The sequence below is a fragment of the Pan paniscus genome, chromosome 3 (genome assembly GCF_029289425.2).
Source record: "Pan paniscus chromosome 3, NHGRI_mPanPan1-v2.0_pri, whole genome shotgun sequence".
NCBI classification, from domain to species: domain Eukaryota; kingdom Metazoa; phylum Chordata; class Mammalia; order Primates; family Hominidae; genus Pan; species Pan paniscus.
In genome coordinates this window covers 154,965,273-155,109,451 of record NC_073252.2, presented here as the reverse complement: position 1 = coordinate 155,109,451, position 144,179 = coordinate 154,965,273, and the positions used below count along the sequence as shown (strand labels likewise).

Here is a 144,179-nt window from a genome sequence, read left to right as displayed (position 1 = left end):
TCAAGTAAGGGTTAGCTAGGTGGAGGGTTGGAATTAACAGTGGAGAACACTTCATGGAAATACAATGACTTCAGCAAAAGCATGTGTGAGGTCCACGAATTACAAGGAATTCGATGTTTCTAGAAAGGGAAGTGTCAAAAAAAGGAGCAGCAGAAACACACAAGACAATAACAAAAACTATGTATTTATCCCATAGGATAAGAGAACCATTTTGAGGATTAGATCTCAAGATCTGCATTTTTAATGGAACATTTTTGAGGTTATTTGAAAATGTATTTAAAGGGAAACATATTGAATGTAGGGAGACCAGTTAGAAGGTCGTATTCCTGGTGAGGGTAATGACAGTAAGGATTTAGGAAGTAATAGTATGGACAGGAAGAAAAGTTTGGTTTTAGGAAATATTTAGGATAAAAACTTAGTAAAACTTGTTAGTGGGCTTGTATGTAATGAAGGTAAAGGAGATGGAAAAACAAAGCCAACTTCCAGGGTACTAGGCTGAGTGCCCAAAAGGTTGGTTTTACCAAGGGTTGGAGAAAACACTGGAGAGCAGACATGCAGGCAAAGTGATGAGTTCAGCTTTAGACATGTTGAGTTTACAGGGTCAGTGGGCTGTATCCACTTACCTGTTGTGCTAGCACTTAACACTGATTCTAAAATTCAGGGAAGAGGCCTCATGTGGAAGTTAATTTTGAGACTCATCAGACTACAGTGTTTCTCATGACAGTTACCATTTCTTGAAAAAGTTAGTTAAAGAAAAAAAATCCAAGCAAAACAATTAAAAAAAGAAGACACATGCCACCTTTAAAATCCAGCTTTGATTTAATATGGATAAATGTATAATAATTTTCCACTTTCTTAAAGTAGGACCAAGGCCATTACCTTGAGCATGGATCTACCGAATCATTTCCCTTTTTGATTTCTTTAAAGTAAAGTGAGAACTTAAGAATAGTGTGAAGCGATCAGAATGCTAAATCCTGTTCAGTTTTGAGGATTTTTCTTAACTATTTTACAAAGGTCTTCCTCACACATAATGGAGTATTTTTGCCTCTTTGTATTACTGATCCTTTCCAGAACATTTGACATACTTTTCAACCATTCTATGTTCACAGGTTATCAATTTACACAGCATTTTAATTAAATTATGTAATTTAACTGCCATAAATTTTTTTGTTTTGTTTTTTAATAAATACATTTGACTTTCACTTAAGGAGTAAAAACAGAAATTACACAGGCTGCTCGTCAAAGTATTCAGCAGGCTTCCATTTGTGTTTTTCATAACATGCAAAAGCAAAGAATAGGAGGGGAAATAAACAAATAAATAGCATAAAACATGGCTGTCATATTTTCTATCTCTGTAGATGATTACAAGACTTAAATTGTTAATCACCAGGGAGCTACATCAGCAAGATGGTGGACTTAGACACACTGATTCAACAATAATATGCAGACCAATTTCTTTTTTGAAACATTCAAAAACTAGTAGACAGGCTCCTGCACTCGATGAGAGCATGAAATGAACGACACTGAAACCAACAGGAAAATTCCAGACACCCTCTCATTGTACTCCCCACACCTAGCACAGCAACATATGACCAAGACGAAATCCTCAGCTTTCAGTTTTTCCCAGGATGGGAAAGAGTTAGATTTCACATACAATGCTCCAACTTTTCTGAATGCAACCCAAGAGACTGGCTTCTGTCTTAAAGTCCTCACAGGACCTGGCATATGCTAGATTCCTGGAATAAGCATGGCAGTCTGAACTAGCAACACAGGCATTCACCACAACTCATCCTCCCAGCTCAGCATAGAGTAAGTGGGTGGAAAACCCCAGTTCCCAGATTCTACCTGAGGGGAAAAAGAGTTCCCTCCCTCCCATACCGAAAATGAGAATTCAACATTCCAGCTTCTCCAGGTGCTATCCAAAGGAATGGTTTCTGTCTCACCTATCTCAGAGCACAGATGGGACCCAGGAGATTCTAGATGCCTTTGGGCTGCCAAGAACAGTGACAGCAGTTTGGACTAACAAGAAGGATTAAAATGTCCACAGAATCTCTGGCCAGGCTGATTGGTGGAGATTTTCTCCCATTCAAGGCCAATCAGTGAAGATTGCAAGACATGACAATTTTTTCTAATGCATAAATACCAACATAAAGTGTCAAGGAAAATGAAGACACAGGCAAAAGTGATACAAACGAAAGAACCAAGTAAAACTCTAGAAAATTAGCCCTAATGAAATGGAGATATATGAATTACCTTACAGAGCATTAAATACAGCCATTTTTAAAATGCCTAATAAGCTCCGGAGAACAATACATGATCAACAAGAGAATTTCAACAAAGAGATAGAAAATTTAAAAGGAACCGAGTGTTATTTATGCCTGAGATGCAAGAAATGTTCAATTATTTAAAATCAATTAATATGATACACCATATTAACAAAATGAAGGATAAAAATTACATGATCATTTCAATAGATGCAGAAAAGAATTTGACAAAATTTTATAAAAATGTTTTTGTGATCATAACTCTCAACAGACTAGGAATAGAGAGAAATTACTTTAACATAATAAAATCCATATATAAAAAGTCCATGTCTAACATCGTACCCAACGGTTACAAAACTGGAAGCTTCTACACTAAAGTAAGATACAAGGCAAGGATGTCTACTCTCAAAACCTCTACTTAACATAGTACTGGAAGTCTTAATCATTGTAATTAAGCAAAAATAAAAGGCATCCACACAGAAAAGAAAAAAGTAAAATTATCTCTCTTTGCAGATGACACTGTCTTCTTTGTACAGAACACAAAGGAGTCAACAACAACAACAACAAAAAAACACCTGTAAGAACTAATAAAAGAATTCATTAATGCTGCAAATTATCAAATCAACATACAACAATCAGTTGTGGTTTTATATACTAACAGTGAGCAATCTGGAAAACAAATTAGAAAAACAATCCAATTTACAGTAACTTCAAAAAATAAAATACTTAGGAATAAACTAATGAGGTAAAAACTTATAGACTGAAAACCATAAACATTGATGAAAGAAATTAAAGAAGACACAAGCAAATGGAAAGATGTCTTTGTTGATGGATTAGAAAACTTAATATTGTTAAAGTGTCCATACCACCCAAAGGAATATACAAATCCAATGAAAACCCTATCAATATCCCAATGATATCTATAATACAAACAAAAAAATCCTAAAGCTTTTATAGAAACACAAAGACACTAAGTAGCCAAAGCAATCATAAGAAAAAAGAACAAAGCTGGAAGGCTCACACTACCTGACTTCGGAACATATTACAAGCTACAATAATTCAAACAGCATAGTCCTAGCATAAAGGCAGACACATAAATCAATGGAACATAATTGAGATCCCAGAAATAAATACACCAATATACAGTCAACTGATCAACAAATATACTAAAAATACACAGTGGGAAAAGAGCAGTCTCTTTGACAGCATTGGGAAAACTGGATATCCACATGCAAAAGAATTAAATTGGACCCTTATCTTACACTATACAGAAAAATCAACTCAAAATGCAATAAAAATTTAAATGTAAGACCCAAAATTGTAAAACTCCTAGAAGAAAACCTAGGGGGAAAACTCCATGACATTGGTCTTAGCAATTATTTCATGAATATGACAACAAAAGCACAGGCAACAAGAGCAAAAATAGACTAGTGGGAGTACATCAAACTAAATAGCTTCTTTATAGCAAAGGAAACACTCAGTAGAGTAAAAAAAGCAACTTACAGAATGACAGAAAATACTGCAAACTATATATTTGATAAAGGGTTAATTTCCAAAATATGAAAACAAAATCTACAACTCAATATTCAAAAAAGGAATAACTCAACTAAAAAATAGGCTATGGACTTGAATAAACATTTCTCCAAAGAAGACATACAAATGGCCAACAGGTATACAAAAAGATGTTTGATGTCACTAATAATCAAGGAAATGCATATCAGTATGGGAATATCACCACACAACTGTTAAGATGGCTATTATAGGCTATTATATATTTTTTAAAAGGATGAATATTAATGAGAATGTAGACAAACAGGAACTTTTGTACACTGTTGGTGGGAATGCTAAATGGTGCAGCCACAACACAAAACAACATATTGCTTTCTCAAAAATTAAAAATAACAACTGCCATATAATCCAGAAATTCTACTTCTGGGTATATAACCAAAAAATAAAAATCAGAAATTCAAAGAGGTAATTAGCACTCCCATGTTCATTGCAGCACTATTCACAATAGCCAAGATGTGGAAACCACCATTGATATATGAATAGGTAAAATGCGGTACATAAACATAATGGAATAGTATTCAGCCTTTAAAAAGAATGAAATCCTGCCATTTACAACAAAGTACATCAGTATTGAGGATATTAAGTCAGGAATCTCACAGAAAGACAAACACTGAATGATTCACTTGTATGAGGTGTCTAAAATAGTCAGACTTGTAGAAGCAGAGAGTAGAGTGATGGTTCGCAGAGGCCGGATGGTAGGGAGAATGAAGAGTTGTTATTGAATAGGTATAAAGTTTCAGTTAGGCATGATGAATTATAGATCATCTGTACAGCATTACACCTATAGTTAACAATAATAAGTTGTGTACTTGAAATATTAAGAGGGTATCTCTCATGTTAAGTGTTCTTATCACAATGAAATTTAAATACTAAAAAATGGTATCACAGCCACTTTCACTAAATACTCCTTCCATATCTTCATTAATTTTGTCAACACATCTTAGTCAGACAGAATTCTTTAGTTGGTGTGTATAGTCCAAACCCTCATTCCTGCAGGATCCAAGTTCTTGATGTTTGTATTTTTATGTGTTTCTAGAGATGTTTTGTTTTGTTTTGTTTTGTTTTTTTTAACTGATTACTGGGCAAGGGAATACTAAGAGGCACTCTACTGAATAGTGAACTTCTCAGGTTCCAAATATAGTCCTCATCTCTTCTATTATATAGACCATCTTTCTCCTCATAGTCAGTATCATTTACCTAGGCAATAGAGAGACACTTATTTCAGTTGTTCATTGAGCATCAAAAGGAGCCCGATATGGATACGGGACAGATAGCTTTCAATTAATCTAGAACATAGCCATTTTTCTCGTGGAAACATTCCTTCCTTGATCACCAAATCAACCATAACCAAGATTCTAGGGTAATGAGGCAAAAATTATTTAAGTACACTCTTGAATGTAACAGTGAGTAGGGTCACTTTCCCTTCGTTCCAAAACTGTTTACATTCTCATTAGGGAAGGCTGCATCATTTATTGACACAATTATTGAAAGCATATCTTTAATTCTTTATGATAGTGTCCCATCCCTTTAGAGTGTTCTCTCTAAGCTAGTATCAACACTGAGCCACCAGCAGGCTCTTCCACCATTCTATCAAGTGCATTACTTTAGAGTGATGGAGTACATAGCTCGATGAGTGATTTTCAGGGGCATGAATCAATTACTATAGTCTCTTTTCCCTAAAATGTGTTTCTTGGTAGGAAGCAACATTGCAAGGGATTCCATGGTAATGAATTCTGAAAGTCCATTAATCCATTAGTAGTAGTACCAGATGAACTACTGAGTACAGGAAAGGCAAATCCACATCTAGAATACGTGTCTACTCTGTGAGAACAAAGCAATCCCCCTATCTGATGATCCTCTCCAATGTGACCATGTCATTAATTGTTTTCCATCAGAAAATTGTCGGTCACTACTGCTGGCAAATTGGCAAACCAGCAACGGCCCTAGGTAGTTTAGTCTTAACAAGAGAAGAATCTGCTGTTGACCTCAGACATAACTTCCATCCCTGCTGCCACCAAAGTCGTTTTGCATGTGGACTTACAAAGAGAACAACTGTGGCTGGGCAAAGAGTTTGCCTGTCATCCACAGGATAGGCCATCTAGTTCATGATTAAGATTCTCTTCCAAAATGATTGTCCCTCTGATGGACATCTGTGAAGGACATAAGTGTCTTCACTCTCTATGTGCATCCATATACTTCTGTCTCACATCTCCTTACCACAAATGTTCAATTCTGTTCTTTCCAGCTCTTGACAGCTGACCAACCCATTAGCCATTGTCCATATATTTCTGGATTTAGGCAATTTCTCACTTCATATAAAGTTGAAAAACATGATATGCCATCTAATATAGTTTACCAATGTCTTTCATGGCCACTCCAGGGTGAGGTTTTCTGTAGCAGCCATCCACTTCCAGCTGGTGCTCATACAACATACATAACCATTCCTAAACCAAGCCTGCCCTTCACCTAACTTTGCAAACTAACAGATAATAATAGCGAACAACCCAAGGGGCCATAATGTACCTTAAAGGAGAGGTAGAAAGGCTGTAGGAAAAGATACGATGGAAGTCTGAGCTACTCTCTTATACAATTTGTGTCTTCTAGATGTGCTAAAGCCAACATCTATATATTCTATTTCTATTTTACAACGATATATTGATGATCATGCCAAATGTAAGGGTAAAATGGACCAGATATGCCCATTTCTTCAGGATGGGAAGATCAGGTTGCAGTTATGTGGTGTCCTCTGGACAGAAGCTCAAGTATATACCACGGCCCAGTGGCAAGCCAGATGCCACTTTTGAAATGAAAAAGAATTGCCAGCAGAGGGGAGGTCTGACTTCAAGCACTGGGCATCTGTATTGTGACTTTCTTCATGCAGTGTGACACAGGCTCTCCATTAACATCTCTGTCTGCCCCAGCTGCCTCCAATACAATTGTGTCTACTGAACCTCAAGACTCAAGTGTCAGCTTGCACTGTAGCCTGAACCTGCTGCTACATTTTATTTCTCTCAGTTCATCTATCTGCCGTACAGATTATTCCTAATAAATGTGTCAGAATGAGAGGTGAAGCTGGCTAGGCTTCTGGGTCTGGAGGGGACTTGGAGAACTTTTCTGTCTAGCTAAAGGATTGTAAATGCACCCATCAGCACTCTCAAAACGGACAAATCAGCACTCTGTAAAACGGACCAATCAGCACTCTGTAAAATGGACCAATCAGCTCTCTGTAAAATGGACCAATCCGCAGGATGTAGGTAGGGCCACATAAGGGAATAAAAGCAGGCCACCAGTGCCAACAGCGGCAACCCACTCCGGTCCCCTTCTGCAGTTTTGTTCTTTTGCTCTTCACAATAAATCTTGCTGCTGCTCACTCTTTGGGTCCGTGCCACCTTTATGAGCTGTAACACTCACTGTGAAGGTCTGCAGCTTCATTCTTGAAGCCAGCGAAGACCACGAACCCACCGGGAGGAATGAAAAACTCGGGATGGGAGGAATAAACAACCCCAGACCTGCCACCTTTAAGAATTGTAACACTCACCGGGAAGGTCAGCAGCTTCAATCCTGAAGCCAGCGAGACCACAAACCCACCAGGAGGAATGAACAACTCCAGACACGCCGCCTTTAAGAGCTGTAACACTCACCGCAAGGGTCCGAGGCTCATTCTTGAAGTCAGCAAGACCAAGAACCCACCAATTCTGGACACAAGCGCAGCATGCCCAAATGTGGTACACATTGCCTGCATAATCCAAAGAAGCCTACCAAGCATTGTGATGGGTGGTAGAAGGTACCAGCCTCAGATTACTGGGCACTTAAAAAACTTCATCTGTGAAGCAGACCTCTAACTTCTGAGGGATTTATCTTCCACTTCAATCACACATATTTTTACTAATATATCTGAGAAACTTATTTTTTGCTCACCAGGTACAATTAACAGGGTTTCTTCAATATAATGTATTAATTGAATTGCTGTAGAGACCATCACATCCAGAACAATCTTTGTACCTCTCTTGACAGAGTGGGATCGAGCTCTTATTATCAACCTAGACACAATAAGAGATGTTGGGATGGGAAAGAATTCACTTTGTCTTGGGAAGCAACTGTCCCATATGTAGTCAGGTTTTTTCTTTTTTCTCCCTCAGATAAGAGATTATTCTCTAAGAGAATGAAAAGATTTGTTTCTGCTTACACAGAAATATGGGGGAATTTGGAGTTTTAAGACTCCCAGCTTCATCTATGTCTAAATAAATGTCTTTAGTTTATGTGTCAGGATTTCAGTCCTTGCCACCAATACCACTATCTTAGAGATGTGTGGTAGAGCATTTAATTGGCACTGGAAACTCTGTTTACTTAAAAAGAAAATTTAGATTTCCCACAAGTTATAAATTTCCCTCTACTACAGGAGAGGAGGGACTCATTCAAAACTTCAGGGAATCTTTCTACTTCTCCCATGCATATCCCTAATTGCATGCTTACAGATTTTAATTTCTCATATTCCCTGTGTTTGTTCTCTAGGACCAGAAAAAGCAGCTGAATAGCTGCGATATCTGAAATCACTACTATATTCATAACAACTAAGTGAAACCTGATTTCCCTGAAATCCCTCTTCATCCTATGCTATCATCAGTAAAAATGAATGCTGGTAATCATGACACCTTCATCTGTCATAAATTTTCCATGTCTCACCACCTGTTTTTGTAAGGAGCATGTCTCTTGCTTCTCAAATACATGAGCAACCTAATTCTTCTGAATCCTACTGTGAGGTTCTGTTTTGTAGGGTCAGTTGCAGTACCAGTTGCTCTGTGTCTGGGTCCCCACAGAAAACAAAAACAGATGGCATATACAAACAGGCTGATCCAATTATATTTTACTTACAATGTACGTGTGAGTGAGGGAAATCATAAAAGTTGGTTGAATAATTCAAGGTTACTAGCAACGGAGCTGTTGAAATCCTTAGGCTGAGGAAGGAGTTCAGTCACTGAATACAGGAGAGAGTCATGTAGCGGTCACCTGGAAAGATGCAGTGACCTTTAGTGAAAGCATTCAGATCACCTGAGCTCACCTATGAGGAAGGAAGCCAGAGGGGGAGATATTCTGACCTCATTCTGCTTTCTCCTTTCTTCAGGCTCCTTGTTGGTATAAGACAACTGAAAGGCAGAGTGAAGGAAGCCTAATGATATAGTTTATACAGGTCAGCCACCTGGGGCAAAAAGCAGGGTGGAGAAGGGGAGAGAATGAATTTGAAGAGGAGGTACAAATATGCCAGTACATATAGGCCATTCTTTCTTAAGCTTAATCAAGATTCAGATAAATGTTACAATAAGAGAGGTACTGCTAGGCAGAGACAATGAAAGTTGAGATGCATAACAGATACAGGAGGGGGAAGATGTTGCTTTCATTGTCAATGGTTAGCAGGTAGATTGCTTGGTAGATGGTTTGTTTTTAAGGGAAAAGAAGGACGGTATGCTATCTGGGCTCCACTGGGGTTCCAATCCACTGATTAATATTTTAGAAAGATAGGAAGATAATGGAGGAGATGATTTGCCAGAATTTCTGTGAGAGAGAATGGCGCAATTTGTGCCATTTTAGATACTCGCCACCCCCTACTGCTCTGCCCCAAATTTGCTTGGATCATGATATGACTATATCATGATCCAAGCAAATATATATCATATCCAAGCATATATCATGGGCACATTATAAAGTACATAGATGTTCTCACATACGGCGTTTGCATCAGGAGGTGGGGAAGGTTCTGTCATAGAATGGCTTCAGAAGTGTCAGACATTGATGAGGGGATGAGAACTGAAGAATCGTGGAGGAAACCTTTGGGAACATATGTGAGATAATTTCAGAGACACACAGAAGTGTGAAAATGAATTTTGGAAGGGCTAATGTATTTTGCAGAAGGTGTCAAGAGCCAGTAAAATTTTAAATATTATTTTTTAAATGACACATTTTGAAACCACAGACTATGAAGACCTGGGGGAATACAGTTTGTACTGGTGAGATCAATTTTTAGAGACTTGGTTACCTTTCCTACTTGACGCAGACTAGACGTTTTTCTGATTTTCTGAATTCATTTTCTATGATGTAACTTTGTTGATAGAAATGAAGTAGCCAGAAAGCCCAAGAATCTGCCATTGTTTCCAACATAGACCAATAAGAAGCATAAAAAATTTACTCTCTAGTAATATTTTGTATGGAATATTGCAAAGAAAATTTATTTAAAAATTTTAGGCCAGGTGCAGTTGCTCACGACTGTAATCCCAGCTCTTTGGGAGGCCAAGGTGGGTGGATCATGAGGCCAAGAGGTTGAGACTATCCTGACCAACATGGTGAAACCCCATCTCTACTAAAAATACAAAAATTAGCCGGGCATGGTGGCGCACGCCTATAGTCCCAGCTGCTCGGGAGGCTGAGGCAGGAGAATCACTTGAACCTGGGAGGCGGAGGTTGCAGTGAGCGGAGATCGTGCCACTGCACTCCAGCCTGGCAACAGAGAAAGACTCTGTCTCAAAATAAATAAATAAATAAAATAAATAAATAAAATAAATAAATAAAATAAATTTTAAAAAGTAACAGGGCAATTATCTTTAATAAGAGTTTATAAAATACCCAACCCAAACCAAACAATATTAAAGACAGAATAGCCTAAATTTAGAAAGAAATATTACATTAAAAACAATAATTGTTAACATAATTAAACAAGTAAATGTACAGTTATGCACCAGATGATGATGTTTCTGTTGACAATAGACCACATATAAAATTGTGATTCCATAAAATTATAATGGAACTGAAAAATTCCTATTACCTAGTAAGATTGTAGCCATAATATTGTAACATAATGCATTACCCATATGTCTGTGGTAATGCTGATGTAAACAAACCTACTATGCTGCTGGTTTTAAAAAAGTATAGCACATACAATTATGTATAGTACATCATACTGAATAATAATACACAACTATGTTACTGATTTATGTACTTACTATACTGTACTTTTCATTATTTTAGAATGTACTCCTTCTACTTATTTTTTTTTAAGTTAACTGTAAAATGCTTCAGCAAGTCTTTCAAGAAATATTCCAGAAGAAGACGTTGTTACAGGAGATGACAGTTCCGTGTGTGTTATTGTCCCTGAAGACCTTCCCTCGGGACAAGATGTAGAGACTGAAGACAGTGATACTGATGATTCTGTTTCTGTTGTAGGCCTAGGCTAATGTGTGTATTTGTGTCTTTGTTTTCTTAAACTTTTAACAACAACAACAACAAAGTTTAAAAAGCAAAAAAGTAAAAACGATTTTAAAAATAGAAGAAAGGCTTATAGAAGAATATTCAAAAAGAAAATATTTTTTAAAAGATGTACAATGTGTTTGTGTTTTAAGCCAAGTGTTATTACAAGAGTCAAAGTTTTTCAAAGTTAAAAGTTTAAAAATAAAAAAGAAGCAATACACTAAGAATAATGTATTATTGAAGAAAATAATATTTTAGAAATTTAGTAAGCCTAAATCTACAGTGTTTATAAAGTCTATAGTCATATGCAGTCATATCCTAGGCTTTTATATTCACTCACCCAGTAAATGTAAACTGGCTCACCCAGAGCAACCTCCAGTCCTGAAGCTCCATTCATGGGAAGTGCCCCTATACACCACTTTAATCTTTTATGTCACATTTCTATGATATACCTTTTCTATGTTTAGGTATGTTTAGATACACAAATACCATTGTGTTACAATTGCCTGCAGTATTCAGTGCAGTAATATGCTGTACAGGCCCCGCACACACACGGGCTGGCCAAGCAGCCACTTCCTGGTGCGACCGTCAGTGGCGGGAAGATGGCGGAGGTGGTCGTGGGCAAAGAAAAGCGCCGGCAGCAGCCGCTCCTCTGGCTGCCCCTGTCCCGCATCCGGGTCATCATGAAGAGCTTCCCGAGGTGTCCAGCGTCAACCAGGAGACGCTGGTGCTCACGGCCAAGGCAATGGAACTCTGTTCAATATCTAGCCCCCTTTTCATAAAGACATGGCAGTGCGAAGGAAAAGAAAACACTGACAGCGATTTAGCAAATACTGCAGAGGAATCAGAAACTTTTCAATTTCTTGAAGATATATTGCCAAAGAAGATTTTAGCTAGTAAATACCCGAAAATACTTAAAGAGGAAAGAGGGAAAAAGATGAGGAGAATGACAATGATAATGAAAGTGACCATGACCAAGTTGAATCCTAAACCAAAGAAGTGCTTTAAAAACCAACCTGGCGAAGGAGGACTGCCCTGGACCCGCTCCACTGCCGCCAAGTAAACACAACGCTGCGCCCCTTTAGTGTCTTCACTTCTTCGCAGACTTTCAGTGCGTGGTATTCTTTCCAGGACAAGATTGAGGTCCTCATGTACCTGTGCCACAAACAGCCAGAGGGAAAGTGACCCAAACAGCAGCCCCTCTTTGACAGGTCCGCTCTACAGCTCAGACACCAAGAAAGCAGCGGATACCGGCAGCCATTGCGGGCTGATCTGCTGTAGCGCCAAACTGCAAGGACAATTTCCCTTTTCTTTTTTTTTTTTTTTTTTGAGACGGAGTCTCGCCCTGTCGCCCAGGTTGGAGTGCAGTGGCACGATCTCGGCTCACTGCAAGCTCCGCCTCCTGGGTTCAAGCAATTCTCCTGCCTCAGCCTCCCCAGTAGCTGGGATTATGGGCGCGTGCCACCATGCCCGTCTAATTTTTGTATTTTTAGTAGAGAAGGGGTGTCATGATGTTGGCCAGGCTAGTCTCGAACTCCTGACCTCGTGATCTGCCTACTTCGGCCTCCCAAAGTGCTGGGATTACAGACGTGAGTCACTGCGTCCAGCTGCAAGGACAATTTTAACTTTTAAATTCACAATAGATTTTGAAGAGCTTCTACAGATCAGTTACGTACATTCATATATGTAAATTTTGGAATCAGTTCCTATAAACAGCCTGATTCAATTTTAGCTAGTTTATAAGTAGTATGTTACATTTGAATTCTTGTCTTTCAAGAAAAGTTGACTATTTGTTCAAATATTATTTTTCTACTGTAAAGAAATATACTTTTCTATTAAAAATCTGTACATATTTTTATGGTAAGATGCTTTATAGAACTAGTTTTAGAGCCCTCTATGCCTCTAAGTCCTTGCTTACTGCCTGCAAATTTTGTGAAATTTAAAAATAAGCATTCTAACACTTTTATTCCCATAGAAAAATTGCAAGTCAAATTATCAAACCAAATACAAAAATAAGCCTTACCTCTGGTATAAGCACGTTGTTCTAAAAAAACAAACAAACAAAAAAAACACACATTTTGAAACATTTCTTTGTTGAAGATCTCTCTCATACTGTTCTTTGCTTTAAATCCCTAGTACTTGTTTTTACTGTCTGTAAGAGAAAAACGGCCAGGCGGGGTGGCTTATGTCCATAATCCCAGCACCCTGGGAGTCCGAGGTGGGTGGATAACCTGAGTCCAGGAGTTCGAGACCAGCCTGATGAACAAGGTGAAACCCCATCTCTACTAAAAATACAAAAAATTAACCAGTCATGGTGGCGGGTGCCTGCAATCCCAGCTACTCAGGAGGCTGAGGCAGGAGAATCGCTTGAACCCGGGAGGCGGAGGTAGCAGTGAGCCACGATCACACCAACGCACTCCATCCTGGGCAACAACAGCAAAAACTTCGTCTCAAAAAAAAAAAAAAAAGATGAAACCTATTATAAGACTTTTTTTTTCCACAAAGGGTATATGTTTGGTTCCTCTCTCTCACTCTTTTTCTTTTTGAAGAAAAGGTTTATAATTTACATTCAGTAAAATCATCCTTTTTAGTGTCTAGTCTGTGAATTTTGACAAATGCATAGTTTTGTAACCAGTCGGTAGGCAGGACAGATCCATCACCCAAAACATTCCCCTCTGCCCCCTTGTTTTCAGTGTTTTCTGCCCCCTGGCAATCACTGATGTTTTCTGTTCCTCTTGTTTATTAACATTTATTTTAATATAAAATATTTTAAAATCAAAAATTATATATGCTGTACAGATTTCGTAGACTAACAGCCAGAAACTATACCACATGGCCTAGGTGTGTAGTAGGCTATAACATCTAGGTTTGTGTAGGTATACTCCAGGATGTTTGCACAATGAGGACATCACCATTAATGACACATTTCTCAGAATATAGCTTCATTGTTAAGCGACACGTGACTATAATACTTGGATAAAATTATGCTAATGTCTGTGATATTTGGTCAAATGAAATTCCCTCATATACTGAATTTTTATTTGTATTGCTCTGTTACATTTTCATTCATTCCACAAATATTTATTGAATACCTATGTGCTGCGAAGAGAGAAACTAATGTTAATATGATAGTTTGCCTTCACAGAGTTCATGTTCTAGTGAGAGAGACAGACAATTGCATTGAAGGGCTAAAGTTGTGTATAAAGTTACTTCTGTTCTCAAGATAAGAGGCATGATTCAAATAACACAGAAAACGAATTCCCCTTTCCACTGAGTCTTATGGAAGAGCAAAATAAGGAAGATGTCAATCGCAGAGACTTCACCAGGTTTGAGCTACTGAAGGACAGCACAGACCTTGGCTAATCTGTTATTTAATAGAGCACTTTAAGGAGTCCTTAGAAGTACAAAGGTGGATCTTAGCTAAAAAGAGGCAGAAAGAGCTAAATTATACTTATTGTTTTTTGAATAAAAAGAGGAGACCGGAATTTGGAGAAGACATCCAGTACAAATGGCCCAGAAAACAGAGAAGCAAAGAAACACTGCATAGTAGGAGGCTAGATCTCACAGAGAAGGCGGTCAGAAATTCCCAGGAAGGAGGACCTAAACTACTTATTTTAAAAATGGAGGTCTGATATTCAAAGTTGTATTGCTAGGACATAGCCCCTTTCCTTGTCTAAACCTTCAGTGTAACTTTGCTTTGTAGGTTGAGTTCCACTTCAGCCTACAACCTTGCTTCTGCAAGAGCAGAAAGCAGTTACTACCATGCTCGCTTCGACAGCACATGTACTAAAATTGGAACGATACAGAGAAGATTAGCATGGCCCCTGCGCAAGGACGACATGCAGACTCCTGAAGCGTTCTATATTTTTGTGGGAATTGAACAATGAGATCACTTGGTCACAGGGCGGGGAACATCACACACCAGGGCCTGTTGCGGGGTTGGGGGCTGGGGTAGGGATAGCGTTAGGAGAAATACCTAATGTAAATGATGAGTTGATGGGTGCAGCAAACCAACATGGCATTGTATACCCATGTATCAAACCTGTATGTTGTGCACATGTACCCTAGAACTTAAAGCATAATTTAAAAAAAAAAAAAAGAAAGAAAGCAGTTACTACCTAGATTTTGGATATCTGGGGTAATGCCTACAACCTGTCACACATTTTAGTAAATCTGTTTTCAAAGGGAAAATAAATAACGGTATAACTATTGAAGAGTGAAGCCTGAGGAAAAATTTAGTCATTTTTATTATGACAATACAGAAGTTTTTATACTTGGTTACGGCAGGAAGGAATAAATGTTTCCTTTTCTAAAAAGAATAATTTGGTTGCTAAGTCTGTGAAGTTTTATGCAAATAACAAGAGAAACTGCAGCTCCAGTTGCCTTAACAGTAACTTAAATATATTGACTGATATAACTAGAATTCCAGAGTTATAGCAGAATTTGGCTGATCCAATTGACCCCAATCACTCTGATTTTCTAAAATAAGTTTTAGTCTAAGGTTAAGATTAATTCCTCTTACAGTTGTAGCAACTGGTGTTTACACCAGTTGGAGAGAAAGCACTCTGGCTACAGTATTCCAACTACATGTCCTAAGGTATATCCAGCTGGCTTGTGTAGTTTACATGGCCAGTACTAACCCAATACTTACAACAGGGGAAAAGAAATGCAGTGATTATATCTGGGACCTACCACTACAGCTAGGAGTTAGTGAAATGTGTCAATATTGTTTCAGAATGAGGAGGAAGAAGAAAGGGATGCTAAACAGAAAAACAAGTATGTCCATTAGAGTAGATAAACATGGGGCGTGGAGATAAGGCTAAATCTAAGGAAGAAGAAATTCTATGACTTCATACAGAAGCACATTTTCTCTAGACTGAGAAGACTTTAAATGGATTTGATCACTTATATATCATTTGCTATGAATATAACATTCACAAACTATTTATTTTTAAAATGTAGGTCTGATATTCAAGGTTGTATTACTAGGACATAACCCTCTCCCTTGTCCAAACCTTCAGTGTAAGTTTGCTATGTAGACTGAATATAGCATTCACAGCAAATTATATCGAGTGATCAAAATTCATTGAAAGGCTTCTCAGTCTCATTTCAAAGGTGTTCCTTGCACATTGTATAAACTCTGTGAACTCACAACCTGGGATAATTTCAAGGTCATAAAAGTAGTTTGAGGCCCAAATAAACCCCGAACTATACAGAATGTCTTCTTTTTTCCAGCAGTTTTATAACATCATAAATATTTTTGTGTCTGATACTGCTAATGAATTCCACAAAAGAATTTTATCCCACAAACATCATTGTTCAGCATTCTCCTTTTGGCAACAGTAATTAGGTTTTTTTATGTGACTATGCTAAAATATATCATGATTATATAGCTATTTTTAAAAAATCAGAATGAGCAAAATTTTATCATATTATCACAAAATGACCACAAAGTTTGTTTTTGTTGTCCTGTTGGTTTTTGTTTGCCTACTTTTTTCAGAACTTAAATAGCAGTGTACTGACTGGTATGCTACCAATAAAACATTGTTGCACTTTATATCATGTATGAGGAATGTGTTAAAGTTGCAACCAGAAGATATTTTTCAGATGGTAACATTAAAGCTAAAATTCTAGTTAGAGTACATTGTACTGCATGCAAGGATCAAAGCTACTTACAGAAATAAAGAAAAGAAACCTGAAATAAGTCTCACCAACTACCCAAGGTTTTGAAAAATTAATTATAAATGTATACAATCTTACAACTCATTATTAATTTTAGAACAATATCCTGTCTGACACAGGTCTAATTCAGGTGCACTATAAACACCGCTTTCCACTGGAATGCATTACAGAGCATATTTTTAGTGACAAGAAGTCCTGGTACCATTAGTGATTAGACAATTTATAGACACAAATAATATGTTTTGATCCTACTCTTATGAAGAATTTTAAAGAATGAGAACTATTTTCCTTCTCACATTCAACTCTTTTGAAATGTTTTGCTGGGCTTTGAGTCCTAGAGGCAGAAGGATTCCCTTTTTCTAGGGTCAGATATAAGAGGCTTTGAATTAAATTGTCATAAATGGAAGGGTGTGGTTCTGAAGTTAATAGAATATTAAGGCTAAAAGAGCTTCAACTTCTGGAAAATTTCTTTGAGATGAAGAATAGAGATGGGTGTTTTGTTTACTTTGGTTTTGATTTTTTCTTTTTCCTTGAGAGTAGTGGGGGATGTGGTTCTTCGTAACACATGGAGAAATATGGACTTGAGAGCCACTGAAACCTAAGATGGGGTGGCATGTGGATGCTTGGAGAGATGGAGAATGCCAACAACCATGGTATGGTTAGGCTTCTGCTCATGTTTCTCATGGAAGGATTGAGCTGTTCACATCTGAATAATCACATGGCTCAGAAAATGAGCATCTTGTCAACAACTAGATGTATTGCAGAATGTAGTTCTTCTTCCCGTATTCCAGGCATTACAAATTCTCTAGTTTGTCATGTGACCCTAAGAAGGAGAATGATCTCTCAAAATATAACCAAATTGAATTTCTTCCCACCCTGGGAAAGTGAGGACATTGAGTCAGATTTAACTTCAATTAGCAAAATAAGGGTACCGTGACCTCCCTTACAATTGAGGGTGGAAATCACATTCTCTATTTATTATTATACTTTTGATCAGTATTACAATCCAGCTGACACCAATAATTAAAATTCCCCTTCAGTTGGTGTATTTCAAAACTCTAAAATAATTTCCTTCTTTAAATTCCAAATAGTAAAGACAGAAAACAAAACATTACTTAGCCAAAATACTTCTGTAAAAACACTAAAGCCTTCTTTAATGTAGAAATAAATGAGAGGAAAAAAATGTTATTATATTAGGATGAAAACAATCCTGCACTCAAGCAAAGGCAACCTTTAGAACACCTGGCTTTTGTCCAGGTGCAGTGGTTCACACCTATAATCCAATCACTTTGAGAGGCCAGGTGGGTGGATCACCTGAGGCCAGGAGTTCGAGAACAGCCTGGCCAACATGGTGAAAACCCGTTTCTACTAAAACTACAAAAATTAGCCAGGCTGGAACCTGGGAGGCAGAGGTTGCAGCGAGCGGAGATCATGTCACCGCACTCCAGCTTGAGCGATGGAACCAGACTCTGTCTCAAAAACAAAAAACAAACAAACAAAAAACAAAACAAACAACCAAAAACAAAACACCTGGCTTTTAAGCAATCTATAGAGTTAATGAAGAAGGAAATAGATAGGGAGTTGATGAAAGGCCAAACAGATAGGGATAGTACTAAAATGTCCAAACTTCTCAAACAGCATTTTCTGCAAATGCAGACATAGTTTAAAAAACAGTTATATTACCTATTTTCCAGTCATGATCCAGGCAAGGCACAAGAAGAAGGCCAAGATTAGCTGGAATAACATTTATGCAGCTCAGTTTCTCCATAGATTAGCAAAAGAATTTGGGTCTGAAGGAGCTACTCACATCACAGGGCATCCCACCTCTGGCATTCTTTAAATGGTATTTTCCATTTACTGTCTATTTACGTTTGACCATTAAAATTTTAAAGCAGCTTTTCAAATTCAGTATGTTTTTAAATTATTGTACAGGGAAGGAGTTTAAGGAATATGAACAGCAAATCTTGATCATCAGTCTTGAAATTGTCTAGGAGAATGTTGGACAAGAAGATCTCCAATTTTTATGTCTCATATTAGAGCCAAAATTGCATTATTCAGATAAGTTATGTGTTCACATAAGTGAATATAATTGTGTTATATATGGGAGTAATAATAATTTCTTCTATCCTTATAATATATAAAGGAAAACATATTGCATGCTGAAAGTTCTGGAATATTGTCTCTGCTGAGTACCTACTGTATGCCAGACACTAGATGTTTTAAAAATTCACCTCATTTTATCTTCATGACAACCCTCTTAGACGTAACATTGTTTTATAGAGTAACAAACTGAGTCCTGATATTTTAAGCAACTCTGAACTAGTAGGTGATAGACGAGGAAATAAAAGTAAATTGCATTTAACTCCTAAAACCATATGTGATCCGCTGTTCTAGAATAAAAAAAGAATAAAAATGCATAATAAAATCATAGTAATGAGAAAGAAAATGTGATCCTTGATTTCTGACTCACATGTGCCATCTACCTCGCAGATCATCCCCATACAGGCCTCTTTCTATTCTTCGATTCATTGTTCAATTGTTCATCACACAGTTATTGAATTCCTCCTATTAGCAAGGCAAGGGACTGTTGAAGATACAGTATTAAACAAGTCAAACTGTGGCCCTTGTTCTTATGAAAATATTACTTAATATTTTTTACTTCATAACTACAGACACCAACAATAAGTTAATTTATAATCTAACAAAATAGTTACAGACTGTGATAAGAAACAAGAACAATTAAACAGAGACATGATGACAAAAAGGGAAGGAGAACTGTCCTTTAAAGAATCGTTGTCAGAGAAACCAATTTGAAGCTGTTATCTTTTCTGGGAACAGAAGGGAAAAAAAACCCACATCTTTTAATACACTTACTTTCAGACTCGAGCAAGAGACACACTTCAAGTAAACCCATGACTATTCCAAGAGAACTCCAATAAAATCCATACAACAAAATATTATGCTCTTAGTCTCTGACTACATAGCTGGAGCAATACTTTAAAACTCGTTACTGGGGAATAAAATGTCGGTATATACTCACTGATAAGTAAGAATATAGCATAGATTTAATCTGATTTATACATTAAATTCTCTAGATCACTAAGAGTGGGAGATTGAGTGATTAAAAGTGCTATTACTATTTGTTGTTATTGTTTTCACATTGAGGTTTAGAAGTTAAAACATTTAAGGATGATCTGTAACTTTTGGACAACATTGTAGAGAACTCTGAAGCCATGTGTGAGCTCAGCAGGAACAGTGCCAGCATATGTGCAATGCACCTAATAAGGGGCAGCAGTGGGAGTGAGGGAAGCCTGATAGCAAAATGCCACCTATTTGCCATTTCTCTTGTAACACATAAAAGTTACTCAGAAAGATGACAGGAATTGGAGATTACTAACCAGGTATCTTAAGCCAGACTCTCCTAGAAGCAGAACCTGAGCCAAAGATTCAAATGCAAATGATTTATAAAGTACCCCCGGGAGAAACCAGTTAAGGAGTGAAGGAAGCCAGCTAGGGAAGGGGAGTGAGCCCAGGAAGGGTGTTACTTCAGGGGAAGTCCCTGATTCAACCTGATCCCTGTGGAGCACAAAGTGAAGCTTCCTTGCTCAAAACAGTTAGACTTACTGGGGACCAGGATGGTCCTCTGAAAGTCCCAAGGTGGAAAATGGGAGGATACGGAGACTCTTAGTGAAGGAAACCAAGGTATGGATGAAAGTACAAACTGGAAATTGAGGCTGGACAGATTCTTCTGTGGCCTCCTTGTCTTTAACTACATGCATAACTGGAATAGATATTATGCGTGAATGAGAAACAGGTATGTTTTTCGCAAGGGGTATAAACTAAGCCTACTTTGGCCCAATTTAAATTGGCCATAGTAAATGGGAACTTTGGAATTGCCTGAGCTCTCCCCAGTAAAAAACATTAAGCAATATAAAAATCCAGAAGGGCGATGAGATATCACTGTTCTGATTAAGGAAATGGGAGAAGTGATTCCCACTAACTCCTCTTTTATTGATCCTGTCTAGATAGTATATTAGGCAGACAGTTGCTGAAGGTTAACAGTAGACAATTTAGAATTACATATAGTGAACCTTTGATTCATTCAGTATACCTGATATGCCAAGGCTATGCAGGAAGTACAACAGGAAAAGGGAGGCTCATATGCTCCCATGTACCTGGCCAAAACCTAATTTTCCAATCTCAATTTTGAAGTCCAGCCAGAATATTTTGCATTCTCCTGGAACAGAGTATACACTTTCAGTTTTGCTGTAGGAATATTTTAATTTACCAGCGCAATACAATAGTGTAATGAAGGATCTGAAAACCTTCACAATAAGTTAAACTCCTAAACTAAACTCCTAAACTATAATTGTTTCCTTAGATGGGAAATCTCAGGAGAAACTAAGGGCTAAACCAGTAGAGGCTGGCTGATGAATTCAGATTTAGCCTGGTCTGTGGAATTTCTGGGGATTTCTAAAACCACAAGAAATCAGTTATTATTTCTCACAGATCCTGCCAATAAACAAGAAGCTCAATGATTAGCAGGACTATCTGGGTTTTAGCAAAATCAACCTCATCTAATAATCGTGTTGGCTCCTAATCACAAAATCACCAGAAAGAAATCTAAATTGGAATTGCCCTCTGAGCAGAAACGATTAAAAGATTCACAGAGAGTGGTGTGACAAGCGGCCCTACTGAGCCCTGAAGACCTAACTGCTCAAATTACATTAGAAATGTCTGTAACCAGAACATTCATAGACTGGACACTTTAGAAAATTTGAATACATCTATCCAACAAAGCTTTCTCAGGTTCTGGATCTGAGAGCAGCCAAAGACAGCTGTTAATTCTAGTCTACTTGAAAGATAATTGTTGTCTTGTTATTGAATGTTAATCAAAATGTCACCCACCACAAAAGGGGTCAGATAAATCTAAGGTCAGAAATATCAGTTAGGACTTAGGTGATGTCAGTGAAGTATTCTAACAGAGAAAGAGCTGTACAGCAAAGATTACTCCTAAAATGGAAGTGGTATATTTAAGAACAGCAAGAAGACAAGGAGTGGGTGAGAGAGTTCAATGGGGTGTATCACATGTACATGAATACATTGCTTCACTGCACATAGACCTTGTGACCTCAGAGGAACTCCTTGCTTCCAATGCTATGTAGGCCAAACCTTATACTCTCCCAACTGAGGAAAAGTGGGCTTTCTGGTCACTTAGTGGGAGTTCCCAATCTTAGAGCCATATTGCTATTTGGAAAGCATGCACAATGTGCCCAGTGGGTGGTAAAACTTTGACGAAAGAAAGGAAGGGCAAGTTCACGTAGGGAAAATTGCTGAGAGCGGTTAATTAAAAGTAGAAGAGGAATTAGGCTCAGACCCTCTAAAGAGTGTTTGCATATTTATAGACTTGAGCTGTAGCCAAAGGGCTTGCTATATGATCAGGCAAATGGGCTGTAGATGACTGCATGATAAAAAAAATACTACATATAGAGCATTCGGATATGGAGTTCTCTATAGGAATTTAGAGGAAGAGTTAAACTGGTTCATATAGATGCCCACCAAAAAAATACTGTCGTCAGATAAGAAAGGGGTTGGAAAATAAAGGTAGATGCCTAGTTAGCTCATGAGTTCATAAATAAGTGGGCATGTGTGTGTTCAGGACATGTACTCACGGCCTGAGAGATGTCATGTACCTCTCTTCTAGGACCTGATGAAATGGCTAATCAGATAAAAACTGCCTACTGTCGATAGGAATGGAATCAATACCTGCAAAGCTGATTACACTGGACTTCAACCAATAGCCCCAAGAGCATAAACAGGTTTAACTGGGATTGGCACAGATTTCATTCTAGGCTTTTCTTACTCTACATTAAAAACAACCTTAGATAAAACAATTAAAATTTTGGAACAGCAAATTTTCTACCATTTCAGACCACCTGGATATATTTCTTTTAAAAAATGTATGTACTTTACTGCTACCGATAAACAAAAATGGGAAAGAAATATAAAAGTATATGGACCTATAACATTTTAAAATTTTCATTGGAATAAGCAATTTGAATATTTATTATTCAATATAGGCAATGGGGACATCTTGAACAAATGGCTTAGATGTTTAAATGATTTGGTCCTCACATTGTCTGTGAAAAGAAGTAAGGCAAGGACTCTGCTGGAGAGACTTCTCAGATCAAGAGGTAGGAGTGTGTGAGGTGGTGAAGAATTAGGGCTGGCTATGAATGTACTATCATTACCAAATGGCAGCAACAATGCTCTCATCCTTTATCTGTCATATTCTGCAAGATCTGCTTACAGATAGGATAAATGGGGAAATTAGCAAGGCTGCTACTATGTCCAGCCCTATATGCGAATAGCACATTTGGGTCAGCAAGTCCACCAGGAGGCACAATAAATGAAAACAAGGGAAAATAATAGTAAGTGGAATAGGAACTCATAAGCGATTCACAATCCCAGAAAGGGATGCAATCATAATACTTCCACAAGAGTAACTAAAAACAAGAGAATAATATCTTACCAATGCTCTCACATCTGGCACTGACGAATGGCTGATTTTTGTGGGCAGTGGGGGAGACCCTTAACTTACCTTCTCTAGAGAAGTAGAATTGAATGCTTGTTGATACATGAGCTCTGCCTAGCAACTCCACCAGTACGATATGGGAAAAAGGGCATCCTGAATACTCAAAATACCTGTAGGCTACTCCAACTATTATTCAGTTTATTGTGTTTAGACTATAAGAGCATGAATAATTGAATAAGTACTCTAATGAAACTCCATACCTGTCAACAACGATGACAAAGAACTGATACCATCACCCAGGAAAGACTTTTAATTATAATGAAATTTGATATATTTAAAGTTTAGTTCTAGAAGAAGTGACTGAGGGCTGGGGTAAGTTATGCTGAGATGTTACAGGATTGTTGGCTCTTATTGTTCTCTAATGATCCAGTTCTGTGAATAAAAAAGGACATTGTCATTGCCATGGGGCAGTTAGTTAGGATTGAAGAGATAAATAAACAGTACAGTACACTATGACCCTTGACATCAGGCTCCATGAAAATCTGTACTATAATATATGGGACATGGTTATGTCCACAGACCAGATAGAATCCACAATTTACAGAACAAAGGCCTCTAAATACCACCCCAGTTGCTCTGAGTGTATGCACTATATAAAACATGGTTTCTGTTAGGAATGAATGGAGACTGATACTGTCATTTTACTGATGGCTAGTGTGCCATATATCCCTTTTATTTATCTGCCACAGCGCTACAGGTAATACAATATGTGTAGGTCTATAGGTAGAATTAAGTACTTAATGATGACCTCCAGGATGAGAGAAATATTTGAGAGGCAAATTCAAAAGGCCAAGTGATATAAAAACTTTTATAACAGGTTTGCTAGAAAAATAATCATAAGTTTACCCTTAAAACATTTGAAATGCCTTCACCAACATGTGCTTTTTAAAAAGTTTAAATAACTCCTGATGCTGGAGTTAAAAGAATGAGTAAAAAAAAAAAACAACTCAAAGAAACTTGAAAGGATATGGTTACAGTTAGCACGCTTTATAGAGAAAATTCCTCCTACACACTAAATCGTTCAACTTCTGGTTGTTAAGGGGCTTAGGAGCTTCATTATTTAATATAACATGGTCCAAAAAATTAAAAAAGAAAAATTATAAAAAGTTCCTGATAAGTATTCATCAAAGAGATGTCAAATGAGGTCAGAAGGTGGACTGGTAAGGAAAAGGTTAGTGGCAGGCCTACAGTAGATTACACCCCTTTATTGTGAATGTGCAGAAAAAAAAGGAGATGAAATCTTCTGGTAAACATGCTAGTGGAAAACTTCCTGGCAAACACATTAGCAGCAAGTGTCCTCATCTTTAGAATGTTGTTAGGAGGATATACCTAGTCTGTCTAGAATCAATCATCATAAACAAACACAAAGTATATGAATTTCATGGCTCCCTGGAAAATATAATGTAAGCCATGCAACTGTTATAATATAAAAGGAAAATGTTTCATGACCAAATAAGCTTCCTTCTGATAAGTTATAAGATCATATACTTCATTTAGAGGTCTGATATGTAAAAGTGAGTCTGCTGTACATCCTAATGCATCAAGAAGGGAATACTGTTGGCAGTCCCGAACCTCTGCTTCTGTGTGTTTTGTAATGATTAGCATCATGGAAATTATTACCAAAGATTGATACTGGGTAATTTTTAAAGTGAAGACATTAAGAGGATTGTAGGAGTTTCAGAAAGAGAGGATAGGTAAAATGATGGTGAGGTTATAATTTAAAAGGCAATAACTAAAAATTTTCCCCGATCTAAGAAAGACAAAATCTTTCAGATTTAAAAATCTACAGAGTGTTGACATGGACTGACTAAAATAAATATATCTAATCAAAGTTTAGCCTATCATGTAAAAAGATTTTCCTGAAAGCTACTGAGAGAACAGGCAGATTGCCTACACGAAAATAAGACCTAGATTGATATCATACATTTCATCTGAAACAAGAAGGAAAATAACTTTAAATTTAAGATACTATGCTCAGTTAAACAGTCATTTAAGAGAGAAACAGAGATATTTCCAGATATGTATGAACTCATAAAGTTTACCACAGTACTGAGTGCCCTGCTGAACAAATCAATTTCTAAGCTGGAGAAATAAGTCAAGAGAAAGAAGTAAAAGGCATCCAAATTGGAAAGGAAGAAGTTAAATTGTCCTTGTTTGTAGATGACATCTCTAATATAGAAAACCCTAAAGACTCCACCAAAAACTGTTAAAACTAACAAACAAATTTACTGAATTTGCAGGATACAAAATTGACACGCAACTGTCAATAGTATTTCTATACACTAACAAGAGTGATCTAAAAAAGAAATCAAGAAAACATCCCATTAATTCTAGCTATCAAAAAATAAAAATAAAATAAAATATTTAGAAATATATTCAGCCAAGGAGGTGAAAGACTTGTATATTGAAAACTATAAAACATTGATGAAAGAAATTGAAGAAGACAGAAATAAATGGAAAAAAATCCTGCGTTCACAAATTAGATGAATTAATATTGTTAAAATGTCCATATAAGCCAAAACTATTTACAGGTTCAATACAATGCTTATCAAAATTCCAATGACATTTTTCGCAGAAATAGAAAAGATAATTCTAAATGGAACTACAAAAGATCCTGAATAACCAAAGCAATCTTGAGCAAAAAAAACAAAGCTGGAGGCATCACGCTACCTGATTTCAAAATACACCACAAAGCTATCAATCAAAACATCATGCTACTACATAGACACAGAGACCAATGGGAAACAACAGAGATCCCAGAAATAAACCCACACATTATGGTAAGTTGACTTTTTACAACAATGCCAAGGTCACACATGACAGAGAAAGGACAGTCTCTTCAATAAGTGGTGTTGGGAAACTGGGCATCCAAAATTAAACCCTTATTTCACATCATATTTAAAAAACTGAAAATTCATTCAAAACTTAAATGTAAGAACTGAAACTATAAAACTACTGGAAGAAAACATAGGAGAAAAACTCTAGAACAGTGAATTGGGAAATAGATTTTTAGATATTACCTCCCAAACACAAGAAACAAAAGCGAAAATAGACAAATGGGAGTGTATCAAATGAAAAACCTCTGCACAGCAAAAGAAACCATCAACAAGGCGAGGAAAAGGTTAGTAGCAAGGCTACAGTAGATTATTTCCCTTTATGGTGAATGTGCAGGAAAAAAAGGAGATCAAATAAGATCAAAGGAGACATCTGCAGAAATAGAAAGCATACTTACAATATATCTGATAAGTGATAAAGATCCAAAATATAAGAAACTCAATAGCAAGACAAAAACCTAATTTAAAAATGGGCACGGGGCCCGAATAGACATTTCTCAAAAGAAAATATACAAATGGCCAAAGGTATGCAACAAATGCTCAACATCACTAATCAGAGAAATACAAACTAAAACCTCAATCAGATATCATCTCATGTCTGCTAGAATGGCTATTATCACAAAGATGAAATATAACAAATGCTGGTGAAGATGTGGAAGAAAGAGAACCTTTGTTCACTATTGGTGGGAATATAAATTAGTACAGTCATTGTGTAGAGCAGTCTCGTTATAATGTGTCACGGCAAAGTCCTTTTTGTGTTGTATTTTCTTCAGGGTCTCCTAGTCTCCTTTATCTGAGTATCTATTTCTCTTGCTTGACTTGAAAGGGTTTCAGCCAAGCATGGTGGCTCATGCCTGCAATCCCAGCACTTTGGGAGGCTGAGGAGGGCAGATCACCTGAGGTCAGGAGTTTGAGACCAGCTGGCCAACATGGTGAAACCCCATCTCTACTAAAAATACAAAAATTAGCCAGGTGTGGTGGTAAACACCTGTAGTCCCAGTTACTAGGGAGGCTGAGGCAGGAGAATCACTTGAACCAGGGAGACGGAGGTTGCAGTGAGCCAACACTGCACCACTGCACTCCAGACTGGGTGACAGAGCAAGACACTATCTCAAAAAAAAAATGGGGAGGGGCTTCATCTATTATTTCACTGAATACATTTTCTAAACCTTTTGTTCTCTCTTCACCTTCTGGGACATCAGTAATTTGAACATTTGGTTGCATTTTGGTGTCCTCTATGTCACAGAGGCTTTGCTTATTCTCTTTTTATTATTTTTTCTTTATTTTTATCTGTCTGGGTTACTTTAAAAGATCTGTCTTCAAGATCTGATTTTCTTTCTTCTCCTTGATCTAGTCTATTATTGAAACATTCAAATATATTTTATATTTCATTCCATAAATTCTTTAGTTCCAGAATTTCCTGAATTGTTTTCCTCATTGGTTTTTGTTTTTGTTTTCAAAATTCTCTTATATCTCATTGAGCTTCTATAGTATCAAAATTTTGAATTTTTTGGGGGGGATTTCATGAATTTCTTTTGGATTGGGATCTGTTGCCAAGAAATTGTTGTGTTTCTCTGCGGGTGTCATATGCCTTCCTTTTTCGTGTTTCTTGTATCCTTACATTGATATTGACACATTTAGTATAAACGTTGCTTCTTCCAATTTTTTGAATTTGCTTGTGTAAGGAGAAACTTTTTCCTGAAGATGTTCCTATGGTGTTGGTTGAGCAGGGCACTTTGGATAGTATCATCTCTGTATGATTTCTTTGACTATAAACAGCATCAGTTGTGTCTGTGATTTTTTTTTTTTTTTGGGTGGCTTAGGGTGCAGTTGTTAGTGGAGACTGGTGAAGTTTTGTTGGGGACTGAGAGGCTGGGTGGGCCTGTCTTCAGTCCCCAGTGATGGCAGTAGTGGGCTGAAGGAGCCTGTTCGTGTGTCCCAGGGTGGTGTATGCTAGCACCAGTGTTAGCATGTCCAAGCAGGCTAATTCTTGGACCTTCTGGTGGCTTGTGCAGGTACTGGGAATGGTAGCAGTGGCCACATCAAAGGAAACCACCAACAGAGTGAAGAGACAAACTACAGAATGGGAAAAAATATTTACAAACACTGTATCTGATAAGTTGTTAATATCCAAAATATATAAGAAACTTAATAACAAGAAAACAACCCAATTTAAAATATGGGCACAGGACCTGAATAGATATTTCTCAAAAGACGGCATAGAAATAGCCAAATATATGCAAATACCACTGGCTGTGGTATGCAGGGACCAAACTGCTGGTGGAAGGCTTAGGTGGAGGTGGCAGCAGCTGCAATGTGACAATGTTACTGGGAAGGGTGGCTTTGCTTTCTTTAGGATCAACCTTAGGTAGGCAGTGGGGGAGGGTGGGACATGGGCTTCACTTGCACCTTAGCCCACAGCAGTCTGCAGCCCTGGCAGTTGCAGGCAGTGAAATTGGTCCTCAGGATGCATGAAAATACAAGGTCATCTCTCTTCATGGAGGACTGGGTTTGCTGCCTGTGGCCCCCTCCTCAGCCTTGGTTGCAGAGCTGGATGCAGTCCACTGTGGTCTGGGCTTTTAAAATAGTGCCATGCTACTGCTGTTTAGGATTTGGGGTTTGTGAGATCCAATGTGAGCTCTGGCTCTGGAGCAATGCCTTCAGGCAGTTTCTGGGAAGCTCTCTGTGTTAGACTCAAGGCCCCATGATTGTCCAAGGTCAAGGAGCTCTCCTGTGGCTAGGACTATAGAAGTCCAATGCAAGTCGAGAATGTAGACCTCTTGGAGTCTCTCACTCACCCTTTCCCTGCATTGGGGAGCCTCTCCTGGCTGCCAGTCAGTCCCGGCCTATGAGGCTGCCTGGCTTCCCTCTTCTTCCTTGCTTTGGGATTTCCTGACATCTCTCTGTTGAATTCCAGTGTTCTTTCTTGGATGATCTATTTGAAGTGTGATTATCTACTCACTATTTTGGTTCTTCTTAGTGGAGGAGTCAAGTAGAAAATACCTCTACACAGCAATCTAGAAGTCCCTTTCAGGTACTTTTTTCTTAATTTTTTTTCAAAATTGCTGATGTGTGTGTCCTTTAATAGAGGGATTCTACTTGTAGTTACTACACAAAATCACAGACATAAATACTGGGAGATAGACACAAAGCTGTTTATTGAAGCTTTGTTTAAAATAATGAAAAATGTTTGAACAAGGTAAAGATTCTTAAATAAAATGATACATGTATATGAGCGAATAGAGTATGTATTTATATGACTAGTTGTAAGAACACTTTGTGAGTAATACATTCATGTAAATTTTAAAATGCTAATATTTGTATATATATTTTCTTTCAAATATTTTAATTTTTTAAAAATACAAGCAAACTAATAATCATGGATGACTCTAGGTGTGATTGCAGAGGACCAAGATAAATGATGGCAGGTGATCACAACTTCAGATATACCTAAGACAATGTATATATTTTCAATTACTTATTGAGAAAAATAAACAAAGTTTAAATTAAATATAACAAAAAGTTAAAGTGATTTGATTCTCAGTGTTGAAATATGGGTAATTCTTATCTTTACAATTTTTCTTATTCCACTATCACCTCTTCCTAGCTCTCTTTTTTTCTCTTTCATACACAGAGGCACTTACACAGAATGTTTAAAAGTATAATAAAAAGGTAGATCAATCATCAAAAGAAAGGAGCTTGCATAAGTAGAGAAATAACCTGGGAACATTACTAGGTAGCAAGAAAAATGTGAATTTAAGACCCATATCCCACATATGGTGAGAGAAAATAAACAGGGACTGCTTGAATTAGACACAGTTTAATATCTATTTCACAGTTTGATATCTAACTTGAACAGTTCTCTGGAGAGTTCTGATTAAGCACAGGCCAGGCAAAGGAAGGAATGAAATACATAAAGCTTAGGGATGTGAAGCTTTGTACTGACATAGGCATTCCAGAGGAAAACATGCAGATAGATGGGAACTAGAGGAGAACTGGGCCACAAACGTAGAAAAAGAGTTGAGATTTGGGCTGTAATCAAAGGAGGCAACTCATGAATATTTGCCAAGATAGGACAACCTAACAAGGCAGGATATTCTGCGTGTCCCCAAGCCTCCTGGAGAACAGGAGTAATGTGGCCTATGTGGAAGGAGTTAGACTTTAGCCTGAATTTTGTATAAATCTAAAAGAACTAGACTAGGTGAGTAGGGAGACAACAGGGTATGCTTCCTTCCAGAACCATTTGGCACATAGCAAACAGGAATTTTTCTTGATGTATGAAATGAAGGGGGATGTGGGGGAGGGTGTAGGTCATTTTATGAGGTGGGGAAGAATGAGCCTGGGATACATACAAGAATGAGAGTGTTTTTAAATGCATAAACACACAAATAAATAAATGGAACAATCTGTTGAGACTAAGTTTTTTTTCCTCCATGGGCCATCTGGTTCATATCAATTAGCACACTCTTATTTTATTTGATCTTTAACCAGGCATTCTCTGAAAGAGCTCCTAATGTAACCTTAATGTGAAACTGTTGCATATATACATTCAATAGATACCCTGCAAGACTTCAAAAAGGGCAAAATACAGTATGCCTTAGTTGCAAATAGAATACCAATCAATGATGTTGTACTATGTGTATATACACATATATATAATATACAAATATATACACACATGAACATATATGTTCACCTACACCACTCTAATCTAACTTGTTATTTTGTAGGTACAATACACACCAAAGCAGGCAAATAAATGTATTCTAAATATATGTTAAAAACATACTAACTGACTTATCCCTAAAATTTAAGAGGTTAACATACTTTAGGTCAAATTTCAATGACATTTTCTATAGAACAGGTAAAATGATCTGTCTTGGTTAATTTTTGATACTGTTTACCTAAAGTAATTAAATTACACCTAACGTGTATGTGTGTGTGTGTGTGTGTGTTTCTGTGACAGGGTCTTTCTCCACCTCCCAGCCTCAAACGATCCTCTTGCCTCAGCCTCCTGAGTAACTGGGACCACAGGTGTGCACCACCACACACAGCTAATTTTTGAAATTTTTCGTAGAGATGGGGGTCTCCCTATGTTGCCCAGGATGGTCTCAAACTCCTAGGCTCAAGCCATCCTCCAGCCTCCCAAAGTGTGTAGCAAATATGTTTTTAATGAAATCCTTCATTAACAATTCTTCCATATCTTTTGGGGCTTGTCTCAGTTTTGATTAATTGTTTTATACAGGACATCTCAAACCTTCCCTTTCCCTTTGGTTAAAAAATGAAATTTCCCTTTGATTAAAAAAAAATCGGTGGCTTCAGGAGGCCTTGTAAAGACCCTAAATATTCTAGTAATGGGACAAAGTTTTGCAATATTTTCAAACTACTTATTCTTGTTCTATTCTAGAAGTTATGATACCCTCTTCCCATGTCTCCTCTATTAAAATGTATATGTAGTTGAAACTTCCTAATTTAGTAGTTTAATTTTACTTTAGTGTCTATTCAGCATTATACTTGTAAAGTGTTTAACAACTGTTTCTTCAATAAATAGGTAAATATTGTGGCTATAATATAAAATATATTGCCTTAAGGAGAATTAAACATGATTCTATCAGTTAGACTTTAACCTCATTCATTTTAAGTATGAGTTCAGAATGTAACACATTATCATTTATACTAAATGTTGTTCATTGGATTGTTTGATTAATTGGGAATACCATTAAGTTTAGTAGTTAGATTATGAAACTTCAAAGAATTAGAATACAATAAAGTATATTAACACCTCAATTCTGTTTAATATAACAAAATATTTCCACTATGTTTTAGAAAAAAGGCAGAATCATGGAGTTTTTAGGCTACTTGTTATGGGCATTATTTTTTATTAGTATCATACATGCATGAATTAATGAGATTAAGCTCCATTTTTACTGCATGTTTAACATATCTAGGAAGTTTTTCTTCTTTTTATTCTTTCTTTCAAAAGTTCAGAAGTATTCTCACTTGTTTTTATTTTTCTAACATGTAAAATATGACCCTCGAATATGTGGATTCTGAATTTCTAGAATTATTATATTGCATTGCCCACATTGCATTACTAACATTTAATTATAGACTCTAAGTAAATATTTCAATGACTCCTTTACACAACCAAGAATATCTTAGTATGTATTTTCTAGTTCCTTCTACTGTACCCATCCTTAAGTTATTTTGTATCCTAAATTGATATCAATGATTATGCATGCTAAAATACCTTATGAGTAGAGGTAATATGCATCTGTTGTCAAAATGTCAGTGTGTTTTATAGCCTAACACTCATTATTTTGATAAAGAAATTTAGAAAAAAAAAAGAAATGTCAGTAGCAGATTTGATACTAGAAATTATAGTAGCAGTAAGAGGTAAAACTAGATAATAACTATAATTTTTGTACACTTATGTACTAGGAACTCTGTTGTAAACTTTACATATGAAAATTTACTATATTAAATTCTCACAATCATGTGATGAGGTAGTCATCATTACATATATTTCATAAGTGAGGAAACTGAGGCTCACAGATCTTAAATAATTTGCCAAGGTTTATAAAACTAGTGAGACTCTAGCCTAGGCTGTTTCCAAGTCCTTGCTTGAATCACTATAAAAGACTCACACATTGTAATCAATTATTTTTATATTATGTTAATAATGTATTATTATCAATAATTGTTTGTATTACTCCCCTTTTAAAAATAGGGTAACGGAAGATAAGAAATATTCTTTGACAAAGTTTGCAAGGAGGTTTAAATGGCAAACCTCAAACTGTAGCTCTGGTACTATCACTTCCAATCCAAAGGTCTTTCTACTGCCTTCTCCTGCCTCCTTACATGTTTATGTGTCATATTGGCTTTGGGCTTAGCTTAGATCAGTAGTTTATTTTGCAATGGTGCATGTTTCACAAATATTTCTTAGAAAATTTCACATAAATATTTGGATATTTAAATTAATTCATCTAAAAATTTGAAAGCTTCTAAGATGCCAGTGGACAGAGTGGAGCCTAGTTATTTTTGAAAGAAAGAGCTTTTGAGCCTGCAAATGAATGAACCAGAAAACTGCAGCTGTGTTTAGAAAGAGGTTTTATAATAGTCCAAGGCAGAATTTATTAGGTATTCCCTCTTAATGAGTTCCATATAATATTCTCTCAGTTAATAAATTAAAGAGCATCTTTGTAGCTGACGAGCCTGCAGATTCTAGCTTAGACTTATGAAAAATGCTGGAGATTCTTACTACAGCAAGCAGATATGATGCTGCCATTGTGTGCCTTAGAACGTGTAGAAATTCATGTTCTAAGGAGCTGTACGATGTGAGGTTGTAGTCTTCAAATAGAAGCAGATAAGTATTTACTATTGTTAAATGCCATTTTCCTTCTGCCACATTTTCAACTCTAACACTTAAAACAACATCCCATGGGAACATCCAATAAACTGAGTTGAGCTTTGCAAGGGCTAAAATCTTTTGCTTCTTTATCTTGTTTACCATTTCACAAAAAGGGGTTTCTGTTATGTGTCATCAATGGGATAGGGTGAGGCAATGCTAATTGACTAATAAAATCTCTATTCAGTGAGGTAATTGCTAAAGGACCTGTAGTTTGATCGCAATTCTTGCTAAACCATGGGAGTTCTACCCTCCTTTTGGCCACATCACTGTCAATGATATTAATTGAACTGCAATTGCTTCAGGCTGCAAATTGGGATTTACTGAAAATTGTTTCAAGTTATAGGATTAAGATCAGATGTGGGTTTTAGTTAAGAAACAAACATTAGCTAAAGTGCATTACCTCATCAGCTAAGGAAAACTTGCTTTGCTGCTCATTATTTTCTCAACAATGTTAACTAGGAAATAAAATTCAAATAACACTTTAAGGTTTTTCATTTGCAATGTTTCTGCATTTTACAATTCGTATTTTTATTTACTTTTAGTAAATTTCTAGCTTCAAAATCCTATGATGGATTGTAAAATTGCCTTTAGCCATATTACAGTATTTTTATTCTTTTTTAAAACAGGTTTTGTTCTTTTAGACAAATGACTTTGTTTCTTATGTTTTTAAAATAATATATATTATATTCTGATTTGCATTATAGCAATTTGTATATTTAGTGTATCTTCCTTCTCACATGATTCACTCTATATCATTTAAAAGCAGAAGCCAGGTTTTATTCATCTTTTCAGTTTTTAGCTAACACACACCTTTAATATATGAAGTAGCCAATAAATATTAACTAGTTTACAGTTTTCTTGTTTAGTATTCACTTAGATGATTTAAAAAGAACTGCTTTGGGTATAATATGTGAGAGTTGAGACATTTGGAATGATATGTTTGGAATACAGAAAATCCAAGGGGAAGAGAATTCATAAACTTTCTCATTGCTCTCGTTAATTAAGGACACATTAAAATGATGTAAATGCATATATAATATATATCTGTATACATACATAGAAAGAATGCAAAGGTTATCAACGTATAAAATATCAAGTTTGTGCATATATGGTACATTCAGATAGTATAACCCATTTTGATTATGGCATCCGTATTTTCCATTAATATTAATCACAAGAAAGTCTCCAAGTATTACTCCAGTGATGTGGCTGATGCTTTGAAAGAACTCGACCCTAATCTCTTAAATGGCTAAGATTAGCTTTACCAAAAAATGGGAGTGAATACTAAATTATTAATACATTGCACAAACATATGCAATTATTTAAAAAATAATTTGAATAAATCTGCTATTGTAAAGCAAGGTAATAATATTCTACCGAGTAAGCGTTGAGTAAAGGCTATAAAGTATTTCAAGCTATTTCTCATTTTAGGCTTGAGATTTTAAAATTTTATACCTATTTATATAAATGGAAATTTTCAGTAGTATAAATAATAACTGAGTTGGTTTTAAAGAAGCTTAATTTGAGCACTGCAGATGTAATGGAAAATATTTTCACTTCATTTTTCACTAGAGATGAAACCATAAGATTTTTAAAAGTCACATATTTTCACTTGTATGTTGGAGCTAAAATAGTGGATGTTATGAAGATAGAGAGTAGATTTTGGGGAGGAGCCAAGATGGCTGAATAGGAACAGCTCCGGTCTACAGCTCCCAGCGTGAGCAACGCAGAAGACGGGTGATTTCTGCATTTCCATCTGAGGTACTGGGTTCATCTCACTAGGGAGTGCCAGACAGTGGGCACAGGTCAGTGGGCGCGCGCACCGTGCGCGAGCCGAAGCAGGGCGAGGCATTGCCTCACTTGGGAAGTGCAAGGGGTCAGGGAGTTCCCTTTCCTAGTCAAAGAAAGGGGTGACAGACTACACCTGGAAAATCGAGTCACTCCAACCGGAATACTGCGCTTTTCCGACGGGCTTAAAAAACGGCGCACCAGGAGATTACATCCCGCACCTGGCTCGGAGGGTCCTATGCCCACGGAGTCTCGCTGATTGCTAGCACAGCAGTCTGAGATCAAACTGCAAGGCGGCAGCGAGGCTGGGGGAGGGGCGCCCGCCATTGCCCAGGCTTGCTTAGGTAAACAAAGCAGCTGGGAAGCTCCAACTTGGTGGAGCCCACCACAGCTCAAGGAGGCCTGCCTGCCTCTATAGGCTCCACCTCTGTGGGCAGGGCACAGACAAACAAAAAGACAGCAGTAACCTCTGCAGACTTAAATGTCCTTGTCTGACAGCTTTGAAGAGAGCAGTGGTTCTCCCAGCACGCAGCTGGAGATCTGAGAACGGGCAGGGCAGACTGCCTCCTCAAGTGGGTCCCTGAACCCTGACCCCTGACCCCTGAGCAGCCTAACTGGGAGGCACCCCCAAGCAGGGGCAGACTGACACCTCACAGGGTGTCAGTACTCCACGGGTACTCCAACAGACCTGCAGCTGAGGGTCCTGTCTGTTAGAAGGAAAACTAACAAACAGAATGGACATCCACACCAAAAACCCATCTGTACATCACCATCATCAAAGACCAAAAGTAGATAAAACCACAAAGATGGGGAAAAAACAGAGCAGAAAAACTGGAAACTCTAAAAAGCAGAGCGCCTCTCCTCCTCCAAAGGAACGCAGTTCCTCACCAGCAACGGAACAAAGCTGGACGGAGAATGACTTTGACGAGCTGAGAGAAGAAGGCTTCAGACGATCAAATTACTCTGAGCTACGGGAGGACATTCAAACCAAAGGCAAAGAAGTTGAAAACTTTGAAAAAAATTTAGAAGAACGTATAACTAGAATAACCAATATAGAGAAGTGCCTAAAGGAGCTGATCGAGCTGAAAACCAAGGCTGGAGAACTACGTGAAGAATGCAGAAGCCTCAGGAGCCGATGCAATCAACTGGAAGAAAGGGTATCAGTGATTGAAGATGAAATGAATGAAATGAAGTGAGAAGAGAAGTTTAGATAAAAAAGAATAAAAAGAAATGAGCAAAGCCTCCAAGAAATATGGGACTATGTGAAAAGACCAAATCTACATCTGATTGGTACCTGAAAGTGACGGGGAGAATGGAACCAAGTTGGAAAACATTCTGCAGGATATTTTCCAGGAGAACTTCCCCAATCTAGCAAGGCTGGCCAACATTCAGATTCAAGAAATACAGAGAACGCCACAAAGATACTCCTCAAGAAGAGCAACTCCAAGACACATAATTGTCAGATTCACTAAAGTTTAAATGAAGGAAAAAATGTTAAGGGCAGCCAGAGAGAAAGGTTGGGTTACCCTCAAAGGGAAGCCCATCAGACTAACAGCGGATCTCTTGGCAGAAACTCTACAAGCCAGAAGAGAGTGGGGGCCAATATTCAACATTCTTAAAGAGAAGAATTTTCAACCCAGAATTTCATATCCAGCCAAACTAAGCTTCATAAGTGAAGGAGAAATAAAATACTTTACAGACAAGCAAATGCTGAGAGATTTTGTCACCACCAGGCCTGCCCTAAAAGAGATCCTGAAGGAAGCGCTTAACATGGAAAGGAACAACTGGTACCAGCCACTGCAAAATCATGCCAAAATGTAAAGACCACCGAGACTAGGAAGAAACTGCATCAACTAACGAGCAAAATAACCAGCTAACATCATAATGACAGGATCAAATTCACACATAACAATATTAACTTTAAATGTAAATGGACTAAATGCTCCAATTAAAAGACACAGACTGGCAAATTGGATAAAGAGTCAAGATCCATCAGTGTGCTGTATTCAGGAAACCCATCTTACGTGCAGAGACACATATAGGCTCAAAATAAAAGGATGGAGGAACATCTACCAAGCAAATGGAAAACAAAAAAAGGCAGGAGTTGCAATCCTAGTCTCTGATAAAACAGACTTTAAACCAACAAAGATCAAAAGAGACAAAGGAAGCCATTACATAATGGTAAAGGGATCAATTCAACAACAAGAGCTAACTATCCCAAATATATATGTACCCAATACAGAAGCACCGAGATTCATAAAGCAAGTCCTTAGAGACCTACAAAGAGACTTAGACTCCCACATCATAAGAATGGGAGACTTTAACATCCCACTGTCAACATTAGACAGATCAACGAGACAGAAAGTCAACAAGGATACCCAGGAATTGAACTCAGCTCTGCACCAAGCGGACCTAATAGACATCTACAGAACTCTCCACCCCAAATCACCAGAATATACATTTTTTTCAACACCACACCATACCTATTCCAAAATTGACCACATACTTGGAAGTAAAGCTCTCCTCACCAAATGTAAAAGAACAGGAATTATAACAAACTATATCTCAGACCACAGTGCAATCAAACTCAGGATTAACAATCTCACTCAAAACCGCTCAACTACATGGAAACTGAACAATCTGCTCCTGAATGACTACTGGGTACATAACAAAATGAAGGCAGAAATAAAGATGTTCTTTGAAACCAATGAGAAAAAAGACACAACATGCCAGAATCTCTGGGACGCATTCAAAGCAGTGTGTAGAGGGAAATTTATGGCACTAAATGCCCACAAGAGAAAGCAGGAAAGATCCAAAATTGACACCCTAATATCACAATTAAAAGAACTAGAAAAGCAAGAGCAAACACATTCAAAAGCTACCAGAAGGCAAGAAATAACTAAATCAGAGCTGAACTGAAGGAAATAGAGACACAAAAAAACCTTCAAAAAATTAATGAATCCAGGAGCTGGTTTTTTGAAAGGATCAACAAAATTGATAGACCGCTAGCCAGACTAATAAAGAAAAAAAGGGAGAAGAATCAAATAGACACAATAATAAATGATAAAGGGGATATCACCACTGATCCCACAGAAATACAAACTACCATCAGAGAATACTACAAACACCTCTATGCAAATGAACTAGAAAATCTAGAAGAAATTGATAAATTCCTCGACACATACACTCTCCCAAGACTAAACCAGGAAGAAGTTGAATCTCTGAATAGACCAATAACAGGAGCTGAAATTGTGGCAATAATCAATAGCTTACCAACCAAAAGGAGTCCAGGACCTGATGGAATCACAGCCTAATTCTACCAGAGGTACAAGGAGGAACTGGTAAGATTCCTTCTGAAACTATTCCAATCAACAGAAAAAGAGGGAATCCTCCCTAACTCATTTTATGAGGCCAACATCATCCCGATACCAAAGCTGGGCAGAGACACAACCAAAAAAGAGAATTTTAGACCACTATCCTTGATGAACATTGATGCAAAAATCCTCAATAAAATACTGGCAAACCGAATCCAGCAGCACATCAAAAAGCTTACCCACCATGATCAAGTGGGCTTCATCCCTGGGATGCAAGGCTGGTTCAATATACGCAAATCAATAAATGTAATCCAGCATATAAACAGAACCAAAGACAAAAACCAGATGATTATCTCAATAGATGCAGAAAAGGCCTTTGACAAAATTCAACAACCCTTCATGCTAAAAACTCTCAATAAATTAGGTATTGATGGGATGTATCTCAAAATAATAAGAGCTATCTATGACAAACCCACAGCCAATATCATATTGAATGGACGAAAACAGGAAGCATTCCCTTTGAAAACTGGCACAAAACAGGGATGCCCTCTCTCACCACTCCTATTCAACATAGTGTTGGAAGTTCTGGCCAGGGCAATTAGGCAGGAGAGGGAAATAAAGGGTATTCAATTGGAAAAGAGGAAGTCAAATTGTCCCTGTTTGCAGACGACATGATTGTATATCTAGAAAACCCCATTGTCTCAGCCCAAAATCTCCTTAAGCTGATAAGCAATTTCAGCAAAGTCTCAGGATACAAAATCAATGTACAAAAATCACAAGCATTCTTATACACCAACAACAGACAAACAGAGAGCCAAATCATGAGTGAACTCCCATTCACAATTGCTTCAAAGAGAATAAAATACCCAGGAATCCAACTTACAAGGGATGTGAAGGACCTCTTCAAGGAGAACTACAAACCACTGCTCAAGGAAATAAAAGAGGATACAAACAAATGGAAGAAGATTGCATGCTCATGGGTAGGAAGAATCAATATCATGAAAATGGCCATACTGCCCAAGGTAATTTACAGATTCAATGCCATCCGCATCAAGCTACCAATGACTTTCTTCACAGAATTGGAAAAAACTACTTTAAAGTTCATATGGAACCAAAAAAGAGCCCGCATCACCAAGTCAATCCTGAGCCAAAAGAACAAGGCTGGAGGCATCACACTACCTGACTTCAAACTATACTACAAGGCTACAGTAACCAAAACAGCACGGTACTGGTACCAAAACAGAGATATAGATCAATGGAACAGAACAGAGCCCTCAGAAATAACACGGCATATCTACAACTATCTGATCTTTGACAAATCTGAGAAAAACAAGCAATGGGGAAAGGATTCCCTATTTAATAAATGGTGCTGGGAAAACTGGCTAGCCATATGTAGAAAGCTGAAACTGGATCCCTTCCTTACACCTTATACAGAAATCAATTCAAGATGGATTAAAGACCTAAACGTTAGACCTAAAACCATAAAAACCCTAGAAGAAAACCTAGGCTTTACCATTCAGGACATAGGCATGGGCAAGGACTTCATGTCTAAAACACCAAAAGCAATGGCAACACAAGCCAAAATTGACAAATGGGATCTAATTACACTAAAGAGCTTCTGCACAGCAAAAGAAACTACCATCAGAGTGAACAGGCAACCTACAAAATGGGAGAAAATTTTCGCAACCTACTCATCTGACAAAGGGCTAATATCCAGAATCTACAATGAACTCAAACAAATTTACAAGAAAAAAACAAACAATCCCATCAAAAAGTGGGTGAAGGACATGAACAGACACTTCTCAAAAGAAGACATTTATGCAGCCAAAAAACACATGAAAAAATGCTCATCATCACTGGCCATCAGAGAAATGCAAATCAAAACCACAATGAGATACCATCTCACACCAGTTAGAATGGCAATCATTAAAAAGTCAGGAAACAACAGGTGCTGGAGAGGATGTGGAGAAATAGGAACACTTTTACACTGTTGGTGGGACTGTAAACTAGTTCAACCATTGTGGAAGTCAGTGTGGCGATTCCTCAGGGATCTAGAAGTAGAAATACCATTTGACCCAGCCATCCCATTACTGGGCATATACCCAAAGGACTATAAATCATGCTGCTATAAAGACACATGCACACGTATGTTTATTGCGGCATTATTCACAATAGCAAAGACTTGGAACCAACCCAAATGTCCAACAATGATAGACTGGATTAAGAAAATGTGGCACATATACACCATGGAATACTATGCAGCCATAAAAAATGATGAGTTCATGTCCTTTGTAGGGACATGGATGAAATTGGAAATCATCATTCTCAGTAAACTATCGCAAGAACAAAAAAGCAAACACCGCATATTCTCACTCATAGGTGGGAATTGAACAATGAGAACACATGGACACAGGAAGGGGAACATCACACTCTGGGGCCTGTTGTGGGGTCGGGGGAGGGGGGAGGGATAGCATTGGGAGATATACCTAATGCTAGATGACAAGTTAGTGGGTGCAGCGCACCAGCATGGCACATGTATACATATGTAACTAACCTGCACATTGTGCACATGTACCCTAAAACTTAAAGTATAATAATTTAAATAAATAAATAAATAAATAAAAAATAAAAATAATAAAATAAAAAGTTTTGATTTTGATTGAAAAAAAAAAAAAAAAGAGTAGATTGCTGGTTACCAGAAGCCAGGAAGGTTAGCAGGGAGGAGTGGATGCAGAGAGGTTAATTAATGGGAACAAACATACATTTAGAAGAAATAAGGCCTGGTATTTAATAGATCAATAAGGTGTCTAGAGTTAACATTAATCTATTTTACATTTCAAAATAGCTGAAAGAGAACAATTCTAATGTTCTTAGCATAAAGAAAAGATAAATATTTAAGGTGATGAATATCCTAATTACCCTGAACTGATTTTATGCAAAGGTATCAAATTATCACATGTGCCCTCAAAATATGTACATCTATTGTGTATCAATAAAAAAAGTAAAAATACCTAATGTTGAATAAATACATATTAGTTAAAATAATTATTTGAAGACACTTAACATCCAAGCCTGGTCCACTTGAAAGAAATTGTGAAATGTAAAATTAACCACTTACTTCAAAGAAAAGGATCTGGCTGAACTTAGTACTCCAATCACTACTAAATGTGATATAAAACAGTCAAAATCAGTTTGAGAAGAGTTTAGGATATGAGAATAGTAGTAGTGTGAGAAATATCTGCAAAGATAAGCTAAACATTTAATAGGGATAATTTCATATGAGAGAGGATTTTTTACTTAGTTCATGTGACAAAAGAAGACACTAAAGATGTTTGAGCAGAATGCCACGATCACAGCTCTATTTTACAGAAATTAACATCAGAAAATTAAACATGATCCTGGAATGAACCCTGAACAACAGCCAAAAATAGTGGAACAATTGGGAAATTTGAATTAATTCTCTAGATTCTAGCATTTTATCAATGTTAACTTCCTGATATTGATATCTTGTTCTACTATGGTTATGAAAGAAAATGCTCTTGTATTTTAGGAAACACTAATGTGTGTAGAGGTAAAGAAACATCATATCCGCAATTTTAATATTTCAAAATAAAATATCTCATGCACACACAGTAGAGGGAGAAAAATAAAGTAAGTATGAGAAAGTATTTACATTTGGGGAATTTAGGTGAAGAGTAAACAAATTCTTCATTAGATTTTTTTTCAATATTTTTGAAAGTCTGAGACAATGTCAAAAAAGATTATTTAAAAAAGAAAAGTAATGTATCCACAACTTTAGACTAAGAGATTACTACTGTGGGAATTTGGGCATATCATGATGAAAAGCTACTTTAGTAGCTTTTTAGAGAGAAAATGAGAGTCTATCAGAATTTAATAGACACTTATCTTTCAATTTAGCAACTCTGCTTTCGGCATCAGCCTCATGGAAATATATGTATTTGTGCACAAAGACATTTATTGCAACTCTATTTTGTATTTGGAGGAAAAACAAACTAAGTTTTTACTTAAAAAGAAATTAAATTAAGACATATTCATCCTATATAATAATAGCAGAAGCTCAATTTATGAACACCTAATATGTCCCAGGTGAGGACCTGGAAAAAACTCTAGGACATGTTAAATTTTAAAAATTGCAAAACCCTACATAAGGTAAAATCCCATTTGGGTAATATCTTATTATGTTACATTATCTTTTATATTTAAAAAATAGATAGATGTTGAAAATGCCTAGAATGAGTTCTGAATAGATACAAAACAATGATGACCTCTGGGGAAGAGACAGAATAGTTTGAAGGAAAAAGGCTATGGACAGCAACTTTAAATACTGACTCTAAATACATGTTTGTTTTGTAATATTCAACATATTCAGGTATTACCTATGCAACTAAAAAATAAAAATTATGAAGTTAGTTCAAAAATAGAGTTATATTAGCGTGAGACTGTAGACTGCTGAAAGAGTCTGATTACATAGAATGAGAAAATGAATTAGGAGGGTGTCAGTGGGAATGGAGAGGAGGTGATAGGTATAAGAGGGAGAATTTATAGGACTTGATACTTAAAGGGACAGACTGTATGAGAAAGGAAGATGAATTTAACATGGGCAACTGGATTAGCAATGGCTTTAACAGAAATCAAAAATGAGAGAACCTGATTTTTGAGATAATAATTTTTACTTTAAAGACACTGAATTTGAGGTATCCGCAGATGCTCCAGGTAGATATACTGTGAATCTCCTAGAAATATATAATACTGAAAGCACACAGATCAGAACTACTCTGGAGTTCTGTGACTAAATCTTTTAGAAGAATTATAAAACAACTGTCAGCAGACACTCGTACTTCTTTGTTATGATCTTTTTCTAGTGTTCCATTTGTAGTTACACATACACATTTAATCCTGGGATAGCGATTCATATATACTTGGGTATTAAAATTGGTCTTAAGAGGCTGCAATATTATATTACAGAAAAGTAATTCATTTATGCTATTTTCCACAAATAAATTTCTATATAATGAGATACGTCTTCAATATGGTACATCTTCCACTTAAAACTCTATATCTAGATCAAATTCCCTAATATGAATGAAACTTGCCAAAATAAAGGAATCAGATTATAAGCAAATATAATTATTACAAGTAAACATTTTAAGTGATTTAAATCCTATTCATTTTTTTTTTTCTTACCACAGTTCCATTAAAATGCTCTTGCCCTGGGTCTTAGAAGATATTAGGTCCATCAACAGGGTTACCTGTAGCACTGTAAAATTATCCGGATATCACCTTTACAACTAGAGGGTGCTGAAGGACTACAAAGGATTCGATTATATCCCATTAAAAATAATATAATCAGTGAGAATCTTTTAAAAATGCAAGGCTTCAATAAATTGAATAGCACTGAATTACATATGGCAATTTGCATAAACAATACTTTATTATTGAATTTGCCATACAAACTCTTAGCTGCAACAAAACTCTCCAGATAATGTAAATATACTTCTTTAGTCTTATGTTTATCTATGTGAATTACTGATAGTTTTATTTCAGATATGGCAGAAAGACAAAGGTGCACTGGATGTGATATTAAGAAATGGTGGTCTCATAAAATGAGACTTAGTGCTTACTTTTCGATTGGAACAAGTTCAAAGTAAGTAAATCTCAGTTGTCTAGACTTTTAACAAGAAAGAAAATACAAGTAGAAGTGAAGTCTAACACAAACAAAGCTATTATTTACTTAATCTCTAAATATTTTGTAACTAATCCCAAAATATTCAAATAAAAAAATAAATTCAGAAAACATTTTTAATTTTACTTAAAATATGCAAGCATTTTAATAAAATAAAAAAGTTAAAATCTTTTAATAGTTATGGATTTCTTTTTCAACTTATTACTTCCCCTTGGTTTCTTAAAAATGATGTAAAATCACGTATCTATTACTGCATTCCAATTTAAAAGATGTATGACTCATTTTAAGGCACAATGTTTTGTGTAATATGTACCAACAAATGAAATCCATGAAAATACATTTAGGTTTTAAGGTGGATTAAATAGAATTTTGTTTATCCTAAATATTTCATCAATAAGGTATCTTTTTTTATTTTGTCAGAATTCAGTATACAGTTACATAAATATAGGTTTCCCTTTGTTTAAAAATGCTTACTGTGTATTACTATCTGATATTTTTGACAACACAAGCACACTTTAAAACGAGCTGATTTTACAAATTAATATTTTTTGAACTTTATTTCTCCACAGAGCCTGCATAATTATAACAGATATATTTCTACTTACAAAGTTTAAACAATATGTAATACAACCTTTTTAAATCTGTGATAATACCATCTAAAATTTTACAAGAATAAGATGGCTTTCTTTGAAAGTTACAAGGAAGGAAATTTGAAATACTACATACATTAGAATGGTGACCATAGCAGGATTCAGCGTGCATATCATTTTATTATCAGAATTATCTGTAGTATTTGCAGTTTACACTAACTGAAGAGAATTGTATGGATTATATTATGTAGTATGCTTGTCCTTCATTTGTTACTAAGCAATATGTTCACTATACATATATACATCGTTATTAGAGCACAGATATTACATGATCATGCTGCCATTCAAAATTAAGGTGCCACAGTTTTATTACAATCAAATGGCATCCAAAATGCAATGTTGCTATGAAAGTTCAAAAGTTCTCACAGATTGGCATTTATGAAAGGAGTAGGTCACAATGAAATGGAATTTTATTTTGTACAAATGGAAAAGATTTATCATAAATATATAGACCAATATATAACATTGAAGAACAAGAAGCAGAAAGGAAACAATGCTCTTGCATAAAGATCAATTCGCTTTGCTGCTGTTGGAATAACAGGTTTCGCAGGGGGAGGCTTCTTGTTGTTCTTAGCCTGAGATTTCCCAAGTCCGTTGTTAACTTCAATGGGTTTTCCATAGCAGTCATAATTGGATAATTCAAAATCTCTTGGTAAGCTTCCAACAATGCTGAAGTCATTAGATCTCAGATCAGACTTAGAAGTACAAACTTTTTTGCATCTGGTCTCACCAACCTAAGAATAAATATTGAAGACAATGTATTTAAAATTTTTCTACTTACGAAACACATCTCTTCAAAAGATATTTTTAAAATTGCTAGTTTCTACAAGAAGCATTTGCTTATGTCACAAAGAACTAACAGAGAGAATGGTTATCTGATTAAACCATCAGATTGCCTGAGCATTTAGGGCTCTAAAATATTGCCTACATAATAAGGCTTATGCCATGGAATGAACTTTTGATTGGTTATTTCATGCTAAGGAATCAAAGCTCAGATTGATTTTAGGTGCTACCAGGCTTGTGAAAGTTCTCAGTTGTAGGACTAATAAATAAACATCCATTTTTGCTCCAATATTTAACCATGACAGAGACAATATTCTACAATGTATGGATTATAAAAATGTTCTGATATTACTAGCCTTTGACTTCCCTATAGATCCTATTTCCAAGTAGAGCGGTTTATAAATGCTAAGTAATTTATCCCTCCAATGAGACAGACTTTCTCCAAGCCACATTCACAAACAAGGACTAAAAAATGGTCACAACTGTCATGAATCAAACGTTTACTAGTGATAGGCATTCCCAACTTGTTGGCTGAACTTAACCAAACACGCTCAGACAATACAAAGGAATTATGTATCCTTCAGATAGACCATATGCTACAGAGATTATTATTCAGTCACTAATTTCTGAATTATTAAATTTGAATAAATTCCCTATAATATATAAAATAATTACAGTTACAACATGGGTTTGAACTGCAAGGGTCCACTTATACATGGGCTTTTTTTCAATAAATACAGTTGCCCCTTGTATCTATAGGTTCTGAATTTACATCCAAATGCAGATCAAAAATACAGTGTTCACAAAATCCATGGATATAGAGGGTCAACTTTTTGTATCCACAGGTTCCACAGGGCAGACTGCAGGGACTTGAGTATGCATAGATTTTGATATCTGCAGGGGATACTGGAACCAATTCCCCACAGATACAAAAGGACATTTATATTTTATGCTGAACTCTCTCTAGTAATCAAAATGCTCTTAGATTAGAGGAGTAGGCTAACACCAATGATTGAGAATAGCACTTACATATTACAAAAGTCCACAAAAAGGTTAGCTCTTGGCTAGATTGCTTCATTTTCTCACTGTTCTTACCACTGAGTTTTGCTATTCACCTTCAGAATCTTCACTATTGACATTTACTCAATTTTTATTGAACATGGAAACCATTTAATTGTATATTATTAGTATATCACAGTTACTCTAGTAACTGCTTTATTAATATAATTAATACATTGACTAATACTATAGATTCTATTTACATTTACTAAATTATAGCTGGGTTAAAAACACTATACCTCACACAATAAATAAAACAAATCTTTCCTCAACAGTACTTTAGGTACCAGGAGACTATCCTTTACCTGAATACACATATATTTATATATATATTTCCTAGACAAGAGCCAGATGGCAGTGTTCAAAGGTGGATAGCAAGAATGCCCAAGATAAACTGACTGACAAAGCAAGTTAAATGTATTTATACATCCTTCTGTGATTATACATTTAAATATTACCATTTCTTCTCTAATTATGAGCATATATTGATGTTATATTTCTTAAGCTAGCATACAAATGTTGGCTTTATTATATACTTTATGCCATATATATATTTGTAAAATGCCAGTGGGTAAGAAACTTTTAAAAAGATATTTATGTAAATATGTTTGCAGAAAAATACCCAAAAAATGTTGATGAGGAATGGGGATTGAGGAACTAGAAGTTCACCTTTCTATACATTTGATATTTGAAAAAAAAGATGTAAATCACCAACATGTTGACTTATTTAGCAATTGTTCATTATAAAATAGCCCAAATGGAAACATAGTCCCATCCTTGTTCAATAGGACTTTAATTGAGGTAGTATTTAATAGCATGATTTTTTATTCTAGACAGTTTCATTATCATACTACCTCATTTTTGTTACCAGTAATTTTCAGAAGTGACAGAAGTTTATATGATGAAAGCAAATGAGACACATATTCATAAGGAACAATTGAGAAATTATTAATTGTAGGTTAGTATAGCCAAATTCGCTTTTAAGAATGTGTGTCAAGAAGTAGGCCAATGTGAAAAAAGTGGCTTCTTGTCCCCACCCCCTCACTCCACTTTTTTAATGTGCAGTTACAATTTACCAATTGTGAGAGCTCAACTGAGTGTGAAAGAGCAGTGCCTACATCTGCATGGCATCAAGAAGTACAGACAGGCTTTAGTCCCTATCAATTTATACTCTGTATCTAGCAAAATGTCTGACAAAAAAAAATAGGAACTGGTTGATATGGTTTGGATATTTGTCTCCTCCAAATTTCATGTTGAAATGTGACTCCTGGTGTTGGAGGTGGGGCCTAGTGGGAGGTGTTTGGGTCACGGGGCCAGATCCCTCATGACTGGCTTGGTGTCCTCCCTGGGGTAATGAATGAGTTGTCCCTCTGTTAGTTCAAGTGAAAATTGACTGTTAAAAAGAGCCTAGCACCTGCCCTCCCTCTCACTCCCACTCTTGCCATCTGACATGCCAGCTTTCCTGCACCTTCCACCATAATTGTAACCTTCCTGAGGCCCTCATTGGAAGCAGATTCTGATGCCATGCTTCTAGTACAGCTTGCAAAACCATAAGCCAAATAAACCCATTTTCTTATAAATTATACAGCCTCACATATTTCCTTTATAGCAGCACAAAACGGACTATACACAAGTCGAAAGAGTGAGAGAGAGAAAAAGCAGCAACTAAAATCTAAACTCTTTAAATATGACTTGAGGAAATGTACACACACACGAAACATATACAAATATACATCTAATTTTTGCCCCATTTATCTACATTGAATTTTTAAAAGACTACTTTCATCAATTTGTCCACCACCTCACCTCCAACAGTACTTGTACAGGCATGCATGCATGTGCACACACACACAGACTTGCACACTCACATCTGCCCTATTATTGTTACAGACAGAACATCAGATAGAAGAACACATTTAATCTTCAGTTTTCCAGTGCAGTTTGAGGAATGTGTGAGTCTCCGCATGTATCAGTGAACTTTTGTAAAGAGTAACTCACTATCTTGATTGGAATAGAAGTGGAGAACAGACTGTACATATCAAATCTTTGCATTGCCCTAAGACTTTCAGAGAAATCTTTAAAATCAAGGACTCTATGTGTATCATAGTTGCTCTTTCTCCCTTTAGGATTCCCCATTCTAAAGGCTTTAGGTGTACTCATTATGCTTTTGAAGCTACTTATCATAACAAAGGAGTACTCTAGATTCTGCCTATAGACTTAATGGCTTAAAACCAAGTATATTTAGAATATACTGTAGAAATGCATTTGCTATAAATCATATTTTTATATCATTTTAGGTGTGGTTTTAGTATCTGTAAATAACTAAATGGCCAAATTTATATAATATTATAACCTAGGCCACAAATAAATATTTCCAATTTTCTAATCTATTTTATTTATATAACCATATAAATTCTGCCAGCAATTTAAATAATATTAGGATTCGATCCAGTATATTCAAACTATAGATATAGAATATTATGTTTATTCACAGAGATTACTTATAGTAAACATGTCAGTAAGAGAATAATTTTTTCAGTGTTGAAGCCATAACATTACAAAGCATTCCAAAAAAGCTGCAAATTGGTTATATTAAGTTTCTAGCCATTTAAGTCTTTAAAATGTCTCTCAGAGATATATTTGAAGATTCTTGTATTCAAGAATAAGTAGAGGTGCACATGTGGGGTGGACGGAACCTCTACTACAGAAGTAATTTTTAATGATAATGACATACTGAATAAAGAACAAGATTAGGTTCCCTAATGAGAAGTACTCAGGGCTTCTTAAATAGGTCATGGTTCATTAAGTAGTTGGCTAGTCTCCTTGCCCCATTCATCACAGATTTTACACAAAGAAAATTTTCTGTTACACCTTATTATCATGTCAAATATATACATGAAAGTACAAATATAAATACTATTTTAAACAGTTATAACATCACATGAAAAGAGATGAAATAAACTCCTCATAAACAAGACATTAACCCTACTTAACACACATTCTTAAAAGCGAATTTGGCTATATTAACCTACAATTAATAATTTCTCAGTTGTTCCTTATTACAAATATGTGTCTCATTTACTTTCATCATATAAACTTCTGTCACTTCTGAAAATTATTGGCAACAAAAATGAGGTAGTGTGATAATGAAACTGTCAAGAATAAAAAACGATGCTATTAATAACTTTCTAATGCCTCCAACTTTAGCCTCTAAGATTTTCTTTGTGGTTCTTTTAAGTTTCATTCCACACAAATTTAAAAGCAAATAACTTTATAAAGTATTTCTTGACCAGAATAATTAGGCATGATTTCATGTCAATAATGGCATCCTCTACAGACAATAAAATATGTTCAGAGGGAATAATTTGTATATATTTTGCTAAATTTAAGTCCATTAAATCATTACCATTAAAAGATCTCCTTTACATATAAACAGCAGCTTTTATTTTCTAATTTATATAAAATTGTAGGCATAGGTACTATTTTCTTTGTCTTTTATTCATAAAACCTTTGTGTATGGCACATACTAGTGTTAGAAATAGGGTGACATTAACAACAGTAGGTTCTTAACTGCTTTGTTGAATAAAAATAGGAATACATGAATGAACAAACCAAAGTAACCAAGATATTGGAATGACTGAAAAAGCACCACTTTTACTGGGAAAAAAAATCCTCCAGACAATTATATAGGCATGGTAACATGTTTTTGTATACAGGCCACAAATTATAAAAACCTCATAGTAAAAGCTATACATTATCATTTAATTTTTTTCTACTTTTTAAATCATTCATTTCCTTAGGAAGCACAATATTATTTTATACATCAGCTTCAAACATTTCCTACAATCCAAATTATATTATGCTTCTATTAATTATTATTGTTATTCTATTGAATAACAACATTGAAATTATTTGGCAAAAGTTTGCATTTAGAAAGGCAAAGTACATTAGAACAAATGCATTTTGAAACCAAAAGTTTAATTACATTTTTCATTGCAAAACCATTGAATTAAAAAGATAACAATTTATAAATTTCTACTTTTATATCTTCTTTCATGTGTCAATATGTAAAATCTTATGACTCATCAAGTTACACATTTGAGGTAAGTTATTTTTAGACTCATGTTATCATTTTGAAGCCTGTCTCAGGAAACAAATATTCTATGGGTACAAAGTTTATTCTGGAAAGTGCATTTTTGTCCTGTAAAGAATAAAAGTAATTTACATTTATTTCTAAAGACTAAAATTTCTGGTCAATTCTTAACTCTATGCATCTCTCGTTGTCTTTTGGAGCAAAATGTCACAGCAGTTTCAGAATTCAAACAAGTGTGTTTCTATGAGCAGCTAAAAACACAGAGAATTAAAATATAAAAGTTCTTATATGTGTTTAACTTTTATTCATTGGGTAATTATTTTAATTATTAGTTTTAATTTTAATGCTTTAAAGATAAAATAACATAATTGGGTTTACTACTTCATGGATCCTCTCATCCTTGATATCCATGTTCATAAATAATCTGAATGTATTCTACAATGCTCTAGAAAGCTGGTTCTAGATAGCCTCCTTCTATCAGTACCCCTACTTGATGGAATAGATTAAGGTATCAGGATCATTGCACATTAGTATTCTGTTACTACATTTAATTTAATGTAGTAACAGAATTTAATTTAATTGCTTATTAGTATTGTTACTACATTTAATTCCTGTGCTTATTGAGGACCTATAATATACCAGCCAATGGAGCTGATCATAGGGATTACCAGGAATCAAGCACCTGTTCTATAGAGCATCCTTGCTTTCTGTATCCAAATCTCTTAACCAGAGGTCAAGTTAGAGGGGATTGGTGGGCTGGAAATGTGAGGAAGTGGTAAAAGATAGGGAGATGTAAATCGAGGAGTAGATAACAAGTGTCAAAAAATCAGGTAGAGAACACTTCCACATAACATAAGGCTCTCAGGTAATCTTCCTTCCATTTCTGGCCTGGAGAAATAACTGTATGTTTTAGAAGGGGAAGCACAGTTTCTCACAAACAGTATGCTTTCAATACCAGTTCTTCGTCATGCCAAAGCATGCCCTTAAGCAATCCCTTAGTTCTTCTGGATATTATGTGGCTTCTTAGACTTGGGTGGTAAAAGAGACAAAAAAAAAAAAAAATACTGGTAAAGGGAATAATAATTACTCCAAATGTTTGTCTTCCTGGTGTAGGACTGTAGTAAGTCTGAAATGACCCAGTAGACAGAACAACAACAACAATGAAAGTGTTAAGAGTAGCCCATTGATAAATCTATTTAATTATTAGAGTGTGGTAGGCAGGGTGCAGGTATGATGAGGATGCTGAGGGCCTCGAAAAGCATAGAGGACTTCTACATCCAGGAAGATAGAGTAGACATACCTTTCCTATTCTTCCTGCTAAGTTCAATACAAAATCCTGGACATTATATTAAAACACACACACACACACACACACACACTCACACACACAGACAGACTATAAAAGGGAGAGAAGAGGAAGCAGATCAGCCTGGGGACTCAGGATCCAAGGAACCATAAAATGGTGAGTTCCTGCATTCCCTTTTTGTCTCATATAATCCCAGATTTGGAGCTAAAGAAGCCAGCAAGTGGAAATGCCAATGGGTGCAGCCAAAAACACCCCAACAGCCTCCTATGTTTAGCCAGAAGACAAAGAAAGGGGCAGCCCAGCAATACAGAACACTTTTAGATATTAACCTCTCTATTCTTGCCAAATACTACAGAAAAAAATGTGCTCCCACCCCATGCCAACAGACATGCCAGCAATGTCCAAGAGGTGAGGGGGCCAAGGCTTGGACTTTAAAAAGGCTGTGATGATCATAGGTTCCAAGATGGCTGAATAGGAACAGCTTCAGTCTACAGCTCCCAGAATGAGTGATGCAGAAGATGGGTGATTTCTGCATTTCCAACTGAGGTACCGGGTTCATCTCACTGGGGCTTGTCTGACTGTCGGTGCAGCCCACGGAGCAGGGTGGGGCACTGACTCAGAGGGAAGTGCAAGGGGTTGGGGAATTCCCTTTCCTAGCAAAGGGAAGCTGTGACAGATGGTACCTGGAAAATCAGGACAATCCCACCATAATACTGTGCTTTTCCAATGGTCTTAGCAAATGGCACACCAGGAAATTATATCCCATGCGTGGCTCGGAGGGTCCCATGCCCACGGAGCCTCGCTCACTGCTAGCACAGCAGTCTGAGATCGAACTGTGAGGTGGAAGCAAGGCTGGGGGAGGGGTGCCCACCATTGCTGAAGCTTGAGTAGGTAAACAAAGTGGCTGAGAAGCTCAAACTGGGTGGAGCCCACCACAGCACAAGGAGGCCTGCCTGCCTCTCTAGACTCCACCTCTGCGGGCAGGCCTAGCTGAACAAAAGGGAGCACAAACTTCTGCAGACTTAAAATGTCCCTGTCTGACAGCTTTGAAGAGAGTAGTGGTTCTCCCAGCACAGAGTTTGAGATCTGAGAATGGACAGACTGCCTCCTCAAGTGGGTCCCTGACTCCTGAGTAGCCTAACTGGGAGACATCTCACAGTAGGGGCCAACTGACACCTCATACAGCCAGGTGCCCCACTGAGATGAACACTCCAGAGGAAGGATCAGGCAGCAACATTTGCGGTTCTGCAATATTTGCTGTTCTGCAGCCTCCGCTGCTGATACCCAGGCAAACAGGGGCTGGAGTGGACCTCCGGCAAACTCCAACAGACCTGCAGCTGAGGGTCCTGACTGTTGGAAAACTAACAAACAGAAAGGATATACACTCCAAAACCGCACCTGTATGTCACCATCATCAAAGAACAAAGGTAGATAAAACCACAAAGATAGGGAGAAACCAGAGTAGAAAAGCTGAAAATTCTAAAAATCAGAGCTCCTCTTCTCCTCCAAAGGAACACAGCTCCTCGCCAGCAACAGAACAAAGCCGGATGGAGAATGACTTTGACGAGTTGAGAGAAGAAGGCTTCAGACGATCGGTGGTAATAAACTTCTCTGAGCTAAAGGAGGATGTTCAAACCCATTGCAAAGAAGCTAAAAACCTTGAAAAAAGACTAGATGAATGGTTAACTAAAATAAACAGTGTAGAGAAATCCTTAAATGACCTGATGGAGCTGAAAACCATGGCACGAGAACTACGTGATGCATTCACAAGCTTCAGTTGCCGATTTGATCAACTGGAAGAAAGGGTATCAGTGATTGAAGATCAAATGAAGGAAATGAAGCGAGAAGAGAAGTTTAGATAAGAAAGAGTAAAAACAAATGAACAAAGCCTCCAAGAAATATGGGACTATGTGAAAAGACCAAATCTACGTCTGATTGGTGTACCTGAAAGTGACGGGGAGGATGGAAACAAGTTGGAAAACACTCTGCAGGATATTATCCAGGAGAACTTCCCCAACCTAGCAGGGCAGGCCAACATTCAAATTCAGGAAATACAGAGAATGCCACAAAGATACTCCACGAGAAGAGCAACTCCAAGACACATAATTGTCAGATTCACTAAAGTTTAAATGAAGGAAAAAATGTTAAGGGCAGCCAGAGAGAAAGGTCAGATTACCCACAAAGGGAAGCCCATCAGACTAACAGCGGATCTCTTGGCAGAAACTCTACAAGCTAGAAGAGAGTGGGGGCCAATAGTCAACATTCTTAAAGAAAAGAATTTTCAACCCAGAATTTCATATCCAGCCAAACTAAGCTTCATAAGTGAAGGAGAAATAAAATACTTTACAGACAAGCAAATGCTGAGAGATTTTGTCACCACCAGGCCTGCCCTAAAAGAGCTCCTGAAGAAAGCACTAAACATGGAAAGGAACAACCTGTACCAGCCACTGCAAAAACATACTGAATTGTAAAGACCATCAATGCTAGGAAGAAACTGCATCAGCTAATGAGCAAAACAACCAGCTAACATCATAATGACAGGATCAAATTCACACATAACAATATTAACCTTAAATGTAAATGGGCTAAATGCTCCAATTAAAAGACACAGACTGGTAAATTGCATAAAGAGTCAAGACCCATCAGTGTGCTGTATTCAGGAGACCCATCTCATGTGCAGAGACACACATAGGTTCAAAATAAAGGGAAGGAGGAAGATCCACCAAGCAAATGGAAAACAAAAAAGCAGGAGTTGCAATCATAGTCTCTGATAAAACAGACTTAAACCAACAAAGATCAAAAGAGACAAAGAAAGCCATTACATAATGGTAAAGGGATCAATTCAACAAGAAGAGCTAACTATCCTGAATATATAGGCACCCAATACAGAAGCACCCAGATTCATAAAGCAAGCCTTTAGAGACCTACAAAGAGACTTAGACTCCCACATAATAAGAATGGGAGACTTTAACACCCCACTGTCAACATGAGACAGATCAACGACACAGAAAGATAACAAAGATATCCAGGAATTGAACTCAGCTCTGCACCAAGCAGGCCTAATAGACAGCTACAGAACTCCCCACCCCAAATCAACAGAGTATACATTCTTCTCAGCACCACATCACACTTATTCCAAAATTGTCTACATAGTTGGAAGTAAAGCACTCCTCAGCAAATGTAAAATAACAGAAATTATAACAAACTGTCTCTCAGACCACAGTGCAATCAAACTAGAACTCAGGATTAAGAAACTCACTCAAAACTGCTCAACTACATGGAAACTGAACAACCTGCTCCTGAATGACTACTGGATACATAACGAAATGAAGGCAGAAATAAAGATGTTCTTTGAAACCAATGAGAACAAAGACACAACATACCAGAATCTCTGGGACACATTTAAAGCAGTGTGTAGAGGGAAATTTATAGCACTAAATGCCCACAAGATAAAGCAGGAAGATCTAAAATTGACACCCTAACATCACAATTAAAAGAACTAGAGAAGCAAGAGCAAACACATTCAAAAGCTAGCAGAAGGCAAGACATAACTAAGATCAGAGCAGAACTGAAGGAGACAGAGGCACAAAAAACTCTTCAAAAATCAATGAATCTAGGAGCTGGTTTTTTGAAAAGATGAACAAAATCGATAGACCACTAGCAAGACTAATAAAGAAGAAAAGAGAGAAGAATCAAACAGATGCAATAAAAAGTGATAAAGGGTATATCACCACCGATCCCACAGAAATACAAACTACCATCAGAGAATACTATAAACACCTCTACACAAATAAACTAGAAAATCTAGAAGAAATGGATAAATTCCTCGACACACACACCCTCCCAAGGCTAAACCAGGAAGAAGTTGAATCCCTGAATAGAACAATAGCAGATTCTGAAATTGAGGCAATAATTAATAGCCTACCAACCAAAAAAAGTCCAGGACCAGATGGATTCACAGCCAAATTCTACCAGAGGTACAAAGAGGAGTTGGTACTATTCCTTCTGAAACTATTCCAATCAACAGAAAAAGAGGGAATCCTCCCTCATTCATTTAATGAGGCCAACATCATCCTGATACCAAATCCTGGCAGAGCCACAACAAAAAAAGAGAATTTTAGATGAATATCCCTGATGAACATCGATGCCAAAATCCTCAATAAAATACTGGCAAACCGAATCCAGCAGCATATCAAAAAGGTTATCCACCACGATCACATTGGCCTCATCCCTGGGATGCAAGGCTGGTTCAACATATGCAAACCAATAAATGTAATCCATCCTATAAACAGAACCAAAGACAAAAACCAGATGATTATCTCAATAGATGCAGAAAAGGCCTTCAACAAAATTCAACAGCCTTCATGCTAAAAACTCTCAATAAATTAGGTATTGATGGGACATATCTCAAAATAATAAGAGCTATTTATGACAAATCCACAGCCCAATATCATACTCAATGGGCAAAAACTGAAAGCATTCCCTTTGAAAACTGGCACAAGACAGGGATGCCCTCTCTTAGCATTCCTATTCAACATAGTGTTGGAAGTTCTGGCCAAGGCAATCAAGCAGGAGAAAGAAATAAAAGGTAGTCAATTAGGAAAAGAGGAAGTCAAGTTGTCCCTGTTTGCAGATGACATGATTGTATATTTAGAAAACCCCATTGTCTCAGCCCAAAATCTCCTTAAGCTGATAAGCAACTTCAGCAAAGTCTCAGGATACAAAATCTATGTGCAAAAATCACAAGCATTCCTATACACCAATAACAGAAAAACAGAGAGCCAAATCATGAGCGAACTCCCATTCACAATTGCTTCAAAGAGAATAAAATACCTAGGAATCCAACTTACAAGGGATGTGGAGGACCTCTTCAAGGAGAACTACGAACTACTGCTCAAGGAAATAAAAGAGGATACAAACAAATGGAAGAACAGTCCATGCTCATGGATAGGAAGAATCAATATCATGAAAATGGCTATACTGCCCAAAGTAATTTATAGATTCAATGCCATCCCCATCAAGCTACCAATGACTTTCTTCATAGAATTGGAAAAAACTACTTTGAAGGTCATATGGAACCTAAAAAGAGCCTGCATTGCCAAGACAATCCTAAGCAAAAAGATCAAAGCTGGAGGCATCACGCTACCTGACTTCAAACTCTACTACAAGGCTACAGTAACCAAAACAGCATGGTACTGGTACCAAAACAGAGATATAGACCAACGGAACAGAATAGAGCCCTTGGAAATAATACCACACATCTACAACCATCTGATCTTTGACAAACCTGACAAAAACAAGAAATAAGGAAATGAATCTCTATTTAATAAATGGTGCTGGGAAAACTGGCTAGCCACATGTGGAAAGCTGAAACTGGATCCCTTCCTTACACCTTATACAAAAATTAATTCATGATGGATTAAGACTTAAATGTTAGACCTAAAATCATAAAAACTCTAGAAGAAAACCTAGGCAATACCATTCAGGACATAGGCACGAGCAATGACTTCATGACTAAAACACCAAAAGCAATGGCAACAAAAGCCAAAATTGACAAATGGGATCTAATTAAACTAAAGAGCTTCTGCACAGCAAAAGAAACCACCGTCAGAGTGAACAGGCAACCTACAGAATGGGAGAAAATTTTTACAATCTACCCATCTGACAAAGGGCTAATATCCGGGATCTACAAAGAACTGAAACAAATTTACAAGAAAAAAAAACCCATCAAAAAGTGGGCAAAGGATATGAACAGACACTTCTTAAAAGAAGACATTTATGCAGCCAACAGACACATGAAAAAATGCTCATCATAACTGGTCATCAGAGAAGTGCAAATCAAAACCACAATGAGATACCATTTCACACCAGTTAGAATGGTGATCATTAAAGTCAAGAAACAACAGGTGCTGGAGAGGATGTGGAGAAATAGGAATGCTTTTACACTGTTGGTGGGACTGTAACTATTTCAACCATTGTAGAAGACAGTGTGGCAATTCCTCAAGGATCTAGAACTAGAAATACCATTTGACCCAGCCATCTCATTACTGGGCATATATGTAAAGGATTATAAATCATGCTGCTATAAAGACACATGCACACATATGTTTATTGCGGCACTATTCACATTAGCAAAGACTTGGAACCAACCCATATGTCCATCAATGATAGACTGGATTAAGAAAATGTGGCACACATACACCATGGAATACTATGCAGCCATAAAAAGGATGAGTTCATGTCCTATGTAGGGACACGGACGAAGCTGGAAACAATCATTCTGAGCAAACTACCGCAAAGACAGAACACCAAACACCGCATGTTCTCACTCATAGGTGGGAATTGAACAATGAGATCACTTGGACACAGGGTAGGGAACGTCACACACCAGGGCCTGTCGTGGGGTGGGGGGAGCGGGGAGGGATAGCATTAGGAGATATACCTAATGTAAATGATGAGTTAACGGGTGCAGCACACCAACATGGCACATGTATACATATGTAACAAACCTGCACATTGTGCACATGTACCCTAGAATTTAAAGTGTAATAATTAAAAGTCTGTGATGAGGCAGCCGGATCCACACTGAAGTATAGTGTCAAGTGGTGATTGAGGACTTCCATCACTGTAGACCAGTAACAAGGCCCTGATCCCTGCCATAGTGTCTGTGGAAACTATGTAGGGAGTATGGACTTAAACCTACACCCAGCAGTAACAAGAGGCTCCTCCTCTTCTACGCTGAGGTGACATCACAGGGGGCCCTGGAGGGTCAGGACTTTCACCAACACCAATTGGTTAGGAAGGCAACCCCTGCTGCTGTGTTGGTAGAGACAACATGGGGAACTGGTGACCCCCAATCCTGCCCAGCAGTATCAAGGAGCTCTACCCTGACGAAGTGGGAAACCTGGACTTGTACATCTGCTTGGAAGTAATGAAGCAGCACTCATCCTTCCCCTGACAGAACAGAGCCAGAGAAAGCAAGTTAAAACAGAAGGCTTAAACATGATTTGGAGTCTCATAATGTAATATCAAAATGTCCAAGTTTCAATACAAAATCACTCATCATACAAAAAACTGGGAAAGATCTCAAACTGTATAACAAAAGATTTCAAACTGTGCAACAACAATCTGAGAATTCTGAGAAATCTGAGAAAGATATTACAACATTCATGATAAAAATTATTCAGTGACCAATTATGAACATGATTGGAACAAATGAAAAAAATACACACATACCAAATGGAAACTGTAAAACTCATAGATTAGACCAACAGGAAAATGTAAAGGGCAGAGGAAAAAAATCAGTGTACTGGGAGATTACAGAAGACATTGTCCAAGAAGTCCCAGCCAGGGCAACCAGGTAAGAGAAAGAAATAAAGGGTGTCCGAATTAGAAAAGAGGAAGTCAGATTATTGCTGTTCAACAATGATGTGACTGTTTACCTAGAAAGCCCTAGAGACTCCTCCAAAAGACTCCTAGATTTGATAAACGAATTCAGTAAAGTCTACAAAATCAATGTACAAAGTTACAAAATCAATGTACACAAATCAGTAGTACTGCTATACACCAACAATGACCAAGTTGAGAATCAAATTAAGAACTCAATTTCTCTTAGAAAGTAGCAAAAAAATTAGAATACCCTTACACAAACAAATGGAAACACATCCCATACTCATGGATTGGAATAATCAATATCATGAAAATGACCATGCTGCCCAAAGCAATCTACAGATTCAATGTAATTTCTATCAAAATGCCAACATCATTTTTCACAGAATTAGAGAAAACAACCCTAAAACTCATACGGAACTAAAAAAGAGCCTGAATAGCCAAAGCAATCATAAGAAAAAATAATAAATGTCCAAGTTTCACATTTTATACAAGGGACTTGAGCATTAGCAGACCTTGGTATCTGATAAGAGTCCTAAAACCAGTCTCCTACAGTACCCAGGGACAATTCTATCACAAATCTAGCATTTGTGTTATTGGAGTCTTGAAAAGAGAAGAGTGAGGGCAAGGCAGGAAAAGTGCACAAAGAAATAATTAATAGCTGAAAACTCCAAATTTGGCAAGAAACATACACCTACATTTTCAACAAGCTGAGAAAAATCCCAAACAAGATCAACTCAAAGAAATCCACACAGAGACATGTCATAATTAAACTTCTGATCGTTACTCGACCAAAAGACCAAACAACTTTTTGAAAGCATCCAGAGATAAGTGACACTTTACCTACAGGGGAAAAGCAATTAGAACAATCAGTTTTCATCAGAAGCCATGGAGGCCAGAAGGAAGTGAACACAATACTTTTTAGGCACTAAAAGAAATGCATATAGAATTGTAACCTTACAATCCTACATCTAGAGAAAATATCCTTCAACAATGAAGGAGAAATCAAGACATTCTCAGATAAAGGGAAAGTGAAAAAAATGTGTCACCTGCAGACCTATCCAAAAATGGGTAAAGGAAATTCCCGAAAAGGCATGGTGGCTCATGCCTGTATTCCCAGCACTTTTGGGAGGCTGAAGCAGGTGGATCACTTGAGGCCAGGAATTTGAGACCAGTCTGGCCAACATGAGGAAACCCTGTCTCTACTAAAAATATAAAACTTAGCCAAGTGTGGTGTGGCACACACCTGTGGTCCCAACTAATTGGGAGGCTTAGGTGGGAGGATTGCTTGAATCCAGGAGGTGGAGGTTGCATGAGCTGAGATCATGCCACTGCACCCCAGTCTGGGTGACAGAGTGAGACTCTGCCTCAAAAACAAAAAACAAGGAAATTCTCTAAACAGAAAATAATAAAAGAGATATAACCTTGGAATATATGAAGATGAAAGAAAAACATAGCAAAAATATACAATAACATTTTCTTCTCCTGGAGTTTTCTAAATTATATTTGATGGTGATGCAAAAACTATAATGTGGCTCTAAATGTATGCAGAAGTATTTAAGACAATTATAAACATCAGCTTAAGGGATGAAAGAGAGGTAACGTTTTTAAACATCACAAAAACTAACAAAATAATGACACTAGTAGATCGTGATGTTATGCATGCATAACTTATCCAGACCAACCACTAAAGAAGTTAAACAAAGAGATACACTTAAAAACAACATAGAAAGCTCAAAATGAAATTCTAAAAAAATGTTCAAGTAACCCACATTAAAAAAGGAAAAAGAGGGCCAAGTGCAGTGGCTCATGCCTGTAATCCCAGCACTTTGGGAGGCCAAGGTGGGCGGATCACCTGAGGTCAGGAGTTCAAGACCAACCTGACCAACATGGAGAAACCCCATCTCTACTGAAAATACAAAATTAGCCAGACATGGTGGTGGGCGCCTGTAATCCCAGCTACTCGGGAGGCTGAGGCAGGAGAATCGTTTGAACCTGAGAGGCAGATGTTGCGGTGAGCTGAGATCACGCCATTGCACTCCAGCCTGGGCAACAAGAGTGAAACTCCATCTCAAAAAAAAAAAAAAAAAAAGGAAAAAGAAGATAGAGAAACAAAAACCAAAATAAACAAAACAAAGAAAAATAAAACATAGAGTAAAGCCTTACTATATCAATAATTACGTTAAATGGAAGTCATCTAAATATACCAATTCAAACATAAGAGAATGGCAGAGCAGTTTAAATACCAAACACCAACTATATGTTGCCTACAAGAAACTCACTTCAAATATAATGATATAGAAATAATGGATGTAGAAGTATGAAAAAGATATATTGAGGACATCTTTAAGGCCAAGATAGTGCTGGATTAATGCAAATTTTATCCTTATTCTTCATGAAAGGCATAAAAGGGTTCTAAGGCCTCAAGAAGCCTCCCTGAAGGTTTCAGCTAAGTATTTGCAGAGGGTCTTGGCTTTAGGCTCAGAAAATGAGTATAAATGACTTAAACAGTTTTTTAAAGGCCACAGGCAGCACCATACAAGCATGGTTCCTTTGCTTCTGCATCTAAGAACCACATGCGCTCTACTAGTCTAGCATTCTAGGTAAGGGGACTAGTGGTGATTAACAAACTGATGGAGTAATTGTGGGACCAGAGGAAAAGCATGGAAGGTAAGATTTTCAAGATTGTATGATGGAATGGACCTATTGGTCTTCTGTGGAATTTACTGCTCTTAGCTCAATGGAAATGGTCTTCTGGTTGACTGGTCCACCCATCCAGAGGGCATCAATTAGGGGCACATTGGGGTAAATGGACAGCTAACCTCAATCCTTTACACAGCCTGGCACGTTGAGATTTACCATTGCCCACTATTCTTAAACCCATAATTAATTGACAAGGCAGTGTTATGGGGTAAAATCTTAAATATTCCTTCTCCTGCCACTCACTGCTGGGAGGGACAGATTCCTAACTGCAGGCATCGTTTCCCTGAGCCAGACATCCAATAAAGAAGTAGCCTGCCTGACATGCTCCATGTGAAGCTCTCTAATGTAATGGGGAATGGTGGGTGATTTAATCATGAGCATGGGCTTCTCCAAGCCTTTTTATGTAAGGCAGATGATCAGAGATGCCCCACAGTCCTTGGGCCTTTCATTAAGATACATCGAATGAGAAACAATAGGAAGGTCTGTGCTCCATCCAGCAAGGTCTCCATATTCAATGGTGACCATCAAAGCAGAGTTGAATCCTTAAACTCAATGCAAAGTCCTCAAAAAATTTAATAAGGCATTACTTTTTTCCTTAAGTGGTAATTTGACCTAAACGTTCTGAATGTTTTCTAAAAAGCACGTTTCCCAAAAATTGTGTTGTGCTCAGTTTGTTTTCATCTGTGAGAGAAAAACAAGCAAATGCCAATTCCATCAAAACTTGTCACATACACAAAGGTGTCTCTCTCTTGACACTATGAAGAGGTTGGGGGAAATGATTTCATGGGATAATTTTATCCTTACCTGCAAAGTGCTAATATGAACAGGAGTCCCTGTTCCATTCACAGTATTCTTTTTAGCCGCATTTCCACCTTTTCCATCTGCTTGCTCAGCCTTAGCAATTCTGGCTTTTTCAGCTTCAACCCTTTTGGGGTTGTTCAGCATCACCTGGACAACTGCATACTCCACCAGGGAAGCAAACCCAAAGAGAAGGCAAGCAATAAGCCAAACATCAAGAGCCTTCACATAGGAAACTTTGGGAAGCTCAGCGGCAAGGGTTGTGCACTCAGAGGCCAAGCTGAGGACTGAGAAGATACCTACAGAAACAGAAAGAGGAATGAAAGTTGCTTTTTATCCCTATGAGATGTTCTGCGGTCATTACTCTTTGACTAAATCCGTCTCCAGTAACTTCCAATGACCCATGAACAATTTGTCAGGTCCCCTTAAAGCTCAAAGACTAGAAGAAATAATAGGTACATGCCTTTTCTGTAAGGACTATTGACTATGATTGAGGATTTTGTAAATACTTAGGGTTTTAAAAAATAAATAGAAATTTAAACCAGGTTATAAAAATATAATTTGGACCTGTTTTCAATATTAAAGATGGCTAAAACTATTGTATAGTATCTCTGAGGAGGCCACAGAGCTCTCTTATGAGACAGATTATGTATGTTATTTTTCAGCTTTGTTTGAGAAAGATTTCAGTTATAGAGCTGAGTTTTGTCCCCATGAGCAACTAAATCAGAGCAAGAACAGAACATATAAAGCAATGTTTTGATAAGGTTCATAATTAAAAAAAACTAATAGAAAAGAAACAGCAGGAAATATTCCTGTTTAGGGAGAACATATGATTCCAGATTTCCAAAGAAAGGTATGAAGGTCTGCTCCATGTAATGGTAACCCTTCAATGAAAGCTAACACACTATATACTAATTTAAGTCAAGTAATTGTCAGACTCCAAAGAAGAATTGCAATAATTTATTGCTCTCTTTCTCTTCCCAATTGCCACTCTCCCTCCCATTCCTCTCTCTTTTTCCTTTCCTTCGTATTTTCAAGAGAGAAGGTGATGAAATATATTTTATAGTTATAACCTGTTGGCATGGGCTACCAGGAACATGCTGAGTCAGAAAAGGAACCTCATTCAGTGTCAAGGGAGACTCACTTTACTTGAAATAGAAAACAGATCTGACTTGGCTCTGTGAGTCCATCTCACATACTGGGTTGAGTATAATTTTTTCTTCTTAGATTTGGCCACTTATGAGAATTAATGTATATATATCACCATAATAATTAAATGTCTACTTGGCTCTCTTTTCCCTTCCCATGAAATTACAAACACTATATTAGTATTAATAATCAGTTAAACATTGAAAAATATATCAATTGCATCATTTCAGAAGCTTCTGAAAAGTGTTTTTTGCATTCAAGAACCTAAGATACTCTCTATTAGAAGGAAACACATTAAGCAAATATAACTTCTGCAGATGAAAACAATATTCAATATATAACAACTTGATAAGCTCCTAGTTTACTTTTACTATAATTATCCTCGGCCCTAAGGAAAACTAAAAACTAATTAAGAGAATTATATTTTAAAAGTTAATGTAGGTCTTACATTAACTGTCTCTCAGACCACAGTGCAATCAAACTGTGGTCAAAAGTGGAAAGTAACATAAAAATCCAAGACCTTATCAATTACTGCCCTAAACTACAGTTGATTATAGCCATGGGAATTAACTTGGCAAACTGTCATTCTAAGTTAATTTTTCTATTCTTTGCCAAATTTTGTGAGTCAAATTACCAATCAAAAACAAGCCTAACTTATTTCCTTGAGATAAACTATTTTGACACTATCCTGTCTGTTTCCATAGCATTTCATGCTGATTAATAACCTAGAAGATATTAAATTTTAGTAAGCTTAGCTGTATACCTGAATATTTATCCTGAGAGATTAGAAACTTTATGATGAAATAGAGAATAATTTCAGATTATAGAAGGCCTTCAGAGTTCTGTAGTGGCTTTTTATACCATATTTGGTAGAGAATATTCAGAAATTTGGAATTAAGGAAAGAGAAATTACATTATCATAAGAATACTTAAGTAGCATTACTTTGGTGTGGATATACAAAATAGACTGAGAAAGAAAATTAGTAGTTGGGGAAACAAAGTATAAGGAAATGAAGGCCTAGATTATGATAGGACAGATGTGAAAAAAAATAGAGAAAACATTTGAAAAGAGTTACTGATTCAAGGAAGAAGGAAAAAATTGAGACAAAGTTATGAACAGGATGACTGGAAGAATTTCCGTAAAAAAGATGGGGAAGGGGCCTATAGAAAAGAAGATGACTTTGTCAGGAAAACATTGAAAGATTAGATAAAGGCCAAGGAACAAAGAACCGATGATCATGACACAGCACAGTGCACCTGGGAATCTGAAAGAACTTTTTGAAAAGATTAGCCAATATCATTCAGATAGATGTCTGAAAAGAGAGAGGACTTTGTGAGGTAAAGATGTTTTGGTGTCAGAAAAGGGGGACTGATTGAAGAAACAGATGAAAGGATTGTCTTTAAAAGGTGTGACAGAATATTTATAGATTTTGGAGGGAAAAGGGGAGTATTCATAATTCCACACATTCGGTTAGAAACAATGGTAGTGAATTCAAGACTTTTATCATATCAGATATAAGAAGGAAAGTTGAAGAAGTTAAGAAGAAGAAAGTGAACACACACTATGTGCCTTATCTTTGGAAAATCATATTATAATAGAAAACACCTATTAGCATTTTCTATCTAAAAATAAGAAATCTGAGCAAATAATGCTACTTTGTAAAAATACTTTAGCATTATCATAATATAGCCTTATATAGCATATATCAAATAAGCTATATAAGGAGGTTGAAGTGAGCAAAATCTTCCATAAACAAGTCAGGGTTGAAGTTATTTAGCTCATCAACATGGAGACAGAATTGTATAATGATAAAATCATCTCAATTTTTCAAGATATATACAGTAACCTCTATGATTGTCTATGGAATGTCCACAGATTTCTTGTCCATCCAATCACAGAGGAAGAATCTGCAAAATAATTCCCTAACAGCATATATACTAGGAATGTATTGGTGAAAAGAGAAAAATTGAAAACTAGAAAAAGAAAAGAGAAGAAAAAATAAGGAAAGAAAAGAGAGGAAGAAAGAAAGGAAAAGAAAAGAAATGGAAGGCAGAGACAGTATGGCATTTGCTATTAATAACCAATGCCATGAATCAACAGAGCAGGTCAAGGAGCAATTGCAAGTGCACACATGCCAACTCCTGTCTCAACTCCAAATAATTTATCTCATACTGTGATAATCACCAAATTTGTACATTTGAAATTGTTGTTAATAAGATGAAAATTCATTTAAAAGTACTACTATTAATAAATTATATTAGCATATTATCATTTCATAATTTTTAGTTAAAGAATACTAAAAGGAAAGGGAACTTTGACCCAAATTATTAATCTTTTTGCATTTATAATTGAAAGTTATTTGTTAAAAAAGGTATTCCCTTTAGCAGAAACTAAAGTATTTTGTGTAACAGAAAAAGATACAGTATAGTTTACTTAGTTAAGAGTATTACAAAACATTACTTCAATAGTTCCATGCATAGATCCTTCCATACTTGGAGAAATAGCTTAAGACAAAAGTCCTTACCTAAAATTCTCCAGGGAATCTTTGATGTTTGTTAACAATGGGGAAAGTTAATCACAAAAAGGCTGGGTGAAAAATAAAAGTAGAATACAAAACTAATTTTTTAAAAAAGCAAAATGAATCTAGGGCAATTTAAAGTAATTACTTTATGCTCTATATTGTCTGCTAACTTTTAGAACATAAAAACTACAGGCCATAACAAAAGAGACTGGTAAACTTATTTATTTAATCCTTTGGGAGAATGTAGGGGAAAAATAGTAGAGTAAGGAAAGATATGCAGAATCAAAACAGCTATATTAACTGGATATCCTGAAATTTAGTCTGAGTCAGTATTATTTCCTTTTCTTTTTAGATAAAATTATAATTTAGGGTCTAATAACAGACCTTCCGAATACCTGCAGCGTAATTCCATAATTATAATTGGAGATCTTAACATCTCTCACCAATAACAATAACTACACAAAAGAGATAAAAGATTTCAACAGAGCTACTAACCAACTTGACGGTAATGATACTTACAGAACACAACAACAAACAATGACTAATACACACTGCATGTGCACATGGTGTTTACCAGGAGGCATATGCTAGAATGGGCTGTTTAAAAAAAATCTCAACACACATAAAATAATTGAAATCCATGAGTATATTCTCTGACAAAGATGGAATTAAGTTAGAAAGCAATCACATTCAGGTACCCAGAAAAACTCTACATTTCTAAAGAATCCATGGGCCAAAGAAGAAATCACAAGATAAGTTATGAAATATTTCACCTGAAAGATGAAAATACAATATATCAAAATTTGTGTACTGAAGTTAAAGCAATGCTTACAGAGAAATTTACGACTGTGAATGTTCATGTTAGAAAAGAAGATCTAAAACCAATTGTCTGAGTCCTACTTTCAGCAATTACAAAGAGATCAAATTAAATGCAAAGTAAGTAGAAAGGAAATAATAAACATAGCTAAAAATCAATAAAAAGGAAAATAAACAAATAGAGAAAATTAATGAGATAAAAGCTGGTGCTTTGAAAATATCGATAAAGTAAAAAATCCTTTAGCTTGAGTGATCAAGAAAATAAACAGAAAATTCACGATTTAATAATATCAGGAATGAAAGATGGAACATTACTACTACAGCCTAACATTAAAAGGAAAAGGGAGTACTATGAACACTTTTTGTTCTAGTAATTCACAACTCATCTAACATCTAGAAATCAATTGGTATAATTCAGCAAATAGGAGGAGGTAGCCCACACAACTGTTTAAATATCTACCCATCTACCTCCCTTTGTGTCAATATACTCTGCCTTCTCTTCTGATACTATGGACCAGGGATCAGCAAACTATGACCTGTAGGCCAATCTGACCCATCTATTTTATAAATAAAGTTTTGTTAGAACACATCCATACTTGTTCAGTTATATATTGTCTATGGCTGCTTTACCATAGAACATGTAAGAGCAGAGTTTAACGGAGTGACAGAAACCATATGGCCCACAAACCTCAAATGAAGGTTCATTGACTTTGTTGAAGTCAACCCTGATTCTACTCTCTGGCCTTCTATAGGAGTTTGCTTACCTTTGGGGCAAATGCATTTTGCTCTTAGCAAAGGGCAATATCTCCATTTCCTGGATCTCATCCCCTCTTCCTTTCTCAAGGTCACTGCTCCTGCACTTTTTCCATCTCTCAGTTTTTCCTTCACTACTGGTTGTCCTTCATCAAAAACAAACTAAACATACTATTAATTCATCTACCTTTAAAAAATGAAAACCACTTTCTTGACTTTTATTCTTACCCTAGCTATTTTCTTATTCTTTTTCTTTTTATAGTTAACAACCTCCAATGAGTTATGTATACTAAATATCTCCAATCCCCCCCTCATCTTCTTTCCTGAAGCCAGTCCAATCAGGCTTTCTTCTTCTCACTTCAAAGAAACTGTCCATGGACACCAATGACCTCCCCACCTCCTTTAATGTAATGGTAACCTTTAGCTCTAAAAGCCATTGATCCATGAACAGTTGGTTGATCACTTTCTTGACCTAGAAATACTTTGTCCACTTGACTTTTAGGAAACTGCATCATACTGGTTGTTCCTCATTATCTCAGTCCCTCTTAGATTTCTCTGCTTACACTCACTCCCCTGTGATTCCAACCAGAGATTGAAAACCAACTATATTTTGACAAAGTTTAAATTCCTACTCCAGTTTTGAAATTTCCAATTAAACCCAGACTTGCATATCCAACTGCCTATCTGATATCTCCACCTAACTGACATTGGAACCTTAACGTGTCTAAAGCAAAGCTCCTGGACTGCCCATCTTCTCAAAGCCACTGTATTTACTTGCACCTTTGCCCATCTCGGCTAAGGTCAATTTCATATTTCTAGTTTTTCATCCAAAATAATCTTGAAGTTAACCCTGATTCTACTTTCTTTAATCTCACATTCAACATACCTACAAATACCTTTTATCTCAACCTTCACTACCACCCATCATCTAATTTTTTTTTTTTTGCGGGGGGAGGTGGGAGATGGAGTCTTACTCTGTTGCCCAGGCTGGAGTGCAGTAGTGCAATCTCAGCTCATTGAAACCTCTGAGACCCAGGTTCAAGCAATTTCTCAGTCCTCAGCCTCCCGAGTAACTGGGGTTACAGGTGTCCACCACCATGCCTGGCTAATTTTTTGCATTTTTGGTAGAGACGGGGTTTTACCACGTTGGCAAGGCTGGTCTCCAACTCCTGACCTCAGGTGATTTGCCCACCTTTGCCTCCCAAAGTGCTGGGATTACAGGGGTGAGCCACTGCTCTCAGCCCCATCATCAAATATTTATCAGCACCTGCATTACTACTCACTAGACCAAATATTTACCTGAATTATTGCAATTGTCTCCTAACTGCTTTCCTTGCTTCTGCTCTTGCCCGAGGTCATTCTGTTCTCAACAAAGTAAGCAAAGAGATCTGGTTAAAATTTAAGTCAGATCATGTGTAAAAGCCTTTAGCGACTTTATATTTCATGCTGAATAAAAACTAAAATCGGCCTGGTGCAGTGGCTCATGCCTGTAATCCCAGCACTTTGGGAGGTCGAAGCGGGCAGATCACGAGGTCAGCAGTTCGATATCAGCCTGGCTGACATGGCAAAACCCTGTCTCTACTAAAAATACAAAAATTAGCTGGGCGTGGTGGTGGGTGCCTGTAATCCCAGCTACTCCGGAGGCTGAGGCAGGAGAATCACTTGAACCTGGGAGGTGGAGGCTGCAGTGAGCCAAGATCATGCCATTGTACTCCAGCCTGGACAACAGAGCAAGACTCCATCAAAAAAAAAAAAGCTCAAAATCATCAGGATTTTTTAGCAGATGCTACATAGTCCACCCCTCATCGCTGTTATCTTTCTGACCTCCTTTCCCACTACTCTCCCTTTGACTTGTTCTGCTCCAGCCACAGTGGCCTCCTTGTTCCCCCAATGTCCAAGCATGCTACTGCCTCAGGAATGCAGCCCAGATGATCACTGTCTGGCCCACTCTGTCCTAGAAATGACTCATTTCTTCACCTCCTTCTTGTCTCTATCCAGTATCACCATCTCACTGAGGCCTTTCTGACAAGCAGTTTGCTACCTCCAAACTTGCTATCTTACATCACTATCTTACATATGATATATTATATTTATTTGGTGCCTGTTTCTTCCCAATAACATATATACTCATTGAAGCTAAGAAGTGTTTTAATGCATTTTATTAACTATTTATTAGCTATTTATTTTGTTAACAACATCCCCATCTTTTTTAATAGTACCTAACACATAACACAAAACAAATATTTGCTGAAGGAATCAAAATATGTAGAACTGCTTTGCAAACTGTAAAGCAATATAAAAATGTAGCTCATTATTAACTGCTGAATGTCTAATATAGGCTTTCACTCATTTTCTTAATACTCCCTGGAGCTTCTTGGGTATTTTTATCATCCCTATTGATATTTCAGCAGAGTTATTTTTAAAGAAGTTAAATCTGTTGTTCAACTTGTCACAGCTAGTAAATCCAGAACTGGCTTTCAAACCCAAGTTAACTCTAGAGACTGACTTTCAGCTATTGAACTTTCAGCCTGGATATTAAGTCACAGCTCAGGAACCTTGTATCAGAAGTCCTGCAATGAATGGAGATGAAAAATTCTTAAAGGATATGTCAGAAATTGAGATGTCTCCAAAGAAGTCTTGGAAGCCTGACATTTATATCACTGCATGAACATAAGAAACTTCTAATAAATAACAACAACAAAAATTATTTGAGAGAAATATATATTTTTGACAAGTCTAAGAATTTAAATTCAGTTTTTTTTGGTTATTTTCCCAGTAAATATAATACATGTAATAATACATAGTTTTTATCCATGATGAAATTTCTCACATTTTTGGTTACAGATTTGGTCTGTGTGATTTCAATTAGATGTAAAAAAACCAAATTTCTTCTTCAGATGACATTGCCATTTTCATGGCTTCTTTCCTAGTTTCCTACTCTTTAAAATCTGTATTTCATTTAATTCCTCCAATAAGTCAGGAGAGAGATTTGCACAAGGCCTTTTTGATGAAAGAAAATTTAAATGTAGCAACTACATACTCACTGAGGAGGTCAGACATTTCACAGTCTTACCTGTATGAGTTCCAGGTGATATTCAGAAAACACACAGACACACAGTAATAAAAAATTTTGAAACACTCCAACCAACCAAAATTTGTTGATGCAACGTACATATTTTGAAGTTTATTCAATCTATCCATAGGAAGGGCGCTTGCTTATTTCCTTAAGCAAAGGCTTTTTAGCCATTATACAGACACGATTTTCAAAAGACTGGCTGGTGGTATTTCTATGTCACAAAGCATTAAAAATAAACCGGAGAGCAATGGCCCTCAAGGGACAGCCAACCAGCCCTGATATAGCACACAATAACCAATGGTTGGGAAAATGATGGCTACATAATTTTTCATAATTTTTAAAAAGTAAATTATATTACTATTTCCTAAGAGTATGTGATAATACATACTATTTTTCAGAAAGACTTCCTTCGAAATAGTTATTCATTTTTAAGTTTGGCACTACCGAAGGTTTTAGACAGTTATCTGTGAAAATCACTTATAAATAATTATTTCATGACAGAAAAATAGATTAACTGCTTATAATACTCCAAGGACATGAAAAGAGAAACTTAGCTTAATTATAGAGTGCATAAACATTGAGAAAATCTAGTTCAATATCAAGTTTTGAAGAAAGTCTTTAAACACCGAAATTGGTGGCTAACAATTCTAAAACTCATTGTTTCAAAGTAGTTGATTATATGGTAAGTTAGATAAAGATATAATCTGTTCCTGATGTGACAAAAAAGCATGGAACACCTTACCCAGGGGCACTCTGGCAGCACTTGCATCCGGGTTGATCCAGAAGGAAAGCCAGGAGAGAACAACAATGAGCAGGGTTGGGGCGTAGACCCCCATCATGTAAAAGCCGACCTGCCTCCTCAGGGTGAAGATGACTTCCACACATGTGTAGTAGCCTTTCAGAAGCAAACACATTCAAGACATGAGGTTTTCACCCACACAGAATGGCAAACATCAATGACAGACCTGGAAACGGTAAGTCACTTCCATTTGAGGCAATTTCACAGAGTAAATGCCTCAAAAAAAAGTTTTTCTTTGCAGATATATAATTTATGTGATCTAAAAGGGTGACATTATGGAACCAGTTTCAGCTGACCTTTTGCAACTTCATTATGACATTGAGAAATAGATCCCACATGCTGCTCTACTGTGTCAGTGTCTAGCCTTTTAGGTCATTGTTCAGAGAATTGGCAATAGAGTTGAACTTTTCCTTACCCGTGGGTCCTCTCAGGGCAATGATCTAAAGGAGTCATACAGGCAGTAGTAAATCAAAGTAGAACAAATCTTAAAAAGAAACACTCTGGGACTACACGTTATCAGTATAATTTTTCAGCCATATGTACCACTTCTTATCTAGGATGGATGGCAGTCTACACTGACTCTCATACATAGATAAACCTTAAAAATTAAGAAAGTATTGGAAGTAAACATTAGCAAGTATAGGAAATCAGTGTTTTCAATCCATATACATAAAAGATGTATATGGTGCAAACATCGGATATTCCTCTCAATTCTTTGCCCACCTCTACTTCAGGCTCTCAAAGGTACTCCAACTGAAGGAAAGAACTTTCATTTTCACATGCCAAGACAAATGCAGAAATTGTTTTACAACCTAATTCTAGAGTGGCCATGACATCAACTGGACCCCCAAATTAATCACCAATTACAGGCAGCCTCACAATAGCCTTTGCCGCCTTGAGAAAGAAAATAGTAACACGAATATGCTCACAGTACTGCATTCAAATAGAAAAGGTATTTCCAGATGTTCGAGATTATTTCTTAAATGTTTGCTCTTTTCAGTTAGCTATTTAAATATAATATATAATGCCGAAAGTGCTTAATTTAGATAAGAATGTTATTTGCCATTTTACAAATGTAAGATTGTGCATAAATAGCAAAATAAAATACCTATAATCGTTTTCTGTTTAAACTCTATATAATTTTTTTAAAATGGTGAAACAAATTAATGAACAATAAATAAATGAAATAATTATGGGGGAAAGAAAAATGTTACTTTTTCCTATTTTATAGTTTAAAATAATATTTACCTGGTCTTCCTAATTGGGAAGAATATACATATATCTAACACAAGAATAATCTACATATTTATTCCTTAATAGCACCTACAGCAGTACTTGCACAGAATAGGACCTTAATAAACATGAAATAAAAGAATGGTTATTTATATCCTCAACAAATAGATTAGAAATCTTTTCTTTTCCCAATGTGATTTAGAATCATTGCCACCTCTGAGAGGTTACACAGACAGTAGAGCTAATATGTAACAAAAATAGTTGCTTTCGACTGAAGCAAATTCTATTTATGCCAAATGCTTCCATATTATATTAAAGACAAGAAATGCAAGTGTTTCTTTTTTACAGTTGAATTTAATTAAAATTTGGCAATATATCAAGTCATTCACAGGTTTTCAAAGGATGTAAAAAACATAACAATGAAAAATCTCCCTTTCTTTTCTTTTCCCACCATTCCCCTTAACTCTCTGCCTGGACAAATAAGAACATATGTTTCTAACTAACAATCATGTGTAATATTTCAAAAATAGAATCTTTCATAAGTACAATTGCTACAATTAAGAAGGCTCAAAATATTTCCTAAAACTGATTCTGAAGTACATGACTTTGTAATAGTATCACTAAGTCAAATTAGTTTTCTGTTCACCTAGTGCATATGAAATGTTTCTCAACAAATTATATATTTTTAGGTAGTCTCAGTTGTCACAAATATTATAACGATTTACTATAAAGTAGCATAGTTTAAAATAAAATTTTCCATTCCATCCCACTATGTTTAAATGATAGTCCATTAACATGAGTCCTGCGATTTGAAGCAAGTTTCCATCGTGTCCCTTTTATGAAGGTACCCACTAGGGGAGCTTCACAAGACTTGGATGCATTTAGCAGTAAAATACATGCTTGGATATTATAGTGATTTGCTCCATAAAATTTTATGAGAAACATTTCTTGATCTTTTTTTGATCTTTTCCTAGTATTGTTACATTTATGAGAGGCAGGTGGGCAGCTAATTGATATAAATGTTCATTGGGCAAATTCAATTTACTTTCTATTTCCTGTGAAGTTTTATTCCATTATTCACTCAGGCTTCCAATTTGAGTATTTTTGTATACTTGCTTTCCCACATATTTCTCCACTTTTGTTATTTCTATAATCATAAAAAAGCATAATTTTAATAAAGTTGAAGCTGCATTATTATTTCTATACAAACTAAATATTGGCTATCATTTTTATATATTGCTCATATATATATTTATACTTTCCCATTTTTCTATGCTGTTAACTATTGCATGTATTTTCAATGTCTTATTTTTCTAACTAGATTTCTAATTATCCAAAAATTAAAATATATTTTACTTCTATTCATATGATAATTCATAAAAGTACTGATCAAGTCCCTGAAACATACTAAGTGCCAAAAAATATTGTTAGGCATAAGTTGTTTTGTTGTTATTTTCTGTAGCTAATGAGATTTCAGTGAATTATTTATGACTCAAAAAATTTCCCAGAAATGCTTATAACTCTTGAGTAATCCCCCAAATTCCATACCCGAATACCATAGCACACCTAATTTTATTCTAAGAACTAAAATGAATTATATTTTACGTTGTTTACTTGTTTACCACATTGAAATATGGCTCTCTAAAGGGCAGGGACCTTTCTTTTATTCACTACTGAGTCCCCAAATGGAGATTTTTTTTAATGTAGAGCTTAAAAGTGAAAAAATGAACACTCCTAGGACTTTCAAAGCTATTATATAATCATATGCTATTACATAAAATTACAAATAAAATTGCTAGTGTCATTTTCATCTCTAAGAAATTTAAAATTCCAATAGAGTCTCCTTCAAATTTCTCAAAACAATTTAGACACTACTCTTTTTGAAATGTTAAGCATATAATCTGGATGTGGGTAACAATTTTCAAACTATAATAGGACTCCACAGGTATTAATCGTATAACAGTATCAGACTCCCTCTCCCACAGCATCACTGTAACTGTATGACCTTGGGCAAGGGTCTATTTCATTAGCCTAATGTGTACAATGAGGATAATAAAAGTACTTAATTCATAGAATTGTTGGGATGATTAAGTTAGATAATTCCTGCAAAGAACTAAAAACAATGCCTAGTATAGCGAGAGATCAAAAACCTATCTACTAAGTACGCGTTCTTATACGACAGTCTCAAAAATCTCTAAGAACTATAATCTTCTTAATTTGAAGTACAAATGGGAGATGGAATACTACTCTTGGTCCCATGGCTGACAGTAATTTGCCTGGTGACATTTAATAAGTAATAAGTCACCAGTAATAAGTAATTTAATAAGTAATGTATTCACTCTGCTCTTCAGTTATTTTATGTGTTAAATAAAGGAGCTGGCTCAGAATTATCAATTAGATCACTTCCATATCTTACTATCTATGACTTCTTCATTGAATACTTTGATGGTCAAATTTTTAATAGCTCTCCATTTTTTACTTTTAAAAACATCCATAATTATTTAGCAATATATTCGACTATTATCTCTGTTTTCCTAATGTACTATAAGCTTTAAGAAGAAGGAATGCTTACATATTAAAGTTATATCATTTGCTAATGTATTTTGAAGTCAACAATAGATGTTTAACTGTATCCCCAAGCTGCCTAGCATTGTCTTTATCACAACATCGTAAATATGTAAATGTTCTCTCCACCTCTTAATATTAACAGGAATGTTTTAAATTATATGTTGCCTTGATGACATCATGAGGACAGCATTCTAGCTCGTTCTGTCAGCATTCTACAAACATCTGATCTCTCTCAGTTTTAGACAATTATACTATATACATTTTATTATTTCAAGTCAACATGCATTTTGCAACAAAGCTTTAATTATATCTATTTCTGAATATTTTTGTTATGATTTACTTCCAAAGGCAGAATTAGGATTCTGCAATAATTTACATGTTGAACTGATTATTATTACTAATATAATAATCAAAATTGAATAATCTTCTTTATATTGCTAAGTGAAATAACACTATATTCAATATCTAAAACCCTCACTAACCTAGAACTACTAGCAGAAAATAAAAGGTTGAACACTAATCATATTATGACAGTATTGAGTAGTGAGTACTGTACTTCCTGCAAAAGCTCCATGCAACTTAGTGAATGAGGTTAATTTGTTTTCCTTTTCATAACTGACTGTTCTGTGACCTAGGTCAAGAAGACTGTACAGGGAATATTTACTGATGTCCAATTATTTCACATTCTTATTGCTTCCTGCATAGCATAAGGATCAATGCTTTTTAAAATTAAGAATACGGGCCAACCACCATCTAAAAACTACCCAAAAGACAATGGATGAACATATATGGATTATATTGTTTATATCTAAAATGTTCAGCCCCAAATGGAATCCTGCCAGAAGTAGAATTTCTTGACAACATCTGAAAACCACTACCTGAGAGAGTTTTCATTACTAACATAAACAATTAAAAACCTCTCACCACGAGAATTACATAAAGAGAAAGCAAGCATGTCTATCTAATAATTAAAAGTTCAAAAAACTCTAGTGAATACAATTCTGTGAAAGACTTAAACATATGAATGTAAAGATAAACTATTTGCTAATTTAATTTTAAGTTTTGGCCAATTCTTTTCTACTCTCCCCTTGGCTATGTATTAATTAAAATGTATCTTTGAAATAGAACTTCGTTTTATTTAAAGAATATTACTTACCAGTGCCTTTATAGTATTTTGTACAGTTACCATATTCAATATCTTCCTTTTTGATATCAAATTGAGGCAAGGCAATTTTTTCTAATTGCACAGGATCTCCTGACTGCCAGATAAATCGTAAATCATCAGTTGTGTAACCAACTATAAACAAAAACAAATAAATGTTAGTTTAAAATATAATTAATAATGCTTTTTAAATATTTTCATAATTCAAATCTTAAACATAGCAAAGGAAAGAAAATAAGAACTTCTTATATGAAATTGTCGTTTAAAATGTAAAGAGGTAAAACCCATGGTCACTAATGGAAGTACTAGTACAAGAGTTAAAGATATTCATCTTAAAGAAAAACAAGTTTAAATAATAAGCATACGGCACAGATTTAAAATCCTAGGGCATCATATACAATAACTTATTTCTCTATGTCAGAATTATTTTTTAATGGTCATCAATAAAAAGCTAATAAATAAGTGATGCAAGCTTTCTGAACGTATACATTTACAATCATGTAATATGCTCCCTGGGATTTTTAAAAGAAATGTAATCATTGAAACATCTAAATTTTTTTTAAGAAATCGGCCTGGTGCAGTGGCTGACACCTGTAATCCCAGCACTTCGGGAGGCCAAGGCGGGTGGATCACGAGGTCAGGAGTTCAAGACCAGCCTGGCCAATATAGTGAAACCCCATGTCTACTAAAAATACAAACATAAATTAGCCAGGCACGGTGGTGGACGCGTGTGATCCCAGCTACTCAGGAGGCTGAGGCAGGAGAATTGCTTGAACCCGCGAGGTGGAGGTTGCAGTGAGCTGAGATCGCACCACTGTAGTCTAGCCTGGGTGACAGAGCAAGACTCTGTTTTAAAAAATAATCATCATCATCATTATGATCACTGCAAAATTCCCTAAAGGAGTTGCATCACCATAGAAGGCCAATAAAATAATCCCTCAAAGGGACATAGTTACAGCATCATTTCAGCACCCTGAAGCACACACATTTTGGGCTTAGGTATGTGGCTACAATTTAAAGAATTTTACAGCATACACTAGTCTAGTATCGAACTCAAAAGTGTATGTATTTTTGAAAGTAATATTTTAGTGCATCCAGTAATGGGATCAAAATGTAAATGCACTGTTGGAAGTTTTCTACAAGTACATCTTGACATGCAGGCACTCATATACAATACATACAAAAACATAAACAGACATGTGCAAACATATAAACACATACATGTGCAAAATCTCATTTTATAGTTAGAAAGAAATAAATATTGCTCAAATTTAGGATCCATTTCGGTACATTATTTAAAAAACAACCACAAAGTAACTTTAGACATATAACCTAGACTACATATGCAAGATGTTTTGCCAGGTAATTATTCTTTACTCTCTGAAGAAATAGACGACCTTATTATAAGATGATCCATGTATTCAGGCTAAACATTCCTTGCATTTGTGTTTTGATTTTTTTTTTGAGGTTTATGTTCTACTTTTATTTTCAAAAGATAAGCATCATGGGAAATTAATTAGTACATTGTATAGATAAATAATAATTTCAATTAATACACCTAGGGTACCTTTTAATAAATGAAAAATATATGATCAAATAAACATAAAAAATACAATTTTGTAAAAAAGTTGTTTACATTTCTTTACTTTCATAGAGAATGAATGCTCAGTTGGATTTACAGAATATTTTTCAATGTTTTCCGAATTTTCTGCTAAGAAAATCTGGTTTTAACATCAGAAATGCTATTGAAATTAGGACGTCATTTTCTCTTTTACCTTGCCTGTATTACCAACTCAAATAACAATGGCAACTGGAATGTTAGAAGTATACACCTACATCAATGAACTGAAACAAGGCTAGTACAAAAATGATTTATCTTAATACAAGTTAAGATAGTATTAATAAAAGAGTAACTATAATTTCCCTAAATAAATTATTTTAATGACTATTTATAATCAAAGCACTAGTTTTACCACTGTTGTCTAAGATGTCAGTAGAATGTATTACCCAGACATTTTAAACACTTTATTTTCATAATCAATTATGTTCTCATTTACGTACAGCTCTCCAGTTGCATCTTGCAACGTTGTGTATCCATGGGAAACAATGTCAAGTCCAAAGGGCATGAAAGAGTAATAGATAACCTGGAAGTAGAAATGGGTCTTAGAAATAATTTAATATACTTCTCTGTCATCCATTGATTTTAGAAGGAAAATATAAATGCACAAATATGAAATATAAAAGAGTACCTCATGCTGACAAGGACATCTCCATCACGAAAAATAAAGAGAAGGATGTTTTCCTGGGTCACATCATGAAAATTGGCACTTTTTTCATTTGCAAAAAATAAATCAGGTTTCCATAAACACTTGTACATTGTTGGATCCACTGTCAGTGCATCTGAACCCCTAAAATCACTGGGGAGCTTCAGCCTGGGGTCATTCCATTTTTGTCTCAGGAAGATGTTAACTCTATAGTCCTGAAGAAAAAGTACATGCGTGCACATGTGTATGTTTATTGCTATTTTTAAGAACTTATTCGGCCCCAAAACAAAAAGGGTTACAATGATTAGTGGCACAAATATTTTTGTTCTTCCAACATCAACCAAGATCACAACAACTGTGTCACTAAAGGAGAGCTCCATTAGCAGTATAAAGACACTTGTCTCTATGTAATTACTCTCTGCAGACATTCTGTAGCACTTGCTAGCTCAAACATCAGAACATAACCTTGTTGATAGTTCCTTTACCTTTACACAAACACCAATTATTACAGTTGATTAGATGGTAGTACCATAAAAGCCTGAGAATCACTAAGTATTACTATCATTCTTCCGCAAAACTTTTTGTCCAAGTATACACATATCTTAAAATTAAAATTCATAATGAAATTTAGATTCTTACTTAATATGTGATGATTATTGCAACACCTACAAAAATTAATTCAAGAATGTCTAAGACTAAAACCTATCTATCTCATGGAGTGAACGCTTTCAACAGATACAATGGGGCAAACATTTTTATCCATTGCAGGAAGACATGCATGGCCTTCTACTTTAGAGGGAACACACATTAGTTTCAAGCATTTTCTAATAAAATATGAATTATACTACCTTAGCCAAAGCATGTGGCTGATAGCCACTTAACGTTATTTTGAACACTCAATATAATTCATTTCAAATTATTTGCTAAAAATCTTCCTTGAAATATACACACTGAAAATTATTCTATTACATTCTGTATTAGTCTGTTCTCATGCTACCAATAAAGACATACCTAAGAATGGGTAATTTATAAAGGAAAGGGGTTTAATTGACTCACAGTTCAAATGGCATGGGAGGCCTCACAGTCATGACAGAAGGTGAAGGAGGAGCAAAGGCATGATTTACATGGTGGCAGGCAAGACAGCACGTACAGGGGAACTCTCCTTTATAAAACCATGAGATCTCATGAGGCTTATTCACTGTCATAAGAACAACAGGGAAATGACCTCCCCTCTTGATTCAATTATCTCCCACCAGGTCCCTCCCACCACATGTGAGAATTACGGGAGCTACAATTCAAGATGCCATTTGGGTGGGGACATGGCCAAACCATATCACCACCTTTAGGTGCTGTGTTTTATCAAGGTAAATCACCAAAACCCTGTAACTTTGAATTGCTATATTTAAAATAAGCATTCATAATATTATGATAAAATATTATGTCCTTAATTTGATATTAAGGTTCAGTATAATAAATAATCAGATGAAGCTGTGTAGGTATATTTTACATACTTGTTGTTAAAGCTGTGACCCTTTATTGTGATCAATGACCCTTATATCAAAATACACAGGGTGAATTCCTTATTTAATTTTTAAGTTGTTAGAAATATATTACTATCATACCATTATATAGGTATTTACCATGTGCTAAGTATACTTAATGTTAAGTGCTTTACAAAATCACATTTAATCCTCAGAGTTTACACTATCAAAATGCTCTCCTGATGCTTTCATATGCTTCATATGACTGGAAAATAAGACTTAATTGTGTTTTTCTTTTAGTCTTGTAGCTGGGAAGCTAAACATTAACTCTACTACCAATTGCATTAACAATTTATCTCTCATATCCTGGTGCAATTACCATTGTATGTCTCCTACACATTCAGTTCTTTCTCAATTACTTCATTGTATTTTTCTTATCATATACCTCAACTCTTTCTGAAATAGGGATGGATAGAAAATAAAATAACAGTTGAGATATTGCTTTATTCTTGACAAGAGCATTTCAGTATTATTTGGGTGTCGCTGCCAAGAAACATTGCCAATGTGGCTTCCAGAGTTAGAATGCTTTATTTCATCCTAATATTAGTTCATCTCCTTTTGATAGAATATTACATATATGTATAGGGATATAAGTATTAAAATCTTATAGGTATTCTTTATTTATTTACTTTAGATTTTTATTTTTATTTTTTGAGACAGGGTTTGCTCTGTTGCCCAGGTTGGAGGGCAGTGAAACTATCACAGCTCACTGCAGCCTCAATCTCCTGGGTAATTAAAAAAAAATTGTATAGAGATGATATCACATTATGTTGGCCTGGCTGGTCTCGAAAGCCTGGGCTCAAGCAAACTTCCCTCCTTGGTCTCACAAAGTACTAGGATTATAGACATGAGCCACCATACTCAGCCACTCATTAGTATTCTTTATCCAGACCAAAACAAATATCTTTTGGAATGTATACTGGTTGGCTGCTCAGTAATTAATTTCTAAAGATTTTATATCAGTATTTTATAATAATATTCACAGTATTATCTGACAGAAATTAAAGAAATGCTAGTATTTAACTTCAACATGTTTTGCATAACTAAAAAAGAAGTCATTCTATATTTTGGGGTGAAAGTTCATAAATTAAGCCTGTATTATACAATATTCCCCTTAAAATTTCCATACATGCACACATGTTTTGGAAGCATAATTCCATGTTCTACCTATTTTCAAAATGGTATGGTTAACTAATCTAAAATTACATACCAAAAAATAGCTTTGTTTTTAAATTTCTTTAAGAATTTTAATAGTGTTTCTCCATGTGAAGTTTACTATCCTAAATCCTTTTTGAAATCTTATGAATGCTTCTACACAACCCAAGAATACATTTGTATTTTTTATCAGTATATTAAGTTTAAGCATTTTAATCAGCAGAAGCAGCTTTCCTTCATTTTCTTCCCATTTTGCATCCTTGGGAATCCAGCTGCAGATTAGATCATAGACTTTCAGAAAACATTTATTTAAATTCCATCTAAATCCCTAGGTAATTTACTAGTTAGTTCATTCATCCAAAAATTATTTATTAATGATATATTAATTTTCACGGTCTGGTTAGCAAGGATAAAGCTGTGAGCTCCCCTTGCTTTTAAAAAAATAACTATAAGTGATATTGAACATCAGTCAAACATAACTTGAAAAAGGCTATGTAAACATAAAACAAAAACCAGTTCACAATGGACATCTAATTTTGACTCTGAAGATCAGTTTAAGCTAACTAATGAATTGATACCTATACTGAGACCTGTAGTTAGAGAAATCTGGGTCTAAATTCTGTGCTAAATAATTTGCTATATGGGTTTAAGTCAAGTTATTTAACTTCTCTGAGCCTCAAATTCCTTGTCAGTAAAATTAGTCCACAGTTACTCTAAGAATTAAAGGAGATACTCTACTGAAAGCATGAAACCTGGCCCCAAGTGAGTACTCACAAAAGTTTATTACTTTTATTATATGTATTATTAACATTATTATCATTATGTCTATTATCACCATTTTGAATATGCATACATTACTATTGACAGCATTCCTTTTCTATTGTTGTAAAGATGTTACCTAGAAGTTTTAGTTGGCTGCTAAACATTATTAAAGCTAACATTTTACTAATTCTTCAAAAGCTTTTAGAAGGCATTTTTTGTATGTACTAAAAATCAAGCACTATATTAGGTGCTAGCCATACAGAGATCAACACAAAATGGTACTAGAAAACAAATCTGAGATTTTCAGACTATTATTCAGATTTCACTGGCTAGAGATACATGAAGTAACATGGCAAACTTGTTGTGTGGACTACTTGTTATTATGGTCCAGATTAAATTCAGTGATTAAAGAGGCTTATTTAAAAATTGATTTTGCCGGACTCTGTTAAACAATCATTCATTCCTTTGTTTGTTCATTAATTCAACAGTTACTCATTAATAAAGACTTCCCATGTTCTAAGGTCTGAGCTATCTGAGAGGGATAAGAACATGGGGTCCATATCCTCAGGAAGTGATGATTAAACAAGTCATGAAACAATTGGTAAAGACCCTAAGGGATGTAAGAACAAAGCAATACTTGTTGAGAGAATAAATGATCACGTCAGATACCAGCGATCAGGAAAGGCTGTAGAACTTAAAGCTGGTGGGGTTCCCAAAGAGTAAAAACTTTGACAGGTGGTGGGTGACATGTGGGAAAAGCAAAAAAAAGACAGAGGCAAAAAGATACCACTTCTTAATCAGTTTCATCAACAATACAATATAATCAATCATAATAAGAATGATTAAATATCAAGATAGAGAAAATGGCCCAAATAATTCAGGGGTCAAGCAAGAGACAGTGGAAAGGTAGGAGTTAAAATCAAGGCCAAGATATATACAAAGAACTCTTGAAACTCAACCATCAGAAAACAAACAACTCAATTAAAAAATGTCCAAAAGATCTGAACAGATACTACCCCAAAGAATATATACAGATGACAAATAAGCATATGAAAAGATGTTCAACATCCTTTGACATCAGGGAAATGCAAATTAAAACAACAATCAGATACCACTACACACCTATTTGAATGGCCAAAATCCAGAACACTGACAATAACGAATGCAAGGATGTGGAAGAAGTGGAAAAAACTCATTCATTGTCGATAAAAATGAAAAACTGTTCAGCCACTTTGGAGACAGTGGTTTCTTACAAAACGAAACATACTTTTACCATATGATCCAGCAACCACACTCCTTGGTATTCGCCCAAAGGAGCTGAAAACATGTCAGCACAAAACCCTTCACTTGGATGTTTATTGTAGTTTTATTCATAATTGATGAAAATGTCATTCGGTAGATAAATGGGTAAGTAAACTATGGTACATTCAGACAATGGAATATTATTCAGTGTTAAAAAGAACTGAACAATCAAGCCATGAGAAGATATGGTGAAACATTAAATGCATATCATTAAGTGAAAGAAGCCAATCTGAAAAGGCTGCATAATGTACGATTCCAATTATCTGACATTCTGGAAAAGGCAAACCTATGGAGACAGTAAAAAGATCAGTGGCTCCAGAATTTAGAGAGGAGAAAGGGATAAAGAGGCAAAGCACAGATGATTTTTAGGGCAGTGAAACTCTTCTGTATGATACTATAATGGTGAATATATATCATTATACATTTGACAAAACCCATAGAATGTTCTAAACTAGGAATGAAACCTAATATAAAAGATAAACTTTGGAGGATAACATCTAATTATGTTTGAAAACAAATGTACCAATTTGGTGTGTTTATCCATTCATTTACTAAGTGACATTTTTGTCAATTATGAATAAAGCTACAATAATGTCTACATTGAGTCTACTCTTAAAAAGTGAATGCAAAAAATACCATAAACAAAATCAAAGTCAAGAAATACAAGGTTAAGAAAAAACATCCAAAATTTTAAGATAAGGCAAACATATTGTTTGTTCTTTCAATATCACACTAAAACAATGTCTAACAAGCCCACCTTAATGCCTGTGATTCTCCAGGACAATGTAACTTTCAATTGCTACTTTCAATTGATTAGGGTTATGACTGTAAAATTAGATAACTTTTAAAAATTGATGTTACTAATGATTTCTGTCTTGTAGAAAAAAAATTCTCCAAGACTATGCCTATACGTCTCTGTACTGTATAACATTAACAAGTTTTGTATTAAATTTAACAATCTAATTTCAGCATTATTTCTTTCACTGCAGTCTCTTGAATTCTTCCTTGGATCAGCTTCACTATGCTGTTGGTTCCCTTATTAGTACATCAAATAAATCACTGATATGTCTTCACTATAAGTATGTCTTAAACTTTTAAAAATTATATATTTTCCTCAAGGATCAGCTTCACTATGCTGTTGGTTCCCTTATTAGTACATCAAATAAATCACAGATATGTCTTCACTATAAGTATGTCTTAAACTTTTAAAAATTATATATTTTCCTCAAAGAGCTAAACACAGAATTTATATATGATTCAGCAATTCCAATCCTAGGTATATACCCCCCAAAATTGAAAGCAGACACTCCAACAGATACACTTGTACACCCATGTTCATAGCAACATTATTTATAGTAGCCAAAAGGTGAAAATAACCCATGTCCCTTAACAGATAAACAAATAACCAAAATTTGGTATGTACAGTCACACACAATGGAATATTATTTGGCCATAAAAAAGGAATGAAATTCTGACACATGTTACAACATGCATGAACCTTCAAAACATTACCAAAAAAAATCAAGACTAAGAATAGGTTTGTTCAAAATTATTACTTAGAGCAGGAATACAGAACAAAAACAAAAACAAGAAACACAAAAATAACTGGGAGGGTAAGCACTTAAAGGGCTGGCTAGAAGACTGAAAAAGAAAAAAATCCTAAGAATGTGATTTCACCAAACCAAAAGAACAAAAGCTTTGTGATGGTCAACAGCAGTAAGTGCCACAGAAGGTCAAGTACAAAAACAAACAAACAAACAAAAACACTGACTACTTTCAGCAAATGAGGAAGCCACTGAAGATTGTAGCAAAAACATTTTCGATACAGTGGTGTATCAAAAACAAAATTGCAGGGGATTAAGGAGTGAATGGAAGACAAAGTTCCCTTCTATATAAGATAGGGATAATAATCATACACTTACAACATAGAGTTTTAGGAAGAATTCAGTGAGATGTTATATGCAAAGTACATGAACTGCACCTGGAGATATTAGGTGCTAAAAAACTTTTTCATTTTATTAGGAAATATCCTTCATGTTGTTGTTATTCCTTTTTAATGCTTGTAGAGTGCTTAATATGCTTTTTGCTTCAAAAAATTCTGCATATAGTGTAACATATTTGGGTTTCTCTGTACTGAGACGATCTACCTACAATTACTTTGAACAGTCATTCAGCTCTAGATCTCAAATCTCAACACAGTGCTAACATACATTTTTTAGCATCTCCTAAACTCTTCTTGCTTTAAGCTGCACCATTGTCACCTCAATACACCACAAAAAAAAGCTCAAATGGGTCTCTACCCCAATTATTTTTTTTAAATAGAATTCCATCAGAGTCGTATTCCAATGAGCATCACCAAAACTGGAAATTGCCTACTTCACTGGTTCATTCAATGTATCATCCTGATTATCATGTCTTATTTCATTATGAAAGTGCTTCAAAGATTCTTTTCTATTAGTTATGAGGCCATATAATATTATGATTCCACACAAGTTCCAGCAAGCTTATGCATCTTTTAAGAATATTTCAAATTTTTACAATTTAAGTTAATAGTTTGTGTTGAACATTCATTAAAAGATAAAAGCTCATTAGTTACATGTTTTGGTTAGTGTTTTATGAGTATTTTCAAATAATTACTAGTTATTGGCATTTCAAATGCTTTATATTAAGACAACCATCTTTGAAACCTATTTATTTTCATTTTCAATTATTCAATCACAGTAATTATAGCTCTATCATTTATTTTGCAAGAAACAAATTCCCATCAGAAACAGACCTCTTTTATGAGTGGGAAATTACTTAATTGCTTTTAAAGCACTGGTGACAAATACTATTCATTGTTCATTCCAAATAACACACTATTAATCATTATCTGAAAAAATGGATGGTCTCCAAAAACTTTTAGAACCAATTAACACCCAAATTAAACTATTTCTTCAAGGCAATAAAACATTTCACAACAAGACACTATAATCGGTTAAGTTTCATAAATGATATTTTAATATTAAGAACTTTATATTTTGTAATGTTGTTAGAATAGCTCACATATGTAATCTTTAATTCATTTGTTTTCTTTGCATTATGGCAAAAATTAGCATTCAAATAAATAAAAGAGATCAGCTCTTATAGCATCTGGCAGCATTATAATTAAAGTTCTGTCAATAGGGCTATTAAAAGCCTGGTTTGAAAAGGATTTAAAATTTAGCCTCAAGTCAGGTTAAAATTCCATATAAGAATTGCAAGTTACCCGAATGCCTGTAAAAGCGCTTAGGTTATATAGTAGTGATTTTTCTCAATATACCATTTTTCAAGGTTTTTAATTAAAGATTGTTCAATAAAACCTTATGGATAATTAATTTTTCTAGATCTACGCTCATAGTCCATTTCTATTAGGAGAGCCTGCTAGGTGGTGCTATGGTGCCACACTAGGCTGGAAACCCCATAAAGAATAGAAACCTGCTGAGGCTGAGTATAAAAAGCATCCAATACACTTCTATTAAATACAGGAATGAGGAAATGCCTTCTGTATCATATTGACAGTTCAGTTCAGGAAGTTGTGTAGCATTATTCACACCATTAATTTTTTTCATATCCATTAATAACAATAATCAAATTACTGGAAAGAGAAAACAAAACTTGGACATTTTTCATCCTTCCACAATGCCTAATACAGTACTCTTACTTGTGAAATTTAATCACCAATGCTTCCAAATAATGTAACTTGAAGAAAAAAGGTAATGAGGAAAGTATCCATAACAAATTGTTCAGTTTCATGTACATACACTAAAAAAAGGTAACTTTGACATAAAGGAATAAAGTATATTTTAACTACTAAAAACATATATATAGATATTTAAGAATTACATCCTTAATAGAATTAACCTTAATGAGTGAGAGGTTTAAGTAATTACTCAATAAAATACAACTGATTAGTCTGGCATTTTCATATATGGAAAAAGTTATGTTATGATCAGATAATCCTTCAGCAGGACTTGGGAGGAAGTTACATGCAATCAGATAAACCTCCAGCAGAATTCAGAAGGAAAAAAAAATACTAACAAATGCTCATCAGCATATGTACTAGTTTCCAATTGCCACTGTAACAAAATTACCAAAAATAGTGGCTTCAAGCACCACAAATTTAGTATCTTACAGTTCTGTAGCTTAGAAGACCAAAATCATGTTCACTGAGCTGAAGTCAATTGTTCTGTCTGAGGGGCTGGTTCCTTTGAAGCCTCTGAGGAATGAACCTGTTTCCTTTGGCTTCTTCAGCTCCTAGAGGTCACCTGCATTCCTTGAGTCATGGTTCCTTCCTTGCATGACTACGGCTTCATGCTTCCTGCATCACAGCTACTACCACTGACCCTGATCTTGCTGTCTCTGTCTTATAAGAACTCTAGCAATTACACTGGTTCACTTGAAGAAACTGGGATACTCTCCCCCGATCTCCAAATATTTAATTTAATCACATCTGAAATGTCCTTTTTAACATATAAAACAGCATATCCACAGGTTTGAAAAGGATATAAAATTTAGCCTCTAGTGAGATTAGAAATTTCATATAAGAATTGTGATTACCGGTGATTATGACATGAACATCTTTAGGGGGCCATTATTCAGCCAACAACAGAGTGCAAACCCTGAAGATGAATAACATGAGAAAAATAAATATGAAATCAGTTTAATGTTTATGATTTTACATCTAAGATGTAAAATCTACTAAGATATGTGAAATAAAAAATGGGACAAATATGTCTAATATTATTCTACAGTAAATTCTATTATTCTATAGTACATGCTTTAAAATTAACAACAAAAACAAAATATAAATAGTAAACTGAGGCAAGTTTTAAGGAAAGCATTTTAAATCTAAATATAAAAATATATAAAATAAAATTGTTTTAAAACAACAAAGATGAGCAATTACCAAGAACTAGAATCAAGCATTTTTAGTGGATCTCAAATATGAATTTTTTTCTTGACAGTCACAGCTGTGTTTCCCAAAAGGAGTTGCAATCTATTATTAAAATAAACAAAAAGTCATGGAACAAAAAGGCATAGAAAGTCTGACAGGATCATGAATTATAGTGCAATAATAATTCAATATAATTACAAAGGATGCCTAAACTAGAGAAAGAAAATGGATTGTATAAACAGGCTTTTATTTCCATGAAAGAGCTCTTATGTATTTCTGATAAGTCAAAGTGTCAGTGTATAGATTATGACAATACACGATAATACCCAGTTTTCCCCACATAAGTTCAATAGGTCACATTCTCAATTATGAAAATCCTGCTGATTAAAGCCAAAGTTAGGAACTGAATGGAAACTCAACAAATATTGTAAGCATAACTGTAGAACAGATGTCACCTAGCCCCTAACAAATCATTCTTCTCACTGTTTTGAATACTCTTATTTCAGTTGTCACAAGCAGTAGCACATAAACTGGTAGAACTAGAACTGACTGTTCCAGCAACTTCAAATTGGGATGATAACATTTATTTGACAATTTTGGTGATGCTACTGTTAATGTTGGTAAATACCACTTATAGTATTGATAATGATACCTTACAAAAATGTAAGGTAGCAAAATACAAATGAGCACACAGACATGAGAAATAGGAACTATAAAGCTTCACAATGAGGCCATAAAACAGGCTGAAGCAGCGTATAACCACAGAGATATGGAAGACCTTAAGGAATATTAATAAGGCTGTAATTTTTCCTCCACTACACAATTATGGTTTATGAATAATGTGAGGTGACTTCTAGTTTAGCCAGCAATATTTAGCATCTAAATTTAGAGAAAAAAAGCAAAAACAAATTTTTTCCAAATATAATTGGTTAAAATTTCCTGACAGTAACATTAATGCCAATAACTTTGCTTGCTTCTTTGTTTGATAATCAACATTATCCACTGATGAAATGGGCTGCCCCTCTTCCTTTAAAAGTTGCCCTCCATCTTTCTGACACCTGACTCATGGCTATTCATGTTATATCTACTCCCAGGCTCTGTGTTCTGCATTGTGCTTTCTTTAATAAGCACTATCTGCTGCAGTAGAATGGTTTGAATTTCAGAGGAAAGCACAGAGCAATACTGAAGCTTTTTAAATGTTAAGACTTCCTTTGGCACGATCTCAGCTCACTGCAACCTCCACCTCCTGGATTCAAGTGATTCTCCAGCCTCAGCCTCCCAAGTAGCTGGGATTACTGGTGTGCACCACCATGCCTGGCTAATTTATTTATTTATTTATTTTGTATTTTTAGTACAGACGGGGTTCACAGTGTCGGCCAGGCTGGTCTTGCACTCCTGACCTCAAGTGATCCACCTGCCTCAGCTTCCTAAGTTGCTAGGATTACAGACATGAGCCACTGTGCCTGGCCAGGACTTCCTTTATTTTTGTACATCCTTGTAGGGGAGATTTCTAGGAGGCTAGTAATAGACAAAGCCACACATATACAGTAGGACTGCTAATACAATTAGAAATAATTCAGTTTTTAGGATAATATACTATTGTGAAATTTTAAATTAATTTGCTAATGTATGACAACCAAAAAGTCATCATCACTGGCATAGTGGTTGCTATGCCAGTCAAAATACCATTGTTTTAATTTTGTAACTTATTCCCTCCCTTTAGTAACACAGCAAGGACACAACAGACTCAAACACAAGCCTGTTGGATGACACAACTCACACACAGCCCACCATTATATTGCCATGAACGTGCATCTTATATATAGACAAATCTAATACTCTCTGCTTTCTCAAACTCTTGGGGAACTTTTTTGTTTATTTTTATTATTTTTGTTTGTTTTGAAGAAGTATCCTCTCATAACATAACTCCTGTCCAGACATGTATACCCTTTTGGGTTACACTTCTGTGTTATCACTATTATTTTCTGACCATTGTTTATAACAAATTATGAAGAAATGAAGTCTAGATGAATTTTTTCTTTTGAAAGATATTTTAATGTCATTTATGTATCTATAATGACTTATGCTTTCCTAACTATTAAACAACAAGGTATTACAGCATTTGCCTTGAGAAGACTGAGCAAATATATGAAATATGACTGTAAAATGATATATGTGTACAATTCTACTTTATAAAGGTATATAAAATAAATATTGCTGGAAGCAAAAAAGAATAATTATGATAAAATGGAATATTTACATTTATTTAATGAATGTAGTTCTGATCTTAAACATTTAGGCATGTCGGTCAATATAAAGTGAAGGGCAGATTGGTTTTCATCCAGGCTATATGATCAAAGAAATAATGAATATAAATAATTTGACTCCTTTAGATAAAGGTTTTCAAAGTTTTCAAAATCACACTCTGTAGTAATGACATTATTCAGTCTGTTATTAAGCCATCTAAATGCTCAACATTAATCTACTGTTTAAATTTGTTCCACCAACCATTTTACTTAACTAAGCAAGTAGCAATTTTATTTGTTCATTTATTCACTCACTATTGGCTAATATAAAAATATTTATTTATGTGTTCACCATTGAGTGCCTAATGTCTTCTGTATTTTATGGAAAAATGAATAAGTAGAATACATTATTGCTAATTTTATGAGTTTATAGTCCATTAGAGAATAAAAGGAATACACACAAAAATAATTTAATTACAGTATAGAAGCTATTAAAGTAACAGACAAATAATAGAGATGAAAAACCCAGATTGAAAAGAGTGCACAAAGTGAGTGAGAATAGCCATGAAAATTTCTGTTTAGAAGAGAAGAAGATCAAGAATAAAAAGCAAGGGTAAAGACTCCATGGTGAGAATTTATTGAATCTGGTGCCAAGGATAAGTTATTCTTGGCTAACTACTGGGATGGGTCTGTGCAGATGAGTGAGAGGATATTAGAAATGATGAAATATTTTATCATAATCATCAAAACTCTGTAAGAATTTATTTAAATATTACATGCTCCCTGGTATTTTCAACTCAATACAATCAAGTAACTACTGATGAGACCTACCAGAATTCCTTCCTGATAGTTGGAAGGAATTCAGTATTTATTACAAAATAGATACATTAATGATACCTACTGAGCTATGACATATGCAAAGAAGAAAAAAAGATCCTTGCATTAGCTGACCTAAAACTCTCTTGGATCTGATCACAGGGGCATGCAAGATAAAGAGTGGGGATGTTTCCTATAAGACGCAATATCTTCATAGCTGTGTTTCCGTATTAGTGTAGTGGTGTCGTGCTAGATAACCAGGGTACAGAACGGGGTGTGGAGAGCAAATAGATTCCTGCAAAGTTTTACCTTGAGAAAATGATATCTCTTACTCTTGGAAAGTGAAGTATATAGATAGATTAACCACATTTTGAGTTAATGAGTGCTATAGTGTCTCTTGAGTCATATATAGTAGTTTATATTTTATTTCAGAAAGGTCTCCTAGTGATTTATAATGCATGTCTATGTTATTTAAATGATGTAAAAAGTCACTGGAAGTGAATTTTGGACATAATCCCCAAATCTTGTAAGTAATTCTCTAAAATATCTACACTTTGTCCATCACCCAACTTAAATATATACTTCTACAAATAAATAACACTCTCATCACAATTAAAACATAAAAATAGGTGTCATTAATTAAATGCAATGTACAATTGCTTTTATAATGTACTATGCTGCTGCTACTAGGAATAATGGAGTAAATATTTTAAGTAATTATTTCAATAGTCTGAGATATTCTCAGGAAAATTAGACTGTACTCTTGCCATTCTTACTAGGCTTGCAATCAAAATCTTATATTTAATAAAATAAAAGTGTCTCCCAAAAATACATGAAAATAAACCTTAGGTCTTCTTTCTTCCACCTGAAGTATTATTTCACCATGCGGTTTGTCAAAAAGAGCACAAATTTAATATTCTAAAACCTTAATAAGCAAATAGACTTTATCGAATGCCTTTCAAGAGGCTTAGGAAACCTACTAATATTACTTTATTGAAAACTTTGTCCCTAAAGTCCAACTTATCATGGACAACAGCCAAACCTCTCTCGAACCTCTTTCCTATTCCTTTCAAGACACGAGTCTGCTTGTCACTCCTTCCCAGTCTTCACCTGCCTTTCCCGGCCCTTTCATCTTGCTGCACCATCTTTTCAAGGAGTTCACATTGCCCTATCTTATGAAAATCAATTTTCTTATTTGCTTCTTACAATTCCCTGCTCTACATATCACAAAATGAACATAACAGATAAAACAAGGATTCTCCTCAGGAAATTGGAAGAAAAAACTTGAATACTTAAAACATTTTGAATGTTCCAACATATTAGCATATTAGAAAACAAAAACTGTTGCCCAAGAGTCTTCATGCCATAAGTGCTTTCTCCAGGTTGTATCCAATCACAGTTTTTCAGGGGGAATACATCAATTCTTTTAAGTCTGTAAGTTTTAATGCAATATTAAAGCTAAATGTGAATTGCAAAATTATGTGGGTAACTGAAATCACTGATTTAACAAAATCTAGAAATTTGGACATTTTATATTAGGAAAGGGCATGGATTATTTGAGTTGCTCCTTATTGTTCAATTTTAATGTTACTTTCACTATCTCCCCTATTGAAATATTTGACAAAATATTAAATTAATTACAATCTTACCATTGTTGTTTCTTGAATGGATCCAAAACTGTTAATAAAAATGTTGACTACTACATCAACAGGAATGCCTATGAATAAAAATTAAGAATATATTTATTAGCTGTAAAAAACTTGGTCAGAATCATCATAGTTTTTTTGGTTTACACATTTAATTATTATATTTTTTCCAATCCATATGGAATGCAAAAAATCTATGGTCTCAGTATAACATGTTCATAATTGCTATTAACTTATTTTTCTAAATAGGAATCATAATAAAAATAAAAAATGAGTTCGATTATATTTTATAATGTTCTTTTTTTCAGGAAGAATTATGTCTTAAATTGCAGAGACTCTGTAAAATACATTTACTTTTAAATCTTTTTTTAAATTGCCCTAATACATTTACTTTAAGGAACTACAAATTATTCTTAAAGAATCATTTTGAAAACAGGGTTTAATTTTTTTGCATTTTTCTAATCAGTTCAAATTCTTACTTTAATAGGTAAAACAGTATTCAATAAATTTTACTTGTAATTATTACATTTTAATTTTTAATTCATGAAAATGCAAAGCTAATTGGACACATAGCAGAGTCATTATAAAGATTTTTGCCTGACCTTTTGAAAAATAATTTGAAAGTTCACGGAGTGAGAACTAAGGTATAATGTTGCAAATTTCTTTCTATTTTTTTTTTCATCTCATTGTGGCTGCTGGTTGTGCTAACAAAGGGAAAATGTGAATTTAGCCTTTTAGCCACATAACCACTAACTGATGAAAAACAGGTGGTGAATCAATATATGGTAGACATGTGACAACCCAGACCATGGCTGTTGTTGAAAGTAACTGAATAGGTCCTGGTAATGAACAAAAACCCATTTTTACAACATAGTTGTATAACTTCAGTTGACTAGAAGCAGCTGCAGACCTTTTTTTTTTTTCTAAAGGCAAAAAAAAAAAAAAAAAAATCAAGCCTTATAATGTTAATCTGATCTACATTAATACCTGTCCTTAACCAGCAACAAGGATTATAGTTTTCCAGAGGAGATGTTTTTCATACAGCTTTTTTCTAATTCATCAAAAGTACAAAAAAGGTCTATACAACTGTACAATCTGCTCATGGCTTATTTTATTGTAAGCATAGTTTTGGTTTTTAAAAGGTGCGATAAATGGTAATATCTAATTGGAATAAAAATAGTCTATGTTGTAGACTACGTAATCACTTTTATTCACAAAGCTAACATGATTTTAAAAATCATACGGCCAATTGTTTTTTCAGCAAAAGAATAGAGAGAATTTTCTATTAATGTGAAATAATAACAAAAAGTAAGAAAGACTCTAAATATACATCAGAACTGTTCTCTTTCCCTAAATGAGAAAATCATCATTCTGCAAATTATAACTCTGGTGTCTGTGAATGAAAGCCAGGTCTATTTCCAGAGCCTAAATTTTAAACCACTAAGGTTAAGAATAGTACTTAGAAAACCCATTGCGGATGTTGGCCTATTAATTCACAGTATATCCTTTTTTGAATTTTTAAAAACAGGTAACCTATAAAACAATTAGAATTCATATTTTACTCATCTGAATATTTTAGGCATTGAATTGCTCTGAACTTAAGGACATTTTTGTTATATATCACTTTGAAATCTTACTGTTTTGAATATCACAAAGCATATACATATAAAATATCACAAAGCTCTAAACATATAAAATTAATTTTTAAACAATAAAAATGAACATTTATATGGGGGAGACAAACCTTTGAAGTTTGGTCTTATCCTGGGATCATAACTGACCAATAACCTGTTCAAGATATTGCTAGTGGAGTTGGCAGGTACTCGGGCAAGGTCCTCTGCTGACTGCTGACTATAAGAGAGAGAAAAATCCTGATAAGTAGTTATGAATAGCAAACAACAGAAATGGGTAATTCTCATTGGGAGGAAAGACTGCCTTTTTGAGACAAATCCACAACTATAGTATGGCTTTTTCTTCTTTTTTAAAATTTATTTTATTTTATTATTATTTTATTTTATTTTATTATTATTATATTTTAAGTTTTAGGGTATGTGTGCACAATGTGCAGGTTAGTTACATATGTATACATGTGCCATGCTGGTGTGCTGCACCCATTAACTTGTCATTGAGCATTAGGTATATCTCCTAAAGCTATCCCACCCCCCTCCCCCAACCCCACAACAGTCCCCAGAGTGTGATGTTCCCCTTCCTGTGTCCATGTGTTCTCATTGTTCAATTCCCACCTATGAGTGAGAATATGCAGCGTTTGGTTTTTTGTTCTTGTGATAGTTTACTGAGAATGATGATTTCCAATTTCATCCATGTCCCTACAAAGGACATGAACTCACCATTTTTTATGGCTGCATAGCATTCCATGGTGTATATGTGCCACATTTTCTTAATCCAGTCTATCATTGTTCGACATTTGGGTTGGTTCCAAGTCTTTGCTATTGTGAATAGTGCTGCAATACACATATGTGTGCATGTGTCTTTATAGCAGCATGATTTATAGTTCTTTGTGTATATACCCAGTAATGGGATGGCTGGGTCAAATGGTATTTCTAGTTCTAGATCCCTGAGGAATCGCCACACTGACTTCCACAAGGGTTGAACTAGTTTACAGTCCCACCAACAGTGTAAAAGTGTTCCTATTTCTCCACATCCTCTCCAGCACCTGTTGTTTCCTGACTTTTTAATGATTGCCATTCTAACTGGTGTGAGATGGTATCTCATTGTGGTTTTCAAATAGAAATAGAGACTAGTAAATATTGTTAAAAACCCAAAAGATATTGTTATTAAAAATATATATATTTTAACAATTAACTTTACTAAATGTATGAAACATTGCTCTAAATACTCCATGTTACTTTCTATAAAGTAAAATTAAGCAGACAGGTTACTTGTTCTGAAGCAACCTGCCATTGAAACCTAGGCAAGTACAAAGGGAGTGCTCACAATGAGAAAAAAACAGCAAAGAACATTTTTTGAACAATGTGTAATATTAGCCTGCCAACACAAAAGCAATCTGACCAGAGAGATGGTCTAAGAATTCATAAGACAATCATGCTGATGTTCATAAAATGATATTCCCCAAGAAATACAGTGAACATTTTCCTCACTCAGTAAAATATGGCAGCTTGGGAGGCAGAAGGGAATTGGTAAAATACTTTTCACTATTATCAGATAAATGAAACAAGTAAAATACTCTATACTATAAGAGATAACTACCTATTGCTTTTCTGTATATATTTGTCATGAACTCTTTATTAAGAAGAGGAAAATCTGCATTGTTTTGCTATTTTAATTAACTTTGAATAATGATAAGTGACAAAATTGGTGGTTGCTTAAGAGCCCTTTTTTAGAAAGGCACTTTCTTGGAAGCCAAGGAAAATGTTTTGTTGTTTTTGTTTGAGTTTGGTTTATTTTACCCCTCATAAAGTCTTATGCATAATAATTTTTCCCATTACCTACACACACACACAAAATCCATGACAATCACAAGGAAGAGCAAAACTCTACTTGAAGCACCTAGCACAGCCTTTTCTGTATTGATATGGTAAAAAGTCTCAGTTTCATAAATTATATTAATTTATATGAAGGAAACTTAGATGCAACAGGCTTGGCTTTGTATTGAAATCAAAACTCTTTATCTATTAGGCATTTCTGAGTTTATTTTCATACAATCTGCCGATAAGAGGCAACCATTGTAGGTGAGATATAACAGAAAAAAATGTATGACATAATTTAATAATACTATGAATTGATATAGACAACCCTTTCAAATAGAAATTCAGTCAGAGTGCAAAGCATTTTAAAAAATGAAAATCAATCAGTTAGACCTCCCAAAAGTGCAGAGATCATACGGATTTTTAAAAATTGCTTCTTGTGGCTTTATTGGCTCCAATATCACAGCTTCATAAACTTGAGGGCTGGTAATTAGATTTTCCAATTAATTGCAGGTAAAACTATAACTTCCTTACAGCCAGTTGTCATCCTTTAACAAAAGATGGAAAACTCTGAAGAGAATGAGCACACGTGGGAAAATTGGATATTAGGATGCAAATTAGCGTTCAAACCTATCTACAAGTTTTCTCATTCAAAGGAAGAAAAAGAATTGATTGATTACAAAATACACTTGTATTGGATCAATTCAGGACTGCTATTATTGTGTCTCTTCATAGAAAATCTTTTACAAGTACATTCCTTCTAAACAATGAAAAGACAACATGAAGACAATTAATACTAAATTTTGTAGTTTAGAACTTTCCAGCTGATTTTTCTGCTTCTAGCTGTAGGCTGTGTCAGTCAAACTCATTTTTAGCCCTTTATCTCACTACCAAATTTTGTCCTTCTTCCACAGAATCAGTCTCTCTTCCTGGAATATTGTAACTTCCATTCTTTATGGTACTAATCTAAACCAAACCTGTCCTTTTAAACCTCATCTTCTTTGTAAAATCTTGCATCAACCATGCAACCTTACTCTAATAAACATGAACTAATAAATATATTGTTTGGCAATGATTTTGTAGCTTTTCTTTTCTTATCTATGGGTATATTACCAACTAGACAAAATGAAAACAGTATGATTATTGAGGGATTCATGGCTTCTATATATCTGTAGTTCCCTACTGTTTTTATAGTATTAAATACACATTGGTTCAAGTACTTCCAATCTGCCATCTCTTCTAGGTATATTTCAGCCTCATGTTGCCTGTGCTGTAAGGGGTAAGCAGTTCCACTTGTTATTTCCAGAGGAAGAAGAACATTTTGTCCTGTGGCACTCTCTTAGGAGTAATGACTTCCCCCACCCTCAGAATCTTCCCAGCATTGACCATTGCTGAACTACTAGCAAGGAGGAAGAAACATTCATGATTGGCTCAGATCAATAGTCTGGTGCGGAATGAATATTGGAGAATCAACCATTATGTCCATCACATTCTTTCATTTGATAGTCATGTTCACGTGATTAAACAGAAGAGATATTAGCCACACAGAAAGCTGTTATTTTGAGGGAGAGAATGGTAGAAAAACATTGGTAGAAGAGTAAGAGGTAAGTAAATGAACCTGTAGAGTACATGGTGTATGAAGAAACTAAGACAGCAGGGTTAAGAGATTTTTCTAAGGTGGTAGAGCCAAGAATGAAACCTGCTCCATGGTAAGCCTGCCATAGTGTAAGTGAAATATTATCTATCTTCTTATTACCATCCATACCCATATTGCTTTAGGGCATATGTATTTTACCTTGAGTTCTATTCATCTTACTAAGCATTGTTAAAAATCATTAGTACTGAAAATATAAATTGGCTCTTTCTATCAGTTCACTCTTCTACCATCTCCAAATGTTTTTCAACTCTCCACTGTTAAAAACAAATTTTTGTTCGTTAGCAACAAAAACTCAACATTGTTTGACAAAAATCTTTTGAAAATCAAACAAGCAAACAAACAACAACAAAAAACAACCCAGGGAATATACCAAATATCATATGGCCCCTTTTCTTCTATTCTTATTTGTGTCAATATATATTTTCATGTCTCAGCTGCAGGTAACTTGGCATAAATGTTTAATCAACAATTCACATTTATTTGTATTAGAAATACAGAGATGTTTTAAAATTTAAATAAAATTCCATGTCGTTTATATTCACATGCATGAACTTAGGGTTTTTCCCACCTAAAAAAAGTTAAAATCATATTTTTTAGCTTATCAATACTAAAATAACATTAAAATTATCTCTACAGACTAAAATATAGAGATTAAATGGATACAGTCACTTTGTTTTAAAGAGTTAAAACAATTTGCATGTAACATATTTTCCTTTGTCTGTATGTTACTATATATCTCCTTATAATTTAGAAAGTAAGTTAGTATTACTTAACACAAAATAAACATGAAAAAGGAGAGTTAAATGATTTAAATTAGATCACACACTTAATGCCTGCTTTGTTATTAAAGTTTTCATATTCTGAATCTCAGTCCAATGTTTTATGCATTTGACTATGCTATTTTGTTTTATTTTAAGAAATCTATCAACAATTCCAATATATTAAAAAGCAGGATTTATTTCTTGGAAATATAACATTAATTTAAGAAAATAACTTATTCTACTTGGGCAAAGTGATCAAATGACTAGAGAAAATAGAGTTTTATATCAAAAGCCTTTTACAACCAGTCGTCATTTGTTCACTTGCTTAAACTTGAACCAATGTCATTACTAATATGTAAAGTTATGCAAGGAATGTGTCAGACTATATAGCTGTATGATGTAATATTTTCCAGCACTAAAGGAAAAATCCAGAAATTTATTTCCAAAGGAGGAAGCTCAGTTTTCTATTAACTGTAGAACATTCTTTTTTTTTACATGACCCTTCAGTGACCACAGTGCACAGTTTCATTTCAAAGCAGGTGTGGATGAGTATATTGTATTAATCTTCTTGCTAAAACTAGAAATCTGAGTCTAAAGGAATTGTTTTATTTCTCCATAGAGCAATAAATGCAATGACAATTGTCAGAGGCCATCTCAGACCTGAATGTAGTAAGTGTGGGGCTGCGCAGCTTTCAGCTGGACATGAACTTAAACAAATACAAAGCCACAGACACAAGGGTAGAATGAGGATGTAATATGTGTTGGTTGTATCATTTCTCATTCTCTAAGGCAGTGATTCTTTGCCTCTTTGTTAGATAACAGATGTCTCTGAAAATCTGATAAAAACTCTACACTTTCCCAAAAAGGGTATACAAAATTTGTGTTTCTGAGGGTTCCTGGACGAGTAGACCACAAGTTAAGAAATTCTTCATGGAAACAGATCAATCATCCTCCCTTCTACAGCAAGCAATTCTGACTCTGTGGGATGTTTTGATTACTGTTAATTCTGCTTTTCAGACACAGCAAGATACAAGAAAACATAAGGTATTATTGTTGGTGGAGGTTTTAGATGGAAGATTCCCTTTCTGAATACTACACTAAAAGGACTCAGAAAGGAATTATATCAAAGAAAACAATATAACTATAAATAGTGGCAACCGTGATGTTATTAGTCATTATTTTAAAGCTGGTAACCTCATATAAAGTGAAATGAGACGACAATTTTTTTTTAAAGAGCAGGTATCTTACAGTAACAGAAATTAAAGAAATGTTCAGGAAAAAAAAAAAAAAACACCATAATGGAAATATGTCAATGGAAGGACACCGGAACAAACTGAGAGGGTTCCCAATGGCCAAAGCTGCAATGATTTGAGCAACAAAATAAAGTAGTATTGTATTATAGTACAAAATAAAAATTCCAGTGTCCATACAGATAAAAATAAGAATTGAATAAATGGGGAAATACAGACAAATCACTCATGAAGAATTCCAAATAATTGGTGTAGATCTTCTGCTTTCTAATTGGTGGAAAATAACTCCCCACTCCTTAGTGTGAGCTGTGCATAGTGACTCCCTTCCAAAGAGTTCAGTCTGCAAAGGGGGGTGCGGAAAGAGTAACTTTATGGCAGAGAAACTCCACGGGCACTCTCCTCAGCAGGTGATCAAGTTAACCTCAACCGTGATAAGTCATGTTGATAATATGGACCCTTGATATGATGTGATGAGAATCACATTTTAACCCGTGGGTCTTCCTCTCAAAAACCACATAACCTAGTCTAGTCATGGGAAACACATCCGATAAATCCCATCTGAAGGACATCCACAAAATATTTGACAGATACTTTACTAAACTCTCACAGTCATCAAAAGTAAGTAATGTGTGAGTGACTGTCACGGCCAAGAGAAGCATAAGAAGGCATGACAACTATGTAACATAGTATCCTGGAAGGGATCCTGTGACAGAAAACGACTTAAGGTAAAGACCAAAGAGGTCTGAATAAAGAATGGACTTGACTTATTAATATTCTATTAATATTAGCTCTTTAATTGTAAAAAATAAATAAATAAAAGCACCATACTAAAGAAAAATAAAAATAGAGAAAATTAGGTGCAGGGTATTTGGGAACTCTCTGTACTACCTTGGAAATTTTTCTATAACTCTATAAAGCTATCCTAAAATAAAATGTTTATTTGAGAAAAAAAAAGAGAGAGAGAGAAACCAGGAAAGACACTGAGTCAGGAGAGCCAATTGCACTCTCTCCTTCCAAAATCCACAGCCTTAACTGGAAGCAAACTATGTATATAATAATGACATGGAAGTGAAACCTTGATCACGTGTTAAGGCTGGGGCTTATGAAAAAAACACTGCTACTGGTCTGTAAATATAAATGTATTAAAAGTTCAGCATTACATTTCCATCTGTATGCAATAATTTTTAGATAATCAGATAAATAGACATACAAAGACAGACAAATACTTCATGTATTCAGCTAATAAGTTAAATTGGTGGTTATTCATGAATCCACATAACTGTGTAATTATTGTGGAGTATTTTTTATTTTTGTATTTTCCTACTTATCCTATAATTTACTATCACCTCTCTTGACAGCTTCTGGATTTATTTTCCATTCTGTTTTCACAGATTAAACTGTGAACAGTTTTATGAATGCAGACAGTGAGTGATACCTTTTACATGATTAGTTTAGTTTAAACTTATTTGAAAAGAATGTGTTTATGAGTGTGTGTATGTGTGTGGCAAAGTCTGTCATGTTATTATGGGCCAAGAGTCATAATTAAGAAGAGTGTTCCACAACATTCATGTTATTTATCCCCTCACCTGGGTTTCAGGAACTGTTGTAGCCTGTGGAAACATTTTCAAATCTTCTCTAGCTCCAATTATACAATTACATCATCCATGGCTCAAAGAAAAAATATTTTGCATAAAGTAGAAGCAACTATTTGGAGAGATGCTAGATTTTTAATACCAGCAATTTGCAAATCTCATTGAAGGCTATCTGTTGGTCACTTTTAACTTCATATCTCATGTGAGATTACTCATTCTATGAAAACCATGTAGAAGTATCTTCTACTTATACCGTATATTGCTCAACTGTAAAACATTATACATTCTCACTAATTCTAATGGGTTTGCTAATGATCTCCAAACCTCTTTGACATAAAGAGTTAAACCTCAATCCAAACACAATATTTACTGTGCCATTACTTTCCATACTGTACAGAATAGAATTACATCCTGGCCCAGCAAGTACAAATCCATAGTTACGACTTCTAACTCTGCAACCAACTGCAATGATACTTAGCTTTTCTCAATTTTCCACATACAGCAAAAACTTAAAATATTTCCCTCCTGGCCCAACGAAAATATCTATATGAAAAATTACACACACAGACATATACACACACACTAAATTTGAGTAAAGTGTGGGTATAATTGAAAAACACTTCTCTGAGAGTCAAGAGACTAGTGTTCTAACCCTCAGATGGACTGTAAGCTTCCCACATGATATTGGGCCAAGCACTTACCCTCTGTGAGCTTCAGTATACTCACCTTTAAACCAAAGGTTAAATTAGGTGAGGTCTCAGAGCTCATTCAGTTGACAATCTGATTCTACCTATGGTGGATGCTGCAGTGCCCCACCATCAAGGTCACCCCTCCAGGAATGAGCTTGCTCCTGGGAACGTTGGCTGCCTACAGTTCAGAGCTGAGTGTCTTCTGGAATAGCATTTGGCTGAAGTAAGGTGTCTTGTCCTAGAGGCAGCCCATACCCAGTGACTTTGATAGGGGTATATGAAGGTGGCTGGGTCCCTTTCTACTAATTAAGACAACCCTGAAGGGCCATCCCATCTTCAGAGTTCCCAATGGCATGGACTGATCACTCAGTTGCAACCCCACTGTTCCTGTGTTTAAGGCTGCTTTACTCCCTCTTAAGACATGTTCCCAAAAGTAATCCCTTTTTTCATGCAAATTTTCATCTCAATGTCTCTGTCTCTAAGAGAATTCAACCTACAACATCGACTAAATACTAAGTTTCCTTAAGGAGCTTTACCAGTTATGCAACCACCAATATGCTAAATTTCTCTCTCACTTTAGTCATTCCTTAATTCATTTAACAGTTTCAGAGAATTTCCTATGTGCCATGCACTTGCTATGTACAGGTTATGCACTTGAGAATCAAACATACATGATCTTTATTCTGATATAAAAAAATGGTATTTAAAGCTGTGAGTTTAGATAAATTTCTTTATGGATTCTTAAGGTTGGAAATAGATTGGATTCAGCTGAGGAATTCTAGAAACTACTGATACCTCATCCCATCACCCATATCTAGATTTAATTAGTTTTGGATGTGGCCCAGGCATCAGGGTTTTTAAAAGCTCTTCAGATGATTTTAATTATCAGAAAAATAACTTGTTTGAAAAGAGAGTTTATGGTTAAAAAAAAAAAGACATGGAATTGAAATGTGAGGAATTGCAACATTTAATAAGCAGATAGGAAAAGATAAGCCAATAATTCAAAGAATAAATAGCCCAGGAAGAAGGGATAAATCCAGCAGTGTGTGGTACCAACAGAACTCAAGGAAAAAAAAGAATATTTCATGAAAGAGTTGGCTAACAGGGCCAAAAGTTGCTGAGAGGTTGAGATGAGGACTGAAAGCTTTCCATGGGATTCAGCAAAAGAAAGAACTTTTTTTCAGTTGAGAAAGAGGCTAGATTGGAGTGGATAGTACAGTAAGTAGTAGGTGAAGAAATGAATGAGGGACTGCATATGACTCTATTGAAAATCTGTTTCCCTAAGAGTGATGTCAGCAAGATAGTGAAAAAGGAAGCCCTGGACTCTTACTCCCCCTCAAGGACATAACAATTCAACAACAAATGGATCAATCTTCTTTGTGAGAAATTCTAAAACTAGTTGAGAGTCTTCTGTACCTCAGTTGAGTATGAAATCAGCCACACTGAACTCGTAGGAAAATAAGACACCCTCCAGCCCTAATTCCCACCCCTAAAACCCCAGCACAGCATAATATAATCATGAGGGAGTCCTCAGCTTACAGCTTCTTCCTCTGGAGTGAAGCAGTTGGACCATACACTTAGCATCTCAGCTTTTGCATATACTACCAGAGAGACTGTCTTCTATCTCTCCTGTCTTGGAAAGCTGATAAAGCACATCATACACTAGCACACTAGGCCCCTGAGGACTACAGAGAAAAAAGTAACAGTTTTCACTAGCATAAAGACATGCCACAGCTCCTCCCCAAAGCTCAGTGCACAGCAAGGAAGGGAAGTAAACCCTAGCTCCCAGCTTCTCCCTGAGAACACTTGAACCACGTCTGCCATCCCAACTTTTTCTGGTGCTACTCAAGGGACTGGATTTCTCTCATCTGTCTCAGAGCACTGATAGGACCCAGTATACACTAGACCACTGAAGGCTATAAAGAACAAAGCAGTGCTTTGAACAAGTGTGCAGAACTCATCACAGATGCTACCCGAGCTCAACACAGAGTGAGCACGTAAAAAACACCAGCGCCCAGATTCTTCTTGGGGAAGGAAAAGAGATGGATCATAGATCTGGCATTCCAACTTCTCCAAGAGCTACCAGAGGAATTTACTTCTACCCACCTTTCTTGGAGGATAGACGGCCTAACAAACTCTGGACACCTGGGAGCCACTTAAAAAAAGGCAGTGATTTAGACTACCAAGAAGGTTTGAGAGACGCACAGAAACTGGCCAGGTTGAATGGTGAAGGTCTTCTCTAGCACACGATCAATCTGTGGAGACTGGGAGATGTAGAGGTTTTTCTGCTGCCTAGATAACAATACAAAGACTCAAGAAAAATAAAGAAACAGGCAAACATGATCCAAACAAAGGAATAAAATAAAACTCCAAAAACCAACCCGAATGGAAATATATGAATTACTTGACAGAAAATTTAAAACAAACAGTCATATCTTTATAGATAATAAAATGTTCAACATGCTCAGGAGAACAATACACAAAGTATGAATTTCAACAAAGAGAAAATTTTAAAGTGAAGCAGGTAGAAACCTTGAAGCTGAAGAATATAATAAACTAAAAAATTCAATAGAGAAATTCAGTGGCACATTAGAATAAGCAGAAGAATGAGCAAACATAAAGACAGGTCATTTAAAATAATTCAGAGCAAAAAAAGAAAAAACAAAAAAGTGAAGAAAACTTAAGGGTCTTATAAGACACTGTGATAATGTAACTGATAATAAGATATATATATATATGATCTTCATTCTTACTTCCTAGAACAGAGCTCCTAAAACCTGTAAACACTCTGGAGTGATGAATGTCTTCTGTATGCTAATAAGATGACTGGCAGTTCATGGCCCCTAGAATAGCCTTAGGATGGGGGCTGGCCACCAGAAAGACCAAAACATGATTAAAGAGTTGGGACTTTCAGCCTTACTCCCACCCCGCAACATTCAGGGAGGGGAGAAAGGTTGAAGGTTGAGTTGATCACCAATGGCCGAAGATTTCATCAATCATGGCTTTATGATGATGCCTCCATAAAAAACCCAAAACACAGGGTTTAGAGAGCTTCCAGAAAGCTGGAGACATAGAGGATTGTAAAGGATGGTGTACCCAGAGAGGGCACGGAAGCTTTATGCCCCTTCTCACATGCCTCGTTCTGTGCATATTCTCCATTTGCCTGATCACCTATATCCTTTGTATAATTCCTTCACCATAAATGGGTAAAAATAAGTGAAGTGAAGTGTTTTCCTGAGCTCTGTGAGCTGCTCTAGCATATTAATCAAACCCAAGGACATGATCAGGGGAATCCAGATTTACAGTCAGTTAGTCAGAAGTACAGGACACAACCGGGGACTTGTTATTGGCATCTGAAGTGTGGGGCAGTCTTCTTGGACTGAGCCTTTGAGCTGTGTGATCCAACACTATCACCAGGAAAACAGAATTTAAAAATAAATTATAGGACAAACAATTGGTATCCCCTAGAGAACTGACTGGTTGGCATCTGAAGCAAAATGCCACACACACATCTGTTGTCAGAAGTATTCTACTGGAGAGTACAGTGTAAAAAACACACTTAGGCTTTTCCTACAGATTCCATCAAGCAGACCAAGATAGGCATTATGGGAATTACAGAAGAAGTAAAAAGGGAGAAATAATTAGGAAACTAATTCTAAGAAATAATGGCTAAAATCATCCCAAATCTGAGGAAGGAAATGAACATTCAGATTCAGAAATCCCAGAAAGCCCCCAAAAAGATAAAACTAAAGTAATACACACAAATTGTATTAGTCCAGTTTCTCCAGAAAGACAGAACCAATAGGAAATACAGCCATACCTCAGACATATTTAGAGATCAGTTCCAAACCACCACAATAAAGTGAATATTGCCATAAAGTTAGTCATACAAATGTTTTGGTTTCCCAGTGCATATAAGAAACTAAACTGTAGTCTGCTAAATGTATAATAGCATTATGTATTAAATAATAAACATACCTTAATTTTAAAATATCACTAAAAAATGCTAACAATCATCTGAGCTTTAAACAAGGTTTCATCTTTTTTGCTGATAAAAGGGTCTTGCCTTGATGTTGGTGACTGCTGACTGATCAAAGTGGTGCTTGCTGAAGGCTGGGGTGGCTGTGGCAATCTCTTAAAATAGACAAAAGTGAAGTTTGCTGGATCAATGGACTCTTCCTTGTATGGCAGATGTGTCTTTAACATGCAGTGCTGTTTGATAGCCTTTTATCTACAGAACGTCTTTCAAAATTGGAGTCAATCCTCTCAAACTCCTGCTGCTTTATAAACTAAGTCCATGTAATAATCAAAATCCTGTGTTGTCATTTTGACATTGTTCTCAGTATCTTCACCAGAAGATCTGAGTAGAGTCCATTTCAGGAAACCACATTCTTTGCTCATCCATAGGAATCAATGCGTCTTCTGTTCAAGTTTTATCATGAAATTGCAACAACTCAGTCACATTTTCAGGTTCCAGTTTTAATTTAAGTTTTCTTGCTATTTCCACCATCTCTGCAGTTAATTCCTCCACTGAAGTTTTGAACTACTCAAAGTCATCCAAAAAAGTTATAATCAACTTCTTCCAAACTCCTGTCAATGTTGATATTTTGACTTCCTTTCATAAATAACAAATGTTCTTAATGGTATCTAGAAGAGTGAATCCTTTCCAGAAGGTTTTCAATGTATTTGGCCCAGATCCATCAGGGGAATTACTATCTATGATAGATATAGCCTTAGTAAATGTATTTCTTAGATAATAAAACATGAATGTCAAAATGGCTCCTTGATTCGTGGTCTGAAGAATGGATGCTGTATTAGCAGGCATGAAAACAACTCCTTGTATAATACATCTCCGTCAGAGCTCTTGGGTGACCAGGTGCATTGTCAATGAGCAGTAATGTTTGAAAATGAGTCTTTTTTCCTGAGTGGTAGGTCTCAATAGTGGGTTTAAAGTCTTCAGTAAATCATGTTGTAAACAAATGTGCTGTTACCCAGTCTTTGTTGTTCCATTTCCAGAGCACAGAGAGAGTAGATTTTGCATAATTCTTAAGGGCCCTAGGATTTTTGAAATGGTAAATGGGCATTGACTTCAACTTCAAGTCACCAGTTGCATTAGCCCTTAACAAGAGTGTTAGCCTGTTCTTTGACTGGGCATTGACTTCTCTGTAGCTATGAATAATGGTGTCTTCTTCCAATATAAGGCTGTTTAATCTACATTGAACATCTGTTGTTTCGTATATTCACCTTCATCAAAGATCTTAGCTAGATCTTCTGGATAACTTGCTGTGGCTTCAACATCAATACTTGCTGTGCCACCTCACACATTTGTGTTATGCAAATGGCTTCTTTCCTTCAACCTCATGAACCAACCTCTGCTAGCTTCCAAATTTTCTTCTGCAGCTTCCTTACTTCTCTTAGCCTTCATAGAATTAAAAAGAGTTAGGGCCTTGCTTAGGATTAGACTTTGGCTTAAGGGAAGGTCATAGGTCATTTGGTCTTCTATCTAGACCACTTAACCTTTCTCCAGCTCAGCAATAAGACTGTTTCACTTCCTTATCATTCATGTGCTATGAGAATGGCACTTTTAATTTCCTTCTAGAACTTTTTCTTAGCATTCACAACCTGGCCGTTTGACAAAGAGGCCTAGCTTTCAGCCTATTTTGGCTTTTGACATACCTTCCTCACTAAGCTTAATCATTTCTAACTTTTGGTTTAAAGTGAGAGACATGCAGCCCTTCTTTTCACCTGAAAACTTAGAGACAATTGTAGAGATATTAATTGGCCTAATTTCAATGTTGTTGTATCTCAGAGCATAAGAAGGCTTGAGGAGAGGGAGGGAGATGAAAAGACAGACTCCCAGTTGTTCACACACCACATTTAGTAAATTTGCACTCTTATGTGGGCATGATTTGTGGCACCCCAAAACAATTACAACAGTAACACCAAAGTTCATTGATCACAAATCACTCTAACAGATACAATAATAATCATAAGATTGAAATATTGTGAGAATTACCAAAACATGACACAGAGACACACTGGGAACACAAGCTGTTGGAAAAATGATGCCAACACACTAGCTCAAAGCAGGTTGCCGCAAACCTTTAATTTGTGTTTTTTAAAAAGGCAGTATATAGAAGATGAGATTTAATAGTGGTATTGGCTCACTCAATTAAAGAGGCTGAGAAGTCTTAGGATAGGCTATCGGCAAGTTGGACACCCTGCAATGCCAGTAGCATGGTTCAGTCCAAGTCCAAAAGTCTCAGAACTAGGGAAGGTGATGGTGTAATTCTTAGTTTGATATTGAAAGCCTGAGAACCTACAGGGCTGAGTGCCAGGTTCCAAATACCAGGGAGCCTCAAGTTCCGATGTCCAAGGGAAAGAGAAAAGGTTGTCCTAGCTCCAGGAAAAAAAGAGAGAGAGAGAGAAAGAATTCACCTATCTTCTGCTGTTTTATTATATTCAGGCCCCCATCCAATTGGGTAGTGTTCACCCACATAGAAGGCAGATCTTCCCTACTCAGTACACCAACTTGCATGACCATCTACTCTGAAAACACCCTTACAGACACACACAAAGGTAATGCTTTACGAGCTCTCAAGATATTCCTTGTTGTAGTCAAGTTGACATCTAATCAACATGCACATTCTAATGACATTGTCAAGAGCAAAAACAGAGAGAATTGAGAAAGCATCAGGCTAAAAGCCACTTGTCAAGTACATGTGAACCTCTATAAGACTATCAGTGGATTTTTCTGCAAAAAATATCATACATCCCAAAAGGCAGTGGGATAATACATTCAAAGAGCTGAAAGAAAGAAAAAAGAAAAGAAACTCAACCAAGAGTACTCTACATGGCAAACTCGTCCATCAAAAATGAAGGAACAACTTTCCCAAAACAAACAATAGCTGAGGGAATTCATCACCACTAGATATGACTTATAAGAAATGCTAAAGGGAGTTCTTCAACTTAAAATGAAAGGATGCTAAAATGTAAAACTTGGTAAAGTTATATATAGTCTAATAAAGAATATCATATTACTATAATGGTGATGGTTAAATTATTTTAATTTTGATATAGTTTTTTTAAAAAAGAGATCTACTTTCGATTTAAGGATACACATAGGCTGAAAGCAAAGAGATGAAAAAAGATACAAATGTTAACCAAATTAGAGCATGGAATGACTATACCTAGATAAAATAGACTTTAAGTCAATTATTATCATAGAAGACAAAGAAAAACATTACATAATGATAAAAGGGTAAATCCACCAGGAAGATGTAACAATAATAAGTGTGCGTGCATCCAACATAGGGCCACAGAAATTTATAAGGAAACATTGATAGAACTGATAAGAGTAATAGGCTGCAATACAATAATAGCAGGAGACTTCAATACCCTACTTTCAGTAATGGACAGAACAATCAGACAGAAAGTCAACAAAGAAACAGTGAACTTTAACAATATTATAAACCAAATATAAAAAAAAAATACAGAACATTTCATCCAACAGCAGAAGAACTACATTTTTCTCAAGAAGACATGGAACATTCTGCCAGATAGATCACATGTTAGGTTCCAAAACAAGTCTTACATAGTTTAAGAAGATTGAAATTACATAAAGTATCTTTTTCAAATACAATGGAATGAAACTGGAAATCAGCATCAAAAGGAAAGCTGAAAAATTCACACATGTTGAAATTAACACATTTTGAACAACCAGTGGGCTAATGAAAAATATTAAAATTAGAAAATACGTTGAGACAAAAAAACACAACATACTAAAACATGGGATGCAAAAAAAAGAAGTACTAAGAGGAAAGCTTACAATATAAATGTCTATGTTAGACAAGAAGATATAACTCAAATATACAGCCTAACTTTATATTAATACCTCAAATAACTAGAAAAAGAAAAAAAAAGCCCAAAGTTAGCAGAAGGTAGAATATAATAAAGACTAGAACAGGAAAAGAAATAATAGTAATTTAAAAAATTTTTAAATAAAATTCATAAATGTTAACAAAATTTACAGCTAGAATAACAAAGAAGAAAGAAGATGCAACTAAATAAAATCAAAAGAAGAAATCAAAATCAAAATGAAAGAAGGGGCATTACAACTGATGCCACAGAAACACAAACGATTGTAAGAGACTACTCTGAACAATTACATACCAACAAACTGGATAATCTAGAAGAAATGAATAAAATCCTTGGCACATACAATCCACTAAGACTGAATCATAAAGAAATAGAAAAGCTGAACAGACTTCTAACTAGTAAAGGGATTGAATCAGTAATCAAAACCTCCCAACAAAGAAAAGCCTAGGACCAGATGGTTTCACTGGCAAATTCAATCAAATATTTAAAGAATAAAAGCCAGTCCTTCTCAAAATCTTCCAGAAAATTAAAGAGAAAGAAACACTTCCAAAGTCTTTGTGAGCCCAATATTGCTCTGATACCAAAACTAGAGGAAAAAAAAAAACACATCAAAAGAAAACTACAGGCCAATATTCCTGATGAACAAAGATGCAAAGATCCTAAACAAAATACTAACAAACTCAATTCAATAGCACATTAAAAGGATCATACACCATGACCAAGTGGGATATATAACCAGGATACAAGGATAGTTCAACATACAGAAATCAATTAATGCCATAAACCACCCAAATCAACAGAATGAAGGATAAAAATCACATAATCATATTAATTGATGTATAAAAGGCATTTAATAACATTTAACATCCTTTCATGATTAAAAAATGCCCAATCAACTAGGAATAGAATGAAATTACTTCACATTATAAAAGTCCTATATGAAAAGCTCACAGAGAACATCATTCCCAACAGTGAAAACTGAAAGCTTTTATACTGAGATCAAGAATAAGACAAGGATGCCCATTCTTGCCACTTCTGTTCAACATGGTACCTAGCACACAGAGTAATTAGATAAGAAAAAGAAAAGGAAGACATCCAAGTCAGAAATAAAGAAGCGAATTGTCTCTGTATGCCAATGGCATAATCTATATAAATGAAACTCTAAAGACTACACACACACACACACACACACACACAAACACACACACACAGTTAAAACTGATAAACAAATTTCAGTAAAGTTGCAGGACACAACATAAAAACATCATTTGCTTTTCTATATACCAATAATGAATATCTGAAAAGGAAGTTAGGAAAATAATTCCGTTTGTAATACCATCAAAAATAATAAAATATTTAGGAATAACCTTAACTAAGGTAATCAAAGACTTGTCCACCGACAACTATAAAACACCAATGAAACAAATTAAAGCCACAAACAAATGGAGAGACAGCCCATGTTCATGGGTTGGAAGGCTTAATATTGTTAAATGCCCATACTACCCAAAAGGATCAGCAGATCAATTCAATCTCTATCAAAATCCCATTGGAAATTCATATAGAAAATTTTTACAAAACAATTCTAGAATTAATGTGAAACCACAGAGTATCCCAAACAGCCAAACAATCTTGAGAAAGAATAATGCAAGAGTTAAGAAATGTAGAACTGTGCTTGAAGTATAAACTATGTTCTAACTGCCGTAAGATTTTCACTTTTCTTTAGCAGCTAAACAAGCACTGGCCTCAAGGTAAGCACAATTAAAGAACTGCAGCTCACCACCAGACACTGACTAACTGACCCCCTGTTCCACAAGCCATAACTACAGCTGTGATTGGACGAGAGACTGATTTCAGCAACTTTCTCCTGATAAGAAGACCACTGGCCATGGACTGGTTTTGGGCAGTTTCACAGAGGCTGAGCATTTGAGTGCCTTTGTGTCCCTATTGTACCTACTTCACTTTCTTTTTTTTTTTTTTTTTTTTTGAGATGGAGTCTCTCTCTTTTGCCCAGACTGGAGTGCAGTGGCGTGATCTCAGCTCACCACAACCTCACCTCTCGGGTTCAAGGGATTCTCCTGTCTCAGCCTCCTGAGTAGCTGGGACTACAGGCGTGCATCCCCATGCACAAGTAATTTTTGTATTTCAAGTGGAGACGGGGTTTCACTATGTTGGCCATGCTGGTCTCAAACTCCTGACCTTGTGATCCGCCCACCTTGGCCTCCCAAAGTGCTGGGATTGCAGGCGTGAGCCACCGCCCCCAGCCCCTACTTCACCTTTTGACATAGAGAACCTAATTGTAACACATTTAAATGCCAAGTCTCCACCCCAAGGTGAACATGGGATACATGTAACATCTTTGCTTGCACACAACCTCCTTTCATGAATATTCAGAGTTCCTCCCACAGCCTGCTGAATATATATACTTGGCCAACCTGTTCAGCATAAATTCCTGTCTCGATTTTCCCTCCATCAAAAGTACTTGCTTTTATTTTTTTTAAGCTGGAGGCTGTGCTTCCTGCCTGCAGGTTGTAATCTCCTTCTTAAAATAAAGGTCTCCTTTCTAAATTTATATATTGTGTAATTTTTAAGTTTATAATAGAAGAAAATATTACTTAGCCTTTAAAAAGAAGGAAATCTTACTGTATGCAACAAGACAGATAAACCCTGAGGACATAATGTTAAGTGAAATAAGCCAATCACAGAACGACAAATACCATATGATTCTAATTATGTAAGGTACCTAAAAGTCAAACCTATAGAAGCGGAGAGCAGAATGGTGGTTTGCAGAGGCTGGGGGTAGGGAAAATGGGGAGTTGCCATTGAAGAGGTATAATGTTTTAATTATACAAGATGAATAAATTCTAGATATGTGCCTATAGTTAACAATACTGTATTGTACACTTAAAAAATCTGTTAAGAAAGCAGAACTAATATTAAGTGTTCTTGCCATAATAAAATTTAAAATAAAACAACCTCTAGTGTTAATCCTCCCAAAACAATCCACACTGTATGTATACATACAACATGATGACTTTTTGAGCTATTGCTCAATTTAGCACAGAAAAAAATCCATTAAAAATTAGTTGGCACCTTTTTACTGAACCAATTGGGTTATTATTATTTGAACTGTTTGCATAGCTATTACTTGAAAACACAATTTAAATTCTTGGCTTTCTGCTAAGGAGAATCTGGCACATGACAAGATAAAAAGTGAATAGTACCAGGATGAAATGTCAATGAATGTAGTTCTAAATATTTCAACTTTAAAAATTAATAAAATACATCTAGTTTTTTAACAACCACCCCCACCCAACCCCAAACCCTCCCCCCCACCAAAAAAAAAAAAAAAGTTTGACTCTATGGACTCTAGAAAAGGAGAAAGACGGAGTGAAAACTAGAGATGGGTGTAGGGTTAAGAAATGTGTTGGCATTTCTCTTTTTAATAGACTGTAATAGAAAACCTAAGTATACTACAGAAGATGCAGTTGAAGGAAAAACTCGAAAAAGTTAACCCCAATTTCAGGTCCCCCCTCACCACAAAACAGTAGGCAATGAGATCTAAATCTCATCCGAATTAGTCTTAGATGAAACAAAGGAGAACTTTCTCATTGTAAGGAGGGGAGAAGTGGAGTGAAATGGCAATATAGGGGAGATTGTGTGTCTGTTAGTGGAAGATTGAGTCATAGATTAAGTTTCCTCCTTAAAAGTTTCAAGTTAAAAATTGAGAACAATGTTCTTATGTATCTGCCAGAAAATAAGAGGTCTTGCATGAACACCTAGAAGATAAAATATGGAATATACTACATTGTATTTTAGAACAATTCAGAACATTATAGGTCACCAAAAATATATTATTTATATTTTATGTTATATATTAATGTGGCTGCTTTTAAAATTTATTTTAAATATATTATGATACAGTATTCAGTACTGTTAGTAAATGATTAATACCATGAATGATTAATATCATCTATCACCTGTAATTTTCTGCATTTTTCTAACACTGCTTTTGGGGGAAAGTGTTCTTTGAATGCAAATTTTCAAGTGTTGAAATTATTTGTCCCTTGTAGAATTCATACTTAGAACTACACAGTCTGAAGACTGCCACATGTAGATACCTTCATTCATTCAATAAATGTTTAGTAAGTGTCTACTACCACCAGGCATTTCTCTCAGCCCTGGAAAAATACTAGCAAACAAAACCCACAAAAACAGTTGACCTCATGGAATTCAACCCCAAATTCATAACAGTAATTGGCCACAGGGTGGGCACCAAAAATTTCCTAGTTCTCATTTTTCAAAGTGTACTATTCAGTGTCATAGTTTGTACTTGCTAAGGTTCATATAACCAAAATCCCAGATCTAGCCACATTTATGAAAAGGTGATTATTCCAAGCTGAAAGTAAATGTCTTCATTCCCAACTGGTTTCTGTTTGCTTTGCCTCCCTGTTTTTTTTAATTTAATGTTTGAATACAAATTAGAAATAATTGAGTCCATACTATGTCAGTGAAAACCCCAGCATTTTACCTCTGTGTGTATTAAAATGGAAAAGCTAACTCTAAAATATACATCAAAATGCAAAGGACTTAAAATAGCCAAGAAAATACTAGAGAAGAACAAGACTAGAACAGGATATACCCTACTAGGCATTCAGCCTTAGTAATAGGGGAGTGTGTTACTGGCACAAGACTAAACTAATATACCAGTGAGGCAGAAAAGAGAAGCAAATAATTGATTTACAATAAAGACACAACTGCAATTTACTAGTAATGTACAGGATTTTTCAATAAATGTGCTGTATTAATTGGATATGCCTATTTTAAAAATGAGTCTTAACACTATCCCATATCATATAGAAAAGCAAGTTGAAATGGATTACAGATCTAAATGTGAAATATAAAGTAATAAAGCAAAAATAATCAAAATAAACTGATGTTCATTACCTTGAAGTAGAGAAAGATTTCTTGAGACAAAAGAATTAAAAATGAGTAACAAATCAGATTTTATTAAAAATAAATTCTTCAATTCATCAAAACATACTGTTAAGAAAGTTAAAATGCATAAAAAGAACGGAAATTTGTAGTGTCTATATCTGACAAATGATTTGTTCTAGAATATATAAAGAATGCCTACATGTTAATAAGAAAATCAACATTTTTTAAAGTAGGCAAACACTTGAAAAGTCATTTTGAAAAATAAGTTTACAGGCGAAAAGGTGCTCAATAACATCAATCATCAAGGAAATGCAAATTAAAACTACACTGAGATATCATTATACTCACAGAAGATGGTTAAAATTAAAATGATTACCAATAATATCAAGTTATTATGTGGAAGTGGAACAACTGAGACTCGATGATGGGAGTATAATTTGAAAACTGTCCATATCTTCTAAAATTCAATAAACATATATCCTATGATACAAAAAATTTTACTCTTGGATATGTGCCCAACAGATATGAATGTTTATGTCCAACAAAATACATGTATAAAAATGTTCATAACAGGCTGGGCAAAGTGGCTCACATCTGTAATGCCAGCACTTCGGGAGGCCAAGGCGGGCAGATCACTTGAGGTCAGGAGTTCCAGACAGCCTGGCCAACATGGTGAAACCCCGTCTCTACTGAAAATACAAAAATTAGCCAGGTGTGGTGACACATGCCTGTGATCCCAGCTACTCGCGAGGCTGAGGCAGGAGAATCGCTTGAACCCAGGAAGCAGAAGTTGCAGTGAGCTGAGATTGTTTCACTGTACTCCAGCCTGGGTGACACAGTGAGACTTTCTCTTGAAAAAAAAAAAAAGTTAATAACACCTTCAGTCGTAATGACCCCAGACTGAAAACATTATGAATATTCAATAGTAACAGCTGAACTTCACCTGAACTCCTAGAATACTGAATGGTTAAAAACTAACTCCAGTCTTCATGTTACAGGAAGCACCTTACTGTAAATAACTACCCTGCCCCATATGACCTAGACAAGACCCCTGGATGACCCCCCTTGCTTGCCTATGATAAGACCAGACACAGACCTTCCAAACATCCCTTCTTTGTCTCATAAACGAGTAGCTGAGCTGTTTGTCCTCACTGATCAATCTGAACTAAATGTTCACTAACTCAACTTGACCAAACTTTAGTTAGGTTTCTCCCTTCCCTACATGTCCCTCAATTTTCTCCTGCCCCTGAGGTTAAGCAGTCACCGGAAGGCATTCTCCTTTTATGAAAAAAGTGATTTTCAGCCGGGCACGGTAGCTCATGCCTGTAATCCCAGCACTTTGGGAGGCCAAGGCAGGTGGATTGCCTGAGGTCAGGAGTTCGAGGCCAGTCTGGCCAACATGGTGAAACCCCGTCTCTATTAAAAATACAAAAAAAATTAGCCAGCATGGTGGTACATGCCTGTAATCCCAGCTGCTTGGGAGGCTGAGGCAGGGGAATTGCTTGAACCAGGGAGGTGGAGGTTGCTGAGCCGAGATCATGCCACTGCCCTCCAGCCTGGGTGACAGAGCGAGACTCCATCTCAAAAAAAAAGAAAAGAAAAGAAGAGAAAAAAGTGATTTTCTAGGATTATCATCCTTGTTTGCAAAGGGCTAACTCTCCTTAATGGCCCCTCCTAAGAATCAGCTTATAGCAAAGAAAAACTGTCTCATCATGGTACCTGCTCATCCCACTCCCCAGCAGCTGGTTCCTTCCAGACTCATTTATTGCTATAAAAGAGAAGCCCTTTCTGACCTTGGAGAGGCTAATAGATCTTACAATCAGAGCATTCTCCCTATTGCAAAAGTCTTTTCAAATAATGTCTCCTTACCTAAGTTTGGATTTGTCTTTTCATTTGACAGTAAAATCGATAAATATAGTATAATAGATTCATAACAATTAAATAGTACACAGCAATGAAAAGGGAGGAACTACTCCTACACCAACAAGCATGGATGAAATCTCACAGATATGATATTGAAGAAAGGAATCTAGATACAAAAGAGTATAAATTGTTATTACTCCATTTATATTATGGTCAAGAAGAGGCAAGACCAATCTAAGGCAATAAAAATGAGAACAGTAATTAACACTTGGAAGGAGGTATTGACTAGGATAGGGCATATGGGAAATTTCATTTTTTTTTTTTTTTGAGACAAAGTCTCACTCTTGTCCCCCAGGCTGGAAAGCAGTGGCAGGATCTCGGCTCACTGCAACCTCCGCCTCCCAGGTTCAAGCGATTCTCCTGCCTCAGCCTCCCAAGGAGCTGGGATTACAGGCACCTGCCATGATGCCTGGCTAATTTTTGTATTTTTAGTAGAGACGGGGTTTCACCATTGTGGCCAGGCTGGTCTCGAACTCCTGACCTCAGGCAATTCACCCGCCTCAGCCTCCCAGTGCTGGGATTACGGGCATGAGCCAGTGTGCCCGGCTGGGAAATTTCTTGACTACTAGAAATGCTCTATTTGTTTGTCTGGGTGGTGGATTCATGAGCTGTATGTAAAAAGTCATTAACCATACCATTAAGATTTATATATTTTGCTGAATGTTGGAACTCAACTTTTTTAAAACATGGAAAAAATTAGGTGGACAAATTTGGGTGCCCTAATACATAGCCCATCAAAGCCTTCCATTAACTAAAGCAATAGAAACAAATTTTGTAATTTATAAGCAAACATTTGTTCTATATTTGTATCTCTCATACTTAAAATTGCAAGAATAATAGTTCAATTCTTAGGCTGGGAAGTGAATACATAGGTGTTTATTATCATTCTAGAAAATCACTTCTTCATAAAACATCTGTTTTCATATTTAAATTAGGCGATAAAAGTAACGAACATAGAGTAGCATCTAACACTTTGTGTGATAACCAATTCACAGTAACCTATTTTATGTCACATGTAGAGAAAGAGAAATCAATGTTACAAAAGTATTAATAAGAAAACTAGTCAGAAAAAATCTAATGGACTCCAAACCAGTTGAAAATTATCAATATATGGTTTGGCTAAGCAAATACACACAATATCTTGATTTCTTATATATATCCACACACTATAAATTCATCTATCTTATTTTCCAAATCATTACTCTAATTTTAATGCTCTAGAAATTTATGGCACCAAGTTAATGAAAGGAGGGCAGTTTATTGCTACTACAAACTAAAACTTAAAACCAAGGAATTAAGCAAAGAAAAGTCAGAGCAGAAATTGAGAACTGAAACAAATAATTTAAGCATCATAGCTCCTTGAGTAAATTACCTCAAAGCACACTACAATGCCTTGGGATAAGAGAGTTTTTGCTATTGTCAGGAAACTTAATAAACTGAGTGAAAAGACTTCAAAGGCCACCCCTGCTATGTAACCTGTTTCTGCTTTAACTACTTTCTGCAGCTTCTCTTTATATAATATCTTATGTGTAACATGAGTTGTAATGTTACAGAGACAAGAAGACTATCTCTGTTGAATTTGAATGATATCTTCATTGAAATATTCACAGGCCAACACATCTGAACAATGGTATGTGTCCTGGGCACAGATCCCACTCAGGCTATAGGAGGCAACAAACATGAATGCTATTCTGAGGGATAAACTGCCTCCTCGCAATATAAATGTGGTGGCATCTGGATATTGAAAGATAAGCCCTTCTTGTCCCTCTTGACCATTGTTTGGAAACCAATGTAACTTTTTATTGAATAAGCTAGAATCTGCAGGCCTCAATTATAAAGAAATTCTATGTTTTCCCACAACATTTATCCAAACTGGCTCTGTGAGGTAAGACTACCCAATATACCTGGATGAAATCTCCAGCAAATCTCATAACATTTTCTGTCACTCTCAGATAATAAAAAGTACCCCCTGGCACTTTCAGTCTCACTAAAATTAGCACTTCCTTAAGTAAGATGTCCAACAATCAAAATCTGAGCTTGATTTAAAAATGATATCCTCTCCTTTCTTAGCCAGGCCTTCCCCAGACAGGGAAGCCTGCCGAGGAATGGGGGTGTGATTGGCTTTTGCACTGTTCCCCTGCCTGGCTAGCTTATAATATCCTTGTGGTTTTCTCAAAATCCCCTTTTTGAGCTCCTCTAATTTCAATTCCCAGGAAAGGACTGTGACTTTTCTCCAACTGGCCACTCCCAATTCCAGCCATCAGCCCCAGGCATTCTGCAGTCCACACTGTGGGCTTCCACTACCCACTTAGGCCCTTTTAGGCAAAGTTCCTATGTTGTGAGCTCCAAGCCAGTGCTTCCACTTGTCCTTGCCCTCATGCTGTCTGGTGGTCTCTTGTGTGACCACATCTGAGGCACAGTGAATATTCGAGCATGACTTTTCCTCCTCAGACAGAAACTACCCCCATTCCAAGGCAGCCCTCTCTGATCTGATCTATTTGCTCTACCCTACAGTCACAGCCGGCTTTTACTTCTCCAGTATGAGTTCATATCAGTCCACAGAGAGCCCTCAATATGCAAGAGACAGACATGATCCTAGCTTTATGTCTTTTTTAAAAAAGTTTTTGTAGAGATAGGGTTTCACCATGTCCTCATTCTCCTTCACCTGTTCTTCCATTTCTTCAACCTCATTCCCAGTCACTTCTCAGACATCTTTACTTTTCTAGCTAAGTCACTTTTTAAGTGACCTCATCTAGTTTCATAATTTACAACTCTTTAAATGTATACCTCCAGCCTAGACTATTCCCTGGAATTTCTGACTCTATATTCAACAGCTTATTGGATATTTTCTCCTGATGTCTAATGGATACCTCAAACTTAACACATCCAGAACTAAACTCTTGTTTTCCCCTCATTTCCTATCTACTCTTCCTGTAGTTTTTAACAGATATCTCAGTAAATAAAAACCTTTTTTTTTTTTTTTGCTCAGGCACAAAACGTGGGAATCACTCTTATGATGACCTACCAAGGCACATATTATTCAGCCATTACAACCTTTCTGACCTCATATCTATCACTCTTTCCATAGTTCACCCTCTTCCTAGTCTACATGGTGTGGTTTGAACACATAAAGCCTGCCATAGAAATTTTGTATTTGACACCTGTTTCCCTGAAATACTACTCCTCTATAAATCTCCATGGCCTTCCTGTAGCCAACTCAATGTAGATCAGCACGACCAAAGTTCTAGTTCTCCAATCTATGTGGTGCTGAATATTATTGTAGTGTGAAAATTTTTGACTCTTTTGAATCAATAAAGCACTTCTAAGTGTGACAAAATAAATATATTTTATAATTACAGATAGTGCTTCTGTAAACTTTCTTGTACGTATTTTTTTGGTAAACATGTACACATTTCTGTTGAGTACTGTATACACTAGAAATAGAATGGCTGGTTCATAGAGTATATGGATTTTCAGTTTTAGTGGATGCTTACAAATGGTTTACCAAATGCTTATGCCATTTTGAACTTTCACTAACAGGATTTGAGCATTGTGGTTCTTCACATTCTCTTCTTCTTTCATTTAGCCATTCTGGTGGGTGTGTATTCGTATACCATCATGATTTTAATCTGCACTCCCTTGATGACAAATGAAGTTGACCACTTTTACAAATTTTTGTTGGCCTTTAGGCTACCCTCTTTTGACCTTTAGGCTACTCTCTTTTCAATTAGGTTGTCTGCTTTTTTCTTAATAATGCCTAAAAGTTATTTGTATATTCTCAACAACTTTTTATTGGTATGTGTGTATAGGTGTATTTGGAAACAACCCAAATGTTTATGAAGAGCAAAACAGAAAAATAAACTGCAGTGATTCATATAATGGAATACTAGGCAGCAAGACAATGAATGAACTGATGTTACATATAACACTGTGAATGAATCTTACAGAGTTAGTGAGCAAAAGAAGCAGTTACAAAAGATACATACTGGATTATTCTACTTACATGCAGTTTGAAACTAGGCAAAATTAATTTACTGAATGGTAATCACTGGAGTTGGCAATGAGTAATTTGGAAAGAAAGTGATGTCTAATGTTTTGGACATGTTCTGTTTCTAGGTCTGTGTGCTGGTTACCAAGGTGAACATTTATTAAAGCTTATGATTGGTGCACTTTTCTATATGCATATTATACATACTTCAAAAAGGTTTAAAAATAAATGCCCAAAAAAACTTGTGTTTAATTATTTGTGTGTCACATATACAGAGAGCAAACACACGCATAGACAGATTGAGGCAGAAAGACAGAGAGAGATTGCATAAAGCAATTAAAATATGATATTATAATCTTTGATCAGTTAAAACTAAGTCTCTATGTAATATTCTATATGAGAAAGTAAATGCCTGTATCTAAATTTTTCACGGTGGTTTAAAAGATAACTCACTTTTCTCTCTCTGAAGAACTAGTCTATTGCTTTTTATCCCTTGAAAGCAGAGCCAAGGGGAACAATGTATTTTTTTTTTTTTTTTTTTGAGATGGAGTCTCGCTCTGTCGCTCAGCCTGGAGTGCAGTGGCACGATCTCAGCTCACTGCAACCTCCGCCTCCCAGGTTCAAGCGATTCTTCTGCCTCAGCCTCCCAAGTAGCTGGGACTAAAGGCATGTGCCACCACGCCTAGCTGATTTTTGTATTTTTAGTAGAGACAGGGTTTCAGCATGTTGGCCAGGATGGTCTCGATCTCTTGACCTCGTGATCTCTTGATCTCGTGATCAGCCCACCTCAGCCTCCCAAAGTGCTGGGATTACAGGCGTGAGTCACTGCGCCTGGCCAGAACTATATATTTTATACTTCGCTTCTTTTTAGCCAAGTGTTTGTGATCTTATTATATGAATACATATGCATACATACAGCATGGAAAGGAAATAAATCATATATTGTCTCCTGACTACAGTAGCTTAGGAATGGTTTCTTATTTACAAAATGTCCATTGACAGCTAACATCCAAATTATATACTATTAAACTAATGACTAGTTTTTAGGTGGTGGAACACACATCCATGAAAGGGAAGATTGTCAGATTGTGTGCTCAGAAAGTAGCATTCTATTATTTAGAAAGAACTTTAATAAACTTTAAATGTATGTAAAACACCATAAGTAAACCCAATATGTTGCTTGAAAATGGCAAAGATATTCAAAGGCTAAGTGACAATCAAGAAGAAAAATGTGTTCCCATTGGAGAGGGTAATGACTAAACATAAATATAGTGGCAAGAACATTAATGAAAAAACTTGGAATGGGAAGCAGAAGACCGAAGTTTAACTGCCAAATCTGCCACTAGCTAGCGGTAGGCCATTAGGAAAGCCATTTTACTACCTTTTGTGACTACTGTTTTCGAGACTTCCCAATAAACAAGGAGGACTCTGATAGGTACAGTACAACTAAAGAGTTAGCTTCAAGCAACCACCTGACTACTACTGACTGACTTTATGACCTTAAGAAAGCTATACAAACACTCTCCACATCCTACGTTCTTTATATATGAACGCTGAATGATGCTGCTTGCAGTACAGATTCATTGTGAAAAGTCGATGGCCTCCCATGTGACAAGCATCTGGCACTAACTCTCACATAAAGAAGTCATGCCACAGATGTTTTACCTATCCCAGACCTAACACTCTGAGTTTATGAGGAAAGCTATGTGTAATAAGGTGACCCAGATATTTTCCCCATAATTAGGTGTTCTATATTTAACTATTAGCTTAACTAATGGTCAAAAAAATAAAAACGAGACCAAGAGTAATAGTAAACATGCAAAACCACTTTGAACTCTTTAAAGAGGTTCTACTATCACAAACATAGGTAATCCACCTTGTAGAATATTACAGTTAGAAAATAATTTTACATATAATTCCAAATTATACTATCAGAGAAGCTGTGTGAATAGGTACAGATTCTTATTTCTGTTTTACAGATAAAGTCTTAGAGAAGCAAAGTGATTGCTTATTCTAGGTCACAAATGTATTAAGTGATCTATTCTAAAGTAGAACCTATCTCTTTTTACTCAAAAATACCATTTCCATCTATTAAAAACCCGAGAATAAACTTTTATCTCAATTACCCTAAGAAATCACATTGTTAATGATTTTATCTTAAAGATCAGGACACTTATCCCAAAAAGAATCATCTGAGGATGCACTATTGGTCAGTAACAGAGTCAGCTAGAGCACAAGTCTCCTGAATTTTCAGTCCAATATTTTCTCCTCCATATTAATTCAACCAATTTCACCTTAAATTTATCATCATTGATTTTTTGTAGCATTTGATTTTGTATAATGTTAATGGCAGGGAGTTCATAGAGTAGTTGACTTAACTGGGACTAGAAGGATAAGGAGGGATGTAACAGATTAAGGGGGAAAGGACAGGACAAACCCTAGGAAGAAGTTAAAGAATAGACAACAGAATAGTGTCACGAAGAGATCAGGCTGCCCAGGAACACCAAGAAGTGCAGCATGGCAGGAGAAGATACTGGAAGTGCAGAGCAGAATTGAAAAGAGAAAAGGTGGGTCACAAGCAACGAAGTAAGTGATTGGATATACACTGAGCATCACTCACGTTGACACTATAGAGTAACAGCCCTCAAAGTGTGGTCCACAGCCACAGGCTCCTGAAGGTACCCAAAACACTTGCAGGGGGTCTGTGGACAACACTTTGAGGAGTGTTACCCAGTGTTACACATTCTGTTACTGTCCACAGAGTCAAAACTATTTTTATCATAGTAATAATAAAATGTTATTTACTTTTTTCCACTATGTTGACATTTGCACTGATGGTACCAAAGCAATGGTGGGAAAAACTGTTGGTGTTTTAGCACAAATCAAGAAAATAATACTTAAATGTACTCATAGCCATTGCATTCTTCAACATCATATAGTAGCAGAAAGAAAAAACAACAAGAATTTTAAAAGACAGTTTCCTAAGCAATGTTCCTTAAGAATTAATAAAAAATATTAATTTTATTAAATGTTGAAACTTAACATCTTTTTAATGTTGTATGACAAAATGGAGAGTACCCATAAATCATTGCGCTGCACGCCAAACTATTATAATCGTTTCAAAAACATTACTTGAAAATTACAAGTGTAGTTATATGTAGAGATAGAGTGATTGTTTGACTTACTAGACAGACTGAACTTAATAGATTTAATAAATAGATTGAACTAGATAGACACTTTCCATGAAAAGCCATTTTCATGCAACACCATAGAAAAACTGTGGTAATTCAGATTTGAATATTTAGGAAAATATTTTTCAAAAGTGAATGAAGAGAACCTGTAACTTTGAGAAACACTACTCTATTTGTTGCCAGTGATAAAATGTGAACTTCCAAACAAAAATTGGAATCTTAAAATTAATATTAGCCACCATGAGTTTGACAGCTTTCCAACACTCACAGACATTCCAATGAGATCATAAGTGATATTAGATAGATATGATTTTTTTGATGTTGTATAATAAAATATGTCAACATTTGGAAAAACTGCAAAACCCAGAGAATCAGTATTTTCCAAATGATGTTATAAAATCACAATTGGACAAAAGAACCACTCAAAGTGCAAGACAGACTAGTTGATTTTACTGCAACAGAGGACAAAATGTTCACTGATCTGATTTCAGATTTCACATTGCACCTCTCTTGTAAGAAACTAGCACTGGTTAAATTTTGGCATGACATTAAAGAAGAATCTTCACAGTTACAAGGCCATTAAAATACTCTTCCCTTTTTCAATTTTATGTCTGCGTGAAGTCATAATGTCTTCACGTACTTCAACCAAAACAATATATCACAACAAACTGAATGCAGAAGCAGATAAGAGAATCCTGCTGTCTTCCATTAAACCAGCCATTAAACTGATTTGCTACAGTTAAACAATGCCCCACTTTTCATTAATTTTTTTCTTTTTGAAAATGTAGTTTTCATAAAAATAAGTTATTCATGTTAATATCCGTACAGTTATTTTAAGTGATTTAATCTTTTAAATTTGTTTCAATTTGTAATAAGGTAATTTCAATAGTATAAGCCACATAAACTAAAGCTCTTTGTGTCCCTAAACATGCTCTAGGTTGTAGAGGGGACCTTAGACCAACAATTTGAGATCCACTGCTGTAGAGGATGAGCAAAGTAGAGAGGACAGGATCAGGTTCAGGAATCTAGGAAAGTACTGCAATAACAGATTCAAGGTGACATGACTATGGCCTGACAGAGACCATAAAAGCAGAGATGAGGAGAAGTAGCTAGATGCAATAATCATTTCTAAACCATCAACAGAATGAGTAATTGATGAGATGATGAAAGTGAAAGGGCATGAAGGATTTGAAGATGCTTTTGTCATTTCTTATGAAAGGCTGGGTATAGAGCTGGGGAATACAGATAGGAAAGCCAGTTTAATATGTTGGGTATGTTAATTTTGAGGTCCAGTAGGAAGCTGAAAATAATTACTTGGAAATCAAGAGTGAAGTTACATATAGAGATAAAGATATAGAAGCAATCATAGATACCAATAGATATTACCCAGGGGAAAATTGATAAGCAAGAAGCTAAAAGAACTAAGGATGAATATCTGGAAAACCCAATATGTCAGGAAGGACAATAAGAAATAGCCAATGAAGGTGGTTAATCAGCTGTAGTCAGAGAGGTGGCTAAAAAGAGAGAGGAGTGAGTAAATTTCAGGAAGCCAAACGTGGGATGGGTGAAATCGGAGATTGTTTCCGTTTACAGAAGATAGCTAGCCCTTACTGAGTAATAACAAGGACCTAAAATAAAGTCACTATATTTGTTTTAAAATAATAAAATTCGTATCTTCATTTACTTATTTCTTTGAAACAGGGTCTCCCTCTGTCGCCCAGGCTGGAGTGCAGTAGCATGATCGCAATAATGGCTCACTGCAACCTTGTCCTCCTGGACTCAGGTGATTCTCCCACCTCAGCCTCCCAAGCAGCTGGGATTACAGGTGTGTCCCCCCTCCCCCATGCTTGGCTAATTTTTTTTTTATGTTTTGTAGAGACAAGGTCTCACTATGTTGCCCATGCTTGTCCCGAACTCCTGGGCTCAAGTGATCCTCCCACTTTGGCTTCCTGAAGTATTGAGATTACAAGGGTGAGCCATGGCACCCAGCCGAAATCTTTATTAAAAGTAGAATTGTGTCAGGAGTCAGTCTTAATAGAATGATTAAGTGGTACATATTGTTTCATTTGTTGTAATAATGTTGCACATCTTTTGTAATTTAAGGAAATTCAAGGTAAGTGAAGAAAAGAACTAGTGAATTAGAGCTCAAAAAGTATAGGCCATTTTATCCTACTAGTTGAAGAAACATAGTAATTAACAAAGGGGAAAACCACAGTTAATAAAATAGGAATATAAAAACTATATACATTTTTTCCAGGTGGGTGACCCTTTAATATGTTTGTAAGCACTTAGGAAAAAAAGAGCCAAAGAAACGAAGAAAATTTAAAACATAGGGGAGCAAAGTAAGCTAAAAGGTACATCTCAGAAGACAGTGGAGGAGATGGGATCCTAAAAAAGTTCTTTTTTGCTAAATCAAGAGAAAAGGAGAAAAGGAAGGATGATGCCTCAGGTAGCTTTAGAATGAAAATCAAGAAAGACCGAGGGGATTCCCATCCAAGGACTTGTATTCTTTTCCTTTAAAATAAAAGTTAAAATGTTATGCTAACACTGAAAGGAACAAGATAAAAGACAGAAACAATGTGGAGAGAGAAATTTAGAGCCTCTGAGGGGTAAGGAAAAGAATTTGGAACCAAAATGAAGACTTAGCCAAGACTAGATCAAAATAAATCAACCAAGATTCTAGATCACTGAAAACATCTACATTTGTACCATTAAGTCGAAAATATTATAGAGATTCCAGACACATACAAGTAGAATGTATAGAGAATATTAAAGAATGTTGCAATAAGACCTTTAGATTATTTTGTCAGCCATGCCCATGGTATCACTGAGAGTTAAACATGATACAAAGAACACCACACATCCACTCATTAATAGGTAAGCCTTTTGTATTAGGTTATTCTCAGCAATCAGCCCAGGAGCAGTAAACTCCTACTATTGTTTTCTTATACGAAGAGTAATAAATGTCAGATGTCTCAAGGTATCCAACATATTTTATTAGCAATTTAATAAGTGCTTCACTGTTATTCCAATCAGAGCCCTAAAAATATTATTTCATATTTACATCATTTCTCAGAGGAACCATTTGTATGTACATAAATTTGAATAATTGGCTTCATGAATTCTAAGTGTAAATTTCCATAAAATACCCATGGTAAAGGAATTCATTTATAAAGGGACCTCAGCTCTCTTTAGCAGAGCAATGATATGTCTATTTCAGGTAGTAGCATAAGGAAAATATAGGAGACTTTTGCAAATATACCTTTTTTTACTGTATTAGAGAAATTATTTGCCTCCACAAGAAAAAAAAAAGGATACATTTCAGTAAGTCGATTCCTTAATCTGTGAAAATTTGGTAGGCTAAGAATGCAGACAATTCACCTTCCTCATACCTTACTCTTCTACTTTGGAGTTCAGTTAAATACCTATGTTTTGATAAATCAACTCTGAAATTAGATTTCCTTTGGAGTTAACTTCCCCAAGAAATAGAAGTTTGTGTATTCTTCTTCCACTGGTCAGGCTTGAATGGTTAAAAATTGGGGAACAAAAAGCACCAACAAAACACTAAAATAGTTAACCCTGATTATAAAGTTACCAAAGCAATCGTAAACAAAACCGCATTGTATCATAAAAGATATGGCTGCCATAAATTAATGAATGAATAAAATTAGGAGATTATTGAGATCAAACTTTTCACTATACAAATGAGAAAACTGAGACTCAGATAGATTAAGTAACTTATTGAAAGTTATACAGCCAATTAGCAAAAGTGCTAAAGGAGATACAGTGGTGTTCTTTCTGCTATCTTATTATACAAGGTCTTTGCCATCATGATTTAGTAGACGTACAAAGTAAATTTTAAACAATATATGTTTTATCTCTAAACATCTAAATACAGTCCCAGTGAACCACTATCCCATCAAAAAATTAATTTAGGATTTGTCTATATCATCAGCTATCCATTTAATTTTCTTTGAACTAGCAAGCATAAATGGAGCTCTTATGCAAACAATTTTGAAGTAGGGCAGGATATAAAAGTATATATAACCATTTCATCTCAAGTACTTAAAATGTAGTTATAGAGTTAAAACTACACAATAGAGTCCAACTAGAAAATAAAAGACATCACTGCATAAAGAACTAATTCTAATCAAGTATCAAAACATCAAGTATGCACAAAAAGGATTCTGAAATATCAAGAACAGGGAGTTTAATTTCAGTTTTAATCATAGGCCCATGAGATCTTGGGCATAAAAAGAAGTTCTAAATACTTTTAACTTCCCATTGATGTTATTTGGGTCGTGTCCCTACCCAAGCTATGTTCAGTCACTCCAGCAACAAAGAAGCTCCTAAGGAAACCCATTTTCTCTTTGGACAGTTCTATATTTTCCTTTAATTGAACTTATCTTCCTCTGTTTCTCTCTTTGGTCTTAATTCTATAACTTGGAGTCATACAAAGAAAGTCTAGTTATTTTATATGACAACATCTCAAATAGAAGGTAATTTCTATTTTTCAGAGAAAATAATGCACAATAGAATTAATCGAACAACACAACAGACTTTTACATTCGTGCAAATACTGATCAAGATTCTCCAAACAAACTCACATGTAATTCTAACTCTCATAAATTATGGCAACCAGAATTCAACATAATGCTTCAGGTAATATACTCACCATGAGATTAATACTTTTTTATTTCTAAACATTGTATTTCTATCAATATCCAAGACATCAAAGCATTAGTAAGCCACAAGACTATTAATTCAGATTAATCATATTCTCAACTAAAACTTATTTTAAATGTTTTATAAAGCAAAGTAATATCTAAGATGAGCTCTGAGGGACTAGTAAAGCCTAGATATATTAAGCAAGAAGTTGTCATTCCAAACATAAACATGTCCAAGCATACATAATAGCAAGGGAAGATTAGGAACAATGGCAGATAAGCCTTCCCAAAATAGGCGAGTAGGCTTGGGTATGGCTGATACCTGTAACGCGAAGTCTTTGGGAGACCAAGGCGGGAGGACCACTTGACATCAGGAGTTTGAGGTTGCAATGAGCTATGATCACACCACTGAACTCCAGCCTGGGCAACAGAGTAAGATCCTGTCTCTAAAAACATACATTCATATATACATACCTACACACATAATATAAGAGAGTTGTTTCACATAAATTTAGAAATATAAGTTAGGGAGCACCTTGAAAATCAAGGTAAGAAGTATGTACTGGAGTTCAAGAACCATCCGGTAGTAAGATATTGTAAGTTTTTAAACATAAGAATAACAAGATGAAAATACAGGCCAGGCACGGTGACTCACGCCTGTAATTCCAACACATTGGGAGGCCGAGGTGGGTGGATCACGAGGTCAGGAGATCGAGACCATCCTGGCTAACACAGTGAAACCCCATCTCTACTAAAAACACAAAAAAATTGGCAGGGTGTGGTGGCACGCACCTGTAGTCCCAGCTACTCGGGAGGCTGAGGCAGGAGAATCACTTGAACCCAGGAGGCGGAGGTTGCAGTGAGGCGAGATCATGCCATTGCACTCCAGCCTGGCTAACAGAGCGAGATTCCATCTCCAAAAAAAAGATGAAAATACAGATGGCATGTTAAGATGGATAATAATGATAGAAAAGCTAGGGTGAATAACTAGGAAGATATAGTAACACATACGTTAAAAATAATGGTGGCTGGGCATGGTGGCTCATGCCTGGAATCTCTGTACTTTAGGAGGCCAAGGCAGGAGGATTGCTGGAGGCCAAGAGTTGGAGGCGGCAGTTAGCTATGATCACAACACCACACTCCAGCCTGGATGACAGAATTAGATCCTGTCTCCAAAAAGGAAAATAAAATAATGGTAAGAGCAGATGTAGTGAAAAAAAAATTGAACATGGCAGACATAGGAGATCATTTTAAGAGAATGTTAGGTTCCATTTAACCTTCATGCCTAGGTAACTGGAATAATAAGGATGCTGATTTCCTTTTGGAAAAAGAAGATCAATTCAATTGATTGCAAAATAACAGCATGCCATTAAAATTGTTCAATAAGTAATAAGAAAATACATAACTAAACATCAGTGAAAAATTCAATCTAGATATGTAACAGTGATAACAGGCAATTTTCAATAGTATCCATTTTATAGATTATCCATATCCTTTTCCAATCAGCCTTTCATCTTTTGGCCAATGTCTTTCTCTTGAATATTTCCACTAGGAAGTAAGAAACTGGAATTATACTAAAATCTATTTCATCTCTTAATGAATAGAAGATAAAGGAGACAAAACAGTCAGAATAGGAAGATGGCTAATATAATACCCAAGCAGCATATAGTGGCATTGAATAATCAATGAATAATCAACAGTAACCTACCCTTCTTAGTACATACAGACTGAAGTATGAAAATGCTATCATTCAATGGTACAATCTCTCTCTGAAGGAGACAAAAAAAATCACAACGGCATCAAACCATTTACATATGCACGCACAATTTTTAGTTTATGAAAAAACTAACAAAGAAATCACATTTTCTCAACACACACACAGAACAAGAATAAAAATTAAAAGTTATTTATGTAATTATTTTAAAGCTAGAGTTCCAACAGCTTGAAGGAAAGATAATTTAGAAGGTAGGATAATAAATGCTAACACTACTGTAAATAATAGCAGCCCTCAACACTTAAGGACTTGTTATTAAGCTTCCCAGACCTAAGATACAAGTATGGGCCAAAATGGGAGAAAAGAGGTGAGATTTCCAATGCAACTTTCAAACATATTAGTTTCACTTACTGTAAGCTATTAAATGTTTGAAATTCAAACAGTCTTCAACAAAAGATAGAAGTTTCCCTAATGGTAGTGGCAAAAATATGTAGTATGTGACAAGGAGTTGTATAGCTTGGCCAAATTCACTATTAAAAAGTGCTTATTATGTCGGCTATGAGCAAAAATAGAAATGGCAAACAATATTCAGTTTTATTTTTAATTGAGGGAGTTCTGGTTTTTAATTACTGTTATTCAATAAAAAAATCTGTAAGTTTATTTTAGGATGTTCTAGTTTCATATATGATGTACCTACAAATATAAATCCATAAAACTATGCCTTATAAATTATGGCAGGCATTTATTAGATCATTATATTTGTTATCCTGTTCATTTGTTATCCTGATCATTATTTCTTGAAAATTATAGTAGCTTGACATATTTCTTCTTACTATTACACCTAAGGTCAGAAAAGAGAAAAGTTTTTCTGGGTTTGAAAGAAGTGTTTTAAAAAATATTATTCATGAAATTTCAAACCTTAAAAATAAGATTTTAAAATCCTTATTATTAACACACCACCAACATACATTTATCTTATGTACTAGAGCTTTCTAAGTCAATTCCCCTAAAATAAAGACATACTTAAATAAACAGATCAAGATAAAATTTTTAAAACATAATTCTCTGTGGGTTACTTTGCTATTAGATAATGATAAAGCTGTAATCAAATACAATGTATTAGAACCACTGAATCTTAAAAATTGCAAAAGGTGAAATCACGTTATATCAGTCTCTGGTCTAACCGCCTGTGTAATGCTCAATCTTTCTCTAAAATATGCCCACCAAGTAATTATCCCACGTGCCTGCGTACCTCCACTTATCATGAACTTCACTACCTCCCTTCCTAATCAATTACATCTAGGCAGAACTCATCGAAAGTTCTTAACTTGGAGCCAAAAATATCCCTCCCCGTAGCTTCTATTCATTAGTACTGCTTTTAATTATTGGTGCCAAGCAACAAAGTCTACTTTCTCATCACCATCACAGTTTTTAAAACTTTGGAGACAATTTTCAAGTATCTCAGTTCCTTCAGCTCTTCCTAATATGATATGATTTTAATTACTTCTACTATTCTTATTTCTCTCTCCTGAAAATATTTCTGCACTAGCACAGAGCAGAAATCTCTGTAAACCTTGCTTTAAATACTTCTAAAAAGTAATACACTTAACATAAAATTAGCAAAATAGTTTTACTATTAAAATAGTTCTTATTTTACTAATTTTATGTTAAGAATATGTTAATTTTAAGAATGTCTTTCTTAAAATATTAAATTGTATGTATGTGTGTGTATATATATATATAAAAAACACTATTCATTTGTCTGATAATTATTATGTAATATTTTTCCCAAATGTGCTCTGCTAAGCTATGTTTTTCCTCATCCTATACTTACCCAAGTGGCTTCTAGACCAAAGTGCAATTTATTCTTCAGCAGTGTTAGACCTATCTCATTTAGCCCTTCAAGATCAGATTGGATCCTAATTCTGTCTCACATATTCACTACATATCTGAATATCACAGAGCCCCAGTTTGGATTTTTTCTCTGTGTAGTTTTATTTCAGTCATTGACAAATAATTGACTATGATGAGGCCAAAACCGAACCAGGTAACATAATCCAGGGTGAAGGTGTTCCACTAATTACCTAGCTGCTAACTCACCTAGGTATCCTTATATTGAGACCATATTTCTAAATTTTCCACAGGGATCATATCAGTCAATTTCAGGTAACTTAACAAAATCCAGATGTAATGACTTAATAAGAGATAGTCAAAGATCTTTAGGTTTTTATTCACTTCATTAAATAAATTTTTATTATATGTATATTTTGTGCCAGGAGCTATGTTGCTTGCTGGTGATTAAGGTAATCAAGACACTGCTCTCATGGAGTTTACAATCTAGTGGAGAAAGCAGACAATTACAATAGATAATTATCATACTGTATTATGTATGAGTGGCAATTGGGGAACTGTGGGGGCACAGAATGTGATTATCTAAATCCTCAGGATTAGGAAAGGTTTCCCCAAGAAGACAATAGGGTTTGAGTCTGAGTTAAGTTTGAGGTCATTATGAAACAATCAGATTAAAATGTTGGATGTATGGGTGTGGTGCTCTTCAAAGAGGTACGGGCTGTATATACAGACATAGAAATCAACAGTAAGTGGTAGTTACAGCCATGAATTTGGATGAGACCCACGGACACAGGCTAACTAAAAAGAAGAAAAACATTGGCATTTCAGGGAAAGGGAAGAACACTTGCAGAGATGTGAAAGAGCACGGGTATATGAGAGTTGATGTGTGTGAGGCTTAGGCAGAGGCAGGGGTCGGGATGGGGAAGATACTGCTGGAGGTATCAGAGGCTAGTTCATCAGGAACCTTGTGTGTGGAGCCAAGACATTTCCACCTTATCCAGAACACTATGGTGTCCTTTAAAGTGTTCTCAATATTGACATGACCTGACTGGACTCAAGACACTATTGGGAAAATACACGGTAAGGTCAATGTGGCATATAAATTAATGGAGGAAGATAAGATGCAGGAAAGCTGAAAAGGAGTCAATGAAGAGGGTGGGAAGGAGTAGCTAAGGCAATGTCCCACATGGGAATGAAAATGTAAGATGTATTCCAGTGATAGTAATTGATGAGTTCTGGTGACTACTGAATTTGAGAAGCTAAGGTAGAAAGAGATGGTCTAAGGTGATCCCCAGGATTGTAGTGTGAATGAAAAGGTGGAAATGGTGTCATCTGGTGAGAAGAGGAGTTCACCACTCTTAATACAGTGATTATTCATTGTATTATTCACATGATTCTGAGTTCAGGTTTTATCATTTCAAGTTAAATTTGAGTTTCATGACGGGACGGTCAAGTTGAAATGGTGGATGTATGGGTGTGGCACTCTTTAGAGAGATCTGAGCTGTACATAAAGACTTAGGAGTTAACAGTGAGTAGATGGTAACTACAACCATGGATTTCTACAAAATCACTCAGGTAGAATGAAAAATCAGAGGAAAGACCAAAAGATTAAAGGCAATGTCAAATGTAAGCTGTAAAATAAAAAGGTAACTGTCCAAGGACTTATCTAAAATATTTTTATTAATTTAAAATGTATTTCTTATTTGTTAACACATATTAAATTTCTAAAGTTTTTGGAAGCAAATTTATCAGATACTTTGTCAATCTGGTACTAGTGCTTCACTTACATATCAAAAAAACAACAGGTTAGAAAAAAGAAACAGCAAAGAGGCCAAGAAAAGTTTATGATCTGACTCAAGCTCAGCATCAATATTAAATCCTAGAATATCAAGGAACTCAAGTCCTTTATTTCTCCTACATTTTAAAACATGTTTCCTCTATTTACAGTCTTGAGGGGAAATGTTGTTATAACAGTAAAACTGGAAGATTTCACTCTGGATTGCTGCACGTGAACTGCTTATGTCTATGCACCCACATTGCTTCATCCACTCTACTCAAAAAAAAAAAAAAAAGTATAAACAAATGAAAACATCACTGGGCAAGAATTTTACCATCCTGTAGAGTATTAGGGTAGTCTGTACTTGATTTCTGGGTTTTGTAATTTTCAATATTCCTCTTAGTCAAGATGTTTAATAAATAAGCAACTTACACAGGCTAAGCAAACTGGATCATTCTCTGAGATACATACAATTTGCATATTCTTTCACAGCCCCTTATTATAGCTCAAATTCTTAATCAAGGCATCTGAAAGAAATTTGATATGATAGATCCAATCATAGTCAGGGACAACCCTAGTCTTCTAAAGTTCTTAATTCAGTGATAATCAGAATTCTTAATAAAATGCTCAAATGAAAAATATACAACTCTAACTCTCCAAGGTACATCCACTTTTTAACAAGCCAGACTTCCAGCAGCATCACATCACAACTGTTAATAAAGCTTGATCTAGTCTCATAATTATTTTTAAAAAACGTATAATGTAAAAATTCAAAGATAAAATTTCAATTAATTACTCAACATATCTAAAATATTGAGATGTGGGCTTAACAGGTATATGTTGGGTCTTCCACTTGAAGATGTCATATTCATCAGAAGAGAACTCTTATTGTTATACTCTTTATCTACTAAATTTAACTTTGAAAATCTGTCTTAAATAACTATACACACCGTAAGTATATACAGTCTACACATAAGGCTATTTAATAATGTAGTTGTGAAAGAGAATGTCCTCTAAAATACTCTCGTAATATATATGGTAGTTATAAGATTTGCTGTTGCCATCTTCAGAATAATTTGATTATGACATTTGATGTAGGATGAGGGGTGGGTGTACTGGGAGAACAGGAGCCTTGTCAGCTTGCTCAGATAGAGAAACCCAAGATGGCTTGATTCCATACATAGAATTACAGTGACTATATGCCATAGATAACAGTTTGTGTTAATGTCCCAACATTCATCAAAGAAAAGGTAATAGAAAGAATATCTAAAACACAAAGAAGTGTCCTTTCGCTTAGGAATACTAAGGCCTGACAATGTCCAGTTCCCTAAAATGCTAATCTCCAGCTTGTGGCACAAAAACAGTAACAGTGAAGAGTTGAGATGGTTGTAGATTGTGGTTATTCCTGAACCGGCCTCCATTGTTTCCAGCTGATATCCAGCTGGGCAGATGGCCAAGGAGGGACACACAAACATAATTCAGGGCCATTGTGTCATATACCCAGAAATTTGGCCCTGACATCAGAATATGCTGCAGCACTAGAATAAGCAGAACTATTAAGGATGAAAATCAGGAAATATCCCTTCACATGGAGCTGAATTTAATGCTAGACATTACGTGGATCATGATACTCTCTCCAGAATTTTACTCTCACAAATTCATACAAACACCTATTACAAAATACCAATTCTAGTGTCCTTTCTTTACAAAATATACTTCCCAAAATGTACCTCATCTCTTACGGAACATCTGTAAAACCATAATAATCTCTATTTAAATAATGATGATGCTGGAATAAAATGTTATCTATGATCAATATTACATTTGAGAAATATTAATTGAAGATGACCTGTAATAGAAAATTAACTTTTATTCCAAATCACTGCATATATTGCATTATTACCTAAAAGCACGTTATATTTTGAGAAAGTTGTTTACTTATATACTGTACAATTGCTCTATTTTACTTTCATTGACCAGTAATGTTAATCTTTCCTATTAAAAAAAAGACTTGGCCAGGTGCAGTGAACCACGCCTGTAATCCCAGCACTTTGGGAGGCCAAGGCGAGCAGATCACCCAGGGTCAGGAGTTGGAGACCAGACAGGTCAACATGGTGAAACCCTGTCTCTACTAAAAAATACAAAAATTAGCTGGGCGTGGTGGTGGGCACCTGTAATCCCAGCTACTTGGGAGGCTGAGGCAGGAGAATTGCTTGAACCCGGGAGGTAGAGGTTGCAGTGAGTAGATATTGTGCCACTGCACTCCAGCCTGGGTGACAGAAAGAGACTTCATCTAAAAAAAATAAACAAGACTCCACACCACAAAACTTTGTCTTTTGTGGGGGATGTGTTGGATTTAGAATTTGTGTTTTCAAGTAATTTCAAATTTAATGACCTGCTTTCTACAAAATATCCTAATCTCCTAATATAACTTATTTACAATTACTAAATTAGAAAATTGATCTATCATATGAATTTCCTTTTGCCATGCATACATATGAACTGACCTTAAGATCACAGTTACCTATCTGACTTTTAAATAAAATATTATTAAATATTTTAGGGTTTTTAAAAAAAAACTTTTTGAACTGGTATTTGCTCAAAACACAGTATATCAGTATCCAATTAAAGTTGCACAGCACATTTAGCATAAGAAAAAAATAGTGACTTTTTCTACTTTTGTAAACAGTGTATAAAAATTATATAAACCCATGGCATGATTTAAAAAAAAGAAAACTATAAAACCACCTTGAACATTGGGAATTAATTCTTACATTCTAAACCTCTCTTCACCCTATCATTTTCTGTCTCTGTAACAGATGGATATATATTCCGATATGAAAAGTTTTGTTGATGTGTGTCTTCATAAACCACCTTACTTTTATAAAACACGCAATAACATTTCTCCATATAAGAATATAAGACATGAAGAACATACGATGGGCATAGATACTGCTTCTTTTTCCCCTTCCCTTTCTTTGAAGACTTTTCCTTAGAATAGGCTTCTTCCACCCACAAGGAAATTAAAATTAAAAAGGCAGTTGTCAATAAAAACTTCATCTTGAAAACTTAAATTTCAGAAGATCGATCTACAAGAGAGAACAAGAAAATGTTTACATTTATGAAGTAAATGATAACTATATGACTGTCCCTTTAAACAGTATAAGCATTACTACCCAAAGGGCAAGTACATGTGTACATCAAATCCTCATTGCTCAGTCCTATGTGGTAATACTTCACAACATATTTAGTATTTTTTATAGTAGTTGTAAAGACTCTTTTATATAGCAGTAAAAGTCAGTTTAAATAATGGCACATAGAAAACAAGACCGCCAATGAGATATAATAGGTTACTGTATAACATTTCTGATTCTATAGCTACACAAAATTATAAATTGATATTGAATTGCACAGTATATCAAAAATATGTTCAGAAAGATATCTGGAAGCATGGTTTAACAGCGTTAAAATGATTATCTTCGGCTAGTACTTTGGAAGTATCTTTTTCTTTTTAAATTTTTATATTGTTTGAAGTTCTTATGTATATTTTTTCAAAAATAATGTATTTTAAAGAAAAAGAAATTCTAAGTATTGAAAAAGACAGATAAAAGAAAAAAATAATATCAAAGAGTTCCACATTCAAAATTCATTGCTTTTTTATTTAAACACATTACATTGGCAAGCTACCTTTTTGCCCCAAAAAGGTGCCTCTTAAGTTAGCTTTAAAGCTTTCTTACTTATTTGCTACTAACATTTGTCATCAAAAAGATTACTTCAGAAATTCTACAACAAGAAATAAAACAAGTGTTGTTACATTTTTTTCAAATTATCGTCCTAGCCATATTTTAATAACATTTTCATGCTCAAATCAGAATCATATTCTTGCCAGAGATTCTGATAAATAAAAGATAATTAAGCCTCTACCTACACTAGAGAAGTTCAAACTCTTCTGCAACCTTCATTTCCAAACCATAAATTGTTTCTCTTTCATTGTTTTCCGCAGAGTAAAAGACCTGTCATATTCTTCAACGCTAACTTAATTCCCATCTCATCCTCAGAAATTTGCTTCTCCTTATGTCATGTTTTTCATCTTCCCCCCCCCCCCCAGGATTCTTCCCCCCATATTTATCTTTTACACACACTCCAGGCAAGCCAGAGGGGCTTCTCCCTGGGTACTTTAAATTGAAGACAACAGAGGGGGCTCATCAGACCAACTGCAACAACACAAGGTTCTCCTCTGGCAACTTCACAGCATTGGACGCTCCCTTCCCCCATCCGACAGCGGCACCTGCTTCCAGACACCTTGCCCACAGCAGCAGGTACTTCTCCCACTTTCACATCCTTGCCCCCACAAAAAGGAGGGCCGAGCCCCCCTAACGCTTCGAAAAACAGAGAAATTCAACACTCTGCTCTGTCCTCACCCCCAATCTTTCAAGGGGGACAGCTGCATTGACTGGAGGATCCTCATAAACAAAACAACGCAAGGAGCCCTCCTGGCCAACCTTGCGTTCCCTAACTACCCCGGCCCTCTGCATCCCTCCACCCGGAGCGTCTCCGCGGGCGCCACCGCAGCGGGGACCCGGCTGCCGCTGCCAGGCGCCCCGCGCCCCTCTCCCGCGCAGGGCAGCGCGCGTCCTCCCCTGCACGCCGCAGTGCTCCTCGCGCTCCGCCGCCCCGGGCTTGACCCGCTGTTTCCGCAAAGGCGTCTATTCCCGTCCTCAGACCACCGTCGCCGCCCCAACCTCCTCCTAAGTGGAGCTCCTGGCACTTACCCGGAGGCGCCCCTGCCCACAATCGCCGGGCGAGATCGTGGAGGCTCCGGGCCCAGGTGGCAGTGGCTGCTAGGGGTGCAGCGGGCGCCGAGCGGGGGCAGCTGCGTCCCAGCCGCCCGCGCCACCGCCGAGCTCGGCTGACGCGCCTGCTCGGGCCGCGGAGCCTGCGCCGTGGCGCGCCGCGGTCGGGGCCGCAGCGGGGACAGCGCGGGCCGCGGGGGAACCTGGCGACCGCGGGCGGGGAAGGGAAGAGGTGTCCCGACAGAGCAACGTCACGGCATCGTCCCCTTCAGGCATTGGAGGGGTTACCGAGCAGAAATGTGTACCCCCCTCACTCCTTAGGGGACTAAAGGAGTTGGGGACGACGGGCGGGAATGATAGTGTCGGTACAAAAAGAAAAAACCTTTCAAGGAGCTGGGATTGCTTGGGGTCAGCTTTTGACCACTAGCAACAAACAACAACAGAGCAACAAATGACCTTCTTGGGTCAAAGCGAACAAAACACATTTTCTGTCATTTCACCATTTGCCTGGAACCCAGACATCCAGCTTAATCTCCGGGTCTTCCAATTTCTAAAAGCCTGAACTTTCTGAGCAAGCTTAAATTGGTCAAAATTACTGACAATATAGTCATACAGGTAATACTATGTTTAACATCTGTTACATAATTAACATGTGTACAGAACTTGACAGTTGCAAAACACCTTTCACTCGCCTTATCTCATGTGGCCCTCACCACATTCCTGGGCAAGTTTTGTCATCCTTCCCCTTCTGTAGATGAAGAATCTGAAACTCAGTTATATTAAGAGATTTACTTAGAGTTACAGATCTTGAAAGAAATTTACCAGAGTTTCAAAGTTAGTGATTTTTGCATATCTGAACCAGATAGGGTCTCTGCCTTATAAGAGCAAAATACTGTTGTCCTCATCCTTGTGAAGAAGTAGCCCTTACTTGGATATGCAGCCCTTAGATAACAGATAAGGCTATCCTATTACCTCTTGAATGTATGCCTGATTGATTTTTTTAATTGTTATTTTTTAAGCAACAGGAGCTCACTTTGTTGCCCAGGCTGGAGTGCAGAGGCACAATCATCGCTCACCGCAGTCTTGAACTGGGCAATCAAGAGATCCTCTTGTCTTGGTCTCCCTAGTAGAGTAGCTGGAACAACAGACACAGGCCATTGTGCTCCACTAATTATTATTATTATTTTTTAAGAGACAGCATTTCTGGCTTTGTTGTCCAGGATGGTCTCCAACTCTGGCCTGAAGCCATCCGCCTGCCTTAGCCTCCCAAGCTGGGGGGATTACAGGCTTGAGCCACCCCACCCCACTGCACCAGGTCCTGATGGAGTTTTTTTATTAAAAAAGCATTGTCTCAAGTGAGCATCACTTAGCATTGTATTGTGGACCCACAGATGTATCCACTAATAAATTTTTCCACCCACAGCATATGGAGGAAAGGAACATTTCCTGCATATAACCGTGTTCCATAAGCTTCATGAGATATTCTGCTGCCTAAGAGTAGTGATCATTAATAAGTGATCGTTACCTTATTTACATTACAAAATGATCATTATTCAAAGAGCTGTACTGTTTGGAGACCCCCCCCCCCCGCCAAAGTGGATCAGGATATAACTTTGGATTTTAATGCTTTATTAGAGAGAACTATATTGATAATATACGTTTCATAAGATATAACTTTTGGTGAATAGGTTATATGAACAATGATAAAGGAATTAGTTTTCATGCAACCAGGGGAGTTTAGAAGTTGGCGAAAACCTTACACTTAGTTTTCAATTAATCAAGAAATTATTAAGAGTTTAGAATAATAGGAATTCCGATTCCTGTAATAAAATGAACATCTTTTATTTACAAACTCTAATGTCCACATTTGGAAGAACTATGCTGAAAATACCTACAATTGACTTGCTCACCTTCCCTAGTATTGTTTCTGTGCCATCCATGGATGTTATATTGGAGAATTAGGTTATTCAGAAGAAAAGCAAGTCCAGCAGGTTGGATGGGTTTGTGGGGTTTTTGCCCAAACGTTAAGAAATATAGTTGATGCCCTAAAAGCACTTCTTCTAGCCTGTAAAATGGTCAAGTTCAGAATTTTGAAAATTTTTTCTGTGAAAGTGATCTGCTTACCTATATTTCTATAACTTTTATATCATAGTGTGAAAAGGGATGCTTCTAAATAACGTCATGAAATAACCTATTTTCCCCAATTCTGTCAAGTGTTGATCTACTTTTCTCTATTTATTTCTATCAATATTCACTCCTTTAGTAACTTCATCTGGTCACAAGGTTTTAAACACCATGTTGATAGCTCCCATATGTACTTCTCCTGACTAGACATCTCTCCAGAACTCCAGACTCATCTATCTAACTGCCTTTTCAACATCTCAACTTGTGTATTTGATAAACATGTCAAACTCAGTGTGTCCCAAACTGAGCTGTTGTTCTCCCTAAAATCTGCCCCACATTCAGCCTTCTCCTTCTCAGTTCACGGCAACCTCATCCTTAGGGTTGGTCAGGCTAAAAATCATGAAGTTGTTCTTGATTCCTCTCTTTTTCTCACACCTCACAACCAAATCTCTGAGGAAATCCTGTTTACTCTCAAATGACAACAGGAATTCAGCTACTTCTTATGATTTTTACTGCAGCCAACCTAGACTCAGTGACCTTCATCTCTACATTAGATTACTATAATAGCACTTTAGCTACTCACCCTGCCTCTGTCATTGTCCTCTCCCACCCTTGAGTAATCTCAAAACAGTAGCCAGTGTGATCCCTTTAAAACATGTCACAGGTCATATTATGTCATTCCTCAGCTCAACACCCAGCAATTACTCCCCATTTTATAAACCAAAGTGTTTACAATGGTCTACAAACCTTCAATTGTTATGCATCTCCTCCCCCTAACTCTGACTTCTTCTCTCCTAATGGCTCACTCTCTTTCAGCCCTGCTGATCTTGCTGCTTCTCCAACATGCCAAAGCCAGGTATGGTCCCATCTTAGGTTATTGGCTCCTCTGTCTAAAATGCTTTCCCCCCAGACCACCACATGACTGACTCCCTCATATCTTCAACATCAACCCAGATGTCACCGTCTCACAGAGATTTATCCAATGTTATTTAAAAGTGCAAACCCTCTCCCATCCAAAGATTTCCAATCCCCCTTTGCCTGCTTTTCTTTTTGTTTTCATAGTACTTATTACCTCCCAACTCATCATACAATATACTTACAGTTTGTGGCCTCTGTTTCCTTGCTAAAGTGTGGGCTTCATGAAGGCAGAGATTTGTATCTCTTTTTGTCCATTGATGATGCCCACACACCTAGAATACTGTTGAATGAATGTGTAAATCTTGGCCTCATTTATTAATTTCTTCAAATTTCATGTTTCTTTATTAGCAAAATGAAAATGACAATGCATAATTTGCAGGATTGTTCCAAGAAATAAACAGGTTAATTGACGTTAAAAATCTGCTGCAGAGAAGAAAAGTCACAAAGAATTACCCTCCCCTATTTTTGCTTGTTTTTATTTGCTTAATGGAATGATAGAATTTTGTTGTGGCTGTTTTTTTTTTTTTTTTAATTATTTTTAATTTTTGTGGGTACATGCATTTTTCGCTTACTGGGACCCTGTTATCCATTTCTTTCTTGTACGTCTACACTGAAAACATTTTGTAGGCCTACATCTAAACACTAAAAACCTTCTAACCTTCTTTTCTTTCGTTTTTCTTTTTTTTTTCTTTTTGAAACAGGGTCTGGCTCTGTCGCCCCAGTTGGAGTACAGTGGCATGATCTTGATTCACTGCAACCTCCTACTCTCATGCTCAAGCAAACTTCCTACCTCAGCCTCCTGGGTAGCTAAGGACTCTATTTTCTATGCATCCATCTTCACCTGACCTATAATATATTTATTTTATTTGACTTGATAATAAAACCTAAATACAGCCCTAAATATCTTCTGTTATACTAAGAAATCAAACTTTGGATACAGAGAGAGTATTCTCACCAAATCATTTTTTGTGTGTGACATAAGTACTCATCACTGTTGCCATTGCCTAAATAGCCTTACAACATGGTTTAAAGATATAAATTATTTTTTTCTGTATTCTCTCTACATGAGTCATACTTCCTCTTTAATGACAGCCTGCACTGTAATAGTCATTCATGAAACTT

General features: G+C 35.8%; 1 protein-coding gene, 1 non-coding gene and 1 pseudogene across 8 annotated transcripts; 2 read left to right on the top strand and 1 right to left on the bottom strand.

The window, feature by feature from the left end:
* Positions 1–11,671: 11,671 nt before the first annotated feature.
* LOC100981228 (chromatin accessibility complex protein 1-like) lies at positions 11,672–13,900 on the top strand (annotated as a pseudogene).
* A 931-nt stretch (positions 13,901–14,831) lies between these two features.
* Positions 14,832–14,938, top strand: LOC112439788 (U6 spliceosomal RNA). Its single transcript, XR_003028008.1, has one exon. It is a non-coding gene; the product is annotated as a U6 spliceosomal RNA (small nuclear RNA).
* A 29,184-nt stretch (positions 14,939–44,122) lies between these two features.
* GLRB (glycine receptor beta) lies at positions 44,123–140,193 on the bottom strand. Of its 7 annotated transcripts, none has more exons than XM_003822556.5 (10): positions 139,995–140,193; positions 138,161–138,311; positions 95,648–95,754; positions 93,907–93,974; positions 79,506–79,735; positions 79,318–79,400; positions 77,251–77,391; positions 72,237–72,389; positions 63,185–63,477; positions 44,123–45,781 (listed from the first exon to the last, which is right to left on the bottom strand). In XM_003822556.5, exons 2-10 carry the CDS (start codon positions 138,280–138,282, stop codon positions 45,485–45,487), a joined length of 1,494 nt encoding a protein of 497 aa, XP_003822604.1. In that variant the 5' UTR covers positions 138,283–138,311; positions 139,995–140,193; the 3' UTR covers positions 44,123–45,484. The 7 variants fall into 7 exon arrangements, with proteins under 7 accessions (XP_003822604.1, XP_034815208.1, XP_063460033.1 ...); XM_034959317.3 differs by lacking the exon at positions 139,995–140,193 and adding an exon at positions 139,766–139,893; XM_063603963.1 differs by lacking the exon at positions 139,995–140,193 and adding an exon at positions 139,644–139,668.
* Between the last annotated feature and the right edge of the window lie 3,986 nt (positions 140,194–144,179).

Excerpts from the sequence above, each read along its gene's own strand:
- GLRB (XM_003822556.5), bottom strand. The coding sequence starts at position 138,282 with ATGAAGTTTTTATTGACAACTGCCTTTTTAATTTTAATTTCCTTGTGG. Across the intron at positions 93,975-95,647 it reads GATAAGACCAAACTTCAAAG|GCATTCCTGTTGATGTAGTA; the intron begins GTTTGTCTCCCC and ends TTTTATTCATAG. Across the intron at positions 79,736-93,906 it reads CCATTCAAGAAACAACAATG|GACTATAGAGTTAACATCTT; the intron begins GTAAGATTGTAA and ends CTTTTTCTTCAG.